The sequence below is a fragment of the Colius striatus genome, chromosome 18 (genome assembly GCF_028858725.1).
Source record: "Colius striatus isolate bColStr4 chromosome 18, bColStr4.1.hap1, whole genome shotgun sequence".
Lineage (NCBI taxonomy): Eukaryota > Metazoa > Chordata > Aves > Coliiformes > Coliidae > Colius > Colius striatus.
This window is the reverse complement of record NC_084776.1, coordinates 12,428,683-12,566,913: the sequence shown is the minus strand read 5'-3', so window position 1 is coordinate 12,566,913 and position 138,231 is coordinate 12,428,683. Positions and strand designations below refer to the sequence as shown.

The 138,231-nt window shown below is 54.3% G+C and overlaps 3 protein-coding genes across 10 annotated transcripts in view; 2 read left to right on the top strand and 1 right to left on the bottom strand.

The window, feature by feature from the left end:
• NTN1 (netrin 1) overlaps positions 1-4,927 on the bottom strand; it is a 100,772-nt gene extending 95,845 nt beyond the window's left edge. Inside the window, exon 1 of the mRNA XM_062011022.1 lies at positions 3,904-4,927. Coding sequence (XP_061867006.1) covers positions 3,904-4,927 — 1,024 coding nt within the window. The remainder of the gene's footprint in view (positions 1-3,903) is intronic.
• A 19,956-nt stretch (positions 4,928-24,883) lies between these two features.
• PIK3R5 (phosphoinositide-3-kinase regulatory subunit 5) lies at positions 24,884-93,411 on the top strand. 7 transcript variants are annotated; one of them, XM_062011101.1, is made up of 20 exons: positions 24,884-24,957; positions 63,234-63,343; positions 72,332-72,432; positions 74,456-74,524; positions 75,469-75,607; positions 77,887-77,956; positions 78,677-78,851; positions 79,352-79,505; positions 80,467-80,550; positions 81,698-81,795; positions 81,934-82,439; positions 82,526-82,679; positions 82,806-82,931; positions 83,154-83,279; positions 84,543-84,636; positions 86,428-86,504; positions 87,702-87,795; positions 89,192-89,274; positions 89,473-89,585; positions 90,569-93,411. In XM_062011101.1, exons 2-20 carry the CDS (start codon positions 63,247-63,249, stop codon positions 90,708-90,710), a joined length of 2,502 nt encoding a protein of 833 aa, XP_061867085.1. In that variant the 5' UTR covers positions 24,884-24,957; positions 63,234-63,246; the 3' UTR covers positions 90,711-93,411. The 7 variants fall into 7 exon arrangements, with proteins under 7 accessions (XP_061867085.1, XP_061867083.1, XP_061867081.1 ...); XM_062011099.1 differs by having other exon boundaries at positions 81,698-82,439; positions 89,476-89,585; XM_062011097.1 differs by having other exon boundaries at positions 81,698-82,439.
• A 9,004-nt stretch (positions 93,412-102,415) lies between these two features.
• On the top strand, positions 102,416-137,257 carry PIK3R6 (phosphoinositide-3-kinase regulatory subunit 6). 2 transcript variants are annotated; one of them, XM_062010774.1, is made up of 20 exons: positions 102,416-102,538; positions 112,774-112,906; positions 117,104-117,187; positions 118,343-118,434; positions 120,934-121,002; positions 121,604-121,736; positions 122,959-123,028; positions 123,437-123,620; positions 124,403-124,541; positions 125,632-125,718; positions 126,056-126,512; positions 127,591-127,690; positions 128,327-128,449; positions 128,936-129,046; positions 131,323-131,413; positions 131,846-131,916; positions 132,162-132,252; positions 132,711-132,781; positions 133,745-133,857; positions 134,563-137,257. In XM_062010774.1, exons 2-20 carry the CDS (start codon positions 112,894-112,896, stop codon positions 134,717-134,719), a joined length of 2,256 nt encoding a protein of 751 aa, XP_061866758.1. In that variant the 5' UTR covers positions 102,416-102,538; positions 112,774-112,893; the 3' UTR covers positions 134,720-137,257. The 2 variants fall into 2 exon arrangements, with proteins under 2 accessions (XP_061866758.1, XP_061866759.1); XM_062010775.1 differs by lacking the exon at positions 102,416-102,538 and adding an exon at positions 110,923-110,969.
• Positions 137,258-138,231: the final 974 nt, after the last annotated feature.

Genomic DNA, 138,231 nt, shown 5'->3' with positions numbered 1-138,231 from the left:
ATTGATGGCCCTAAATCTGGTCACAGCCCCTGCCTGTGTTTTCATGAGTCCTCACAAGCTCACCAGCAGCTGAGCTCTGGCAACATTTTCATTCAGGCATTTTCCAGCTGCAATCTCCTCTCACAAGGGAGCTGGAAGCTCCATCAGGACAAACTGGGTTGGAGAAACGGGGCTTGGGCTGGACCAACACTGAGCAAGCGGAGCCAGCCCCACGGCACTGGGGAGAGAGAGGATGGAGAACAGACCTCCAAGCTCGTCTCCAAGCTGCATCCTCCCTGGAGCATGTCAGCTCCCAGGCGCTTGGCCAAATCCAAACTGTAAGGCCAAGCTCTACGTGGATGAGTTATTTGCCAGGTAAAGTTGATGGGAACCTGAATCTGTGAAAACCTCTGTTGGCTGCACTCCTACAGGAGCAGGTCCCTGGAGAACATCTCCATGGGCCAGACTCTGTCCTCTCAGGCTGTGGTGCCCAGGTTCTTGCAGGCAGCAAGAAGTGATAAAGAAAAATTAGATCTGGCTGACAAAAAACGTTCCCGTGGGAAATTTTGACTTTTTTGTCAGAAACTCCAGCTCGTTTCTTTTTTTCAGCCCCAAATAAGCATGAATAGGAACAAAGATTCACTTTTGGCAGGGGGGAAATGAGCTTACCAGAGAAAATACTCAATATTTTAAAGCAAAGCAGATGCATTTTATCATTTTTCTCCTTGGTTGGAGAAAGAAAAAGATATTAAAAAATCCAGGGAAAAAAAAAAAAAGAGCCCAAATATCGTGGAAAAAAACCTACAAATTTAATGTCAGTTCTCACACCACTGCCTGGGGGTAAATTCAACTCAGTCGGGTGATTCCAAGCTTCCTCTGGTTTCCCCTCTGCAGCAGTTGATGTCCAGAGATATCCCCAGCAGCTCCCCACTCGTCCCCAGCTCCAGCTGACCGCAGAGGCCGACTTTCTCCTTGGATTTAGGAGGGAAACCAGGGTGGGCTGATGGTCATGAGCAAGTGGGTGGGAGCTGAATGGGGTTATTGTGATCTTTATCTTAGGGGGGATTATTCCAGGCAGTGTGGGCTTGGCAAGGGCAAGGCAGTTGTTTGGCCGGGGATGGTTTTGCAGACTGATAGGTACGGCCTCAGGCAAGGCGCAGGGAAAAGGATTTTACGGTAGCTTCGACTTTGTAAAGCAATCACTTCCCCCAAAGCCGGCGGGAAAGGAAACGAACCTGAGTGATTTTTCGTTTGCAGATGTCTGAGGCGGCTCCAATTCTGCACAGGCTCAAAGGCAAAGCCTGGCACAAAAGGTACACGTTTTACTAGGAACTGGGAACTTCTTTCCTTTTTATTGAATCATAAAATTGTTCGGTTGGAAAAGACCTTAAAGCTCATCGAGTCCAACCACTCGTCCCATCCTGCCAAGCCCACCACTAACCCACGTCCCTAAAAACAGAAGGAAGTAAATCGGGAGGGAGAAGGGTGGTAAGAGTACGGGGACAGCACTGTAACCGCATCAGAAGCATTTTTGGGAGCGCTTCAGGACCCTGAAGGAGAAACCACACCGAGATCGCGCCGGGTTTTACGGCATTGCCCATAGCCGTCACTTTCTTGCCCGCAGGGAACTCATCCCTGCCCGGGAGAGGCGACTGACGCCTGTGGGCAGCTGAAATCCTCCTGCTCTCCCAAACCTGAGCCCTTCGTGCTCTCCCAGACCTGCTGCTGAGGAACCAGCCGCGCCCCGGGGAACGATCCCGACGCGGAGTCCGGTACCCGCGGCCTCTGCCGGGATGGAAGAAACGCAGCCCCGGAGAGAAATCCCGTCTCGGGGCTTTTGGCAGCCCCGAGCGGCATCCACCGCCTTTCCCTCCGGCACACGGTCCCTCCGCCTCGACGGGACCCGCGGCCCGGGACACAGCATCGCCCCGGGGATGCTCCTGGCTGCCCTGGGACTCCCGCACCTTCCTCCTGCCCCGTGGCATCGGGCCGCCGGGTATCGGGTCCCCGTGTTGAAGGCGGCGGCGAAGAAATTGTGCTCTTTGCAAGGGACACATCTGATTGTGATTTGGGGGCGAAAAAAAATGGAGAAAGGAAAGAAAACAAAATAAAAAGCTCAATCCCGGCCGCTCGGCGAGAGTTGTTGGCTCGGATTTTTTTTTCCCTGTCGTCGGAGCTGCAAATATTTTGGAAGCCAGGGCCGTGTTTTCCATGTAAACAAGGCGGCGGCAGGCGGACGGCGGGGCTGGGGGGTCCTGGGAGCGAGAGCTGAGCCCGGCTCGGAGCCGGGTGCCCCCCAGCCGCCCGCACACGGCTGATGCCGGTGGCCGGTCCCTGTCCCCGAGCCCGCGGGGAGGAGCGGGGCGGCGGCGCAGGGGGATCCCGCCGGGAGCAGGGGATGGGGGAGCGCGGGGAGCCGTCGGGATGTGCAGGGACTCGAAGAGAAGAGTCCCTGGCCAGCCCGGGCAGAGCCGAGGCACTCTCCGTGTCCTCTCGGGGACAGCTCGGAGAGGCCGGGGCTCGCTTACAGCCAGGACGGCCAGGGTTTAGCGCCAGAGACTGAGTGAACCGGTTGCTCCCCGATTGTCCCGTAGTCGTTCAAGTCCTCCCTGTCCCTGAGACCGCCCGCACCCAGAGACCGCAACAACGGGAGCCGCCGACTTTGCCGAGCCCTTCTTCCCAACGCCGGCCGCCCTCTCGCTCCAGACACGACCAGAACCCATCCCCGTCTCGTCCGGGCACGGAACCTCGAAGAGAGCCGGCGGGTCTGTGCTCCGGTGTCCCGGGGAAGGGAGCAGGTCTGCCGGGGAGCTGCGTGATCCCTGCACCGGACCCCGCTCCGCGCGCTGCGGGACCCCCGGCCAGGAGCCACCGGAGGCGGGACACCCTTCCCACCCAGCCAGGGCTCCTCAGCCCTTCTCCGGACACCAACGGTGGTGTTCCCGGTTTCTCGAGAGTCCCTTCTCCCCTCTCCTGAGCTCCTTGGTGTCCCCTGCCCCGTGCCTCCAAATCTCCCGCCGTTCCCTCCTCTGTGTTCCAGAGTCCTTGGTGTCTCCCGCCTTGCTCTCCCGGATGCCTGCCATGTCCCCCATCCCACGCCTCGGGGGCTTTTGGTATCCCCTGCCCTAAATTCGCGTGCCTGACAGGTGGCCCTGTCCGGTGGTCGTCAGTTCCCCATGTCCCCTGCTCTGCACCTCCGTCTCCCTCGGCGTTGTCACCACCAGCGGGCTCCCGGGTCCCTCCCGTTCCCTGCGTTTCTGAGTGTCTTCACATTCCCTGCTCCGTGCTTCCAATTCCTCGCTGTCCCCTCCTTTGCCCTACTCTCTCGAGTACGCCTCAGTGTCCTCGCCCTGTTCTGCTCTCCTCCTCCCTGCGTGTCCCCTGCTCGCCGTGTCCCTGAATGTCCCCATTGCCTTTTGCTCCCCGTCCCTTATGTGTCCTGGATGTCCTCCCGCCTTGCCCTCCCCGTCCCTGAGAGTCCCTTCGCCCGGTCTTGAGTGTCCCTCGGCCCATCCCTCCTCGTCCCCCGCCGGGTTCTGAATATCCCCAGTCTCGCCGTGCCCTGCCGAGTCCTGGGTGTCTCCTGCCTTTCCCGCCGGGTCCCGAGTGTCCCTCAGCCTTTCCCTCCTCGTCTCCCGCCGGGCCCTGAGTGTCCCTCAGCCTTTCCCTCCTCGTCTCCCGCCGGGTCCTGAGTGTCCCTCAGCCTTTCCCTCCTCGTCTCCCGCCGGGTCCTGGACGTCTCCCTGCGTTTCCCACCCCGTCCCCCGCCGGGTCCTGAGTGTCCTCCCGCCTTTCCCTCCCCGTTCCCTGCCGTGTCCTCCTCCCACCCCTCCCTCCCGCTGCCCTTCCCGGGACCTCGGTGCTCTCTCCCCGCCCTCCCCTCCGAGTCCGTCGGCGCGTCCGTCCCCGCGGCGCGGGACTCACCCACGCACTCGTTGGCCTCCCGGGCCGTCGCTCTCTGCCAGGGCCGGTCGTAGTGGAAGGGCTTGCAGCGGTCGCACTCGGGGCCGGCCGTGTTGTGCTTGCAGTCGCACACCAAGCTGTCGTCGCGGTCGCGGACGCAGCGCGACGCGTGGCCGTTGCACTTGCATCGGCCGCCGACCTGCAGGTCAGAGACGGCGTAGAAGTAGGAGTCGCGGGCCAGCTCGGAGTCGTCCTCGCTCTCGTCGCCGAAGGTGTGGAGGCGGCTGAAGGTCACCCTGATGTCGGTGGCCGTCACCCAGTCCTGCAGCACGGGCGAGTTGTCGAAGTCGTGGGCGGTGGGGCGACCGTCCAGGGTGCTGAAGGCGATGAGGCCGCCGGAGAGGGGCCGCACGTCGGTGTGCGAGTCGGTGCACACCGCCTCCTGCTCGTTCTGCTTGGTGATGGCGGCGCGGCTCGGCTTGTTGTACATCTTGCGGCACTGCGTGGAGTAGAACTGGAAGGGCACCCAGGTCTTGCCGTAGTCCATGGACTTGTGGATGGCCATGGACTCCGGGCGCGGGGAGCAGAACTGCAGGCTGACGTAGGTCACCTCGAATTTCTTGCCCAGGGACAGGGTGAGGGTGACGTTGTGGGGATACTGGACGTAGCTGTCGGACTGCCAGCAGGTCAGGTTGTGCGGGTTGTTGAGATCGGTGAGGAAGGAGGGCGGGTGGGCGCGCTTGGGGTCGGAGGCGTTGCAGAGGTGGCAGGAGCGGACCTGCTCCTCGCCCTTCTCCGTCACCACGCAGTACCGCGACGGCGGCTTCCCGCAGGTGCTCGACACCTTCACCTCCTTCCCGAAGGCCGAGTTGACGAAGTCGGGGATGCAGCGGCGGGGCAGCCCGTGCTCGTCGTAGCACGGGTCGGGCTGGGCCGTCTGCACGGCGAACATGCTCCCGCCGTGGTACCCGCCGCGCAGGGGCTGCGCCAGCCACGCGGCCGCCAGCAGCAGGGCCAGCGGCCCCTCCGCGCCCCTCCGCGCCATCCTGCGCACCCTCCGCGCGGCGTGGGGAGAGCGGCCACCCGCGCAGCCCCGCGGGGCGACCCGGGCCGACGGAGACGGTGCGGCGGCTCAGGGAGCCCGGAGCATCGCCCGCCCCGCGGCCAGCCCCGCCGAGAAAGGGGAGACGGCGGCGGCGACGGCACCACAAAAGTGCGGCGGGCGGCGGGGCTGGGTCCCGCCTGCCTCCCGCCCCGGCTCTCGCACGGAGAATGACTGGCGGTCCCAGCCCCCGCAGCGTTTGAGGTCATGCTAAAGGAGTGACATCGCGCTCAAGGAACAGAACAACGACATCCACTGGCGGCTCAGCCAGAGACACGCGCAGGCCTCGGGGAGGGCGGGGGGGGGGGGGGGGGATGGGAGAGGGACGGAGCCCGCCCCGACACCGCGGCGATGGGGGCCAGCGCCGCCGCCGGGTTCCCAAGCCGCCCCGAGGAGACGGGGAAGGGCCTTCCCTCTGCCCCCTTCCCGCTGTGCCCCCGGATAGGACAGGATCGGCACAAGGCTGCCTGCTCCCGTGGGATGCTCCGTGGGCGGGGAGGGGGTTGAGGCGGCGGCCGGGAGGATGGGGATGCCGAGTGGGACAGGATTGGGCCCTCTCGCATTTGGTCGCCGATGGCTTCCTTTTCTCTACCGGGACAGACGGGGCCTGACCTCGCAGCTGCACGGGGAGGGAGGCCGAGGCAGAGCCACGGACTAGAGCAGGAGCCCGGAGCCCGGCCGGGCCGTGACCCGCTTCAAGGGGGGTTCCGGCGGGTCCCGGCCAGAAGCCTTCGGCACCGGGAAAGAAAACACAGTATTGGGGAAGTTTAACTGGGGGAAATCTCTACTCCTTGGGCACGACACGGGAATTAAGTGGCCTGATGACCCCTGGAAGGTCGTTTTAGGGAGCTGCTCTCTGTGAAGGGGCGGCTTCCCCGGCACGGCCCCGGGGACAGCCTGGATGAGGGGGCTGCGCGGCGCTTCCCCTCGGTGTGAGGCTTATCGGCGCTCCCGTTAAAGCCGGGAAGGGGTTACAGGGTGGCACTTGTCCCTCACGGGGTCGCGCCTCAGCCCTGGGCTCCCCTTTCCTCCCCAAAGGACCTCTGGGCCGCCCCATCGACGGCTGCTTCCCTCTCTCCTTCTCTACCTCCGGGTCCACTCCGCCTGGACTCTTCCCCCGCTGATCCCGGCCGGGGGCTGCCCCGGGGTCGGTACCGAGCTCCTGGAGAGACGGTCCCGGGAGGAACCGAGGGCTTTCCCTGCCGCGGCTGCCGCCCGCCCTGTTCGCCCCCCTCCCTCCCTCCTTGATTAAAAGGGCACTTTTATTTTTCCAACGGAGATGCCCTTTCTCGGAGCGCTGCCCACGCCGTGTCACTCAAGCAGCCAGGCTCTGGCACGACGGCGCGGTCCCACCCTGGCGAGCCCCGGCGGGGCGGCCCGAGGGGACGGGGGGCTGCCCGGGCAGCGGCGAGCCCCAGGCCGGCCTCCACCTCCTCCCCTCCGCCCGCCCCTCTCCCCTCTTTGAATTCCTTGCCACCGAGCTGAATAAAAGTGGTTGTTGTAAATTGAATTAGTGCCTGATTAATCTGCTCCCGGGCCTGCTAGCCCAGCGGGGCGTCTTTGGCAATGCAACCGCCTTCCCCGCAGGGCAGCGGGGCTCCGCAGCCTCCCTGCCCCCACCGCTCCCCCCAGGTCCCCCCCGACCCCCCACCCCTCCGGCCCCGCGGCTGCCGGGATTTGTTAACTCTTCCCCGGGAAACAGCCCCTCCGTCCTGCTCCCGTTGGCCCTGTTGCTTCCTTGCCGGAGGAAGGCGGGGAGGTGCGTGAGTGGGGATGCGGTTGGCCCGGGACTAGGACGGGTCTCAGTCCTTCTAGTAGCACCCGAGCCGCGCAGGGACTCGATCCTAGCCCCACACAGCCGGGTCACCCACATGCACAGTCCCGCTACAACCCAGCTCCGGGGAGAGTTTTTCTCCCCGCTCTTGAATTGCACACCCGCTTGCAGGATGTGCGTGTGATGGAATTCAGACCAAAGTGTTCCCGGCCGTCGTGGTTAGGCCGGGGGAGTAGCTGTGGGAGACCCTCAGGCACGGCCGCCCGGTGCGGGCTCTCCCCGGCGCGGCAGCCGCAGCTGCGGGCGCGCTCGGCTCCGGCTTTGCAGACACAGCGGGGTGGGGACAGGCCCGGGCTGTGCCCCCCGAACCTGCCCGGGTAACACCTACGGGAGGTGGCCGCAGTCCCCAGCTCCGGAGCCGCCCGACGATACTCGAGGACCCCTTTGCCCAGACGGGAGTCCCAAATCCGGACCCACGCCCTCATTTCTGAGCCACTTCTCTACCCTCCCGGTGTTTCTCCGGCCACGCGTGGCTGCGACCAGCCCACGGTGCTCCCCGTCCGCCCGTGTCCGTGCCGGGGGGGCGCGGGGCCGCTCGGGGGGACGCTCAGAGCGCAGCAAGTGCCGCGGCTCTGACCGGCATTTCCCCGACGGGGAAGATGCGGTTTTGGCTCCGGTTGCCCCGGGCCCCCCGCGACTCCCGCGAACGCTGCCGAGCCGTGGGCGCTGAAATTTCAGCGGTTTTTTAACACTCGAGAGGATTTGTAAAGGACACCCGCGGCCCCTGCAGCGCGCACCGCTTTTTACCGCCTCACAGAAAAAAATGACTGAGGGATGGGGTGTCTGTGAAACGCTGACCCACCAGAAGCTCCCTCCTGAAGCTCCCTCGCAAACCCGACGTGCTGCTTAATCCCATTAGCAGTGTGTTTATTTAAGGAGCGATCCGCAGTGCCCGACGGCCGGGACAGCGGCTGCCCCTCTGCTCCCTCCTCCACGGCCCTTCTCCCCCGCTTTATTCGGCGTTTCACAACTCCCGGGGCTTGTAATGGCTCTTGCGGTCATTAACGTGATTTACTGAGGCTTTCCTCTAATTACCTCGCCCTCGAGCTGTTAAATACTTGTAAGCAGCTCCCCGGGGTCCGGTACTGAGTCTGTGTGTGTCGTGTTGTCCCCCCCACTGTCGGAGCAGGGGGACATGGGGCCGTTCCAGAAGGATGGAGCAGGGGCGATATACTCGAGGCAACCAAGCACCAAGCTGTGCCTCCACCCTGGCTCGCCTCCCACCTCGGATTTGATTTTCTGATCATTAAACATCACGGAGCCCCGATCCTGCCGCGGCTAGGGGGACGGAGCCCCGCAGGCTCCAGCCTTGTTGAGCCACCGCTTGCTCCCGCTGGGGCCGCAGGATCTCCGGTACCTGCCCCGGGGCCAGAGCATCTCTGGCATCTCCGGTGCCTGCATGGGAACGGCGCATGTCCATCCCGGCGTGGGGACAGCGCGAGTGAAGGAGAGGGGAGAAGGGCTGTACTTCAGCCCCACCGGGGGCAGCCGGGAAAGGCGGCTCGGACCCTGTTTTAAAAGTCAAATCGCTTCGGGTGCCGCAGCTCTTCCACCTCCCCAGGAACAAAGCGCTGCCCCGGGCCTACCTCCCCCTGCCATCACCCGGCCTTGGAGTTTGGAGAAGGGAGGTGGAGGGGGGGGGGAGACTCAACCTCCCCAAATATCTGGGAGCCGTCCCCCGGCGGGACTGGGAGCGACTGGAAAAGCAGAGAAGACCCGGGTTGAAATAATCAGGAGCGATTTATTCCCCTGGAGTGACAGTTCTTTTGAGCAGTTGCCGAATGGCAGTTTCTGTCTTTCTGAAAGCTTTTCTTCCAGATTCTGTTCAGATTAGGCTGGGGAGATGAATGAGGCCATTATCCATCCCAGTAGCTATTCTGAAATGCCAAATTAATTACCAAGGGCTAAATCAAGGCGATGAGGGCTGGAGGGGCGGGGAGGGGGTGGGGGAGCGGGTGGCAGTTTGAGGTGTGAAAATATCTCTGCGATCTTTCAAAGCCGAGCACAGGGGGCGGGCTGGGGGCTCCCCTCCAGCCTCACCCCGCAGGTACGGGCAGAGCGGGCCAGGGGACCTCGCGGGGTCCCGCTCCAGCTGCCCCTTCTCCGGCTCCGGCCTTTCCCTCCGCAGAGCCCGGGAGCGCGGGAGCTGTCGGGCATCGTGGCTGCTGGTCCCCAGGGGTTCGGATGCTTTTGGGTCTGGCCTGACCCCTCCCGGGCGTTGCCCGTCGGACCCTGGGGAAGGGGAGGAGGGAGCAGCCTGGCTGCCCCCAGACGTGTTCTGCCCCCCTTTGCCGTCAGCTGAGGCCCCACGGAGGGGGCCCGGGGGATTCCAGGCTCCCTTGAGTTAGAAAGTGATCAACCAGCCGCTTCTTTTGGGCCGACGGTGCTGGCGGGGGAGGCGGAGAGCGAGGGGATGCTGCTCCGCAGCTGCCCCCCGCACAGACAGAACCCTCACGGTTGGCCTTGCCCGGCTTGGGGGGCGGGGAGGGGGGTTCACACGAACTCCACGGACATCGATCAAGCCTCCCAAGATGTACCCGGGGAACCAGGCAAGAAGGCACCGCGCTGATATCTCTGCCAGCCCAGATCACGACAGCCCCATACAACATTTAATCCTCCATCCCAATACTCTTTGGCTCCCGGCAAGGTCGTCGTTGTTATTATCGTCGCTCTAAACGTTTGATCCCAAGCACGTGGAACCGGGGGATCAGCCCCCGATTGCTTCCTAGATCCCTGGCTCAGGATTCAATTCCCTGTTCCCCGGGCCACCACACTTCTGGCTTCTTTCAATCATGCAAAAAACCCCCTCCAATTACTCAAATGTTATGCCCCCAGATTATTAGGGGATGGTGATTAGAGCCTGACCATCGGGTTTTAAAAATCCGTTTGGTTTTTAAGGGGGGAGAAAGGGGGCGTGTGGCTGCTGCTGAACCCTCTGCAGCAACAGTCAGGCAGTGCCAGTTTGCCCAAAGCCCGGGCAGAGCTGCTGGCAGCTGCGAGAGCAGAGCTCGGCAAGGCTTGTCCTTATGCTAGACAGTCCCTGCAAAGGAGGAATAAGCAACGAGGAGATTTCCCAGGGGCTGAGAAGTGGGCTGGAGAAGGAATCAAGCCTTTAATGTAAATTGGCCGTGGCTGGCAGAGCCCACTGAACACTGGGCTATTCAGCATCTCTGTGAACCTCTAATGATCAACTCGGTTTTCAATTATACACCCAGAATTGCCACCAAGTGAGATAAGCCTCTGGAATACTATATTTCTTTTTTCTCTTGCAAAATGTTTTCTTTAGGACAGGCAGACTAGAAAGCTCTGTGGGTAATATTTGATTTAATTTGAGCAGCCCAGGGAGCTCCCAGCCATACCAAATGGTACCCAAATGGCTCACACGCTGCTGGGGGCTCACAGGTGGATGCAGCCACTGCAGGGAGCTACAGTAGTGAAGGTAGCAGAGATACTCCCAAAACTAGAGGCATTATTTGGTGGCAAAAGTGGGAAACCTGCTATTTATTTGTGAGCTTCTCTGCAGGAAAAGAAAAGGTTTAATTGGTGTGGGTGGAAATGTAGCAGAACAAAACTCATTGCAGTTTGGCCTGGAAAGTGCTGCTGTGTTCTGTCCATCAGACATCACCAAGGTGTCCTTGGGGTGAACAAGTGGATGTGACATGGCATAGCCCAGAAACATGTACAGACCTTGCAGACTTCAGCTGCTCACACATCCCAAAGAAGGCCACCCTGTATTTTCAAGCTGTTTCCAAGGTGAAATTACCTTTCTGAACAACATGTCACAGGGAGTGGCACAAGAGGAGCACAGTCACGTTGAAAGAGATAAAATAACCCCAGCTGAAGTGATCTGGGAGCTCAGTTTGCTGGGAATGCCTCAGCACAGCTGAAGAAACTTTGCTGCAATGAACTGAGAGAGGCCTGGCAGAACCACCTGCATTGATCAAGGGAATAAACCCTGCAGCTTCCAGGCACCAGCCCTGTCACCCCACTTCTGTGGATCCAGAGGGCTCTGCTGCCAGGCAGATATGGGGTGAAGAAAACAAGGTTTGACTGGGAGGAGGCAGATTCTTGTACAACCTTTGCATGGGGATGAGGACTTTGGGTTTATTCAGTGAAATGTTTCATCCAGAGAGACTTCTGCTGAGCTTGTGGGGCTTTGGGAGGGCACAGTGCAGCAAGCTGTCAGGCAAAAATGAGAAGTGTTTGTCCTGCAGGTCTTTAGTGGTGCAGCAGAAGCCATTCTACAGATCTTATTTTGGATGATGGAAGCAGCCACCTGGATCTCAGGGGACCTGGGAGCAAATCTGCCCTTTGTAAAGGAGTTTGACTGGTTGTAGGGCTATTTCTAGCTAATTTCTGTGGATCTGACTTACAGAGGGACCTCAGAGCCCTTCACATCTCCTCACAGTCCCTTCTCTCTGGAAACAGCCCTCCCTGAGGACCCCAGGCCCTGCATCCACCTGAGAAATCACCCAGCCTAGCTCTCACCCCTTGTCCTGAGGCTCTTTGGGTCTGAGCGAGCCCCAGCTCTGCCTGCACAATGTGTTTGGCAACAGGGAGTTAGTGTCTGCCCTCCAGCTGCCCCTCTGCTCCCAATGCTTTGGGGCTGACAGTCCCAGCTGGGTTGGAGGGAGGCAACCCAGGCTGGACTGACTCCAGGGCTTTCATGGCAACTGCTGGCCCTGGCTGGCCCTTGTGATGGCAGAGGGATGCCACTGTCCTGGCACTGCCTGCCCTGTGGTGACCACTGCCTTCCTGCACAGGTAAGAGAAGAGAGCAGGAGAGAAGCCCCTTGAGTTGGGCTCCTTGGGACAACCATCAATTATCTTTGACATCTTTTTTTTGCTTTTGTTTTAAACTGCTGCTGCTTTTTCTTGCAAGTGCTGTCACTCTGCAGGGAGCAGAGAAAAGTTTCCTTTGCTTCCTGCAGAGAAGGACCAGAGCTGAGCTGAGCTGAGCAGGGCTTTCCTGACATGGGGGCTCTGAAGAGTCCCAGTTGCCATGAGCTCTTTTGGCTCTTCGTTTGAGAGAAGAGCCTTGAGTCAAGGAAGCAGTAAATGAGCATAGGACAAGAGGAATCAGCCTCAAGTTGCCCCAGGGGAGGTTGAGGCTGGAGCTGAGGCAGAACTGTTGCCCTGAGAGGGGTGTGAGCCCCTGTGCCAGGCTGCCCAGGGAGCTGGGGGAGTGCCCAGCCCTGCAAGGATCCCAAAGCCCTGGAGCTGAGGGCCAGGGGTTAGTGGTGGGCTGGGCAGGGTGAGGGGAGGGCTGGGACTTAATGGGTTTTAAAGGGCTTTTCCAACCAAAATGACTCTGGGATTCTATAAGCATCTGCCCCTGGGCCCTGTTTCAGCAGGGTAACAGTCCCTTCCCTTTGTGTTTAGGTTGCTATTACTAAAAGCAAAGTGATTCTTTCACTTGCTGCTTTGACTTGCTTTAGCAGAGCCTGAGCAGCAACTCCAACGTGTTCTGATGCCAGGGGAACCCAGATGGAGAGAGAAACTGGTCTCTGGTATGGAAAGAGCAATTGGGTCAGTGGAGCCACAATGTGCTATGGGCAGGGCCATTGCAGTGAGAACTGGACAGTGGGCAAAGTTGCTTCAAAATAACTAATGTGCCTTTAAAATCATGTGAACAGAGACAATTCCTCACCTACACTCCAGAAATGTTTGCTGGGCACAATGGTCACTATTGATATCAGTCCAGAGTGGGAGTTTCTTTGGCTTTAGCTTAAGAAAATGGCCCATGTAGAGACTTTCCACCTCCACAGAGACCATTTAGGAGAGCCCAAGATCCCAGTTTTACACAGGAGCTGTGAAAGGCCAGGGAGCTGATTTTCTTTCTGGGGAATCTTCCTCCCCATTGATTCAGAATAGAGCTGTGAAAAGGAATTTGATCTTCTTAAGCTGCTCTAAGGTAGAGATAGAACCTGAGCAGAGCTTCATGGGGAGAAGGAGGATGAGTGAGTGAGTGAGGCTGGGGCCAGGGCAGGCAGGACTGGGCATATTCCAGTTACCCAAGGAGCAGGATTATTGAAAGGTAGGTCCCCAGAGCTGCTGAATTCCCACCACTTAGTAACTCCTTTTGCAGCTAACTCAGTGTTCTCCAGCATTTGCTTTGCAATGAGAAGGGAGCTCACAGAGCTGAGCTGCATTTGCAGCTGTGGCAGTCCTGGGGCAGGCTCAACTTGAGCATTGTAAACAGAACTGAAGTGGCTGTTTTGTTGCTTTCTTTGTTTAATAATAGAAAAATATATTCCAGAAAGCATCCTGTTCCCTTAGAACTGAAGGATCTGTAGGGGCTGAGCCAGCAAGGCTGGGTTAATCCATGGGGCTGAGCAAAGAGGTTCATGCAAATGGCCACCCAGGTTTTGGGTTTAGACCTTAAGCAGTGTCCTCTTGACATGAGACAGAGCACAGTGAGTGCTGGGGGAAACCCTGGTACCCCCAACCCACCTTTGCAATTGGAAGCTGCTGAGGCCATGCCTAGCCCTGTGTGAAGGCTCTGGACCCCAGCAGCACAGTGGGACATGGGGTTTTTTGGGAGCCTTACCCAGTGCTTTCTGCAGCAGTTGGTCTCTTTTTGGCAGCTGTCCTAACCTCATTGTAATGAAGTATGTATTAAGCTGGGATGAAGTGGCCTTGGAGTGGCTATAACCTTTGAAAAGGGGAAGCTGTGGTAAGGCAGTGTGCTCAGGCCAGGCAGCCAGGAGGTGTGTGAGCCCCAGACATGGCATATTGAGGACAACAGGTCCCTTTGGAGGAACCTGCTCATGCCTTCCTCTCAAGGATACAAAGCACTGGGGCTGGGGTACACAGATACCTCAGCTATACCAGACTGCTCCCCCCAACACCCAAGCAGAGCTCCAGAGCCTTCTCTGGGGGTTGTCTCCCCATTTTCAGCCACTCTCAGTGTCATCACATGCTCCTGTGTGACCTGATCTAGGTGGGACCTGGCTGAGCAGGGGAGTTGGGCTGGATGATCTCTAGGGGTGCCTTCCCACCTCCACCATTGTGTGATTAATTGCTTGTGCCCATGTGAGGATTGGTGATAGGAGATGGATGCATTTAAGCCAGCAAAGCCCACAAGCACTCTATCAGCCCTGGCACAGCACTTCTTGCACATCATCTTTATGCTTCAGGGGGGCTGCAAACCCACCTGCAGAGCCTGAGCCTAGTGCCAGTGCCTGGCAGTGGGCACAGCCCTGTCTCACCCAGCTGCCTCCCAGGGGCAGAGCAGCCAGGGAGCCTCCTTTGCCCTGCTGAATTCCTCCCTGTTGACTGCTGCTCAGCAGCACCATCACCTGCCTGTGAGCTGATCCCCACTGCCCATGTCCCAGTGTGCCCAGGCACTGTGACTGCTGGTAGGGAGAGGGGCTGGGGTGTGTGAAGGAGGGGGATTGAAGCTATGGGGAGAGAAGGCAAGTGGATATCTCTGGCATCAGTTTCCCCAGATATAAAGCAGGGAATTATACTCACACCCTTTATAAAGCTCTATGAAAAAAAGCTGCTATGAACTTATGCCAGGCAGTGGTTGCAGTTCTCATCTCCCAGATGCCTCAGTAACAAAGGGCAGGAGGAGGTAAAGACCCTTTCTGTGTGCTGGCATTCTAATGCCCCATCCCTACCCTCCATGGCTTCAAGAAGCCTCTATTGTTTTCCAGTGTCCATCATCTCCAAGCAAAGCCATTCTCCCACACTACCTGGGCTGGATTCTGCTGGAAAACAGCCTCCTCACCAGGGTCCTGCCTGTCCCCACCCCCCTGAGCAATGCATGCAGACATTACCCATCAGAGGACAGATCCCACCTCTGACTGACTCAGACCCAGCAAAGCTGCACAAGGACATCGCTGCCTGTGTCACGCTCCCTCCTGTCCCTGGCACAAGTCTCTTGGTGGCATTGGGAGGTGTGTGGGGATGGATGTAGTAAAGTTACTGCTGTCAGAGTTACCAAATGGCCCAAGCTGTTCCTGTGCCCCCCCAAAATACAAAGATGAAGGTACATGACCCTGCACCACCTGAGACTTGGAGAGCACAGAGATGGCTGTAACTCAGACACCCTTACTGGGCTCTGACAGGCTTTGGTTTTGTAACCATCTCATTTACAGAATCACAGAATCTCAGGGGCTGGAAGGGGCTGCAAAGCTCATCCAGTGCAACCCCCCTGCCAGAGCAGCAGCACCTAGAGCAGGGCACACAGGGACTCATCCAGCTGGGTTGGGATGTCTCCAGAGAAGGAGCCTCCACAGCCCATCTGGGCAGCCCCTGACAGTGCTCCCTCACCTCAACAGGGAACAAATTCTTCCTTGTGTTTCTTTGGAACCTCTTCTGTTCCAGCTTGTCCCCATTGCCCCTTGTCCTGTCATTGGCCATCACTGAGCACAGCCTGGCTCCAGCCTCCTCACACCCATCCTTTATGTATCTGTAACCATGAATGAGGTCACCCCTCAGGCTCCTCTTCTCCAAGCTGCAGAGCCCCAGCTCCCTCAGCCTTTCATCACAAGGGAGATGCTCCACTCCATCATCTCTGTGGCCCTGCACTGAACTCTCTCCAGCAGCTCCCTGTCCTTCTGCAACTGAGGGGCACAGAACTGGACACGATATTCCAGATTTAAACACACACATCTGCACATCTGAGGCAAGGAGCAGTGATGAGACCTCAGAGGAATTGCTGAGCATGGAGTGGCTTTGCTAGAAATGAGAATTAGAGCATCAGGATGAAACTGGCCCTTGGGTGGGGGGTGAGATGTTGATTGAAGCTTGAGGATTTAGGAACAGCAGAGAATCAGACCCCTGCTTGGAGGGGTCCTGTCCTTGCTGTGGTCCTTGCTCAGGGCTTTCTGCTGCCCTCCCTCTCTCCCCTGCCTGCTCTGACTCTCTGCCTCATTGCCCCTTGAGGGTGGATGGCTGAGGGGCTGCTCCAGCAGGTTTACTGGGTCATCTGGCAGACCCAGCTTGCTGGCATCTCTATAAAACAGCTCCCCAAAGCTGTGTATTCTCTCAGTGGACATGATGCAGTTCTGCAGCTCAGGAGAAAAGTGAAATGGTGTTTCCATCAAGGCTTTGGGAAAGGTCTTGGTTAGGGCTGCTTGCTCTGGCAGTGAGGTCTCCCTGGGAAAGCCTCGCTGTGCTCACCATCAGCTTGCACACAGCTCCCTAGTTTGGTGCCAGCCTTGGTGCTGGTGGCAGCTCTCAAGCATCCTCTGCTGACAGCTTCCAGTCAGCACATCCCCCTTTTCTCACCCCTGGACATGCAAATCACTGTCCACAGGGGATGTGGCTGCCTGCCCTGTCCCCTTTCCCTGCCCTTCACTCCCTCCTGGGCATTACTCTAGCTGGGATCTGAAGGTGAGCAGGCTGGGGGGGATCTCTGAATGGTTTGTGGGATGCTGTCACTATCACAGTTTGCTTTCCCCAAAGCTGCCAGCATCCTTTCACCTGCACCCTTCAAGAAAAGCACTTGAAGCACGTGCTTGACACCAAATACAGGGCTGAAGGTGTGTGACAGTCAGTGACTGGTGCTGGAGTGAGAGCTCAGTTCCCAGCATAGGAAGTGTTTGCTGTGGGAGATTCTCCCCCCAGGATTTTGCATGCCAGGGGCATGTGCTGGGGGTTGTTCAGAAGACAAGCACTGGCATTTCCCTGCCTCCTGCAAGCCCTGTGTGTTCCAAGCCACTGTCAGGTCAGGTCCTCTCCAGGTCTGTGCTGAAAGAATCTCTGGCTGATACTGGCATCAGGACTTTGTCCTTCTGGATGAAGCAGGATGACCTTAAACCTTTCCCAGCTGTGACCTCAAATGGCATTGCTGCTAGCTTGGTGTCTCCTTTTACATGTTTTACCTCTCCCTGTGCTGACAATTCACTCTTAAAGGGGGTCAAAAACCTCCCCTGGCCAGCTCTGCCTGGCTTTGGCCCTCTTTTTCAGCTGCATTTGGTGGGATCCCATGTCCAGAAAGTGAGAGCTCTGTCTCTCTTTTGCCATCTGCCTCAAGTTGACATAAATCCTGCTGACAAACCCCACTTTCTCCTCACTGCTAACCTGGGCACAGAATTCAGGTGCCTGTGAAGGATGTTGTTAGCTGGGTGGGGGACTGACAGGGGTGATCAGGGCAAATATCCCTCTCTACTCCACTCATCCAAGGATGAGTCTGCAGTGCATTTGCACGGGGGGATATCTGTGTTTAAACCAAACAGCTGGGGGGAGGGAAAAGCATTGGGTAGGAAATCACCCTGAGACCCTGCTGCCATCTACTGGGGACAGAGCCCGGAGCCACGGCCAGTCCCGGTGGGATGGGGCCAGCAAGAGCCGAGGGGCCACTCCGAGGGGCAGGGGGAGAAAGCCCAGCTCTGGTCTGACCCTCTCCTGCTGCAACCTGCTGTGGGAGCAAAACGAGCCCCAACAGCCCTGAGTATCCCAGCTGAGGAGCTCAGCTGTCCCCTGCTCCTCCAGGCTGGGGCTTCCAGAAGTGTTTTGGTGCCTTTATTCGGGGAGACAGAAGCCCAGCTCCCAATTCCTGAGGGGTGCAGGGACCTGTGCATTCTGCTGACTGTTCCTTTCCAGATTTGCACCTGATGCTTCACTTGTTTATCACAAAAAGTGCATTCAAAAGGTGCCTTTGGGCAACAGAGGAGATGGGACGTGGGCACAGCTCGGTGGGTGCTGCTTCCAGGCCTTTGGGGCTCCCCTGGGTACCAGGACTGTGAGCTGGGGAGCATGCAGAGGCTGCAGATGCTGTCTGTACACAAATGCCCATCAAGGGATGACTAGTTGTGCCTTGGCATAGGGAATGGTTCCTTGTGGTCCAGTTGTCTCCTTGGTTTCCATGCCAGCCCTGATCTCTGCAGCCCTGGTTTCCATGCCAGCCCTGATCTCTGTAGCCCTGATGTCCATGCCAGCCCTGATCTCTGCAGCCCTGGTGTCCATGCCAGCCCTGATCTCTGTAGCCCTGATGTCCATGCCAGCCCTGATCTCTGCAGCCCTGGTGTCCATGCCAGCCCTGATCTCTGCAGCCCTGGTGTCCATGCCAGCCCTGATCTCTGTAGCCCTGATGTCCATGCCAGCCCTGATCTCTGCAGCCCTGGTGTCCATGCCAGTCCTGATCTCTGCAGCCCTGGTTTCCATGCCAGCCCTGATCTCTGCAGCCCTGGTGTCCATGCCAGCCCTGATCTCTGCAGCCCTGGTGTCCATGCCAGCCCTGATCTCTGCAGCCCTGGTGTCCATGCCAGCCCTGATCTCTGCAGCCCTGGTGTCCATGCCAGCCCTGATCTCTGCAGCCCTGGTGTCCATGCCAGTCCTGATCTCTGCTGCCCTGGTGTCCATGCCAGCCCTGATCTCTGCATCCCTTTCTTGTCCTTCACAGTATGAATGGCTCATGCCAGGGCTGGGGACAGCACAGCACATTCCCAACATGCAACCAGCTCTGGTGGCTTCCCAGAAGGTTTATTCAGAACCATCATGGCTTGGAGCAAGGCCAATTGCTTAAGACAAGGGCTTCAACCTGCTGTGCTCAGAGAAAACTCCCCAAGCTGAGCTTTAGCACTGCTGGCTGCTGAGGGTTCACCAGGAGCTGTGATGCTCTGGTGTGGGGAAGGTGGTGATGGCTCTGGAGGCTCAGAGGTAGCTGGGACAGAGGGTGCTGGGCTGAGGTCACAGCCGTGTTGGCAGCCACATCGCCCGTGCTCTGAGAAGCCCAGAAGCCAGTGCAGGGGCTGAACTCTCCCGGGGTGCACCCGGGCCCGGCTGAGCTCAGCTCCAGCCCTCGCTGCAGTTCTCCGGGAGGACACGGGGTGGAAACCTCAGTCCAGACGAAGGCAGCTCCCTGGCCCGGCTCCTTCCCCTTGCCGGGGCCGCCGAGCTGCGGCTGGTCCAGCTCAGGAGCCACCGCGCTGCAGAGCCCTGGGGAAACTGAGGCAGGAGGGGAAGCTGGGAAATGTGAGGAGCAGGGAGAGACTGGGGCAAGGTCAGCTCTCTGCATCTAAGGGGCTTTTTTGCAGCAGTGTTGTACAAGCGGGCAGGTGGCCACGAAGCTGCAGTGGGAGGTGTAAGGGGAGGCTGTGCAAACCGACCCTCCGCTCAGCTCCGTGCAGGGGAAACATCCCCACCGAGGTGCATCCCCAGGGTGCTGCATCCCCACGGCGCTGAATCCCGTCTAGGGGCTATGTTTAAGCCTAGTCAGGTAAGCAAAGGGCTGAGAAAGCCGGCAGCACCGTGGCCGTGTGCCCACGGGAGGGCTGAGCCCAGGCAAGAGGCTTCGATGCAAAGAGAAGGTCGTCATGGAGCCCATGAAGCTGTCTCCTCTATCAGCCACTGCTTTGCATCAGTCATGTCACTTCTTTGCATCGGGGAGGTTAGGATTGACCCTGGGAAAGGCTTTCTAGAAGTCAGGAGTGAGCCAGGGATGCTGCAGATCCCATCCTCAGTGGGTCCAGAAGAAGGTACACAAATGCCCATCAAGGGATGACTAGTTGTGCCTTGGCACAGGGAATGGTTCCTTGTGGTTCAGTTGTCTCCTTGGTTTCCATGCCAGCCCTGATCTCTGCATCCCTTTCTTGTCCTTCACTGTTTTCCTGTAGGAAAAGAGCAGCCAGTCCTCTCCCACAGCTCTGCCTCACCCACTGCCAGCTACAGCCTGGGTCCTGGGTAGAGTCCTGGCTACTTGCAGAGCAATGCACAGCTCACTTGGAAGCCCAGACCATGGCATGATGTGGCTGTGGGGGCAGAAGGAGTGTGTGGCTCCTCTTGCAGTTGCCTCTGTAATTGTTAATGCTACACTTTTTACTGCCTCAAAGTTTTACCCAGACTCTTACTCATCTTGTTTCTCCCTGTGACAAGCCTGGATGGCTTCCAGCAAACACTCCTCTGCCTTTGAGCTTGCAAAAGTCAGAGACTAAAATAGAAACAATACCAAGGGCTGCAGGATGGATCAGCCAGAGAGAGACTCGCTGCAGCACCCTGGGATGGGAAACTGTGGCACAGAGGACTGAGGGACCCACTCATATCCCCTGGGGCACCAGTGGAAGTGCAGGGAGCTGAGCTGTGATCTCCCAAGACCAGGATGAGCCATTCCCTGTGGAACAAGAGGCATCTGAGGAAGGAGGTGGGAGAGAGCCAGGAGTTAGGTGGGTTTGTTCCAGGAACCCCAAGCCCTTGCACAGAACAGAAGGGAGATCAGACAAATGTCCCAAAACGTGTGACAGTCCTGGAGTCCTTCCAGCCCAGGAACCTGTCAGTACTTCTCCAGATCAGATCATTTCAGGCTGTATTTTCACCTTCTGCCTGGGAGGTGGAAGGGGAACATCTGGGGTCAGATTTGTCCCTGCTGAAGTCGTTTCTCAAGGTCAGACTCAGGTGGTGTTGAGCAATCTTTCAGGATCCTTTGAGTTGCCCCAGAGAAATGAAACACACAAGTCCTGAGGGGAACCAGTGACAAAAAGCAGGTTCCCTTTTCAGTGGCTCCTGCTTCCCCTTCCCCCTGAGGCTGTGCAGGCAGCAGGGAGAGGCTGCAGAGCTGCTCCCCTGGGGCTGAGATGCTCCATCAGTCTGTGAACGTGGGGAGAAGGGAGTCATGAGCTCACTTACAGTTGTGGTGGCTGAGCCTCTGCAGTCACAGGCACAGCAGTGTGTGATGGCTTCAGTGTCCATGTGGGGACAGATGTGGCCATCCCTGGTCTGAACAGCCCTGAAAGCACCCAAGGGAGATGTGCCAGCTGCAATCTGCAGCCTTTGGCCTTGGAGATGATGACTTCATGGCATTTTTGGGGGACCTAAATCATTATCATTCCAGTGTGTGGCTTGGTGTGAGTCAGCAAGGCCACCCCAGCAGCTCCCTGGCTGGGAGGACAGCCTGGAGCCAGCCTGGTTTGCTGCCCCTTCCTGCCTGTTCCCTGGAGGATGTTCAACTGAGTCCTGCATCCCACTGCCTGCTGCATCCCAGGAGATGCTGCTGGGCTCCTGTGTTGTTGCTGTGCCTCCTGCCCAGTTCTCAGGGCAGCAGTGTGTGCATGGGAAGGGCAGTGTCCCAGACAGATCTGGGACAGGGGAGAAGTTTCAAGACCTGTGTGTGTGAATTTGACCTGGCCAAGAAGGGTGAATTTCTGCTCAGAGAGGACCTTCCACCAGGCTACCTGTGAAGGGTCAGCAGGGCCAGAGACCTAGGGCCTGCCTGCAGGAACCCTGCAGGTGGAAAGCTGCTGTGGGGAAGGAGAATGAAGGGAAAAGCCTGTGTGGGATTTTCTTGGCACTTCTCATCTCCTGAGCTTGCTGCCCCCCCTTTGTTTAAACAGAGAGACCCCTTAGCTGTGGCACAGAGGCGTGAGGGGCATTGACTGGGGCAGTGCAGGATGGGGTGACCTCAGGTTGGCTTTGCCCTGTGGCCTCCAGTGAGTCAGAGTGGCTCAGCAAGAAGAAAGCTGTCACTTGTGCAGAGATCTGGGGAGATGGGAGACTGCAAAAGGAGCTTCTCCTCTGCTGGCTGCAGTGCTGCTCAAACCCCAGTAGAGAGGCAGGGTCATCACTGCTCCTACAGCACTCCTTTGGGACAGCATCCCCATCCCTGCTGTCCCTGAACCTCTGTCCTCTGGCTGGCTGGGAGCCACTGCAGGACAGGGTAAGGAAGAAAAACACCCCATCTCTGAAAAGGTTTCCAGAGAGGGGCACTTGCTTGCTTTGTAGCCTCACAACACTCAAGCCTTTCCTGCTTTTGCTGTGAAGGGTGTGGAGATGGAGAGCAGGAGCCTGTGAGCCCTCCAACAATGAGCTGGACAAGGAGTCTTTACCCACAGACTTCTCTGCCTGGATTTTGAGCATTTTTGTCAATGGGACATTCCCAAGCTAGTGAAATACTCTGACTGATGGCCATCACACCCCAAGAAGTATTCTTACAATTGACCTACAAATCCTGTAACCTAAGCAGAAACCTGGGTTGCCAGAACTGACACAGAATAGCCATCTTCCAGGTGTTTATCCTAAAAACTTGGACATAGCCCACTCTGCTAAGCCTGACTCAGCAATGTGTTGGCTGGGGACAGTGTGCACACCTGTGGTACAGCTACAGGTTGTAGAAACCTATTTGAGTAGAGAGGAATGGGAACATGACCCCAATGAATTCCTGAGCACGTCTGAGAGTGAGTCCCATCTTCAGCAGACATCTAAACCAGACCTTTGTGCTGATTTGGAGGATGAGGAACCAAAATAGGAGCCAGGCAAAGGAGGTTTGAGATTGTGAGTTAATGTTCCTGGAGATGGAGGAGGATTTGACTGAAGCACAATGACTGCTCTCATGGGAGATGTGTACAGCCCTCTTGCACACCAGCCCCTTTGCATACATCAGCAAACTGCTTTGCCTAGAAGTGCTCTTTATGGAAATCTGTCACCAAAGGGGCTTTGTGTGGTAGTGACTTTGCTCTTCTCCCAGCCAAGGGTTTCCATGAGCTGCTTCAGAGTCACTAGTGGAAAAAGTCCCTTTCTGTTTCAGTGCTTTCCCTGCAGCCCTGTGTGAGCTGTTGAGCATCCCTCAGAGCAGAGCTGGCATCCCCTGGGCATCTGGAAGCAGTGATGCAGCCAGATCTCTGCCCTCTCTATTTGCATTGCTTTGGCCTTTTGTGAATGAGTTACCTGGAGCTTGGAGTTTGCTATTTGGGTCTTTTCATCTTGCTGCATCAGCTGTGGAAGGACATTGTGAGCCCCAAGGCAGAGCTGAGCTGACAGCTCACGCTTCTGTCGCGCCGTGTCTGCCCCAGGTCAGGGTTTGCATCATGTGCCACTGGTGTGTTTGCTCCATTACCAAGAACCCAAAGGTCTGAATTCATGTGTTGTCAGAGAACAGCTTCAGCTTCCTCCTCTCCAGTTGGGCAGCTCGAGGGGAAGGAGCTGAGCTGTGGGGCCACACGGCTGAGATGTGCTCTGCACCGCTGGAGCTCCCTTGGCTTTGCTGTCACTGCCAGTGGCACCACAGCCACCTTCAATGTGACCCTTCCTCTGCTCTCCGTGTGGCCCCTCAAAGCCACCTTTGGCTTTCAAAGATCTCTTCCTGCATCCTGCAGCCCCTCCAGAGTGTGGCACCAGTTCCCCCAGAATCTCCTGAACTCAAAGGAGCAAAGCTGGGGGATAAGAGGAGCACAGTGCCCTGTTGCCAGGAGCTCCCCTGAGCACGCTGCTGTTGGCAGCCCTCATAGATGCCTCTACCCTGGGGCCCTTTCCCCGAGGTGGCTGCTGCCTGCTGCTGTTTGTCCCTCTTGTCCCTGTGAGCTGCAGCAGCAGGGCTGGGGCACAGCACCTCCCTGCCCTGCTCCGCTTCCTTCCGCCACCACCAGCCCCCTCAACCACCATTTTTGGTAACTTCCTCAGGCTGCAGCGTGCCCTGAGGAGCAAAACAAGCAGCTCACAGTAGGTCAGGTGGGGAGGCCATGGGATGGGAGGGGACACACTGCAGCTCTGGCACCTGGAGAAGTTTGACTTCTGTAGATGAAACCCTCTGAATCCTCCTGAATCCTCTGAGTTTCACCCCAAAAAAAAAGCTGGCTCTGAAACCAGGAGGTGGGAATGGCACAGAAGGGATGGGAGATGATCATATTGGCATCCCAAAAACTTCATCCAGTCTTTAAAGCTTGCACAAGGAGTCCAAGCTGAGAGGAGGCTGCAGCACAGAGCCTGCTCTACTTGAGTATTTGGCTGCTTTGCAGGGTAGTGCTATGGGGCAGATGGCATCAGGACTTGGACATGAGACTTTCCCCTTCCTGTTGTTTTTGCCTGGGGAGGATTTCTGCTGAAAGGCTGGTGGCTGCTCAGCTGGCAGCAGCCAGACCCACGTTCCCCCTCCAGCGGGGTTTCAGCAGCCTTGGCAGTCTGCTGCCCACACAGTTTGTGTGGGAAGGGGTTGTCTCAGTGGGTCACCAATGAAAGGGGAATTTTGGCTCTGTTTGGGCTTGCTTTATTGAAAATTCACTGGAATCTCAGTGTGAGACCCACATCTGTCCCAGCCCTTGAGCAGCTGCCAGGGCTCAGGGTGGCAGCAGCAGTGGTCACTCTCTTCTGAAAGACTGAAACCTGCAAAGAAACCCAAAGCCTGTGCCCAGGGCATCAGCTGGGCTGGCTCTAGCCCCCTAGCCCTGTGCACTGATGGGCCACAGGAAGGTGTAGGGTGAGTATGCATAGTATCACAGAATCATTTTGGCTGGAAAAGCCTTTGAAGCTCCTGGAGTCCCAGCCCTCCCCTCACTCTGCCAAGCCCAGCACTAACCCATGGCCCTCATCACCTCAGCTATGCATAACCCATGAGTACTGACATCAACCAAGGAGCAACCTTGAGGGTGGCAGCATGTCCCCAGCTTGGTGTCACCCAGCCTGGGCCATGGGTGGGTTTGTGCTGGTGGAGGTGCTGAGGACTTTGCCAACAGAAGCTATGCAAAGGGAAGGAATGAAGACAAGGTCACATAATATGTAGGATGGAGGCAAGGAGGGAGGAAGTGATGGATGGAGAAATGGAGAGGTGGGTGGCAGGAGGGATGGAGGGAAGGGGGAAGGGTTGGAAAGGCACGTGGGTGGAGGGGAAGAAGGAGAGATGGATGGGGGAAGGGTGGATGGATGAATAGCAAGATGATTGGGATGGAGGGATGGATGGATGTAGGGGTGGGTGGACAGATGAATGACAATGTCAGAAAAGATGGTTGGAGGGGTGAACAGATGAAAGAATGAAGGGTGGAAGGAAAAGGAGTGAGGGGCCAGGTGTCAGGATGCCTAGCTAGACAAACGGCAGGGCGATGGGAGAGAGGGAGGGAAGGATGGAGGGACGGATGGGTGAGCGGATGAGCAAGGCGAGGGTGGCGGCACGGCCGGTGTGCAGGTGCGGCGAGCTGTGTGGCGGGGCGGTGAGGGGCCGCGGGGCGCTGCGGGGCGGTGCGGGGCGGTGCGGGGCGCTGCGGGGCGGTGCGGGGCGGGGCGGGGCGCTGCGGGGCGGTGCGGAGCGGTGCGGGGCGGTGCGGGGCGGTGCGGGGCGGGCGGTGCGGGGCGGGCGGTGCCCGGGGCCGGGCGGCTCACACGTGGGGGCGGCTCCCGCTGCAGCTCCGCCCGCCCCGGTGCCGTCCGCCGGCCAGCGGAGCGGAGCGGAGCCCGGCCATGGGCACGGAGCCCCGGCGGCCCACGGCCAGGTGCGAGAGGAGCCGGCAGCGGGGCAGCGGGCAGCAGGGGGTGGCCGTGAAACCGGGGCGGGAGTTCGTGTTACCGGGGTGGCTGTGAAACCGGGGCGGGAGTTCGTGTTACCGGGGTGGCTGTGAAACCGGGGCGGGAGTTCGTGTTACCGGGGTGGCCGTGTAAGCGGGGCGGGAGTTCGTGTTACCGGGGTGGCTGTGAAACCGGGGCGGGAGTTCGTGTTACCGGGGTGGCCGTGAAACCGGGGCGGGAGTTCTTGTTACCGGGGTGTCTGTGCAAGCGGGGCGGGGGGCTCGTGTTACTGGGGTGTCTGTGTAAGCGCGGCGGGGGGTTCATGTTACCGGGGTGTCTGTGCAAGCGGGGCGGGGGGTTCGTGTTACCGGGGTGGCCGTGAAACCGGGGCGGGAGTTCGTGTTACCGGGGTGTCTGTGAAACCGGGGCGGGAGTTCGTGTTACCGGGGCGGCCGTGAAACCGGGGCGGGAGTTCGTGTTACCGGGGTGTCTGTGTAAGCGGGGCGGGGGACTCGTGTTATTGGGGTGTCTGTGTAAGCGGGGCGGGAGTTCGTGTTACCGGGGTGTCTGTGCAAGCGGGGCGGGGGGTTCGTGTTACCGGGGTGTCTGTGCAAGCGGGGCGGGGGGTTCGTGTTACCGGGGTGTCTGTGCAAGCGGGGCGGGGGGTTCGTGTTACCGGGGTGTCTGTGCAAGCGGGGCGGGGGGTTCGTGTTACCGGGGTGGCCTTGTAAGCGGAGTGGGGAGTGTGTGTTTGTACACACGGTGCCTACGGAGCCGACGGGTTCGCAGGGGGTTCCTTATAACCGAGGTGTCCGTGTAGCCGAGGTCATCCAGCGCGGCCGGTGGAGGTGGGGGCAGGGGGAAAAGCAGGAGAGGCTGCTTAAATTTTGGGGCGCTGCCTAGAAACAGGGTAACAGGAGGAGTGAAGCCCGTGTAATCAGGGCGTCCCGTGTAGCTGGGGGCTTCCCACCCTTGGGGTTGTCAGCAGCCCCGGCGTGGGAGCTTCTCTTACAACCTGGGGTCCTCTTGCCGTGTCCCGGGCAGGGGGAGCCGGTGTCACCCCGCCGCTCTGACTCATTTCTGGACCGCATACTTGTTTTTCTCTCGCGGCCCAGATGTGGGACCCTGCCCGACCCCAGGGGACCACCCTGCCGTGCCCGGGGCCCCGGGAAATCCCGGGGGCTCTCCAGCACCCGCCTGGAGTTTTTGGCCGTGCTGCGGGCAGGGGTGGCAATGACTCACTCGTGTCACTGCAGCGGGAGCTCCCTTCGCCGGGCTGGAGAGCCCGAGGGGACCACGAGGGTCCTGTTGCTCCCATCACCCTGGTCCGGGTACCCGCAGCCCAAGAGGGTGAAGGTAACCCCTGGGAGGGCTGTGCTTTGGCAACGGGATGCGGTTTGGGATGTGAAAAGCCCAGCGGGGTGTCATCCCTGCGGCACCGGGGTCTGGACCCGTGCCAGCCCTGAGATGTCCCTGCGTGTGCTGATAGCTGTGCCGCCGAAGGAGCAGCTTCCATCGGGTGTTTCTGGGACCTCACGGTGTCCCCACCGACTCCCAGTTCAGTGGTCAGTGTGGGCGGGGGGGGGGGGGAGCCCGGACCCAGCCCAGCCTCCTGCTGCACTCACTTCTGCAACAGCCTCCCCCAAAGGATGTTTGGCTGCTCTGGACGGTGTAAACCCTGAGGGAGGAAAAGGCTGGGCTGATTCAAATCACGAACGAAAGCAGGAGAAAAGAGATTTCAGACCTTTGCTTTCATGTTTGTTAAAACCTTGCTGCTGTCAGCCCAGCACCTGGTAACTTTGCTAGTGGCTTGTTTTCAGTGCTGCTGCAACAACGTGCTCAGGCATCACAGGCTGGTGCTGCTTACCCTGCTGTGGGGCTGATTGATGCTGAACAGCTGCAATGTATTTAGGGGGTTCCATTTAGATTCATTTTCTAAGTCTTGGTTGGATACAGAGCCTGCAAACTCCAGGGACATGCAGGATGTCAATGCTTCCATTTGCATGTGGGTTGAAGGGGGTCTGCCTTTGTTTCTTGTTTCCTTTTCTTGTTCAGAGCCAAAACTTGCATTGGAGTTGCAAATTGCTTCTGAAACATGATTGCAAAATGCTCTGGAGCTCGGGGTGTTGCTCAGATTGGAGATTAAACCTAAAAAGATGAGAGGAGCATGAGCTGATCCGTGGTGGTTGCAGTGGTTACATCCCTCAGTTACAGCAGCTGCTGAAGGTGCAGGGCTGAGGTGATGGCTGAGTGCAGCCTTTGGAGCTGGGCTGGGTGATGCTCTGCAGCGAGGCAGCTGGGCAGTGCAGAGCCTCCAGACTGAGCCAGAGCTGCCTTTGGGTTGAGACAGCCTTTGGGCCAACCTTTGGGTTGACATCATGGGCTCCAAGCCCATGATGTCCTGCTGAAGTGAAGCAGGGACAGCTCGCTGATCCTTCTTCCCTGACATAGTGTGACCATCGATCTCCTGCTCCCAGTAGCTCTGCAGCCCTATCAGGGCAAAAGAAAAGGGGATGAAAAGCATAGTGGAGGTGCTTGTAGAGAGGGTGAAGCTGCAATGGCAGTGTGCCATTTGGGGTAGGAGGTTGGGGCTGCTCAGCAGCAGCCCTGCATCTCTGGTTTGGTAGGATGGTGATGGCCATTCCCTCCTCCTTCCTGGAGAACAGGGAGAACTCTGCAAGTCCCTTCCAACTCCCACCATTCTATGGTCCTATGAGCAGACCAGGCTGCGACCCATTCAGTGGCATGGGGGCTGTGGTGGCCTTGTCATGCTGCAGCTCACCTGGGGTAGTTTCAACTCCTCTGTTTTTGGGAGTGACCACTGAGCAGTTCCTGACATGATGGAGTTGCCTTTTTTTGCATTATTTTGCAAGTGGAAAGTTGTGGGTGAGTTTAGTGGGAGACAGCCACTCATGTGAGTGTCCCTAGGTTGGTTTTGAGGGATGGGAGGCTCCTGCTGCATCTGAACTCTGCTCCCATCAGCTCTTGGAATTCGTGTTGGGCAGCAGGTGGGAGGATGAGGAGGGGAATGAGGATCCTGTAGAGAAACCTCTCCCTCCTGCAGGCATCACTCTGCAGCCCAGTGGGCCTTCTCTTGCTGCAGCTCTGCACTTTGCAGCCCTGCTCAGCCAGAAAGGTGTTTTGAGCTGAAAATGTTACTCTTGACTGCAGCAGAGGAAAACGTGACCAGTGGATGCAATCCAGGCTTCATAGTTTCTGCTTGTGCTCTTTCCCTTCTCTCTACAGACTTCTGCTTCCTTAGGAGGCTCAGCATTGCAGGACTCCCCATCCTTGCCTTATCTGTCATTGCTGGAGGTGGTGTGGGGACATTTTGATCAGCAGTCCACTGCTAAACCTGTTCTTTGTGATGGTCCCACCCATCCAAAGCCATTGTTGGGATCTCCAGGTGACCTCTGCACACCATCCAAGGTTGTGTTCCACCTGATTGAGTTGGAGTCATTCACCTTTGCAAAAGAGCAGCTGGTGATACAGGTGTGATCATAAAATCCCAGAATGCTGGGGGTGGGAAGGGCCCTGCAGAGCTCATCCAGCCCCAGCCCCTGCTACAGCAGGTTCCTCCATCAGGGGCACAGCAACGTGTCCAGCTGGGGTTGGAAACCTCCTGAGAAGGAGCCTCCACACCCTCCCTGGGCAGCCTGGGCCAGGGCTCCCTCCCCTCAGCACCAAAGGACTTGCACCTCCTGTGCCACTGGAGCTTGTCACTGGAGATAACAGAAAAAGTGCCACTCCATCCTCTTGACATCCACCCTTTAAGTACTTGTGTTGATGAGATCTCTCCTCAGCCTTCCCTTCTCCAGGCTGAACAGCCCCAGGTCCTGCAGCCTTTCCTCCTCACACACATGTTCCAGCCCCTGATCATCTTGGTGTCCCTGCACTGGCCTCTCTCCAGCAGTTCCTTGTCCCTCTGGAGCTGGGGAGCCCAGAACTGGACACAGGACTCATGGTGGCATCACCCCATGCTGCAGCATGGACAGGACCTTTCCTCACTGCTGTCAGTTGCCCCTCTTCAGCAGCCTCCAGAGTAGGAGGCTGGGGAGTGCCTTTCCCAGCTCCCAGTGCCTTTCCCAGCTCCCAGTGCCTTTCCCAGCTCAGAGCCCCAAAACTGATGTTCCCATTTGCTCTGATGTCTCTGGCTACCAATTAGAATGACATGAGACCTCATCTCCCTGATGACTGCTTGTGTGACTCCTGGGCTGCTTTCACTGCAGGGCTTTCAGCAGCTGGGGGGAGATGAAATGGTAATTGCTGGGATTGTGTGCTGAATGGTCACCAAAGGACCCAGCTCTTTGTTGGAGCTTAATGAGGAAATAGAGACAGTGTTGGGAATGGCTCTGGGATGTGATTTTCCTAATGAAAGCTACTGAATAGGCAGCCTTGTAATGAAGAACAGGCTCACGTGGGGCACTGCCAATTGCTCTTCTCTAGTGTTAATTTTGTATTTCCTCCTCATTGTTTCTAATACCCTCTTAGAAAAGCTCAAAGATAAAATGCTTTATTTTCTTAGGCCTGTATCCTGTTTGGCAAGCCAGGATTGTAATGTGTGCATCTGGAATACATGAGTGGCCAGGCATGAGCTCCTTCACACTTGTTCATCTCTGATTTCATGCTCTGTCACTGAAGGGGAAAAAAAAACTCAGGCAAGTTGGGCTTGTGGTTGGATGATCCCAATGAAGCTGGGCAAGGGTCTGGGGAACAAGTCTGATTGAATGAGTAGGGAGTGTTGAGCCTGGAGAAGAGGAGGCTGAGGGGAGACATGAGCACTCTCTGCAACTCCCTGACAGGAGGCTGTGGCTGAGTGTGGGGTCAGACTCTTCTCCCAAGTGACAGGACAAGAGGAAACAGCCTCAAGTTGCCCCAGGGGAGGTTGAGGCTGGAGCTGAGGCAGAACTGTTTCCCTGAGAGGGGTGTGAGCCCTGTGCCAGGCTGCCCAGGGAGCTGGGGGAGTGCCCAGCCCTGCAGGGATCCCAAAGCCGTGGGGCTGAGGTGCTGAGGGCTGTGGGTCAGTGCTGGGCTGGGCAGGGTGAGGGCAGGGCTGGGACTGCAGGAGCTTCAAGGGTTTTTGCCAATCAAAATGGTTCTGTGACTCTCTGATCTGCTCCTTGCTGGTGGAGGGGAGGAGCTGCCCCTTTGCTGTGGGGACCACGTGATGCTCCAGTCTGGTCGGAATCATCATGCTGGGGTTTCGTGTTTGGGGACTGGGCTCTTTTTGTCTCAGGTGCCCTGTCCTTGCAAACACATTGGCTGTATTTAACCATAACCTGCCACTTGTGAGAGTTCACTCAGGTTCCAGTCTCTTGCTGTACGAGGGTGGCTGCATCCTGCTCAGGGCAGCTGTGGGGCTCAACACTCCCACCTGCATCTCACTCTTCCCATAAGGGGCTGGCAAGCCCCTGGGGCTGAGTGGCCCTAGCTCACCTTCCCCAGCTGTGCTGGGCACTGAAAGCTCTGCAGATGTTTTTAGCCCACAGATGTGAGTGTGACCCTCTTGCCCTGGCTGGGTGACGTGGTCCTCTGGCACTGTGACATTGGTGCTGCAGGGGACTGAATGTGCCTGTAAGAGAGGCAGGCATGGGGCTTGGCTTTCCCTCAAACCATTTGTTTCCTCACCCCAAATCCTCTCATTGCCCAAGGAAACAGCAGCTGGGGTGCTCCTCAAATGCTGCCAGTCCTTGTTTTGGGGTGGGTTTGAGCAGAAGTGAGCAGCACATGTGACAAGGGCACCCTGAAGCATCCATCCACTGGTCAGGCTACTCAGGGCTGCTCCAGCTGAGCAGGAAGGGCTCAGCTTCAACCCAATCTTGTGACTGTCCTTAGCAGCTGCTGCAGGAGGGAATTGGTTGTCCATTATTCTGTGCTGGGGGGTTCTGTGCTGTAATATCGAGGTATTTTTGAGGTTGTGTGAGGGCTGCTGCTGTGCAGTGATGCCTGGATGCACGCTGTAGGAAAGACATCACTGTCTAGAGCTTACAAAAGTGTTTTTTCATCCCTTCCACAAAGGCCCATTCTTTGTCTGAAATTAGGATGAAACGTTTCCCCTTTCAGCCACTTCCCCCACTGCTATTTAAACTCTTGTCTCAGAGGCTTCTCTGCAACCAAGCTCTCATCCTTTCAGGTGGCATTTCCCTTTTCTCATTGTTTCTGGCAATCTGTACACATGAAACCTCACCAATGTTTCTTCATTCTCAGTGTCTTTTGTCTCGATAAACCTTCCCCATCTGGCTGCCTGGCTGTGCAGCCTCCCACTGCCCACAGCCATGTGATGGGGTGCAGAGGCTCTGCAGCCCCGCTGAGCAAACCCCAGCCTTGCTGGGCAACATCCCTGCTGCTCCTCAGCCACAGGTGGGAATCCTGCTCAGCTGAGAGGGCTTCTCTTGAGGCTTGCCTCTTTGGAGCCAGGAGCTGGACTGCAACCAAGCCCAAGGTCCACAAAGGAGTGCTTATGAAACGCAGTTTGTTGCCAGGTTGATCCGATCTGAATGCCTGTGAGGGTCTCGTGTTTTAGAGAACTCAAGGTGTGAAGGAATGGCTGTGTGGGTCTAAATCCCCTGTTACTGATACAGAGCACACAGAGAGCCTGGGGACCTCCTTTGTGGTGGGTCCTGAGCTGCTGGGTTGCAGTGCTGGGTTTAGAAGTGGTGGCAGGAGAGCATTTAACAGCATCCTATCGATCCTTGTGTCCAGCCTGATCTCCACCATGAGTGTTATGCTTTAAGATGGAGGGAGTAGCGTTTGGCTCTGGAAACTGGGCACTTGCAGTCACCATCACAGCAGTTTCTGGGGGCTGGGCTCCTAGTGAGGAGCTGAGATGAAGGACTGACCCTGTTGGGATGAAGGCCCCACGTGCTGTCATGTTCCTGTCCATCATGGGAGGAACTGGAGGCTGGAAAGGGGTTCAGGCTGCATGTGCTGTATGAACTCTTACACTCCTTGCTCGTGTGACTGGGGGGATTTGAGGACTTGCTGTGCCAGCTGGTCAGGGCTGTGCCAACTGTCTGGAAGCACTTCAGGGATGGAGGCTCTTGGTGCCCCTTGTAGCTGTTGTGTCACCTTAAAACGTAGTCATGGAGCAAGGGAGGAGGGATAGAAAGTGGTGGATAGAGCCTTCACAAGGAGAGGAGGATAGCTCTTGTCTTCTTCATGGCTTTTTTGGCTGATGTAGCTCTGATGGCTGTAGTGGGCCAGGCCAAAAGATGGTCAAGCTCAGGGTCCTCCCCTCATCCAGAGTGAGCCCAGGGTCTTGCACCTCCTTGTTGTGATGGAATGGCCCTGAGCTCTGCAGTCCCACTGTCTTCCCTCTGCACAGCCTTCCCTTCTCCACATCTGCAGGGTCTGGCACATCTGGGATGCAGCTAGGGCCTCTAGCACAGCTTCAGTCTTCTTCTTCCCAGAGCTGAACACAAGGTTGGGAAAGGTTTCATGCTCATTGTTCTCTCCAATGGCACATGTGGCTGCTGCTGTGATGGCTCAGTGCTGTGGGCTGTTTGCAGGCACTCGGGCTGAATGGACTGGTGGGGTTGGCCACTGCTAGATGGATGCTCACCTCTCCTTGGTCTGTCTCCTCATTTGCAGCCTTCCTTTCTTCTCACTGATTGTTATGGTGGTCCTCTGGTCCTTTGACTGAGTCCTTTGGTCAAAGTAGAGCTCACAGCCTTCTGTGAGCTTTGGAAGTGCGTGTGAATGACAGTCCTTGCTGTTGGCTGGAGAGTGATGGGGAAATGCCAAAACCATCTTTGCCATCACCTGTCTTTTGTGGTGCTGGAAGCAAACTGGAAGTTTTGGGCAACCAAGCCAGGGACTGAAAAGGCTCCTGAGTTCCCAGCAGGGCCTCCACAATGGCAGGAAACAACTTCTAAAGCTTTCTTTGGATACACAGGGCCTTGGGGGAAAGATTTACTTGCTTGTTTATGCTGTAAGTTAATCTATTTAGTGGGTTTGGCATTAGAGCTCACAAAAAGCCTGCTGAAATGGTCATGCTGCTTGTTTGTAGTGCTTTGTCTCTCACTTACTTTGTTTCACAGCTGGAGCAGTTGAGCAGAGACAGAGCCAATTGAACTCTCACGTGTAAACTTGTTTTTCCAAATAGGCTGAAGGAATTAGCAGCAGCTCTCTGGAGAGGGAGGGCAGAGCTTGGGGTCCCCTCTTAGGAGGGACACTTGTTTGCATGTGCTCTGTGCCACTTTGCAGGATGGGGATGGTCCCTGGCCCTATGGAGGCTAAAGGGTGATAGGAAAAAAAGCCACAACCAAACCACCAAAATCCCAGCACCTCTCCTTGTGAGCTAGTGTAGGAGAGAAGGGAGTAACATGACGTGGGTTTTGGGGTCAAGAAGTCTTTGGAAGAGTTTGGAGATGCACAAGAAAGTGCTGAGTCAGTGGAACAAAGGGTAGCTGATCAGAACTCTTCATGATATCTTGGTATCACTGTTTCCCTTTGTGTTTGATGCTATCCTAGATGTGACAGAGCCATCCACGTGTAACTCACACAGTAAGAATGGGTTTTCCTCAAGGGCCATGTCCACAGCAACTGCTGCAGAAAGCACATGGGACAGCAGGGGTGGAGATCCATACCCAGAGCTGGTAGGAGCTGGGCTTCATCCCAAGCTGAAGGCTTCACTGCAGCTGGTGGTGCTGTCACAAAGCCTTCAGCCTGGGAGAGAGCCCAGTATCTTCAACCTCACTGAAGTCTTCAGCTTGGGAGGGAGCTCAGTGCCTTCCACATCTGGGCATGGACCTCAGCCCCAGTTGTCCCACATGCTTTTAGGAGGGTGTCTTGTCCCCTTTGCCTGTAAGACCCTTCCAATAGGGATATCTCCTTGCAATCTGTCCTTCCATTTGAACAGCCATCCCAGGGAGTGTTGGAAGGAACTGTTTCACACTGCCACGTCCTTCACCTCTTTCTTGGCAGGGGCATCTTGAGCTATTGCCTTTATTTTGCAAAATAAACACCTTTTTAACCTTTTTCCCCTCTAAATTCTGCCTCTGCTGAATTGTTGGGATTTTTCTCTCCCCCCAGTCCTCTCCTATGACACAAAGCCCCTTCTCTGCTGAAACTCCAGCCCTGGAGTTTCCATGCCATACTGCTGATGATGTGTCAAACAAGCGTTGCTATCTCCAGCCTAAATCTTCTTGGGGCTTAACTTGACTCTGAGCTTGTAATTCACTGCAATTTTGGGTGAATCTTTAACCTTCACTATTGTGATAGAGTGATACAAGCTAAAATTAACTCTTGCATCATGTGTTGAGGGGTTTTCATAATTGGTGCTGGGAACAACTACATTTCCCTTCTGAAAAGTGACTCTGTGTAACTGCTCCTTTCTTTCCTGGAGCAGATAACATTAATTTCTGATATTTTTAAAGGGGAAAAAAAAAGAGAGGCTTTTCTTACCTTGACTGCATTTTGCTGAACCCACACAGCCCATTGGGTGGTCATAGATGGGGATGGGATTGCTTATCACAGAATCCCAGCAGGGTGGGGTGTGGGAAGGGCCCTGCAGAGCCCATCCAGCCCAACCCCCTGCTACAGCAGGTTCCCTCCATCAGGGGCACAGGAATGTGTCCAGGTGGGGTTGGAAACCTCCTGAGCAGGAGCCTCCACACCCTCCCTGGGCAGCCTGGGCCAGGGCTCCCTCACCTCAGCACCAAAGGACTTTCTCCTCTGTGCCACTGGAGCTTTGTGTGCTCCAGCCTGTGCCTGTGACCCCTTGTCCTGGCACTGGCCACCACACAACAAACACTGGCCCCATCCTCTCCACACCCACCCTTTAGTGATTGATCAGTATTAATAAGGGCCACCCTCAGGCTTCTCCTCTCCAGGCTGAACACCCCCAGGTCCTGCAGCCTCTCCTCCTCACAGAGATGCTCCAGTCCCCTGATCATCTTGGTAGTCCTGTGCTGGCCTCTCTCCAGCACTGCCCTGTCTTGATCTGGGGAGCCCAGAACTGGATGTGTGTTCTGGGTCACCACTGAGCACGGTGCCTGGATGCCAGGAAGGTTTGGAGGTCACTGGTAAGCAGAGCTGCTGCTGAGAGCAAGAGTAGAGGAGATGGGCAGATGGACTTGGAGCTGTGCTGCTGGACAGAAAGCAAACCATGGGCTGCTGAAACCTGCCAGCTTTGATCTGGTGTGTTTCAAGGTGAGGGAAATATTGATGGAGGGGGGGATGAAAAGAAGCACAGGGCAGGGCTGGAATATTTGTCTTTCTTCATTTGGGTATTTTTAAGGAGTTATTGTTCAATGTCAAGATGTACTTTACAGTGGTGAAATCCAAGAAATCCCCTCAGACCTCTGTTGCTGCTCATCTGCCTCAAGGCAGGAGGATTCACAAGGCCATGGGGACTGAGGAGCACAGCGTGGAAGGACCATCAGGACTGGAAGTGCTGCCGAGGGTCGTTCTCTGTCCTTAGGACTTGGGACCATTCTCAAGTTGCTTCAGGGGAGATCTGGAATGAAGATGAGGAAGAACTCTTTCACCAAGATGGTTGTGAGGCACTATGCCAGGCTGCCCAGGAAGGTGGGGGAGTCCCCATCCTTGGAGCTACTGCAAGGCTGTGGAGCTGAGGGCCATGGGTCAGTGGTGGGCTGGACAAGGTGAGGGGAGGGCTTGGACTTGATGATCTTAGAGGGCTTTTCCAATCAAAATGATTCTGTGATTCTATGATCCAGCTCCCTGTGGCTGTTTGTTCTGCTGTCAAGGATATGGGAATATGAGTTATCTCCTCCTTACAGCAGCCTTCCAGTGATTGAGTTTATCCCAAATGCTCTTCAATTTGAGCAAAGCAGGTCAGCTTTTCTCCCTGTCCTTCTGTTTGAACCTGGTCCTTCAGCATCTCCAGGAATGAGGCTTTTGCTGTTTCCTTCAGAAACCATTGCAAAAAGCAATAGACCTGATTCTAACAACATCAAGAAGGCACATTCCTCCCTGTGCCTTTCACCTCCCAAAGCTTCCTACTTCAACAGTTGAAGAGAGTTGCAGGAGCTAATCATACAGAATATGGAGATGAAGCTTTGCAGAGCAGCTCTGCAGAGAGAGACCTGGGAGTGCTGGGTGGTAATAAACTGACCATGGCCAGCAACGTGCCCTCGTGGGCAAGAAGCCAATGGCAGCCTGGGGGCATCCAGAAGAGTGTGGGCAGCAGGTTGAGGGAGGTTCTGCTCCCCCTCTGCTCTGCCCTGGTGAGGCCTCATCTGGAGTCCTGTGTCCAGTTCTGGGCTCCCCAGCTCCAGAGGGACAGGGAAGTGCTGGAGAGAGGCCAGTGCAGGGACACCAAGATGATCAGGGGACTGGAGCATCTTCCTGATGAGGAAAGGCTGTGGGACCTGGGGCTGTTCAGCCTGGAGAAGAGGAGACTGAGGGGGGATCTTACTAATATTTACAAATATCTCAATGATGGGTGTCAGGAGGTTGAGGCAGCACTTTTTGTGATGGTACCTAGCAACAGGACAAGGGGTGATGGGATGAAGCTGGAACACAAACAGTTCCATTTAAAGAGAAGAAAAAACTATTTCAGTGTTTGAGTGAGGGAGCCCTGGCACAGGCTGCCCAGGGAGGGTGTGGAGGCTCCTGTGTGACTACATGGGACCTACTTCTTCAGGGGAGTTGGACTGGATGATCTCTAAAGGTCTCTTCCAACCCCGACCATTCTCTGATTCTATGAAGAGTGCAGCTAGAGATGAAGGTGAAGGCAGCATCTTGCCAAGGGTAAGACTGTCTCTGATTGAAAGGAGCTGCAGTGGGTCACTGGGGTTGCACACAGAGAAATGTCTTTTTGGAGGAAGAGAGAAGGTACCACCACAACTATTCTTCTGGGTGATGGCTCAGCAGGACTGATGTAGAGATTTGTGTTTCTCGGCATCGAAACGCCTCGTGACTTTAAAGGGGGAGAGAGCGGAATTCCCCCGTCCTCTTGTTTGCAAGAACACACCAGATCCTGTCCTGAAAAATGGTAATTGTAAAAAGAAAAAGAACATTTCAAAAATAAGTCAAGAGGAAGTCTCAGTTTGCAGAATGGGTGGCAGGGGGAGGTTTGCAGATGATCCTGCGCTGGACACCATCGCGCTGTTGTGGTTTCAGTTTCCCCTGAGCATTGCTGCTCTGGTCTGGTGCTGGCCATGATCTTCGTGTAGCCATCCTGCTCACACTGCTAACCTCACAGCAATGGAACTGCTTGTTTGCAGAAGGTACCAGAGTAGTTTGCAAGTGTCTTCAGCTCTTGTGAGTCAGCAACACACCGCAGGCAACTTCAGTTCCTCGAGGAAATGCAGAGTTAGTCTAAAATTGAGGCCTCAGTATGGAAGCAGCAAACCTTCAAATGACCAGTTTGAGCTCAAAGTCATTCCAGATGCAAAGCCAATGCAAGATGTTGTAATCTCCACTCAGTTATGGTCGAATATCTGTCTGTGGGAGGTTCCTTGGCTTCCTAAAACCTGCTACTGGTCGCCTCAGTGTCTGGGAGGATGACTGCTGTGACCTCACCACAATCTGAGTACCTAAGCTGAACCTGGTACCCACAACTGGAGAGCTGCTGCTGTTCTCATTCTCTTCCCTCAGTTTCCCTGAGACCCCAGGGCTGGAAAAAGGGTTTCCTTTGTTTTCATCCCATGCCTTTGCTTGCTGCCAGCACTGCTGATGAGGAAGGTGTTGGTGATGCTGGGAGACCAGCGTGTACTTGTCTTTAACCCAAACACTTGTTGATCTTGACTGGATTGCAGCTTCCAGATTGCTCTTATTGCACATTGTTGAGCCTCCTTTCGTGTTTCTCCAACTGCAGGTGACTTCCTTGCTAAAACTAGAGCCAGTGTATTTCTCTGGTCTTTTCCTGACGTGACCAGAAGTTGAGCTTGGCTGCAAACTCAACCTTGGGCTCTGTGTCTCCTGCCAGCTCTTGCCCTGTGTTTTGCAGTGTGCTTTACCTTGGTGTCTCTAGTCATGCTTAGGAGGAGATTGTCTTTTCTGCTTCAGAAAGTGGAACTGAGCTCCTGGAGTGAGGTTGTGATGAAAAGGTCATTTCCAGGATGATAACATGATGGCAGTTTCACTCTGACATCACTAAAGTGTTGTGATTCTATCTTGTACATTTGAAGGGCAGCCCCACCTGCTTGTCTTAACTTTTTCTTATCAAAAAATGACTGAAGAGGGGAGAGGCAGCAAAAGCCCCAAACGGTGGGCAGCTGGGTGCTGGAGCCTCCCTCACTCCTCTGCCATCAATTCAAGCCCAGCTTGTGTTGATCAGCCTTAGCAGGCTGAGTAAAAGACTGCATCTTCCCTCTGGGAGTGATGGAGGGGCTTGGTTATGGGCACAATTCAGTTGGTTTCTCTCAGTTTGGGGCCCATGACTGATCCTGACACAGCTGATGGGAATTTTGCCACTGAACAAAAAGCTAATGCAGCTTTGGTGTGGAAACAAGACCTCTCTGCCCTGTCCCACACAGGCTGGGCTCTTGGTGTCTATGGCTATCTGTTGCTAACCCTCATGTGCTCCAAATACCTGAGTAATAATAATACAATAATAATGATGCATTTATTGCCTCTTATTTGTCTGTGTTTTCTGGATTATCAGCACCCTTAACATAGTTCATCTGTGAAATAGCCCCACAAAATTGACCTTAGGCAGTTGTAAAGTGCACACTGTCTTCAGAGGTGGAAATAACTCTCTGTTTTTACATCAGAGACTTTCAAGTGGTGCACTTGTAAAGCTTTCTGGGACTGCTGGTTTATTGAGAGCTGTTCCTTGCAGCCTCAGAGCTTACACTTGGCTGTCTATAACTCTAGTGAGGAGCTCTGAGGATCTTGAGCAGACAAAGTCACTTGCAAAAAACGTTGGTTTCTGCTTTTGTTTGCTATGAATCAAATTTGGTGGTGAAAGAAGTGAAAGCTAACTGGAGTGAGCCTATTGCAACTTCCATGTTCCCATTATTGCTTTATCTGGGCTTCTTACAGCCTTTGAAACGTTTGGTTGAGCAACTGCTGGCTAAGGAAGGAAGTGTGATTATTCCTGCTTTGCATGTGGGAAGCAGCTTAGAAGAACAAGTATGGGAGGGAGCTGTCTTGCTTAGGGATGCCTGACTAAAAGAACTAGGCTTCTAATTTAGCTTAGCGTGCTGGCTCCCCCCAAAGAGAGGTTCAAGTTGGATGGGATGAGCTGACCTCCACACCAGGTGCTCTCTCTGTCTGTAGATGTCAATTTGCTTAGAGATTCACCCCATTTTTGCATAGGTAAAGTTGGAGGCAATGAATCCTACCCCTGGGATAGACCCAGCATCCCTGCGGAGCTTTACAGCAGAACAAATAGTTGATGTGGGCTCTCCAAAGCCACCAGATGATCTTTTGCTGAACTACCTTGCTTCATGCCTTGGGCTCCATCACTTCTTTTTGCCTCTAGATGATAATCCTGAAGTTGCCAGCCGTAATTACACTGTTGTAAGAAACAAGATGCAAAGAGTTCTGTCTGGTCTTTGCCTTGATGTACTGCTGGCTGTGCAGCGGGTTCACAAAGGTGTTCAGGGTGTTAGAGGCTTTCTTCATTTTGGTGTGCTGGTAAGAGCCTTTATGGGGATGCCAGCAGGGCTTCTGGTGATCCAGGGTGTTCAGAGAAGAAGGTGTAAACCACTCTGGCAGAAGGTCCAACTGAACAGTCATTGTGCATAGCAATAAGCCCCTTCTGTACCTAAGCACTGTGCACCTGACCCAGCCACCACCCAGCTTTGGGTGGCTTAATTTCATCTCAGTCTTTGTCATGGTCAAGTGTTTTGTAGGCAAGTAGTGGCACAGTTTTCTCTAGATGGTGGTACCAACTTGCTGTCAGTCTTGCATCCCACAGTAGTTCTCTCTCCCTCTCTGAGCAGCTGCACTTTGAGGGTTGTTTTTTTGGAGGGGATTGAGTTATCCTGCTTCATCTACTCATCTGGCTGGGCTGTCCTGCTCAGCAGTGGTGCAACCTGAGTGATACCTTCTCTTGGGCTGTTGCTCTGAGGTTGCAGCTGGTTGCTGCTGCTGTCTGTGCCTGCTGTGGGGAGTGTGGGAAGTTCTGCCACAGCCTCACTTGCTCTGATGCTTCCTTACAAATAGTTTTTACCCAGGGGAGGAAGCTCTGGGAGAAGAGAGACTGGTTAGAGTGGGGTCAGGTTATGAACTTCACGAGGAATCATCTAGGTGGTTCAGGGAAAGTGAATCTGTCCATCTGTATGACCAATCAACTTAAAACTTTCTCTGCTCTTCATGAGGCATTCAAAAAGGCAGCTTCATCTCGCAGATTCAAGGTACCCCTATCATCTAAAAGGCCAAGGCTGTGTGTGCCTGGTGAGCAGGAATGGCCACTGCCACCAAAATGCAGACACATTTTCATAGTGGTTTATCCTGAAAGAGTGAATATTGACCACTCCTGATGGTTTAGTTTGCCATGAAGCCATCAGACTTCCAGACAACGGCTTTGCAGACCCAGGAGTTTCTCTCTGTCATGCCCATAAAGCCATCACTGAGTTTTGCTGTCCATGAGGGTTTGGTCCATCAAGTTTCCCCTGTTTGTTGTGAGGAGACTCAAACCTCTGTGTGCAGCACCCTGAAGGATGGCAGAACTTGTGATGGCTCTTGCACACGTTCCGTTTTCTCAGTAACTCCCAAGGAGGTGTAAATGATGGATGTTGTGCTTGACCTTGTGGTTGCCAGTGTGCATCTCTCTGCTGATTAATGCACTGTGCTAGCAGATATTGCCTCTAAAAATATCTAGAGGTGCCTCTCTGGTGAGAAGGCTGTGACAATAAGTTTAAAGCAGGGAATATGTTAAGACCTGATTCACTCTTTAGCTGTGCTGTAGAAAGCTTCTGGTAATGGGACTTATCCAGCTCCCTTGGGGAAGGGAGGCAGGATGTTTTACCTTCTAAATGGGGAAGATATTTCCATTGGTATCAGCAGAAACTCAAGCTATTATGGCTGTAAGGAAGGCTTTGTACGTGTGGAGTGATGCTTGAATCTGTCATTCAGACTGGAAGATGGACCCAAGCTGCTTGAGGGGAGTGTAAGACCTTTCCCCTTTGCCCACACTGAGCAAATGGGGGCAAACTCTGGTGATAAATGATGGAAGGAGTCCTTCAGATGTTTGTCAGCGATGGGTTGGTATGTAGCTGTTCCTTCAGCATCAAGGTGGGAAAAGTCTAGCTCCATGAACGTGAAGGGAGGAGCAGATCTCTTGGCTGTTTGGATCAGCTCCTCACCCACCACAAGTCAATGCTGTGTGGCTGTGGGAAGGGGCCAAGGGAACTATGACCCCTTCAAACAAGAACAGAGGACCTCTGGAGTGCTTGAACCCAACCTCACTGTGTCTGTCATCCTTTAGGGGAGCACAGAAAGTCCTTGCTTGGACCTGGCCTGCTGCTTGCACGTGTCTTTCCTTCCCCAGCCTCTCTGTCACCGAGTCCTGTGCCCTGCGCTGGTATCTCCTGGCCTCACCAGTGATGAGGGACAGCAGGGTTATTTCTGACTAGATCATTTGTGTGTGTGGTCTTTGTTTCTGTATTTTCTTCAACCTGACTGTTGGGTTTCCTGGAACTGCTGAGCCCAAAGCAGAGCCCTTTGCACGTTGGCAGCGCCGCAGCTTGCTTGTGCGGTGTGGCGGGTGCCACGTGTGGCTCTCGGATGTGGCAGGAGAGTGAAATCATCATCCAGAATAGGAAACGGTGGCACAACTTCCCCCCTGGCTCCACAGCACTTCTCCTTTCGGCCCCAGCGTGTGAGGGAAGGTGAAGAAAGAAGATCTCTTGTCAAAAATGCAGAACTGCAGGTTGCTGTTGGAAACCATCTCGCTGGGCGAGTCCTGGGCAGAGCCCTCGGCTCCGGCTGATGGCCAGGGGGGTGTGTTTGTGTGGATGAAGTCAACCCCGTGGCTTGTGGCTTCCCCTTCACACAGGAAGTCTATTCAGTGTATAGTGAGAGGCAGAGGATGGGTGGGCTGTAAGCTCTGCAGTCTTGGCTCTGGAGAGTTCCCTTCTCCAGTTCTTCTACCCTTGGGAACTCCCAGTCGGGGTCATTGCCTGCCCGTGTGTTGTCTCAGATGTCAGCCCTGCTCGTGGCACATTGATCCCACAGGACTGACCTTGCTTTTCTGTGATGGCTTGTCTTGTGCTGCTGGAGAGGAAAAGCCATCATCCAAGCCCAGGCTGTGCTTGTTCAGGGTTTTGCCTGTCCATGGCAGCAGCTGCTGGGGTTTTGTCTGGAATTTTCTTTGACCTCATTTGATTACCGAGTCCTATGTGCTCAGTGGCAGGTCAAAAACACCACAGGGAAAGTAGCTTATGCAAAAAATACCTAGAGCAAATACATTTCCAGACACACAAATGACTTCCTAAGGTCACAGGGCCAGTCCTGCAGTAGACCCTGAGCCTCACCTGCAGAGTCCCTGACAACGGCTGAGTTGTGGCATAGGGGCAGTGATGGGCTGTGTGAGGCCACGGGGAAAAGTAGGTGTGTGCACGTGAGGGAAAGCAGATGCTGTGGATGAAGATGACTGAGGGTAAGTCACCTTGCCTCTGTGGGTTCCTGGGCCCCACACACAGCCATAGCAGATCTTCCTTGCTCCAGGCTATGCTGGGCACAAGCATTGCTGCTGCTGCAGGGGCTTTGGTGTGTCTGGTGGAAGGAAGAGTGTGCATCCCCACTGAGGAGAGCAGCCTTTGTGCCTTCCCCACTTGCTCTGCTGGATCCTGATGTTCTCAGTCTGTTTAGAAAGAGGGTGAGGTTGGGAGGGGCTGGAAGACAAGCTGTTGTTGGGAGTTGTCTAGAGAGGAGGTGCTGCCAAGAGGGAAGGGTCTGTGAGTGTTGGCTCTGGGGTGCTGAGCAGAGCAGATGTGAGCCTGGAGCTACAGCTAGTGTGGGACTTTTCTGGTCTCTTCCCAGTTCTACCAGGGGTTTGCCCTGACTCCTTGGGTGAGTTACTTTTTCTCTTCTTGGCTCTTCTCAACCGTTTTCCCTGCCAAGGGCACGTTGGAGCACTGAGTGTGCGTGCTCAGGGCCGTAGCACAGGCTGTTCTGTGTAGGGCTGTTCTGCTGTAGTGTGAAATGAAATGGCCAAGCCCAGGATATGGGCTAAAGCATGTTTGATTTGGGCAGATCAGAGAGTATTTTCAGGCTTGCCCTGTCTTGGGGTGTTAAGTCTGAGAAGCTGTGTTTCAGCTCGTGTCACTTGCTTGGTTGGGTTGTGAATCTCAAGCCAAGACAAACAGCTTGGAGAGTATCTCCCTGGTGGTAGTCCACCTTGACCTGGAGCTCTTGTCTTTGACAGTCAAAGCAAAACCAGAAGAGCCACCTCCATGCTGTTGTGGCAGTGAAGCTCACATGAGTGTTGCTGTAGGTGTGTTTGCAGGGCCAGGTTTCCCACTCAGCGCAGCTGGTTCGTGTCACGGTAAGTTGTGGTGCACGTTTGAAGGCAAACAGGCACCTCTGCCATGATGTAAACACTGTTATCTGGACTGTTTAGGCACTGTTTTGTAGTATCTAGATTACTGCTGAGCTCCTGAGGATGTCTTTATTGGTGATGGTGTGAGGGATCGTGGTCTGTGGCACTGTTACAAGCAGCTTTCATCTCGTATGGCAGCAGGCAGGCTGCTCTGCAAAGCCATGCTGTCCTCACCAGCGGCTCTGCACTGGTTTAGGAGTGGTCCTGAAGGCTGAGAACATCAGGTGGATGAAGAAAAAGCTCTATTTCACACACACACAAAAAAGTTTCATGTAGACAGGAGTGAGCTGTCTTTTCAAACCAAGGGCAGAAGGTAAGTGTGTGTCTCCTGCCATCCCTGGCAAAGGTCCTGCCTGGGTCCCATTCAGAGTGAGCTCCTTGTCTGCCAGGTGATGTCTTCTTATGGGAGAGAAACTCCTCCAGCTTGGGGGAGGTATCTGAAAGCTCAAGATTTCAAAAGGTTGGTTTTTTTTCCTTCCCCAGCTCTAATTTTAATGGCCATGCTTGGGATAAGTACTTTGAAGCCTTAATTGCAATTATGAATCTTCCTCTGTTCCCAGCTTTCTCCCTAATTGGCTTCCTGTGAGAATGTACAAAGCTGAGGGGAAAAAACACAAAACTGCTGTTTTTGTGAGGCAGTTGGTGGCGTGAGATTCCTGAGCCCAAATACAGCTCAGCTCTGCCCAGACCCCTCTGGCTGCCGGGTGGGTCTGGCACCAGCCCTGTGGCCAGGCACTCACAAGAGTGGCATTATCCCAAACCTAAGCTGATTTGCATGCTTGCATTTGGAAAGTGCTAATCTATTTTGATGATTTCCCCCCTCCCCATCCCCTTTTTATTTTGTTGACCCCCCTCCCTCTCTCCCTCCCTCTCTCTTTCTTTTCAGCCCTCTCTAATCTCCTGCCATCTCTGCCAGGTTCCCAGCTCCTTTGGCTGGAATAGACCCCAGCTAAATCCTTTATCTGTCTATTTGGCAACCCTGGGTGAAGTAGTTAGCAAACGAATGACACTTTTCCTGGCTCATTAATTAGATTTACTGAGCTGAGTGGTTGCTGCCATAGTCTGGCTGAGGCAGTTCTGTATTTTGTTTCTGTGGAATATGGGGGGTTTTAAAAAGAAACCAGAGCTCCAAGGGAGTTGTGCTCGTAGTTAGTGGTTGAATACCCTGCGTGCACTGCCTCTGACAACACGTGTTTTGCTTGTGTGTAGCTCTATTTCTGCAGTTTGCTGCTGCCTGAGCAGGTCTGAGTGCTTGTCATTGTTTCACTGCTCCAAAAGTTGGAGGAGGAGTACCTGGGTACCTCTTGTCTTGAGGTGCCCATGGCAGGATATCTTGGTCAATGCAAGTGGTTCTTGTGGGTTAGAAATAACCTCTGTGGAATATGAGTATTTCATGTATTCCATGTGAGCTTTTGGGCATGTTCCAGCTTTGCCTGGCAGGGTTATAAATGGGATTGAAGATAACAGGAGGAAAGGAAATGTTTCCACCTTTACCTGCTGCTGCTTTGCAGCCAGTGGCTAAGGAAGCCACTGCCTCTGCTTTGGAGGTGGAAACTGTGGCAAGGAGAGGTCACTGGCCATGCCATGGCACCACTGCTCTTGGTTTCTATTGTGGGCTTTCGGTTCCCTTCCCCTTGTAACCACCAGACAACACTGTTGTGCTCTCAGCTGGAGTGCTGAGCAGTCTGGGAGGGAGGCAGAGTACTGGGGTCTTGTCATCTGTTGTGACCCAAGAGGTTGAGATGGTGGGGCAGCCCATGGAGGCTGCTGGGGGCTCGTGGTGTTGATGTGCTGCTGTTGTCATGTCTACAGAGGCACAACTTGGATGTGGAGAGATAAAAGTGAGGGTGGCTGAGGCTGTGCTGGGGACAGGAGGAGGAGGGTGTCTCCAGGGAAAGAGTGGCAGTGGCTAAACTGGGTAGGATTTCAGTTCCTTGTGTATAGGAGCTTATGTTGAACTTAGCAGCTTATAGATACCTGAAAGGCAGGTGTGGAGAGGATGGGGCCAGTGTTTGTTGTGTGGTGGCCAGTGCCAGGACAAGGGGTCACAGGCACAGGCTGGAGCACACAAAGCTCCAGTGGCACAGAGGAGCAAGTCCTTTGGTGCTGAGGTGAGGGAGCCCTGGCCCAGGCTGCCCAGGGAGGGTGTGGAGGCTCCTTCTCAGGAGGTTTCCAACCCCAGCTGGACACGTTGCTGTGCCCCTGATGGAGGGAACCTGCTGTAGCAGGGGCTGGGGCTGGATGAGCTCTGCAGGGCCCTTCCACCCCCACCAGTCTGGGATTCTGTGATGAGGTGCTTTGTTGGTATAAACATCTAAAACTCAATTCAATGACTTGCCCATGATTGGATGGGGTGATGCAAAGATTGAGAGATGAGTCTTGCTGACTTTTCCTCTTCCAACCATGCTGCCTCTGCTTTGGTCTCCTGCCCCTCGAGATTGCCAAGGCTTTCCTTATAAATGAAGACACAGAGGAGAAGGTTTTGAGTTTATTTGCCTGGGTTTGTTGAGTGTTTGTCCCAGGTGGATTTGCAGTGTCTGGGATGGAAGGGGATGCACAGCCAGGAGGATGAGGCTCAGTGCAGACCCACGGCTGCCCCAGACATGATCTGCCCCATCAGTTGATGGTGTGGGATGTGAGAGGATCTGGTCCTACCTTCCTGGTCATTGCATCCCCTGTCACTGCCTGGGAGTAGAGGGGTGAAGTGCTGCAAAGCCTGTGCTTGTGGAGGGGAGGTCAGTGCTTTCAGCAGAAGCTTCCTGAAGGGACAAACTGCTTTAACTTTCACTGTGTCAGGTCCAATGGAAGACAGCTATTTAAAGGCTCTGAAGGGAGTAGGATATCTGGCACTATTTAAAAAGCCAGGATTGGTGCCAGCTTCACCAGAGACCCAAAGAGGCTGCTTGTGCTGTCAGGCATTGCTGCCTCCAGGAAAGGACTGGCCTTGATGTTGCATCTCCTGGCACCACTTGGCTTCCAGCTGTAGGGAATCAGAGGGTGGCCACAGGCAAAACCAGCCAGGGATGCTACCTGCAGTGTCTCATCTCCTTGCCCTGTCTACTAACTCATTTCAGATTGGGCTGGATTGTCCCTTGGCAAACCAGACAGTGATGTGGGGCTTATGCAAACAATCTCAGCAATTACTGGAAGGAGTTTTCTAGGCAAAGAGCTGCTGGAGGAGGGCAGAAATAGCTGCAAAATGTCAGAAAGCTGTGACCAAAAGCAATTCACACTTAACCCACTTGAGAGCTGCCCACCCAGAAGAGCAGCAATTGTTTATCTACCAAGGACCCACTGCTGCTAGAGGCAAATTGCCTGCTAATTGGCCTTTCTGCTAAAGGCAGGGGGAGGTCAGAGTAGCTAATTAGACAAAGTCTTTACACCTCCCCAGTTAATTTGGAGAGAGGAGCATATACCCAAAGGGAGGTGGGCTTCTCAGGGAGGTGGCCTGGGGAGTTGTCTGAGTCTTTTGATCCCTCTTGGGGGGTGAGGGGGGGAGCTGGCAGATGTGAGACACAAACTCTGTCTGTCAGAAAAACCTCACAGTTACTTGCAGTTAACATTTTGAAGTTAAAAGCAAAGAAACAACCTGAGATCTCCCTGGAGGTAAGAGGGAAGGGGTTGCTGCCAGTCCAGGAGAGCTGCTCTGAGCCTCCCAAGCCCTGTGTCTGCAGAGCAGTGTGGCCTCACTTTCCTGAAGCTGTGCTGCTTCTTTTAAAACAAGAAGTATTTTCAAAAGAGACCATCTAGGCACTTCTCAGAAGAAACAGTCCCCGAGTGAGCAGGTAAATTGAAGTGTGACCTGAGCTGTAAGTGTTGCAGATGAAAGGCAAAGGATGGAAGAGCCAAGAAAGCACAGAATAAATATGGTAATTGGATTTTATAACAGCTCTGAGGGTGAAATTCTGTGGGTTTAAGATGTTGTTGGGATACTGGTGTGACTCTTGTCCTGCCATGGTCTTCCTGGGTGATCTGGGCAATATCACTTTGCCTTTCCCCATCAGCCTCAGTTCCCCATCACTGCAGAGACAGCAGTGTGCTTTTCCTCCTCAGAGGAGTGAGTTGAGGATAAGGGCATTGAATAACATGCTCAGTGTGCTGAGGGAATGGGGAGGTGAATGATTCCCAAAGATTGTGGTACCTAGGGGTGGCTGCTCTTAATCTGGGCTTTGGGGATCAAGTGTTTCAGCCTTAGGGCTGTGGTTTCTCAAGGGCTCTGTAGGGCTGGAAGCTGTAAATGTTTTAAACTCTCAAAGCTCTGCAGGCATTGGAGCTGTTTTCCCTTTCTGCAGCTCTCTCTCTAATCAAATGGGATGTGTCCAATGTCCCATCAGAGGGGCCCTCCCCAAACCCACACCCGTTCTTGGGGTTCTAATCTGAGGCTGCTCCAAGAGTGAGCAGGGCTATGGGGACATGAGACCTGGGGCTGTTTGGTCTAGAAAGAAACAGCTGAGGGGAGACCTCATCAATATTTATGAGTACCTAAAGGGTGGATGTCAGGAGAATGGCAGGATAGTGTCCAGGGACAGGACAAGGGGTGATGGACATAAGCTGGAACACAAAAGGTCCCAGTTAAACCTAAGGAAAAGCTACTTTACTTGTAAGAGTGGGAGAGCCCTGGCCCAGGCTGCCCAGGGAGGGTGTGGAGGCTCCTTCTCAGGAGGTTTCCAACCCCCCCTGGACACGTTGCTGTGCCCCTGAGGGAGGGAACCTGCTGGAGCAGGGAGTTGGGCTGGATGAGCTCTGCAGGGCCCTTCCACCTTCCAGCACCATTCTGTGACCACTGGGCATGGAGGAAAGAATGATTGGAGTGTAGAAGTTTGAACCTGGCACCCATACTGTGAGGGTTCAGGATGAAAATGGGGGAGCCACAGGCTCTACAGAGCCAGGCAAGGACTGCATGGAAAAGAGGCAGTCATGTTTTTGGGGGCCTTAGTCCTGGTTTGCTAGAAATACAGCTTATTGTAGCCTGACACCTCCTCAGCAAGCACCAAGATGTGTGTGTGTGTGAGCTGGAGTGTCACACTCCTATCTGTGCTTGTGGCTTGGGGCTGCAAGGACTTGTTCTTTCAGTAGCTGAGAGCTGTTGCAGGGTGCAATCAGACTCACCCCATGCTGAACCTGCCCTGAACACCCCAAACAGCTCCAGCCCTCCTCTGTGACCCCTGGGGAGGGGAATGGGGCAGGCCTGGCTCAGGGGTGTCAGGACCGTGATGTGAATGCAGGGGAAGCAATGGGGAGCCTGTTGTTTCAGTGTCCCCATGTCCTTCAGGGTTGCCACTGTTTCTGGGGACCAAAGGGCTTTTTCTGGCCTTGTGTGACCCAAACCCAAAGAGCATCAAATGCCCAAGCTGCCCCTGGGCCAGCTCTTTGACCACTCATTGTCCTTTTTCTCTTGGTGAGAGAAGGACCCTGGTGATGAGCCCACGATGGACACGAGTAAGAGGTCTTGTCTAGCAGCATCCTCCTGATGAAATCCATTCACATCTGCCTCATGCTTGAGATGTGGAGGAAACCCTGGCAAGTGGGACCACAGGAGGATTTGGGTGCCCAGCAGCAGCAGGCTCTGAGTCAGCTCCAGTGACGCCCCTTGAATTACTTTTTGCAGTGAGGACACACTGGAATAACAGTTTGCTGATCAACTCCCTGCTCCCAAATAGATGCTGGTGACAAATCCCATCATCACTTGGACTGGTTTTCCAGCATGGAGAGCTGGTGGCAGCCCTGCGTCATCCCAGGAGACACGTCCCTGCTGACAGCCCTAGATTTGGGAGGACATGCACGGGTTGTGCCTTCATACTGGGGCCTCCTGAGTGCTGTTAAGCTCTGCTCCAGTTCAGCCTAAAAACAAAGGGTGTGGGGGTTAATGTGGTCATGGTTTGCTTTGGGGTTGGGGCCTCTGTTCTTTTATTAGGTAAGAAAATTCAACAGCACGAAACGTTGGGCTGGTTGTAACTTCAAAGCGATGCCCGTGTCACTCAGAGCAGGTATCACCATTGCAACCCAATTTTAGAACAAAGAAAGAAAACAGAGGCAAAACTAAAAACAGGAACCAGAAGATAAACAATACTCTGGTGCTGCTGAGCTGAGCTCCTTCCTGCCCACAGCCATCTGGCAAGTCAGCGGCGGGGCTCGGGGGAGCCCCGTGTTCCCCTCGGCTCTTTCCAGCTGGGAAACAATTGAAAAGCTTTTCCATTCATAAAATATGTTGTCAGGCTGTGAGCTGAGCAGCCAGCTCTCCTCCCCTGAGCATGCTCAGCCAGGATGCCCCAGGTTCACTACTGGGGTGAGATGTCTCCTGCCTGTGCCATGGTGCCTTTCCCCAGCTCCGAGGCAGCCACAGGCTTCACCCGCAGCGGGTGAAGAACTGAGTGGCAGTGGCTGGTGAGCTCTTGAGGTGCAGGAGGATGGGCAGGGCTCAGGGTTACAGCTGCCCTGGGGACACTAAAAGAGAGTGAGCCAGGACCAAGGCACCTTTGGTGGCAAGCACTGGCCTGGGGACTGGTGTTCCTAGTGGCGAGGTGCCGGTCTGAGGGAGAGTTGACTTGGTGGGGGCTTACTCATTGCAAAGTGACCCTAAACACTGGTAAGTGAAGGAAAAGGTGTCATTTCATCAGAAACGAGAAGTTTCTCTTTTTTTCTGGCTCAGTTTTTACTTTTTGAATCACAGTCAGATGAGCACAAACACTGTTTCGAAATGATGAGTCCAAGGGTTTTGTTCTGAGTTCTCGAGACTCCCCCTTCCACTGCTGGCCTCGTGCACCTCCCAGAAGATGCATTCTGCTGAAATCCAGCCCTGAGGAATTGCCTTTCCTCAAAACCATTTCTCTGATGATCTTGTTAGTTTTTGCTGAGCTTCTTGCACAGCCACATTTTGTGTTTTAACTTCTCCCTTTCATTGCAGGCCCATCCAACAACTTGATGCTAAAGCATCAGCTATGTTATCACTGGGGCTGTCCCCAGTGTCCCCAAGGCCACCCCACGTGCTGACACTGCATCCTTGGCACTGGTACCCAACACCTGGAGCATCTATAGGCTTCTTTCTAGCTGGCTGCCAGCAAGCAGTGTGAGTCCTGATGCTGTCAAACCATCATCCCAGGGCAGAAGATGGTACTGTTAGCTGTAGCTGGACAAGGCTGCCACATCTGTCATGTGCTGATTGCTTTTCAGCAAAGAAGCAAAAATCAAATGGCCCAAGGAGTTGGACAGCCCTGATCTAGAGTCTGCTCTGTTGGAGAGAAGCTCTTTCTCTTTGGTTTCCAGCAAGTTTTTCCATGTCCCAGCCAAATCCTGGGTCTTAGGTTGAAAAAGGACAGTGAAATACAAGTCTGCAGTATCCTTTGTGTCTTTGGTGCAGGCAGACTGACCTGCTACACTGCTTTTCTGTATTTCTCTTTTCTTAGCCCTTTTTTGGGGTGGGGGGCAGAGGTTGAAGGGGAGCATGGCAGCACCCCAGAGGTTTCAGATAGAAAGCAGTGTCCTTTCGCCCAGGATGTTTAAAAGCCACTGGCAATGGTAATTTCCCTTGTAACAGAGAGGTGGGAGGCTCAAGAGATGGAGTTTCTAATGTTGAGAACAAGCAGGTAGAAGAGAGACACCAGCAACAGCTGTATTAGGGGAAAACTAGGAGAGGCTCAATCTTATTGCTTAGGGTGACCCTGCTTATGACACTTTTAATCTTGATTCATTTTGTCTCTGAGTCACCAAAGCAAAAAGCAGTTGCTGTTTGGAGTTGGTGCTTGTTTGCATCTCTTGGGTTTATTTTCTGGAGTTGACAGTGTGTTTCTCTTGGAAGCATGAGGCCTGAGCTCTGGCTGCTGATGCAGGTAATCCAGGGGATGGGATTTGGGAAATCCTGTTAAATAAGTCCCATTTGCAGCTATGTGAAGGGCTTGGATGGAGGTGTTTGTGTGGAGTGTGTTTTAGGCATTTCTCAACTTCCTGTTGGCTTTCTCTTCTGATCCCCTGAGCTGGGGGTCCTTGGTGCCAACTGAGCAGAGCAAGGCTGTACCAGAGGGAGCTGAGATGATAAACCACTTGTGATTACCGCTGCAAAGCGCCGGCACTGTGGGATCTACAGCCCAAACCCCAGCTGTCCCACTTTGCCTGACACTCAAAATATTTACCCCAGCCACTCTGAGAGTGTCTCACAGAATCCCAGAGCCACAGAATGGTGGGGTTGGAAGGGCCCTGCAGAGCTCATCCAGCCCCAGCCCCTGCTAAAGCATATTCCCCTCCATCAGGGGCACAGCAACGTGTCCAGGTGGGGTTGGAAACCTCCTGAGAAGGAGCCTCCACACCCTCCCTGGGCAGCCTGGGCCAGGGCTCCCTCACCTCAGCACCAAAGGACTTGCTCCTTGTGTTTAAGGAGAACTTTCTGTGTTCCAACTTGTCTGTTACTCCTTGTCTTGTCACTGGATGCTGCAGAGAAAAGTGTCGCCTCGTTCTCTTGACATCCCCCTATTAAATACTTGTAAGTATTAATGAGGTCCTCTCAGCCTTCTCCTCTCCAGGCTGAACAGCCCCAGGTCCCACAGCCTTTCTTCAGAAGTCTCCTCAGCATCTTGACCATCTCCTGCTCCTGTAGCTCTGCACAGAGGTGCTGTGGTGGCTGTGCAGACCTGTGCCCTGAGGACCCACTTCCCATGCCCACAGCCATCCATCCCGCTCTCTGTGCACAGGGTCTTGTGTCTCTCTGTTTCCTTTGGTGCTGTTGCTCAGGGCTGTGTGATGCCCAGCACTATGGGCTCTGAGGTCTCACACAGAGGTTGGTGGTGGTTCTGTTCCCCTCTCCCTTCCTCACCCTCCCCCAGGTCATGCTCCTGCCTTGCTGTGTTCCCCCTTCAGCATCTTCACCCTTCCCCAAGAGCAAAGCCCTGGGGTGTCAGAGAATCATTTTGGTTGGAAAAGACCTTTAAGGTCACCGAGTCCACCATCTGTGGACATTGTGATGTGAGGCTGGGAAAGTCATGCTGAGCAATAAAAAGTCAGACCTGTGTTAGGGAGAGTCCCTGTCAGGGTTTGTCATTTCTAACTCCCCTTGGTTCCCCTGCCTGCAGCTTTGCCTGGCAGCACAGCCCTAGGGCACACAGTGCTCTGTATCTCCTGGTTTTAGCTGTTATGTGACACCTTAGGTGTGATTTCTCACTGGATTTGCTGTTGCAGGCAAAGTATTAGACACAAAATTGCTGCCCAGAAGCTGGCAGAGCACTTGCCCTTATTTCTGCCTCTCTTGGATGGCTTTTTTCTCATCCCCAGTTTGGACAATGCTCCATCCTTTGGTTGCAGTAGATTTTTAAGCTCTTTTCTAAGCTGGAGACCTTTCACCTCTGGCCACAGATGTTTTCTGCTGCAGCCTGCTATGCTGTGTCTATGTCAGCAGCCTGAGAGATGTGAGATTTTGCTTTCAGACTGTTGTACAGTGTGCTACAAGGTGATGCTCACTGTGCCCTGACTGTGGACTATGGGATAGTCACCACTGACTCTCCCCATGGCTTTGTTTCTTTTGTGAATATGTATTGTGAATTAATTTCGACTGTTTTCCACCTATAAGTGGGATCTAATCGATGACTGAGCTCATCTGGTCCAGCTCTGTGCAGCCATGAGCTGGGTGACTGCATCACTTTGCATTCAGTGGAGGGGACAGGCATGACCTGGCAGGGCACAAGTGACTGTCTTAGATACCCCTCAGCACAAGATGAGCAGCCCCAGGTAAGCAGTTCACAGAGAGGTGTCTGCATTTAGCAGTTTGATGAGATGAAATTCTCCATAAACCCCTGGAAGGGGCTGCATTGACCCTTTTCTGTTACCTCCTGTAGGTACTCTTTGATATCAAAAGGACTCCGAAACTGCTCTTTGAACGTTAGGTGCTTTCCCTGCTCTGTGGTGGGAGTCTCTCATTCAGCCCTGTTCTCAGGCACGGTGAGGAGTGATCTCTGCCTCTTAGTAAGCTTTCCAGTTCTCACGTTTTCTGATGTAAATGAGGCTTTGCAGCTCATCAAGACAACAACATTGCCACACAGCTTGAGGAGGACTCAGTCCCACAGTGCTGCTGTGTGCTGAAGATCTTTAACTCAGGGGAGCTGCCAGGCTGATACCTCTCATTTTCCTGAGACAGCATTTACCACTAATAAATCAGATCTTCATTCCCTGCTGGTAGCATTTAGGGATGACCTGCACCATTCCTGTGATGTCCTTTCACACCACTACCTTGCAGGCACAAGATTTTACTCCAGAAGAAGGTTTTCTTCTTGTGCCATGAGTTTTATCTTCCACTTTAAGATGAAGTCACTGTCTAAAGCTCTCTTTACCATTTCACTTCTGAGTCCTGCAGTTTTCACAGGATCCTGCATTAGGTGCACATCCCACAGCAGTTTTAAGATGGCCAGTCCATGTGTGACAGCTTATTGCTCGTCTGTTACATTAAGACTTTCTATGTGTGCTGCTCCAGCTGTCCCAGGGTAAACATCTATTTGCTGTGGGAAATTTGCCTTCCAGAGCAGTTCAAAAAATAGTTTGCATCACTTGAATGTCCCAGCTGACAGTCCCATCCTTCCCAGCAGAGAAGCATCGCTGAAACTGGGTATCTTGGACGTGGAGTTTGCCAGTGCTGAACTGAGGGGCTCATTTCTGGCTGGAGTTTTGTGTATCCATGGGATTGCTGAACCCCTCCCAGACCCCCTGCAAGTCCTGGAAGCCAAATGCTTTCCTATGTTGCTTGTTCAAACTGATGCCCAGTTGGTGATATTGGTCTTCTGAAGAAGCTCTTTGGTCTTGATGTCTTCATCATGAGTGCCTCACTCTGTGCCTTTCTGTCTGGGTGAGTTCTTGGCACATGTTGCTTCCTCCATGCTTGTAGTGTGGATCCCCACCACGAAACCCCTGAGCCTGCACTGATGCTTGGAACTGTTTCTGCTCTAGTTCATTCACAGGTACCCCGATGGCCACAAATATTCACTGCACTGGCCCCAGTTGCATTTGTTCACCCCTTTGCCTGCCTTTCCAGCCCTGTGCTGGATGGTCCTGTCCTGATGTCCTTTCTCACTCACTCATGCTCCCTGCCACAGCTCAGCGTGCTCTTACTGCTTGGGATAAGAGCAACTTTCATCTTTGCTCAGCAGGACAGGAACCTGAGACCCTGTAAGGAAGTTGTGTGGTGCTGGGGTGTTTGGATGGCCTGTGCTCCTTTGTGAGCACTCTGAAAGGATGTTTGTCAAACCCATTGCCTCTTGGATCTTTTGCCTTTGTGTGCTTTGAACCAACACCTTCACGCCTTCTCCTCCCTGCTTTCTGCAGAGCACATGCTTGAGTAGTAAACACATGAAGGCTGAAGTTAGAAGCTTAGAAGTGCAAGTTCCTCCCCTCATTGCCTTAATTTCTACAAAGACTTCCTCCAGCTGCCCCCTCTCTTGCCTCTGAGTTTCTATCTTTAGCTCCCATATGGGGTGTAGAGGAGGCAGTAAAACCTTGCAAGCTAAGCATGGTTAAAACCCAAGATTACAGAAGAAATCTAAGAAAAGCAGGCACTTGAACTGGGAGAGCAGGTGCTGTGCATGCACTTGTTCCCCTGTGTGGCACAGCTGCGTGTCCAGCTCCTTGGCTGCCGTGGGGATGTGTCTCCCCAAGCTCTCATGCTGCATGTTGCCCACTGTCCCCTTTGAGAGTGAAATGGAGGAGGCAGAAACTGAGGTGCAGCTCAAGGAAAGTGACAACCATGCTGTGGTGCTTGTAGGAGGATCTTGCCCTGAAGAAAAGCTCTGGTTAGAATCCATTAGCATAAGCCCAAGCTCCTTTTTCTTTAGCCTAGTCAGGCTTCCAGCTCTTTTCTCTAAGCCCTACTGAAGCAGCAAGCCAAGTGCTGAGCTCCCTGCTCACACTAACCTATGAGTTAACACCTCTGTGAGGCAGTCCATGTCCCTCTGCCTGCTGTGATTGCTATCAAACCTGGACAGAGTGTTCATGAGCTGATCCCATGGGCAAAGGGACTTGTTTTTCCTCTCCTGTTTCCTGCCCAGGATGCTCAGCCAGCAGCCTCAGAACGATTAGGGCAGGAAAGGGCTTTATCCTGCTGTGAAGGTACCCAGGAGCCTTCCTTGGTGCTGGTGGAGCAGTGCCTTGCTTCCCTACTACAAGGTCCCCTCTGGGGAGGTTGAGGACTTCGAGGCAGGTCCTTTCTGTCCACAGGCATCTCAAGGAGTTGCTGGGATTTGGTATCATGGAAGGGAAAGTTGAGCTGCTCACGTGGCTGCCTGGGTTTTGTCTCTTGGAAGGAGAGCATTAGAGCAGGGCAGGGTGCTGTCTGGGATGATGCCTCCCCAGGGCATCACGATGCACTTGCCTGGGATGAGGGGGCAGGGTTGGGTCTGAGGTGGCCAGTGTCCCAGGAGGGATGATCTCATTCCCTTCACTGCTTGATTTGGGAACTCCAACTGCAGACTTGGTTTTGGAACTCTTCCCTTCTGTTCCCATCTACTGATTTTTGTCCTGGTCTCCACCACTGCAGGAGGAGATCAGAGAAGTCCTTTGGATGTTGAAGACAGGACTTGTGGACCTTAATGCAAGTTAAGGTCCGCAAGTTTTTTCCTAGTAGAAAAGCCCCTGTAACCCATGTTCCCTGTCCTGACCCTGTGGGCACTGCTAATGGCCTCAGTCATCTCCTCAGCTTGGCTGTTTTGTGCAGAGGGACCTTCTGCTCCTGGAACAGCCTCATGTTGAGCATGAAGGAGTCAAAATGTTCTCCTTTGCTGTCATACTGAGCAGGAGAAAAGCCATAGCAGGGTGGTGAAGGCAAGCAGGGGAAGCCCAGTCTGTCCCAGAGGAGTGGAAAGCCCCTGTCCTGGAGCTGTGACATTCTGAGGGCTCCCTGAGAGCTCCTGGGAGCTCCCTTGGGCTGCACAGCCCAGCAGGAAAAAAGATTTGTCGTCATTGTTGGGTTTTTCTCATAAATTCTTTGAGAGCTTTGGGGTTTTTGCAGCCCTTGTGTCTCAAAGCAGGACAAGAAGTGAAAATGGAAAAATAACGACCAGCAAATCCCTGCTTTCTCCCAAGGGATAAACGTTTGGCTGTTTGATGATGTATTGTAGGGCATCTGTCCACCTTTTTGGCTGTGACAGATGATTGGAGCCAGCTCAGATGGCAGTTCTCCACAGATCTTGCACCCATGCTGGCACAATTTCACAAGTACTCTTAAGGCAGGTTCCAAACCAAGCTTTGGTGGGCTGTGCCTTTCCTCACTCACTTTAATCACTACTTTGCTTTGTCTTGTGCTAAAATTGTCAGGTTCCCTTTGGTCAATCAGGCCTTCTGAAGGAGTAGGTTCAGCTTTGCCCCATGCCTGTGATGTTGCTAATTGTTAGCTGGCTGTCAAAAACTGGGCCAAGACTCAAGGCAAATTGATTTCCTGCAGGACTTGGAATTCTTCAAACCAGAGGGCTGAAGTTACCACTGTTGCTGTGGTCGCCCACCCACAGTGCCATCGTGTTGCCAGTGTGATGTGACATTAACAAGAGCAAGCTGTGCTCTCTGCCTGCCTCATCCTGCAACTGTCTGTGAGCCACTCACCTCCTTGCACCCTGTTGTGTGTGGTTCTGGTCCCTGGGTTCCTAGTTCCCCTCTCAGTCTCTGTAAGTTCCTCTTGACACCTCTGCAGACCTGTGTTGGAGAGAGAGGGAGAGGAAGGTGTTTCTTGGGACATCTGATGGTAGATGCTTACCTCAGCTGGTCAGCTACCTGTATGGACCAGAGTGGTGTGAGGCAATGAGGACTCTAGGTGAGATCTAACTATCTTCTTGCAAAAATCCCAGTCCTTTCTGACTGTGCTGTTACCATAGGTGGCAGTAGGATGGTATGGAGGGTAAGGAACATGCCTGGAGAGCTGAATGTTTGCCTTCTGTTGCCAGCTGGGCCACAAATTGCTGTGGGACAGCATTAAAAATGGCTTAACATCTCCAAACATTGGCTCCTCTGCCTCTTAAATGATGGCTGCATGGCTTGTGTGGTGTTTGGAGTCTGCTCTTAAAGTGTGAAGTTACTGGAGAAGGGAAACCAGTCCCATCTTGGAGAACATCCAGAGCTTGAAGTCCCATGGTTTGATTTGGTAGGGCTGGGGTCTGATATGTGAATGAGGTGTAGTGGGATCAAGTCTTTTCTGTTTGTCTTGCTCAGCTCTTGCTGGGACTGTGCAGTCAATCTTGTCACCCTTTTCTGTATGTGCTCTCTGAAGAGAAGCAGTTAATGCCTTGTCCAAGGGTGATACTCAGTGTTGCCTGAGGATGTACCCCACAACTGCTGTGCTGTCCTTTCTGTTCCTGCCCCCAGGAGCAGTATCTCTAGGTGCTTCCCACAGGGGCTCAACAGATGTGTAGGCACTGTTTTGCAGGCCCTGCTGCCCTCAGAGTTGTGACAATATGATGGCAGCAGGTCTCTTCTTATCCTCCCTGCTATTTTGTCTCAATTGGTCCATCAAAGCCATTCTCTCTTCCCTGGGTGTTGGTTGTGCTCTTTCTTGAAAGGTTATTGTCACCTGGGGAGAAAGGCAGGGAAACCCCCATCTTTAGCAGCCTGCTTGGAAAGGTGCAGAGCAGCAGCCAGCCTGGGTGATGAGGGTGTCCCAAAGCCCCCAGCCTTCACCCTGGCTGTGTTGTGAAATGTGACTGCAGGCAATTCACTGACCCTTCCATCTGCTCCAAATATCTTGCACCTTGCAGTTTGGCCAAAGCAGCTCTTGGTTTAGCAGCTCTGCTGCTGGGAGTTCAGCTGGAGGGAGATGATGAAGGGGCAGATCCAGAGTTGCTCAACACCCTCACAGACCATTGCAAAGCCTTTATTAAAAGCCTTGACTTCAACACTTGTTTTTCTTAGAGTTGAGATGCTTAACAGAGCTCCTTGGAAAGTCTGGTTACGTCCTCAAGAACTGTCCCCTGCCTTGTCATTTTGCTTAGTGTGGGTGGGAAGGAAGGGAAAGTTTGGGGAATAAACAGCAGAAGAGGTTGAAAAAGTTCCTGCTTGGTTGTGGTGGATAAACTGAGTCCTGTCCCATGAAAAATGCTTCTCTAGGCAGTGCCTTGGGAGAAGAGGTTTAATTTGTGTGGTCCATAGCACACTATGGAAAAAAAAAACCCCAGCCCAAGGCCTGTGCTTTGTGGTTTGAAAATGATGGTAATATCTGTGTCAGATTGTGTCCTTAGGCTCCCTGCCTGTTCTGTGCTGGGATATGAGAGGCACTGGGAAGTGACGCTGGGCTGGTGCGGCGATGTTCCCCTCCTGAGACCCAGCTGTGCTCTAATGTGAGCTGACATACAGGGAAGTGTGGTTTTTTTTGCAAGCTGGGTGTTGTAAAGCATGCTTGTGAGTCATGCACAGCTCTTAGTCACTGCTTTCCTTTGCCACAAGTCATGACTAAGGTGCAGAGTCCCCTCTCATTCAGCCCTCGGCACTGGGCGCAGCGTTCCTCGGCCGTTCCTCGTGTGCGCACCCTGGAGGGATAAAACTCCTGGTGAAGATCATAACAAGAGGCTGTGGCTGCAGGACGTGAGGCAGGAGCCCATGAGCCTCTTTGGGGTGAAGGATAGAGCTTGTATTTGGCAGGTTGGTGGTTCCTTGCTACGTTTGCTTTTGCCAACAAAGTGAAAAGATTGGTGGCTCCTGCCCAGCACAGTGGCAGGGCTGGAGCTGGCTGTGCTGCTCTCAGGGAGCCCCAGCAGCTGGGCATGGCTGTACTCAGCCCTTTTGGAGAGCTGCTGGGAGTTAAGTCTGTGTGGAGTGCACTGGGCAGAGGGGACCAGCTGGAGCCTCTGCTGAGATGGCAGTGGCTTTTGCTGGTGGGAGCTGCGACGGGCACAGCCACTGCAGGATACTGAGCATCAAACATTGAACAAACCAGCAGAGATTCAAGCATTTTGGGTTAACTTTGGGAGCTACATGAGCATGTGGCATAGGTACAGGAAGGTGCTGTCCAAGATGAAAGCAAAGACCTTGTAGGCTGCTGGCTTTTGTAGCACTGGTGGGTTTTATTTCTTCTTCATGGGTTATTTTTGTGCATTTGTGTTGCCTCTCAAGAGACAAAGAGTCTGTAGGATGGACACATCTCTGTGCCTTGGGAGAGGAGAGGAGAGAGGCCTTGGCCCAGAGTCCCTCCAGGTGCCAGGGCTAGCACTGCAGGGGAGAGGGAATGTGCCTGGGCATCTCTGCTCACAGTTGGGGCAGATCTGAGAAGTAAAGGCCCTGGAAGTGTCGCTTTGATTTTCATATGTCCCAGACATGCATATGAGTCGAGTGAGATAAAACCTCCCTGCCCCCAGCATGGTCTGTGCCAGGTTTGGTCCCAGCATGGTCTGTGCCAGGTTTGGCCCCAGCATGTTCTGTGCCAGGTTTGGCCCCAGCATGGTCTGTGCCAGGTTTGCCCCCAGCATGGTTTGCCAGGTTTGCCCCCAGCATGGTTTGCCAGGTTTGCCCCTAGCATGGTCTGTGCCAGGTTTGGCCCCAGCATGGTCTGTGCCAGGTTTGCCCCCAGCATGGTTTGCCAGGTTTGCCCCCAGCATGGTCTGTGCCAGATTTGCCCCCAGCATGGTCTGTGCCAGGTTTGCCCCCAGCATGGTTTGCCAGGTTTGCCCCCAGCATGGTTTGCCAGGTTTGCCCCCAGCATGGTCTGTGCCAGGTTTGCCCCCAGCATGGTCTGTGCCAGGTTTGCCCCCAGCATGGTTTGCCAGGTTTGCCCCCAGCATGGTTTGTGCCAGGTTTGCCCCCAGCATGGTCTGTGCCAGGTTTGCCCCCAGCATGGTCTGTGCCAGGTTTGCCCCCAGCATGGTCTGTGCCAGGTTTGCCCCCAGCATGATTTGCCAGGTTTGCCCCCAGCATGGTCTGTGCCAGGTTTGCCCCCAGCATGATTTGCCAGGTTTGCCCCCAGCATGGTTTGTGCCAGGTTTGCCCCTAGCATGGTTTGCCAGGTTTGCCCCTAGCATGGTCTGTGCCAGGTTTGCCCCCAGCATGGTTTGTGCCAGGTTTGCCCCCAGCATGGTTTGCCAGGTTTGCCCCCAGCATGGTTTGCCAGGTTTGCCCCCAGCATGGTCTGTGCCAGGTTTGCCCCCAGCATGGTTTGCCAGGTTTGCCCCCAGCATGGTTTGCCAGGTTTGCCCCCAGCATGGTTTGCCAGGTTTGCCCCTAGCATGGTCTGTGCCAGGTTTGGCCCCAGCATGGTCTGTGCCAGGTTTGGCCCCAGCATGGTCTGTGCCAGGTTTGCCCCCAGCATGGTTTGCCAGGTTTGCCCCCAGCATGGTCTGTGCCAGATTTGCCCCCAGCATGTTCTGTGCCAGGTTTGCCCCCAGCATGGTTTGCCAGGTTTGCCCCCAGCATGGTCTGTGCCAGGTTTGCCCCCAGCATGGTCTGTGCCAGGTTTGCCCCCAGCATGGTTTGCCAGGTTTGCCCCCAGCATGGTCTGTGCCAGGTTTGCCCCCAGCATGGTCTGTGCCAGGTTTGCCCACAGCATGGTCTGCCAGGTTTGCCCCCAGCATGGTCTGTGCCAGGTTTGCCCCCAGCATGATTTGCCAGGTTTGCCCCCAGCATGGTTTGTGCCAGGTTTGCCCCTAGCATGGTTTGCCAGGTTTGCCCCTAGCATGGTCTGTGCCAGGTTTGCCCCCAGCATGGTCTGTGCCAGGTTTGCCCCCAGCATGGTTTGCCAGGTTTGCCCCCAGCATGGTCTGTGCCAGGTTTGCCCCCAGCATGGTTTGCCAGATTTGCCCCCAGCATGGTTTGCCAGATTTGCCCCCAGCATGGTGTGTGCCAGGTTTGCCCCCAGCATGGTGTGTGCCAGGTTTGCCCCCAGCATGGTCTGTGCCAGGTTTGCCCCCAGCATGGTTTGCCAGATTTGCCCCCAGCATGGTTTGCCAGATTTGCCCCCAGCATGGTCTGTGCCAGGTTTGCCCCCAGCATGGTGTGTGCCAGGTTTGCCCCCAGCATGGTCTGTGCCAGGTTTGCCCCCAGCATGGTTTGCCAGGTTTGCCCCCAGCATGGTCTGTGCCAGGTTTGCCCCCAGCATGGTCTGTGCCAGGTTTGCCCCTAGCATGGTCTGTGCCAGGTTTTCCCCCAGCATGGTTTGCCAGGTTTTCCCCCAGCATGGTTTGCCAGGTTTGCCCCCAGCATGGTCTGTGCCAGGTTTGCCCCCAGCATGGTTTGCCAGGTTTGCCCCCAGCATGGTCTGTGCCAGGTTTGCCCCTAGCATGGTCTGTGCCAGGTTTGCCCCCAGCATGGTTTGCCAGATTTGCCCCCAGCATGGTGTGTGCCAGGTTTGCCCCCAGCATGGTGTGTGCCAGGTTTGCCCCCAGCATGGTCTGTGCCAGGTTTGCCCCTAGCATGGTCTGTGCCAGGTTTGGCCCCAGCATGGTCTGTGCCAGGTTTGGCCCCAGCATGGTCTGTGCCAGGTTTGCCCCCAGCATGGTTTGCCAGGTTTGCCCCCAGCATGGTCTGTGCCAGGTTTGCCCCTAGCATGGTTTGCCAGGTTTGCCCCTAGCATGGTCTGTGCCAGGTTTGCCCCCAGCATGGTCTGTGCCAGGTTTTCCCCCAGCATGGTTTGCCAGGTTTGCCCCCAGCATGGTCTGTGCCAGGTTTGCCCCCAGCATGGTCTGTGCCAGGTTTTCCCCCAGCATGGTTTGCCAGGTTTGCCCTCAGCATGGTGTGTGCCAGGTTTGCCCCCAGCATGGTCTGTGCCAGGTTTGCCCCTAGCATGGTCTGTGCCAGGTTTGCCCCCAGCATGGTCTGCCAGGTTTGCCCCTAGCATGGTCTGCCAGGTTTGCCCCTAGCATGGTCTGTGCCAGGTTTGCCCCCAGCATGGTGTGTGCCAGGTTTGCCCCCAGCATGGTGTGTGCCAGATTTGCCCCCAGCATGGTGTGTGCCAGGTTTGCCCCTAGCATGGTCTGTGCCAGGTTTGCCCCCAGCATGGTCTGTGCCAGGTTTGCCCCCAGCATGGTCTGTGCCAGGTTTGCCCCCAGGGCTGCAGAGGAGAGGTGGGATGAGCAGTGCTGTGCTCTGCAGAGGCTGCAGCCAGGCACACAGATGCAGCTTCACAATGTCCTGGCTGCTGGGCCTGACATTTGTGTTTTCCTGCGTTGCCACAGTAACACGTGGGCCTTTTCTTCATGTTGGCTGTGTGACAGAAAGGTGCTAGGGCTGGGTGCTCTCCTGGCTCTGGTACAGGTTTGGCACTTGGGAGTGGATTTGTGACCATTGCTGGTGTACACTAGAGCTGTCAAGGACAATCCTCACCCAAAGCAACGAGCAGGAGCTTGGGCTCTGCTATAACTTTTCCCAGGTTGGACCAGAAGATCTTTTGAGATCTCTTCCAGCCTGGGCCATTCTAGTCCTCATGCAAGCCCATTGCAAGGTGCTGCAGCTGTAACCTTTTGGAGCGTTATCTTCAATGGAGGCTAACCCAAGATTACCTCCTTGCCACAGACACGTGAGCAAGACTTGACCTGCCCTGCAGACAGAAGTTGTGAGAGGGCAGATAGGCCTGCAGCAGGTCAGGGGGAGGGTGCTGTGGCCCCACAGCCCCTCAAGATCAGGCCATGGTTGTGTGTGCCTCCTTTCCTCTGCCAAGGTTGAGAGAGATTGGGGGAGGAGAGGGGAAGATGGCAGTGAGTGAGATTGTTTACTGGCTTTGGGGTTGGCAAGGGTAACAGGAGGTGGTCACAGGGTGATGTTTCACCAGGTGCAATCTTGTCTCCACTGCATTAGAAGCATTGCAATGCTCTCTTCTTTGTACTTAACTAAAGGCCTTGTACACTAACTTTCTTCCTTCTTTCTCTTTAGGAGATGAATTAAAATGCAGCACACCACGTGCACAGAGGACAGGATCTACCATGCACTGGAAAGATGTCTACACGGGCTTAGCAGAGATGCTGTCTCCAGCAGATGGGCTGGTAGGTGACCTGTTAACCATGAGCTTGTTCTTCTGCCTCTGCATGATCTGCTGACCTACCTGGGTAAGAGAGATGCTGGTGCTACTGGAGACTTGGAGCCTTTTCTCCCTTCCAGTGTTAAAGTGAGAGGTGTGATGCAAGCTAATCAGTCTCTGATGGAGTCTCCATCCCTGGAGGTGTTTAAAAGCCATGTAGCTGAGGTGCTGAGGGCTGTGGGTTAGTGATGGGCTTGGCAGGGTGAGGGGAGGGATTGGACTTGGTCCTTTCCAACCGAATCTGTTTTGTGATTCTTGTTGCAATAGGAAGTTGTACCAGGGCACTGACCGAGTCACATTACGTGTGTAAGGACTCGGCAGACAGAAGTTGTGCATCTCATCAGTTGTCCATGTGTGAGCTGGAGAGAGGAGTCTTCATGAGGCAACCCTCTGTGCAATCAGCCAGCCTTGCCTTGCTTTGATGCACGTGGCCCTCAAAAGCCGTGGGTGTAATCTCTGCCGCGTTCTCGGGAGCAAGTGTGGAGACATTGCTATTGACTTTAACTCTAGATCGGATACCATGGTGGCCATAAAGATGTGAGCAATGTTCAGAGGGCTGCAGAGAGGTTTGGGATGGCAGTGGTGAGGGCAGAGCAGCAATGAGCAGAAGTCTTCGACCTCTCTTCCTTGTAGGCTGCAGTTAAGTCGCTCCCAAATCCTCTTGTGGATGAAAGAAATGAAATGAACTGGGGAGGAGCTGTCAAATTCAGGTTTCCTTTTGTCTGTGCACTTCTACTAACCCCATTTGCTCTTCTGTTTACCTATGGGTCAACAAAGAGATGCAAACAGTGTCCTATCTGCTGCCAAACCCTGCTGTGATGCCTTTTGCTGTGCCCATTCCCTCGCACCGGCCGGAGCGATGCCAGCTCCTCATGCTGTGGCATCACCCCGGGTCCTGCTCCTTGCAGTTACAACCAGGACTCTGGGGTTCTTGCAGCCTCCCCACATTCTGGGAAACAGGCTCTGGAGCATGACCTGCATTCCTGGTTCCTGGCAGCGTGACCTGGCGTTTGGCAGCGTTACAGTGACTGTCTGAAGGAGTCCATCTCGCCGAGCAGTTCATTGTGTGCTGCATAACTCACCTCTTCCTGCAATTATGCTCAATCAATTCCTGTGTCACTCACAGACTCTGCCCCTCTCTAATCCCAGCCCCTTCAGAGCTGATATTTGTGGTAGGGAGGCCTTTAAATAAATGATTTCATGATTTTTCTGGCTCCTTAGCAAAGCCTGGACTGTATGGGGCAGGGCTGGGGGGGTGGGCTCTGCTGGCAGCAGCTCTGCTGCCCAGTGATTCCTCATCACTAATGACTTTCCCCCATCTCTGCCTGCTGGCTTTCAGTCCTCTTCATGTGGGTTTGGAGGGCTTTGGCAGAATGACCTGGCATTCCTGGGAGAATCTCAGGCGTTTCACACATCAGGAAGTTCCCTTTCATCAAAAGTATTTGTGCTGTTGCCAAAAATCTTCAGCATGACCAACGAGCCCCATTCCACAGTCAGAGCCCCGTCGGTGGATGCTCCTGGACAGCCCCAGGGCAGTGCTTGCCTTTGGTGCTCTTCCATCTGGGCTCTACAGCCCCGATGACTTTTAACTTTGTTTACTTTGAAGTTTCACATCTCACCCCCTCACAGTTGCAGTAGGAAGTGTTTTCTTGCTGCAGGAACATACAGGATTTAGAGAAACCCCCGAGTGTAATGCCTCCACCCCTCAGTGCTGCATCCTAATTCCTTTCAGAACCAGAGAAGAGATATTCTCACATTCTTCTGCCTTCCCTGTGTTACAAGCAAAAGCTGAATTATTGCTGACCTGTGTCAGATCCAGACTGTTATTTATGGCAGGGCTCTGTTCCTCATATAGTCAATGAATCCCTTCACCTCGTTCTCAACTGTGCCTTAGCCTTCTCCTTTCTCCTTTGTAACTTCTTCTAACACTTCTATTTCCCAACTCACTTGCTCTGCTCTCCTTTCCACCGTTTCTCTACCCCAAAATAACACCCATCACATTGCAGCCTTTTGGACTGAGACCTTGCTAGGATTTTGCTCATCCTTAAATTGTGTAGTGCTTTATTTCTACGTGCCAGTTTCGCAGGGGGCTGCTCCAGAGTGGGTGAGTAATTGATTCCGAGGGCTTGTGACTAAATAGCTGACGTCTGTGAAGTCAGCAAAGAGAAGTGTGAATGCTCAGGCCACCACAGATTTGTACCCTGGATCAGCTCTGGAGTCTAAACAGCATATCATCCCTGAGCCACAGTGATTACTGGAGGAACTAGATTACAATGAATTGTTCCTGACTCTCAACAAACCCTGTTAGACAAGTGCTATGGAAGGAAACCTCGTTTGGCTAGTGGAGACCCTCTTTGCAGAGTTTGCCTTCCTCATGTTGCTGGAAAGAGATGGTGGATGAGTGTTGGGCCTGAGGCTGGCTGCTGGCAGTGCAGGGAAGGTTGGACTTAGGAGTCAGAGGTGTGAGGAGGACTGGACGGTTGTGATGGGGGGCCTGGAAGTTGCCAGGGATGGGAAGGAGCTGTTGTGTCTCTGCTACTGGGCTGCACGTGAGTCAGAGAGGATGAAGGATGCTGGTGAGAGAGGATGGATGAAGGTCTCTGAGGAGCTGGAGGAGAAGAGTGGTCAATGTTATGTCTCATGTGATGCCCAGGGAGTTCAGTCTGCTCAGCTCAGATGAAGAGAAGCTTAACATGGTGCTCATGGCACTCCTTTATGTGCCCTCTTGGGGAATGGACACAGGTCTGGTGTGGGGATTCTACAGCTTTGTCACCAAGTAGCAAAATGCAATGTCTGAAACCCTTCCAGCTCCAAGTGAAGAAGGAAGGTGTGCTGGTTACTAAATCATGCAAATGTTCACCTTTGAACTGATTCCTCCAGGCTTGGGGTGGGTTTTCTTGCTCAAGTCACTGCTTGGACTGGGTAGAAGAGCTTGAGGGAGCTCCAGCCCTGTGAGGTACTGCCATGCTCTGCTCAGAGAGCTCTAAGCAGCTGCTTGGGTATGGAAACTGCAGGCTGGACTGCTGGATGCATCCCCAGGGGATGTGAGGCTCCAGGTACCTCCAAACCCCCTGCTCCCAAACTGCTGTCAGCTGGCCCTTCCTCTGGGCATTCCCTTGGAGAAAACCACCTTGCTCTGGCGAGGGTGCAGTGGAAGTGGTGTGGAGCAGATCTGGGGGTGGGAGGAAGTGGAGACATCTGCTTTTCACCCCTTCAGCTGTGTCACTTGTGACGGCAACGGGAGCCAATGCCCAGCCCGGGCACCGTGGGCGAGGGCAACTTGGGCTTGTGGTTATTGCTGCTTGATTTCTCTTTTCTTTCCAACTTGACAGTTGCCCCCAGTGAAGAGCAGCAGAGGGGAAATGTTAACCACTGAGCTCAGGAAGGAGCTGCTCCGGGAGGAGGGCACCTTGGTGCACCACTTCTCAGAAAAGCAATGGTGAAGCCTCATCCTTCCGAGGCCACCCACGGGGCCGCTGCTGCTGCCTGGCCCTGGCACGTGGGTGGCATGGCGGTGGGCACCAATAGCGACCGCAGCCACAGCCTGTGCTGTGCCTCCCGGGGCTGGGGCTCTGCCTGCTCGCTCCCTGCCCTCCCACAGCGAGCCTTGTCTTTGGGTCCATCTTCTGTTGGGTTCAGTCTGTGCTGTGTAGGGTGCTGAGATCAGCACAGCTGAGGGTTCCCAAGATGCTGAGGGGACTGAAACATCTTTTTAATGAGGAAAGGCTGGAGAACCTGGGGCTGTTCAGCCTGGAGAAGACGGAGGAAAGACCTCATTAACACTTACAGATATGTGACAGATGGATGGCAAGAGGATGGGGTGACACTCTTCTGTTGTCTCCAGTGACAGGACAAGGGGTAATGGGCACAAGCTGGAACATGAAAAGTTACACTTAAATGTAAGGAAAAACTGCTTTCCTCTTTTACTTTGGGGGTTGGACTAGATGGTTTCTAAAGGTCCCTTCCAACCCCTACCATTCTATGATGATTCTAAGAGTGAGGGAGCCCTGGCCCAGGCTGCGCAGGGGGGGTTGGAGGCTCCTTCCTGGGAGGTTTCCAAACCCAACTGGACACGTTCCTGTGCCCTGATGGAGGGGAACCTGCTGTAGCAGGGGCTGGGGCTGGATGAGCTCTGCAGGGCCCTTCCAACCCCCACCATTCTAGAATTCCCCTAGCTGAGAGGCACCTGTCTGAGCTCTGCAAACTCTGCCTTGCTGTGGGCTTAGGTGAGTAAGATGAAATGTTTCCTCATCAGCACAGGACTTTGCAGCACTTGCATAACTCAGTGAGGGACTAAGGGAGAGCATGGCTTCTGCTTGTAATGGTGGCAGGGAGCATCCCTCTGCTTACCTCGCAGGACATCACAGGGCATCCCCACATTGTGTGCTACCTGCAGATCTGAGGCCTCCCTTGTGTCTCAAAGTGAGAAATGGTTGTTTAAGAGGGAATTAAGGAGCCAAGTGTAAGGTAGGAGAAAGCTAGGTTCAACTTTCTGTGTATCCTTAAGCGTGCATCCTACCAGAGGAAGGGTGCCTGGCGTAGTCTGGTGCTGCTGCGGTTGAGCGTACCTGTCAGAGTGGAACGAACCCAGGTTGCATTCCATGCCTCATGCTGCTCTGAACTGCTGTAAAACACTGTCCCCAAGTTGTCCCTGTGATTTGTGGCCTGCCATGCAGTGGTGGCACAACTCACCATCACACTAAACCAGCAATGCACCATCTGCTCCGTGCACTGAGGCGAAGGAGCGGCTGCAAGTGAAACTCTCTGGAGTTAATTTCTCACTTGACCACAGCCTCTCCCTGGCCTGGGAATGACACAAGTGCTGCTCTCAGTTCTGAAAAGTTACTGGGTGCTACCATGGCACCCAGCTGTGTCCCCTGCACACACAGGACATCTGCAGAGGGTGCTTGCAGGTGGGTGTCTCCTTTCTGCTCTTAATGTCACCTGGGGCTGAGCTATGCACGTGAGGAGCATCACCCTCAGCATCCAAAGAACCTTTTTAGTCTCAATGTAGGGAGGATACAGCTGCAGGGCCTAACTGCTCCCAGAGCTTAGAAAGTGGGTGCTGGTGACCTGGCCTCAGTGTGTAGGGAAGGGAATTCTCACCTGGGTCTGGATCCCCTGGCCTTCTGATGCCTGCTGGTGTTGGACACTTTGCTTTGCTGTGTGGTCTTTGAGTGCAGAGTTTCCAAGCTGCATTTTGTGCTTGGGATTACTTTTAGCAAGGATGCAGCTGTTTTGGTGTGGCTTTGGTTAATTCTGCTTTGCCAGCACGAGGAGGCTGAGAGGAGACATGATCAGTCTCTACAATTAGCTGAAACAGACTTGTAGTGAGGTGGGAATCAGTCTCTTCTCTCCAGTAATGAATGAAAGGACAAGAGGAAACAGCCTCAAGTTGCCCCAGGGGAGATTTGGATTGGAGCTGAGGCAGAACTGTTTCCCTGAGAGGGGTGTGAGCCCTGTGCCAGGCTGCCCAGGGAGCTGGGGGAGTGCCCAGCCCTGCAGGGATCCCAAAGCCCTGGAGCTGAGGTGCTGAGGGCTGTGGGTCAGTGCTGGGCTGGGCAGGGTGAGGGCAGGGCTGGCACTGCAGCAGCTTCAAGGGCTTTTCCAGCTGAAAGGAAATGATTTTATGATACTAATGAAAAAATGGGTCAGAAACCTTCAGGTCTGAATTCCATTTGTAAGATGCTTCCCTTGAGCCCTGCCCATCCTCCCAGTGCCTTCACAGCAGATCTGCCCCCAGCTCCTCCCTGGGGAAGCAGCCCAGCACCTCTCCCCCTGCCCTGCGAGCCACCACAGTTTCCTCCTCCCTTGCTAGAAGAGAGGAAGGAAAGAGCCTGTGTCTTGTTGGGCTGTTTGTGTTTGTGGTTAGGCGAGCACAGGAAGCAGCGTTCCCCTCGCTGGCTGATGCTGCTCTCACAGATCCTGCTCTGCAGGGCTGGGCTGAGCTCTCATGCCTGAAACCATCCTCCTGGCTGAGGCAGGACGGGGTGTTTCACAGCAGCATGAGAGCACAGCTGCTTCTCAGCGAGGTCAGCAAAGCTCCCAGAGCAGCTCTGACCACTTCTGCTGGGTCAGTCGCTTGCTTGACCATCTTGCAGGTGCTGGGGCTTTCCCAGAAGGATGCTGCACCCTGGGACAATGTTGATTGATTTGAGCAAACTGTGGGAGCCATCCCAGGCAGAACCATGGCTTGGTGCCGTTGTGCTGGCTTATGAAAGGGGCTGAAAGACAAACTGGAGCATCACTGAATGACTGGGTCACTGTGGCTCTGCTCTCACTGACAAGATACCACAATTTACGGTGCATTCTGGGTGTCAGCAAACACAAGGGGCTGGAGCACAAGGGTGCTGGGCAGGGGCTGAGGGAATTGGGGGTATTGAGCCTGGAGAAGAGGAGGCTGAGGGCAGACAGCAGCACTCACTGACACTCCCTGACAGGAGGCTGCAGGGAGCTGGGGGTCAGGCTCTGCTCCCCAATAATGAGGGACAGAGGAAGAGGAAACAGCCTCAAGTTGCCCCAGGGGAGGTTGAGATTGGAGCTGAGGCAGAACTGTTTCCCTGAGAGGGGTGTGAGCCCCTGTGCCAGGCTGCCCAGGGAGCTGGGGGAGTGCCCAGCCCTGGAGGGATCCCAAAGCTGTGGGGCTGAGGGCCCTGGGTGGGCTGGACAGGGTGAGGGGAGGGCTTGGACTTGATGGACTTCAAGGTCTTTTCCATCTGAAACTATTCTATGAAGCCCCACAGGATGCCAGGAGTACCAGGGGCATATTAAAAATTGCAACTGTAATTAACAGTGATCATCAGGATCTATTCTCCTCTGGAAAATGTTGATTCATTGAAAGTTTGATGGCAGTGATGGGACTTTCCCATGGGGGAAGGCTCCTGACCTTTTAATTCAGCTATGAGCCAGGCATAAAGCCACAAGAACAGTGTGTGTCCTGGTGAGCAAATGCCTGCCCATGGAGAGGGACAAGTAAAGGCTGAGTTTGCAACCTTAGCACTACTTTTGCTTGTCTTGGCATTGGCTTTCTCCCAGCTGAGCCATGACAGACCTCTCATCTAATTTCAATTCATCTTGCTTAACACCTATAAGATGTGTAAAGATGTTTTAATGGCATATCTGTATGTTTGAATTTGTAGCCTCTGCAGCTGGAAATAACATTTGAGGGATGAGCAGTGTGACCTGCAGAGCTGTGATGAACATGGCTGTTCCCTTGCCAGCTCACAGAGGTGTTTCTTCCTTGTCAGCTAACATGCATGGCTTGGTGGGTTTGATTCTGTGACACTTAATAGGTGATGTGAGAGAAAAACAGCTGGGTTTGAGTTTAGTTTTGCTTTCTGATCATTAGCCCCACCACCTTGCAGTGAGAGATGCTCTGTTTCTCTTTGGTTTGCTTTTGGACTGAGGTTGGAAGAGCCTTGGTGCCAGGAGCCCCTGAGCTGTGCTGTGGCTGAGCTGTGTGATGTCTGTACTGCACCCACTCCTGGTTAAAGAATACAGGACAATGAGGATGGGAGAGTTGCTAACACATACTCCTCTCAGATCTTAGGCTGTTTGCTTGACATTTTGTCATCAGTTTTCTCCATGGGGCTGTGTGTGGGTCCCTGAGGAGGAGGAGGAAGGGGAGGATGAGGAGGTGCTGCTGCCTCCTTGGTCTGCAGATGCTGACCTGCTGGAGGATTCATGAAGCAATCCACCTTCCCCTGGGATGTGGGGCTGGGATGAATGGAGGCACTCTGAATGAGTGAATAACTGATGAATGGAGCAGCCTCTGCTCAGATTGTTTCCTCTCAGACCATCTGTGAGGTGGCCCTGACTGCCTAGAAAAGCAACAGCCTTGGGAAACACCTTGGGCCATTGTCAGTCTGTGGCTGGAGGCTGGGGGAGGGGGTTCAGTCAGCTGGGGTGAAGGACACTGTGTGTGACAATTCTCCTCTGTCAGTCTGGCTGATCTTCTGGTGGGGTTTTAGTAGATTTAATGGAAAGGTGAAGGTGCTAAGAGAGGGGATAAGCATTGGGCAGTCTTAGCAATGTGAGCTCAGGCTACTGTGATGCTGGTGTGAAGGTGCATCTCCAGGCCATGGGGAAGCTGGTTGGGGGAATGCAGGTGTGATGCAGCTGGAGTGGGTTGGATGTGTGCCTGATGGGGAGCCAAACTTTGCAGGGTTTGAGCGGGTTTGTAGTTGGGATGGTGCTTTTGGGGTGTTTGAGCCTGGGCCAGGGGTCTCACTGTGCTGGGGCAGATAAAGGCAAGCATCATTTCATCCAGATAAGGGTACTGAGGTGATTGGGAGAGTGGAGCATCTTTCTCATGAGGAAAGGCTGTGGGACCTGGGGCTGTTTGGCCTAGAAAAGAGGGACCTCATTAACCCTTAAAAGTACTTCAAGGGTGGATGTCAAGGAGGGACATCCCAGAGGATGGGGTGACACTTTTTTCTGTCTCTGGTGACAGGACAAGGGGTAACAGACAGAAGCTGGAACACAAAAGGTTCCACTTAAACACAAGGTGAAACGCCTTTGGTGCTGAGGTGAGGGAGCCCTGGCCCAGGCTGCCCAGGGAGGGTGTGGAGGCTCCTTCTCAGGAGGTTTCCAACCCCAGCTGGACACGTTGCTGTGCCCCTGATGGAGGAACCTGCTGTAGCATGGGCTTGGGCTGGATGAGCTCTGCATGTGCCACACACGTCCCTCTGGCCTCTGCAGCACATGTGTGGCAGCTCCCTGGGAGAGGCCTCCAACCTGAGGATGTGTGTTGGGTGAAGTTGCTCAGGTGTGAGGTGATGCTGCTGTGATAAGAGCCATTTGGTCAGATTGGATCTTTCCAGAACAAGGGGATGTGGTTTTTATCCTCTGCCAGAGAACAAATGCCTCTAGTCTGCCCTCTTCCCATGGCTTGTCCCTGCTGTGATCTCCTTGAGCAGGGCTGGGAGTGATGGTGGCTCTGTCTGTCCCACAGCTGGGCTGTGCCTGAACTGCTGGAGCTTACAGGAGCTGGTGAGCCGAGATGCTGGCAACTACCTCATCCTTGTGGAGAAGATCCTTGGCAAAGCCAAAGAGGTGAGTCTGCTGCTGGAGAGGCCTGTGGGCTTTGAGGCAGGGTCAGTGCCCTAGATGGAGTTTTGGCTCACAGTAAGGTACTGATGGAGCACCAGAGCTTGGGGATGGGTGATGCTGAGGTGGCAGGTCTGAAGCTCTGGTGGGAGCAGCCCTGTTTGTCCCTCTGCCTTTCAGCGTGTGGGAAGTACAAGAGAAAAACCCAGCTCTGATATTGGGATAATGCAGCCCCACACCTGGGGCTGCCTCTGTACAGGGCAGGGCTTTGGGACATCACAACTCTTCCCCATGAATCTGCAGTGCTGCCCACATAGCAGAGCATGGAATCACAGAATGGTTTTGGTTGGAAAAGCCCTTGAAGCTGCTGGGGTCCCAGCCCTTCCCTCCCCCTGCCAAGCCCACCACTGACCCATGGCCCTCAGCACCTCAGCTCCATGGCTTTGGGATCCCTCCTGGCTGGTGATGTTCAGTTTGTCCAGATATCTGCACAGACTGGAAAGGTGAGGGGAGAGCTGTTGAGATGCTTATGAGAGTAGCTCTTAGGGCAGATCAGGAGAGGCTAAAGGACCTTGGGTTTGTGGGTGTTTTTGTTTTGTTTTTTAAATGGGGAATCATGGTGAAGGGTTTAGAGAAGAACATGTCTGATGAGGAGCAGCTGAGGGAATGGGAGTGTTTATCCTAGAGAAGAGCAGGCTGAGGGGAGACCTTCTCATTCTCTACAACTGCCTGACAGGAGGCTGCAGGGAGCTGGGGGTCAGGCTCTGCTCCCAAGTAACAAGTGACAGGACAAGAGGAAAGGGGTTCAAGTTGCCCCAGGGGAGGTTGAGGCTGGAGCTGAGGCAGAACTGTTTCCCTGAGAGGGGTGTCAGCCCCTGTGCCAGGCTGCCCAGGGAGCTGGGGGAGTGCCCAGCCCTGGAGAGATCCCAAAGCCGTGGGGCTGAGGTGCTGAGGCTGTGGGTCAGTGCTGGGCTGGGCAGGGTGAGGGCAGGGCTGGCACTGCAGCAGCTCCAAGGGCCTTTCCAACCATAATAATTCTATGATTCTATGATATATTTTCTGGGCAGCACTGAAGATCCACAGGGAAGGGATTTGATGTCCCAAAGTGCTTCTCAGCACTGTGCAGGGGCAGCTTTGGTTTCCTCAGCCCTTCCCCTGGGGTAAGCTGGGAGCTGCTGGTCCAAATCAGTGCAAATTGAAAGTTTCCTGTTGTTTTTGATGGAAACTTTGCTGTGACTCTGCCAGGCTTCCTGAAGGGCCAGGAGCAGAGCTGGGACACTGGGGATTCTGGGCAGGGTTTGTGCAGTGGAGATGAGAAACAGCAGCGAAGCTGATGGTATCAGGCTGCTGAGGGCCTGTCCTGAGCTCAGGCCAAGCAGGATCACTCCAGGCTGTGGCTGGGAGGACCTCAGAGGAATCTCTTGATGTGGGCAGAAACAAGTGATGTGTTTCCAAGGCACTGGGATTCATGTGACAGGCTAAATGCTGCCTTTCATTGATGAGCAGCGAAAGGCTGCATCTGCCAGGCTGTGGAGCTGACACCACTTCAGATGAACATGATTTGGTTTAATCCTTTGTTTTGTTTGTTTGTTTTAATGGCTGGAATTGATTTAGTTGCAGATAGTTTTATTACATCAGGGTTTATACAAGGATTTATTGCACTCTGTGCTTGTGCTCGTGAACAAGGGGGGGAGACAGTGTCTGCAAGTGTATCCTGGAACCATCACTGCCCCTCTGCTGGCAATTCACTGGCAAAGGCTGGGCCAATAATGGTTTGCACCATGCTGCTGAGCTTTGGGAGACACTTGCAGGGGCTGGGTTGCTGCCTGCCTCCTCTACTGCCTGTGTTCAGCCACTGCTGCAGCATTGAATGCATCTCTCCAAGGACTGGCAGTGGAGGGCAGAGGGCTTGGCTTATTGCTGGGGGTTACTGGGCTGAGGGGTTATCTGGCACTTGCAGTGATGCTTTCAGGTAACCCTCATGGTGAGAAACCCTGCTCACCCTCTTGCCTGGGACTGTTTCCTACAGGTACAGGAGAAGTGCGACTACGATCTCGTCACGCCTCTAGCTCTGCTCTTCTACTATGCCGTCCTGTATGTAAGTCCTGAGGCTGCTGCACATAGCTTGATCCCAGCCCCTGGGGGGACAGATGGGGCCCAGGGCCCTGTGGAACCATGCAGGACAATCACCAAAACAAGGGTGTCTTTTGTCTGAAACATCACCCTCTGCTTTCATCAGCATCTCAACAAAAGATCCTGGGTGAATCTCCAGGGATCAAGACCAGGCAGCCATTGCACCAGCTGAGAGGTGCAAAAATGGCCTTCAGTGGTGTTAAGCCTTTTGTTTAAAGATGGGCTGATCAGAAGGGGAGATGGACAATATCTCTGTGCACAGAAGGGAAATTTTACTTCATTACCTTTTGTGCCAAATATATAGGCAGCACTCCTGGAAAGGAGGAGAGGAGCCTGCACAGGCTGGTTTTGATCATTATCATTAGCACAATGCATCATTATCCCAAGGAAATCACTGCTGCCAGGTCTTGCAGGAGCATAGGCTGTAATGGGAGTCATTCACTGTTCAAAAGCAATTCACACACGGGCCTTGGCACCTTGGGTGAGCCATGGGCAGGGGCTGGGCCAGGGGCAGAGCGGATGGAGCCTGCTCAGAGCTGTGTCCGGTGGGGGTCACAGAATCCCTGAGCAGTGGGGGTGGAAGGGCCCTGCAGAGCTCATCCAGCCCCAGCCCCTGCTACAGCAGGTTCCCTCCATCAGGGGCACAGCAACGTGTCCAGCTGGTGTTGGAAACCTCCTGAGAAGGAGCCTCCACAGCCTCCCTGGGCAGCCTGGGCCAGGGCTCCCTCACCTCAGCACCAAAGGACTTGCTCCTCTGTGCCACCGGAGCTGCCTGTGTTCTGTTGACCCTTCCCTGGGAGAAGATGAGGTTTCATGGGGTGAACCTCTGCTCTGATCTGCTTCTCCTCGAGTTTTTACACAGCCCTCGAGGCCAATGGCCTTTCTGACCGTGCCTTCCTTTCCCCACAGGCTCCCCACTTCCCTCCAGGCTCTGACTTGCTCCTGAAGGCTGCCAGTGTGTACCACAGCTTCCTGACCTGGCCCGTGCCCTACTGCCACATCTTCCATGAGCTGCTCACCTTCATCAGCAACGAGATGAGGGCCCCTGGTAAGCCCTGCCATGGGCTTTGCTTGTGCTGCTGGGGCTGACATCACCTCAGAAACACCCACTGCCACGAGCACCTCGTGTTTGTTACTGAGTCTCTCCGGGTGTTGCTGTCTCAGATTCACTTGCTTTGTCAATCCCTGGAGCATGGTGTCCCCATTTACCTTGTGCATCCCAAACCTCAGCTTTCCCAGGCAGTGAGGGCTTCTGCTTTTCATCCCTGGGGTGATTTTCCCTGGTAGGTCCAGCACAGGGTGAAACCAGATTGCTCTGGAGGAGCAGGGCCCTGTTTTCAGTGGATGCCTCGTGGTGGGAGCATCCAAGGGACTCTGATCTCTGGACTAGTGTGAACTATCAGCAAAATGTGTAACTATTTCCTTGGCTGCCTTTCAGTTTGGTGGGTCTTTCCCATGGCAAAGCATGTGCTGACTGCTCCAGCTGGGGCCTGGGCTTTGTTTGAGATGCTCAGTGGTGTAACTGGGGTGATAACAGTGGCTCCATTCATCAACATCAAGGTGGCCAGAGCCCTTGAGCCTGCCCTTGCGTGGAGATTTCCATAGAGCTGAGGGACTCCCTGGCTCTTTCTTTACAGCCAAAAGGATACCTTGTGATGCGGCTTTGGGCACATCCATGGCAGCAGCAGTGCTCCTCTTAATTAAGGACTCTTCCTTGATGTCCTGTAGTTCTCAGTGGAGCAGCCCTTCCAATTATTTCTCCTAATCTCCCTGTCTTTTGGTGGCTTACAGAGAGCTGTTGTCACACAGAATGTATTTCAGCCCTTGTTTCACTCTGTGCAGGGCAGTGAGAATAGCTCTGAGCAGGACTTGGGAGGCCTTGGATGGGTGCATGAGCTGTGGCTTGGGCTCTGGGGGCTTCCCCATGTCGTCAAACCAGGCAACTGCTTTGGAGAGCCCTGATGGGGATGTGAAACACAGCCTCTGTCACGCAGCATTGGGATTGCTGTCACACATCCTCTGTCACAGAGCTGGGGGCATGATGCAAATGGAGAGATGCTCATCCCAGGCTCCTGGAGCCTTGGACTTGCCCAGCACATTCCTGGTCATTTATTACAGAGACCCCAAATGGTGGGGGCTGGAAGGGCTCATCCAGCCCCTGCTACAGCAGGTTCCCTCCATCAGGGGCACAGCAACGTGTCCAGCTGGGGTTGGAAACCTCCTGAGCAGGAGCCTCCACACCCTCCCTGGGCAGCCTGGGCCAGGGCTCCCTCAGCTCAGCACCAAAGGACTTTCTCCTCCTGTGCCACTGGAGCTGCCTGTGCTCCAGCTTGTGCCTGTTACCCCTTGTTCTGTCACTGGCCACCACACAACAAACACTGGCCCCATCCTCTCCAAACCCACCCTTTAGGGATTGGTCAGCATTGATAAGATCCCTCCTCAGCCTTCTCTTCTCTGGTCTGAACAGCCCCAAGTCCTGCATCCTTTCCTCATCAGAGAGATGTATTGCTGTGACACAGGTTGGGGCTGTGTTTTACAGACCACTGGGAAAGCCCTAATGTTGGGGAATGGTTTGCTACATCCAGCTCTTTTGCCACCACCACTGTCATCAGTGCCTGAGGCAAAAGCTTTTCCCTTCCTACAAGCATATGAAAACCCCCACCACTGCTAAAAGATGCTGGGACTGGGTGCTAGGATCACCCCATGGCTGCTGCTCCTGTGCTGCTGAGCAGCAGCTGTGCTTGGGATATGGCTGCCTGCAGTAATAAAGGCTGTTGGATCTTGTTGACATGCCAGATCTTTCCTAAGGTGTCTCCCAGTCCTACTGTTTGGGGGTGACACAGACTTTGCTGCAGTCCAGGTCCACCCAGTGTCACCTCGCTGAGGTTCTGGTGGCATCCTGGGCTCAGTGCCAGGCAGACATCCAGGGATGTCAGATTCCCACATCAGCCTCTATTGCTGGGGCCAGTCTGGGCTTCATCTCTGTGGGAGGGAAGTTAGCAGTAGCTTACTCTCCATATGTGACATGCAGGGCCTGGGGGAACTAAAGCAAGTGGCAGAAGCTGCTGAGTATCATCCATGCAGTTCACACCCCACATCAGCAGTGGGGCAGAAGGGACTGGGGATGGAGCAGCAATCCTGTGCCATCCTTTGGTTGCTTTTTGATCACTCTGGAGTCTTACCCTTTACATCCCAAGGCTCCTTTGTTCCTGGGCTGGTCCCTTTGTGCCTTGTCCCCACTGTGGGCAGCAGCTCAGCCAGATCTGCACTGCATTAGGAGACAAAGTCAACGTGCTCCTGTCTCACGTCCTCTGCTCTCTCCCCTAGGGATCTCCTTCCAGAGGCTGGTGAGGACTGAGCAGGGGCTGCCTCTGAAGAACTACCAGAGCTCCACAGTGTAAGTGCCCACTCTATAGCACCCTTATGGTCTCACACTGCTTAGGCAGCAGTGGGGCTGCAGCGAGCAGCATCTCACATGCAGTAGTGGGTGCTGGGGAGAAGACCTGCATAGCTGGGCTGAGCTGTGGGAGGGGGTGAGAGAAATGATTTTCTCCCTGTGCAGGGCCCTGGGGAGGCTGCAGCTCCAGGGCTGTGTCAGTGCTGGGCCCCTCACTCACTGCCACAGGGACACTGAGGGGCTGCAGCGTGGCCAGAGCCAGGCACAGAGCTGGGGAAGGGGCTGGAGCACAAGGGGCTGGGGAGGGGCTGAGGGAATGGGGGTGTTGAGCCTGGAGAAGAGGAGGCTGAGGGCAGATGGGAGCCCTCTCTCACACTCCCTGACTGCAGTGAGCTGCTCCCAAATAGTGAGTGATAGGACAAGAGGAAACCACCTCAACCCAGGGAGGCTGAGATTGGAGCTGAGGCAGAACTGTTTCCCTGAGAGGGGTGTCAGCCCCTGTGCCAGGCTGCCCAGGGAGCTGGGGCAGTGTCCAGCCCTGGAGGGATCCCAAAGCCCTGGAGCTGAGGTGCTGAGGGCCAGGGGTGGCCTGGGCAGGGTGAGGGGAGGGCTGGGACTCCAGGAACTTCAAGATCTTTTCCAACCAAAATGATTCTCTGATCTGAGACTTTGTCCAAGCAGTACCTGAGCCTGGCCTAACCACCATCCCCTTGTCCCCAGGACGGTGCTGCTGTTGAACCACTCCGAGATACAGAGTGAGTTCCTGTCCATTGCTGAGAAGCTGAGTTCCAGCAAGCACCCTCAGCACACCACCCTCATTGTGCTCCTTGAGCACCTCTACCAGGCCAACTTTGGCACTCTCTGCAACCTGGACAGCCTACACCACCTCCTGAAGGTAGGCTCAGAGAGATTCACCTTCAGTGATGCCACGATGCCCCTGGGAGCAGTTGGGGGATGGATTTCCTGACCAAAATAATACTTCAGTGACTAGTTTTGGCAAGACTTCTGTAGGAAGTAGTCTCCTATTTTCTTTTTCATTATTATTCCATTATTACTCTTTGTTTCCTTCTCCTTTACACACCATTTTACTCCTTCCCCATCCCTAAGTGGAGAGAGGAGGTGCCCTAAAATGCAGCTAAAATGTTTGTTTGACCAGAGAAACACTTTGCTTTGGTGTTTGAGAGGGAGGAAGGGCAAAAAAAAAATGTTAAGAAAACCCCTTGCATGTTTTCAAACCTGATTTTGTCCATTTGCAGAAATCCTGGGGGACTTGAAGGGGGCAGGAGGTTGTGAGGGGAGAGTGTTACCCTGTGGCAGCCATCCTGTCCGTGGGCTTGTGTGTGGCCTCTGTAGAGGGATTCCCTCAATCTCTCTCCTTGTCTCTGCTCCCCCCAGTCCAAGACACTGGAAGAGCTCTTGGAGATGTACAGCAGAGCCACTGATGCTCAGGAGCTTGCAGCCTCCAGCAGTGACCCCGTCCTGGCCCGGGAGCGGCTGCAGTCGGTGCTGCGGGACATGGCTGGCGCCGCGGCCTTTCCTGCCAACACGGGTGAGAGCTCTGTCTCCACTCCCCCACCTTCTCTTCCCTCCAGGGTTTGTGCCATCTTGGCCTCTGTGGCAGCAACGAGCAGTTTTGCACAAGGTTTCGGCGGTGGCTACAACAAAAGCCTCGCAGCCGTGCCAGGGCCTGTTTTGTAACCACACGAGGAGCCAGGAATGGGTCAGTGTCTCTCGTTAAAATCACACTGAAGACATTTCTCCAGTCTTTGTGGGTGAGGTGAAAACATTAAACCAGAACCCAATGGCAGCAGTGAGGTGTGAAGTAGCTCCTTGACCCAATTGCATGGCAGTGCTGGTGGGCAGCAAATAAACACAAGCAGCAACGTGGCCTCATGGGCAAGAAGCCAATGGCAGCCTGGGGGCATCACACAGAGTGGGGGCAGCAGGTCGAGGGAGGTTCTGCTCCCTCTCTGCTCTGCCCTGCTGAGGCCTCATCTGGAGTCCTGTGGCCAGTTCTGGGCTCCCCAGCTCCAGAGGGACAGGGAACTGCTGGAGAGAGGCCAGTGCAGGGACACCAAGATGATCAGGGGCTGGAACATGAGTGTGAGGAGGAAAGGCTGCGGGACCTGGGGTTGTGGACCAGGGGTAAAGGACATAAAGCTGGAGCACAGGCAGCTCCAGTGGCACAGGAGGAGAAAGTCCTTTGGTGCTGAGGTGAGGGAGCCCTGGCCCAGGCTGCCCAGGGAGGCTGTGGAGGCTCCTTCTCAGGAGGTTTCCAACCCCAGTTGAACACGTTGCTGTGCCCCTGATGGAGGGAACCTGCTGGAGCAGGGGCTGAGGCTGAATGAGCTCTGCAGGGCCCTTCCAGCCCCCACCAGTCTGGGAATACATGACTTGTGGTGCTAATGACAGCAGCATTAGTGTTCTATCTGACATGGGCTGCCCAAAATGTGTCAGGAGGGGATTGGTGATCTCTGCAAACTTAACTCCTCTCCTTTCTCTCCTCCCAGGTGAGGCTCAGCCGCAGAAGCTCCAGCCCATCCCCATCCCTACTGCTCGCTGCTACACCTACAGCTGGGATCAGGATAACTTTGGTAAGCAGGAGAGATCCCCATCCTTCTCCTCCCCAGCACAGGGGCAGCTGAGCAGCCTTTTGGTTTGGCCAGGGCTGCCACATGCAGTTGGATCTGTGGCACAACCTGTGGCTGGAGCCTGAGAGAGCCAGGAACAGATTGTTGGTGTTGAAGGAGAAGTAACAGAGGGGATACCAGTGTCCTCTGGATGGGACAGGCTGTGGGCATCAGCGTGGGCACAATGCCTGCTGCCATCCCAAGCAAAGCTCTCACCTGACACAAGACACTGATGGCCCCAAAGCACTTGTTGCCAGAGACAAATCATTCAGGGCTTCATGTCCTGGGCAAAGATGTGCCTTACATTATGCTGGAAGAGATTTGTTGCACCCGAGTCTGTGGGGACATTGGTAGGATGGAGACCTCGTTTGGCTCCTCTGCAGGGAGTAAACCTTGCTTGTGCTCTGGAAATAACTGTTGCTAGAAAAGCCTGACCAAGCTGAGGTGTGAGGGGTATGTGGGACTGGGACCCTTGGGATAGCACAGCTCTTCCCCCACACACAGCAGGGCTGGCTGAGGATCTGGGGCCTTTGCCGTGCTCACAGCCCAGCCACAGCAGTTTTGCAGGGGAAGCAGCAGCTTCTCCTTCTGCTGAGCTGCTCTCTCCAGCTTCCCCATTCCTGGAAGACCTTTTCTCTTCCCCTGAAGGTTTAGTATTCATTACTACTGGGTTCAGCAAGCTGGACTAGAGCTCTGGTTTGGGCTTTACAGTGAGTTCAGCCTTGCCAGGAGGCCACCCACAGCAGGGCCATTTGGGCTTTGCTTAGCCAGACACCCTGCTTTCCTCCTGCCCTCCAGTTAAACCCAGATCAGACACGAGCAGGTTATGAAATCTGTGTAGGAAGGAAGCAAAACCCCAACTGGTGTTTGGTTTTTGAGAACCCAAACAGAATGTGACCTCAAGGAGAGAAACACGACTTGTTTCGGTTTGTTTTGCATTGCATCTAAGTGCCTTATGGACATCCAAAAAGGTCCATCAGGAGCTTTGCAGCTCCTTGTTTGAACCTGCAGGATCTGAGGGCTCTGGCCATGCTGGTGTCCGGGGTCATCTCGGTCCCTGTGGTCATGCTGGAGCCTGTGCCAGACTTTGTCTCCCTCTGGTTGTTTTCAGATATCCTCAATGATGTCCTCAGCAAAGAGTGCAATGTTGTTGAGCCCGTGGCTTCAGAGAACGAAGAGGAGGACGAAGAAGAAGAGGAGGAGGAGGAGGTGGAAGCTGATGGCTGTTCTCCCGAGCGGGACTCGCTGCTTTCCCCCATCTGCCCCATTTCCAAAGGCTCTGTGTACTCGGCGCTGTCAGAGGAGGGACCGAGGCCCTCACGAGTGTCCCTCTTTGCCACCTCCAAGGACTCCATCTCAGAGCTGACAGTGGCCTCCAGAAAGTCCCTGAAGTCCTTTGTGTCCAGCCTGAAGGACTGCATGGACAGCGGCTACGTGGAGGACAGCGACGAGAGCTCCCTGGACACAGTGGGCCGGCCGGAGCTGAAGGTAGAGAAACCCCTCCCCAGACACAGACACACTCTGACCAACAAGATCTACAAACTGTTCAAGAGCAAAAGCCAGCTGGTGTTGAGGAGTTCGCTGAAGGATCAGGCCGGCACGGGCTCGCTGCGCCGTGCCGAGAGCCTGTGCAGCCCGCAGGCCAGGCCCCGCGTGCCGGCGCGCTCCCGCCGCGCTCACTCGCTGCCACAGCACGTGCTGGGCCGCCGGCTCCCGGCCCCGCCGCCCCTCAGCCTGCCCCGCCGGCCCTTCCTCAGCCACGGCGAGGATGCCAAAGCGTCCACGCTGCGGGTCGTGGTCTTCGGCTCCGACCGCATCTCGGGGAAAGTGGCTCGAGCCTACAGCAACCTGAGGTGAGGAGGGGAAGGGTCCGGCCGCAGGCAGCCAGCCCTGCTGCGACGGGTTTTGCTCACTCAGCCCTCTCCCACCTTTCTCCTAGGCTCAAGGAGAGCACCTGCCCCTTGCTGACCAGGTACTTCAAGCTGCAGTTTTACTATGTCCCTGTGAAGAGGAGCTGCTCGGCTCCCTTGGCCCCGCTGGTGTATCCCTCCCAAGCCCCGGGGGACGCCCAGCTCCGGGCCGCGGCGCAGCCGGTAGGTGTCCTGCTGTCACCATGAGGAGCCTGTCAGGGCGCCCTGAGGGGGAGCGTTGGTGGCTTCCACCAGCCCCAAGCATTGGCTGGGGAAGCCCTGGAGTGACACCAGTGTGTCTGGTTTTAGGATCCTGCCTTGGCTGGGATGGAGAGCAGCACCAATGACATCTCCCACTACATCGGCATGTTGGATCCGTGGTACGAACGCAACGTTCTCAGGCTGATGAACCTGCCCATGGATGTCCTGTGTCAGGTATGTTGAGTGCCAGCTGTAGGCCTTGGCCTGCCCCTTCCCTGAGGTGCTGGAGAGCTGAGCAGGCAGCATCAGGCCACCATGATCCTGGACAGGAGGCCGTGTTGTGGGGACATAGGATGCAGGTGGGGTGTTCCTGGTGGTCAATAGTTGGGTTTCTGTGGCACTGGGCTGTGGGTACCAGATGTCCCGTTAGGCTTGTGACTTACTGTGTCCCCACAGTCTGCCAAGCCAGAGGCTGAGCCCCAGGAGGAGGCCCAGGAGCAGCTGCCCATCCTGGCAGACATGATCCTCTACTACTGCCGCTTCGCCACACTCCCCGTCCTGCTGCAGCTCTACCAGACAGAGGTAGGCAAAGGGGTTCAGTCCCATCTGGGTGAAGGGGAAAAGAGAGATCTTCTGCCTGTACCACCAATGTAGGACCTGCCTGTGAAGTGGTGAGGCTGTGACACAACCACTGCCTACTGGGGAGACAGAGATTGATCTCCTCCTATGCCCCGGGTGCCCGTGGTGCTTAGGCTGATCATCCCAGCTCAAGGACTGAGAGCAGGCAGGCCCTGCTCACTCAAACCATAAGTCACATGAGCAGTTTTCCATCCAAACACCTCTCCCAGGATGCAAAGCCACTCCTGTCAGTGCTGACAGGTTGCTTACATCGCTGGAGGTATCTCCAGTGCTCTGCTTTCTAAACCAAGCCCCTCCAAGAGACCTTCTTTCCATGCCCCGCTGCCTGCATGGGGCAGACATGGTGGGGAGGACTGAATGTGTGGCTGCAACAACTGCTTCAGTGCTGTGGCCAGTGGATTTGTGTTGCACAAAGGATAATGGACATAAGCTGCAACACAAGTGCCACTGGCACAGGAGGAGCAAGTCCTTTGGTGCTGAGGTGAGGGAGCCCTGGCCCAGGCTGCCCAGGGAGGGTGTGGAGGCTCCTTCTCAGGAGGTTTCCAACCCCAGCTGGACACGTTGCTGTGTCCCTGATGGAGGAACCTGCTTGAGCAGGGGGTTGGACTGGATGAGCTCTGCAGGGCCCTTCCAGCCCCCATCATTTGGGGATTCTGTGATTCTTCAAGACCCCACTGATGGGCCTTTTCTTTCCAGGGGGTTTTGAAGTTTTCTTTAAGTGAAAATTAGGATTTTGGGTTGTTCGACTTGCTGGTGGCCTGTTAAAACAATCTGAGTACAGCTAAAGGTAAATGCCACCCAAGGCAGCTGTTGAATGATGTCCAATGACAGGACAAGGGGCAATGGGGACAACTGCAACAGAAGAGGTTCCAAAGAAACACAAGGAAGAATTTCTTCCCTGTTGAGGTGAGGGAGCACTGGCAGGGGCTGCCCAGGTGGGCTGTGGAGGCTCCTTCTCTGGAGACATTCCAACCCAGCTGGATGAGTCCCTGTGTGCCCTGCTCTGGGTGGTGCTGCTCTGGCAGGGGGGTTGCACTGGATGAGCTTTCCAGGTCCCTTCCAGCCCTTGAGATTTGTGATTTTGAAGATGTGAGAGGATTTTTCCCAAACTGTCCCATTTCCTGTAGAAAGGAGTGAGAGGAGTGAATATTGCCTGACACAGGCTGGGTCTCCTAACCACTCTTCACTCTTCTGCCCCCCTGGCAGCTCACCTTCATTGGAGGGGAAAAGATGACCGAGGTCTTCATCCATTCCCTGGAGCTGGGCCACTCAGCAGCCACACGAGCCATCAAGGCCTCAGGTCTGTAGTCACTTCTGCACCCACAGCCTTGAGGTGGAGGTCTGCAAGCTGCTGGGCTGGGAGAGAGATGGAGAGAGAGGCTGGAGGGAGTGTGGGCTGCAAGCAGTGCCTGAGCCCAGGCTGCAGTGTGAGCAAAGATCCAGACATCTCAGCAGTTTGGATGGGAAGCATCATAGGTCTTGCATTTCTCTTTGGGCAAAGCCTCGTTTGGTTTTACTGCTGCTAACTCTAACACATACTTGCAGTAAACCAGCTTCCAGCCCATTTCCTTCCTCTCATCAGCACCTGGCCAAAGGCAGCTTTTCATCATTTCTTTCTGCTGCTTTCTGTTGTTTGTGCTTTGTCCAGGAGTGTCAGCTATAAAATCTCTCCTTCCATTCCCTTCATTTACTAGGCAAAGTCTGTGCATGTGTTTGGAGCCTTCTTGCAGGGGAGATCCATGAGCTTGTACTCTAGGAATTCATACAGTTAGCAGGGAGAAGCAGCAAGGGCAGAAGCATCTGCCTGCACCCTGGTCTCCAGCTCCCTCCCTGGGTACAAGGACACCGTGCTGCCTGTGCTGTGCAGCTCACAGAGACATCTCATGGCCAACCAGTAAAACTGCACTTAAACCTGTTGCTTCCTTGCTTTTAACCAACTGCTTCTCTGTGATCTCATCTTTCTAAACAAAGCTCCTAAACCATCCTCCATTTCAAGTGTCACCACCCCACTCCCCCAAAACAGAGACTTGGCCAGGGCCTCTTCCCAAGAACACGCGGAACCATCAGTCCTGCTGTCTCAGGTCTCTTCCTTGCCTTGGGTCTCTTCCTTGCCTTGGGTCTCTTCCTTGCCTTGGGTCTCCTCCTTGCCTTGGGTCTCTTCCTTGCCTTGGGTCTCTTCCTTGCCTTGGGTCTCTTCTTTGCCTTGGGTCTCCTCCTTGCCTTGGGTCTCCTCCTTGCCTTGGGTCTCTTCCTTGCCTTGGGTCTCTTCCTTGCCTTGGGTCTCCTCCTTGCCTTGGGTCTCCTCCTTGCCTTGGGTCTCCTCCTTGCCTTGGGTCTCCTCCTTGCCTTGGGTCTCTTCTTTGCCTTGGGTCTCTTCTTTGCCTTGGGTCTCTTCCTTGCCTTGGGCCTCCTCCTTGCCTTGGGTCTCCTCCTTGCCTTGGGTCTCTTCTTTGCCTTGGGTCTCTTCTTTGCCTTGGGTCTCTTCTTTGCCTTGGGTCTCTTCCTTGCCTTGGGCCTCCTCCTTGCCTTGGGTCTCCTCCTTGCCTTGGGTTTCTTCCTTGCCTTGGGTTTCTTCCTTGCCTTGGGTCTCCTCCTTGCCTTGGGTCTCCTCCTTGCCTTGGGTCTCTTCCTTGCCTTGGGTCTCTTCCTTGCCTTGGGTCTCTTCCTTGCCTTGGGTTTTCTGGCAGCACACCACTTACCATCTGCAAGGAACTATCCAGAGCTGGGGGGAGGTGGTGGGAAGTTAGTAAGTGTTGGGGACAGAGTTTTAAGGCTAGTTTAATATGGGCAGACATATGCCTGGAAAAACAGGAGCTGGGTCAGCAACATAGCCTTTTATTGCTTTGTGTGTTCCCCTGAGCACTGACCCCTCTGCACTGGCTCAGCCTGAGCTGCTGCTTGTGCTTTGTGTTGAAGTTTCTGCACTGGATTAATTGCTTTCTGGCAGCTTTTCATCTACCTTTTTGCTCCTCAGCTGTGTTCAGCAAACCTTTGTGTTTCTGTAGGTGGTGAGGGTGCTGCTGTATCAGTGGCCAGCTGAAGAATGGGGATAAAAGGCCACTGAGTGGCATTTGCTCCTTGTTTCATGCAGGTCCAGGCAGCAAAAGGCTGGGCATAGATGGAGACAGAGAAGCAATCCCACTAACACTACAGATTGCCTACAGCAAGGTGAGTGTATGGCACTAGCAGAAATGGGGTAGAAAACCACCTCACTGGGTGCAAACCTCTCTCAGCCAGGAGATAAATGCTGGCAGTCTGCTGGAGGGGCCCAAATCCAAGCCCAGATGTGCCAAACACAAGCTAATTGTCGACTTACTGGCTAATTGGGATTGACTTTCCACTCCAGCCCAGGCAAATGGGGACTGTGGAGCCAGTTTCCATAGAGTGGGTATATACTCAGTGCCACTTTACACTGGTGAACTTTGCTTCCAGGGAGTGATCTTCAGCTGGGCACAGCAACCCTCCTATTTATAGGTTCCTCTGTAGTTATTTAGTATCAAACCTGGGTGATTTTTTTTGTAAACCCAAAGTTAAATGCGTTTTAATGCCTACTCAGGCTGTGCAGCCACAGGTAAATCCTTATCTGAGCTAGCCCAACCATGTGGTTAAGAATGGGAGCAGGGCAACAGCAGCCTGGAGTGGGGCGTCTGCACTTGGGTAACAGCAGCCTCAGGCAATGCTACAGGTAGAAAAGGGCCTGGGGGGGTTGGTGCCAGCGGCTGAACAGGAGCCAGGAGCGTGCCCAGGGGGGCAAGAAGGCCAAGGGCAGCCTGGCTGGGATCAGCAGTGGGGTGGCAGCAGGAGCAGGGCAGGGACTGTCCCCTTGTGCAGGGCCCTGGGGAGGCTGCAGCTCCAGGGCTGTGTCAGTGCTGGGCCCCTCACTGCCACAGGGACACTGAGGGGCTGCAGCGTGGCCAGAGCCGGGCACAGAGCTGGGGAAGGGGCTGGAGCACAAGGGGCTGGGGAGGGGCTGAGGGAATGGGGGTGTTGAGCCTGGGGAAGAGGAGGCTGAGGGCAGATGGGAGCCCTCTCTGACACTCCCTAACTGCAGTGAGCTGGGGGTCAGGCTCTGCTCCCAAGTAATGAGGGACAGGACAAGAGGAAACAGCCTCAAGCTGCCCCAGGGGAGGTTTATTTGGGAGATCAGGAGCAATTTCTTTCCTGAAGGGGTTATAAACCCTTAGACCAGGCTGCCCAGGGAGCTGGGGGAGTCCCCATCCCTGGATGGATCCCAGAGCTGTGGGGCTGAGGGATGTGATTTCATGGTGGCTGGGGCAGTGCTGGGTTAATGCTTGTGCTCAAAGGCCTTTTCCAACCAAAATGATTCTATGGCTCTATCTCATGGGTGTTGGTTGGTCCCCACAGACAGCTGTCAGTGGAAGAAGTCACTGGAATGATGTGGAGAAGGTCTGCACATCTGTCAACCTCAGCAAAGCCTGCAAGAAGTATGAAGAACTGGGTGGGTAGAGGTGGTCATAGGGAATGATGGGAGGGACTGGTGGGGTGAGAGGATGGTGTGCTGGAGCAAATGAGGGATGTGTGAATGCAGAAGACAGATGGGAGGTACCTGCTGCTCCCTGGGGCATTCTCTAGTCCTTTGCTATCCTTAGCCTTAATCAGGGATGAAGGACATTTGGTGTCCTAAAGCTTCCAGAGGGAAATGGGATGTCCATTAGGGATGGGTCAGGGATGGTCCAAACATCTGGATGATCATGGGGGAGTGATGCTTTCCTGAACTACAACTGTTTAGTAAGAAGGAGACACGGGTAAAACTGTCATTAAATGAAGCAGGGCCAGGGGAGAAGGTGCTTGTGCTGCCTTGCAGCAGCTGTGCCTTGCTGACAGCCTTCAGCAGGTTCTTGCTGAGCTGCTGCCTCAGCCTGGGTCCCTTCCTGCAGCTCAGAGATCACTGGTTGCCACGTGCCTTTGCTTCATAGAGGTTTTTTTTCTAATCAGATTCCTGATGAAGTGTTACTAAGGCTTTGAGCCTTTTAAAAGCAGCAAGGCTTTTAGTCTGTGTGTCTCTTTAGAAGCAATACCTGCTTATTCTTGCTTAAGAAGTGCTGTTTTTGGCAACCAGACACCCAGTTCTGAGTAAAGAGAGGGATTTTTTTAGTTCTCTTTTCTCATCTGCTGTGTGTCTGGCAGATGTGTGCTCTGTGAGCAGAGTAATCAGGGCAAACAGGTCATCTGCTAAATAGGAGACATCTCTTTATGTGCCCCATGCTGCTCAACCTAAAGCTCTGTCCCTCTTGTCCTTGCCCCATCCATGAAGCCATACAGACAGCCCTGGAAGAAACCCAGCAGGAATTAACTCCTCATCTCCTCTGTACTTTGAGTTGGATGTTTCTGTGCTACTTCAGGAGCTTCACTGGTGCTGCCAGCACAGTGTGTTTGCTTCAGGAGGTGTCCTCAGCTGGGGAGAAACTTCTCCTTCCTGCATCTCCTTCCTTGCAAGAGAAGCCTGGACCCTTTGCTTGGCTCCTTTGCCTTCCCATTCAGCAATCTGACCGCAGGATGTCACTGTAATTCCAGGCATGGGAAGGCATCTCCATGTAGTCAGGGCTGTGTTGGGAGACCTGCACTTTCCTCATGATGATGAGGCAGTGGTTTTTTCCCCCTGTTTAGGGTCTAAGATAGTTAAGTGTCCTTTTGTGCTGTGTTTGGAAAGCAGATGGAGTTTACAGAGGATGTTCAACCTCTGTGTGGAGCAGCATGAGGGAAGGGAAGCTGGAATGGCATTTCCCCCAAGGAAATGCCAAGGGCCACTGGCTCTGGGGATGCTTTGAGGGGTGGAGGGACCACTTGGGTTCCCACTAGCAGCCCCAAGTGATAACAGTGGTCTTTTGTTACAGCCTCAAAGACAGAGTGTCTCAACTTAACCATGACAGAGGTGGTCAAAAGGCAAAACTCCAAATCCAAAAAAAGCTTCAACCAGGTAACTCAAATCAAGGTGCTTTGGCATTTGGTAACAGGAAAGCAGCCTGGCTCAGATGGGGGGAAGCAGGGTAGGAGGGGGTAGCTCCTTGGGAGATCTATTGGCCACTACAACTACCTTGGTGATGCTGAACCCTTCCCTGCACAGGGAGAGGTGCTGAACCTGGCAGCTCCCTCACTCAGGCTCTTTTCCTATCAGCAGATCAGTGTGTCCCAGATAAAAGTGGACAAGGTCCAGATTATTGGTGTCCAGTCCTCCTTCGCCGTGTGCTTGGACCAGGATGAGCAGAAGATCCTGCAGAGTGTAACCAGGTAGGAACTGCCATGTTCACCTGGGGTGGTGCATCCTGGGTGTGAGCACTCATCTGAGCAGATGTCCTTGGTCACTGGGGCAGTGAGGTCCTGAGCACCATGCTGGATCTATGCCAGATGCCCAGGCTGGGTGACAAAGCTCCGAGCTCTCAGTGCAGCTGAGCTCAGGTGGGATGGATGGTCCTGCTTGGGTCAGCAGCAGCAGTTTATCTTCATGACTGCCACAGTTGAAAGGGTGGTCCCCAGTCAGCTGTTCTACTCTAAAGACAGCTCTTCCAGCAAGACCAGTCATAAGCCAGAGGAGAGCTGTGCAATGTAAATGAGGTGTTTGGAGAGCACTCAGCATGGGAGCAGAACCTTCAGCTTCTAAAGCTCATTTGAGTTCTCCACCACCTTTGGCATACTCCTTGCAGAAGGAACCCATGATCTTCATGGGAGAGTCTGGGGCAGAGCAAGAATTGTTCATCTGACTGTTCATCCATCCATCATGTCCCCAGAGCACCCCAGGGGATGGAATTTGGAAACTCCCTGCAGACAGCCTGATTCCATGAACACAGAGGTGATCTGTGGGTTTTAAAACCAGGCAGGTATTTTAATGCTGCCAGGTTGTGCTTCCTTCAGTGGAAGAAGATTCTGTATCTTATTTCTTATATAACCCTAAATAGAAGTGTTTGATTTGTTTGTTGTGCAGCTCAGGGGGCTAGTGGGAGACTTCAATGCACAGAATGGAAAAGGAGCTGTTCTCTCTGCCCAAAGCTTGAGGGATGCTCAAGTTCAGATTTTCCCCAGTGAGTTTCAGAGTTTGCTCTTCAGGGATGCCTCTGCTCCAGGCTCCTGTCTGAGGCAGCTGAGCTCTCAGCACTTAAACTTCAGTCTTGTTAAAGACTGAACAGATTCCTGCTTGCTTGCTGGTGTTTCTGTTGCACCTCAGGCCTGTGATTCTCAGCCTTTCTTATGTCTTGGTTTCTTTTTGTTCCCTGCAGGTGTGAGATCTCAGTGTGCTACAAACCCCGGGACAGTGATCTCTTTGCACTGAGAAGTTCCTCTTTGCCTCCTCAGGACCCCTCTGAGTTTCATTCTATCCTGTGTTTACCCATTGCCACTTTCAGTGGAGCACTGCCATAGTGTTCTCTCAGAACAGGCTCCTATCCAACACCAAGACAGGCTCAAGAAAACAAAGGTGACTGTGCCCTTTGGGCTGGAGACCCATCTCTTCTTGTCCAAGATGTCCTGCTGCTGAAGCATTACTGTGGTGGCTGAGCAGCTCTTGGCCTGGGCTTAGCCCACCCTTGGGAAATGGCAACATTAGTGTTGTGCTCTGGTATCTCTCAGGGTTCCTCAGTAATGGGGGAAAGTGTTTTCCTTGAGATCTCCACCTGGTTCAGCAGACTGCCAGCACCTGGGCTGACAGAGCAAGGCAAGGACAGGGATACTTTCCTGCCAGCAGATAGTGCTGGGGCTGTATTTGACAGTGACTGCAGGGACAGTGTCATCTGGGGTGAGCTTGTGGGGGGACAGTTAGGGAAATTAATGTCCTTGGTTGAATGGTGGGATGTGGCCTTCAATGCACATGGAGCTGCAGGTCACTCAACCAATGCCCTGAGGGGATTTAACCCTTAACAGGTGATGCTCAGGACAGTTCTTTAGGGATGGGGAGAGGCTTTCTCAAGCTTTCTGGTAAATTATGAAGGTTGGGTGTCTCACAGAGGAGCAGCACAGAGCAGAGCAACCCAGCTGAGGCCCAGGGAGACCCCAGCACAGGCTGTAGACTGCTGCTTGTGTTCCCAGGAGTTGAATGCAATAGGCCATATCAGGGCATGGGCAGCTTGTCACAGATTGACTGTAAACCCAGGACCTGCAGGACATGAGCTTCCAGTTTCTGCAGCACCTCATGAGTTCACCCAGGAGATTTGCTCCCTGCTCAGCCCATCTTCTTGTGTCCTGTGCACTAGAAACATCCCAGAGGCTGAATCCTCAGTAGTTGCTGGAAATATGGAACCATGCAGGAACCATGCTCAGGCTCAGACAAGGGAGGGAAGTCCTGGGGAAGCCACTGGGATTGCCTGAAGCTCATCTCAAGAGGCAGATCTGCTGGAGGAGGCCTCAGCAGCAAAAACACTAGTGACATTTACAAGCAATGACAGGATTTGAGATTTCCCCTCCCCTGCAAAAAGGCTTTCCACCCTCTTCCTTCTCTCTGCAAGGCTGTAGGTACAGAAAGGTGCAATATTTGGGGGTATTTAGAGGTACTCTGACCTGATGAGGAATACAATGAGACTGGAAAAGCCTTGCCTGGTTTCATGGCCCTCAAGCTGTTTCTCAGTAGTTTTTGGTGATTGCACTAATAACAGCAGGCAGAAGAGAGTGCTGCCTGCTGCAGGCTTAAAGGATCTTCATGCTGAGGATGTGTGCTCCCTGGAAGCATCTGGAAGGGATTCCTGATACTGCTAGGAGGCTGTAGGGCTCAGCCACAGTGTGATCAGTTCATTGTGGGTCCCTTGGTCCTCCAGAAAATAGGACCTGCTCAGCTCTGAGCACTGGTTAGAACAAGGCTGGGCTCTGTCCCCAAGGGCCAGTGGGGCAGCAGCAGTGACCTTTGAGGTTAAACTGGCCAGGAAAAGGGAGAGAGTCCCTGGGGGCTTCAGCTGCCTTGGGGGAGTGTGGGTCAGGTCTGATGGATTCCTCCACATCCCCCTGGAAGTGTTTGGGGGATCCCTCCTGTGCCATGGACTCCAGTGCTGGCCTCACTGGCTGCTGGCTGCTCTCTGTTCCCACTGCCTCTGTTGTTTGGACACAGCTTAGTTCCAGGCCCAGGGGTGAGCATCTTGGCTCAAGAAGGTGCTGCCTCTTTGGTGTCCTTGGCAGCTCTGGATGCACCTTCTGCCAGTGGACAGAGATGAGCAAAAACGAGACAGGAACATCCTTCTGAGACCTCTCTGCTTCATCCTTCTACTTGAATAAACCACACCAAGGATGGTGTTGCCATGTGGCCTCCAAGTCCCTCATGCTGGGCAAAGCATCACTTAAACATAAGCAAGTGCTCTGGCTCTACCACGATGCAAAGCCAGCTTGGATTCCCAGCAAGGACCCACCTTCCCTGGCTGCTCCCTGACTCCAGGAGCACCCTTCTTTTCCAACGTGCATGAAGCAGAGTCTGTCCCTTGCTGGCAGCTCAGACTTGGTAGAGACACCAGGATTCTGGAGGTGGTGGTGGGCTGCCTCCTGTCACAGAGCCTGTGGGGCAATATGGGAGCACACACCAAGGTCACCGCTGCACATCAGTATTTCAAGTCCAATAGGCTCAAGGGATCAGAAGGAGATTTTAAGAGCTTTTCCTGTGCACTTGGAAGAACTTCTGCCAGTGGACAGAACTTTTCATTCTGACTTTTCACACTGGCTTTTCATTCCCTGAGCAGGTTTGTGTGCCTCTTCTCGAACGGATCCAAAACGTGACGGCTGTTATTTCTGTTTGATACTTTAAAATAGCACCTTATCCTGTCAAAACATTGCTGTTTGGCATCCTGGCTAAATATATCCCTGCCACTGTTAGTGACAGACACCTCTCTGGTTTCAGCTGGCCTTACAGAAATACTAGAGAAGAGATTCCATCTCACAGAGCAAAACAAGCACAAACTCTAGGGGCTCCTCATCCTGGCTACGGTTTTGACCTGATGGAAAAAGAAGCCTGAGGTTCTTTCAGGTCATCTTGTACATATGTGCAGCCTCACCCAATGGTGCCATGTCTTGTGCTGATCTGTAAAATACCGTTCAAAGAACTTTTAAAGTAATTGTAAGATATTAAATGTTGATTTATTTCAAGGAAAAATACAGCGTTTGGGTCAAGTGATTGCTGAGGCATGGGAGGAGGCTTGGTGTCTCCATGAGGAGAGAGCACCTGGGTCCTGGGCAGGGTGGGCTGACCAGAGAGCAGGAAAAGGCTCATCAAGTCCCTGTGTTCATGTGTGGCCCCAGAGGGTACAACGTGGAGACCTGCAGAGGTCAATGGAGCTGCTTCTGGGAATGAAAAGCAGGTTTTGATGTGAATCCAAAACTGATTTCATGCTGGATTAAGGAAGGGGAAAAAAGCCACCAGAGCTTGTTTATGCAAAGTGAGATCTCTCTGTGCCCTTCCCTTCCAGGAAGCTCCTTGGCCTTTGCTGAGAAATGTGAGTTGAGCTGAGAGCTGGGCACCTGCCAGCCTGGGGACCAGGGGCAAAGTCCAGCCCTGGGGGGCACAGCAGAGCTCTGGGATGGAGGGAGACTGCTGGGGGTCAGCAGCTTCTCACACATCAGCCAGGTATTGGGGTATTACTGACTTGGAAATCTCTTGGAATGCTCTTGGAAGTCTTGATGTGCCAAAGCCAGGGGGATGAGGTTTAACAAGGGCAAGTGCTGGGTCCTGCACTTGTGCCTCACCAAGGCCAGGCAGCTCCAGGCTGGGGCAGAGGGGCTGGAAACTGCTGGAGAGAAAGGGCCTGGGGGGTTGGTGCCAGCGGCTGAACAGGAGCCAGCAGCGTGCCCAGGGGGGCAAGAAGGCCAAGGGCAGCCTGGCTGGGGATGGCTCAGGTCCTGCTCAGGGCTGGGAGGGAGCCCCAAGGTTGGCTCACCTCCCTCGTGGGTTGGTGACAGGGCAATGGAGCCACAACACAACATCCAAATTCAACCTCTGCCAAGGACTGGATCTGCCTGGCCTGGAGGGGGCGTTATTGAGACACCTGCCATTAATGTGGTGCTTTCAGAAGAAAAGGGAATAGCAGAAGAAAATGCAGGTAATCCCTTGTGCCAGATTCCCTGCCCTGGTTCCCTGTGGTGGCTGCAGGTGTCTGTGCTGGGAGGTCGGGCTGTTTCCCACGTGCATGCTTTAGCTGCTCTTCCACGCACTTAGAAAACAGAAAAGATGGGAAACGTCTGTGAATGTTGCTAATTTTGGACAGGTTTTGGCCAGCACTTGTGGCTAAAAAGGGCATCTGACCCCTTTTGTCCTGAGGCTGGCCTTTGCTCAGGGCTAATGAGAGCAAAGCTGCACCAGTGGAGCATTTCTGGGCTGCAGGCAGTGGTTCCTCTTTCCTGGCAATGTGTGTTGCTCCACCAACCCTATCTGACTTGTGCTTGATTAAAAGTCAACAAGCTCCCTGTGCCTGCCTGAGCAACAGGGCTTTCCTATCAGGGCAAATTCACTCCAGACCAGTACCATTGTGCTAATGATGTGAAGTTGCCTGGTTATCAGTTTGGATGCAACACACGTCCTATGTCCTGTTTGCCTGTGCCAGTGGGTGCAGACAGATGACTGTGTGAGGGATGTGGTGGCCTTTTCAGTGCCCAGCTCACCTTCTTACAGTATTTGCCTCCCTTTCCCCTCCATGGGCACCTCCCCTGCAGCACTCAGAGCAGGAGCTGCATGGGCCAAGGGACTGCAGACAGAGAAAACACATCCAAAAACTCAAGCATGAAAAATGTGTTGTGGTGTTTCCTCCTCTCAAAGACAACCTTGGTGTTGGTTTGACTGCATAAAACATTCTGGCCAGCAATGGGCCAGGGTAAAACTGTCTTTAGCGGTGTTTCCCTCCACAGGGAAGACCTCAAGCAGGGTGACTCAGCCAGTCAAATGCTATCTGTCCTCACTAGTCCTGCTTTTGGATGCATCCCATCTTGTATCAGGTCTCCTGTCTAATGACCCCATGGACAAAGTGATTTCACTTGTTGACTCAGTCTCCTGCTGGCTTAGGAATCTGCTTGAGCTCATGAGGAGGTCTGGGCCTGGTGTGGCTGGGACTGGGGAGAGTATGCAAACAGCATTTCCAGTGGTGATGAGATGGACATTGGCTCAGTTGGCCTTGCCCAGGCACTGGTGGTTGCAGAGACTTTCCAGGAGACATCTATGAACTGCAGGTTGCAGTGCTGCCACCATAACCAGTGGCTTGGGGAGGATCTCTCAGGGTACCCAGGACCTGTGTCCTCCACACACTGCTACACTGGGAGATCTTAGGTGACAGCAGGTTCTGCCACATCTCCCTGGGGGGGTCCCTCTGCACTGTCTGCAGGCACCAGGACTCACAGGTTAAAATGAATCCCTGAGGAAACAGGCTCAAGTAGCCCCAGGGGAGGTTTGGATCAGCGATGGGGAAGAACAGGGGTGTCAGCCCCTGTGCCAGGCTGCCCAGGGAGCTGGGGCAGTGCCCAGCCCTGCAGGGATCCCAAAGCCCTGGGGCTGAGGTGCTGAGGGCTGTGGGTCAGTGCTGGGCTGGGCAGGGTGAGGGCAGGGCTGGGGCTGCAGCAGCTTCAAGGGCTTTCAAACCAAAATGACTCTGTGACTCAATGGTCAGTGCTTTCCCTGGGCAGCAGTGTGTGGTTTTGTGATGGTTGATCCCTCTGTTGACTCACTATCTACTGTGATCCAGGTTAAACTGCTCTTGTGAGAGGCTCCTTGAAGAACGTTTAGCTCATCAAGGGTTTTCCTGCCCAGATACTCAGGTGAACTGTAATCCCAAAGCCATTGATTAACTTTTTGCTGCTGTTTGGTGTCTGGTTTTAATAGTGCCCCAGGTCCAGGATGCAGTGGAGTAGCTCCAGCTGTGGTGATGGATGCAGCACTCTGCAGCCAGTCCCTGGAAACTGACCAAGTGAGAAAGGAAAGGCCTAAGTTCAGTGTCTCATGTCTTTGCGTGCTACAGCCCACCATCTGAACCCCTTCCTGCTGCAGCCTGGGGTGGCTGAGAGGCATGTGGTTCTTCTGAGATGTGACACACTGGAACCCACAACAACAATCTGGGCAGGGGTGAGATGGGATGATAGCTGAGATTCCTCCTGGGTTTGACTTGACAGCCAGCACGAAAGGAAATATGTGCTAATCTTTAGTTAGAAGCCAAGCCCTTCCCCTCATGAGGAACTATCTGTACTTTCACATGTGACTCAAACTCCTGTGTAACCAAAACTGTCAGGACTGACAGTCCCACAGGCCAGGGAATACTCAGACTGGGAAGGGGGAAGAAGGCTGACACCTTACAAGTCATGGGGGATGCTGATGTTCATGATGCTTTCTTTGCTTACTTGCTGAAGGAAGAGCAGGAAAGGCATCTATCCTGATTGGAAACTGCCCAAAGAAGGATGCTGTGGTGAGGAAAAGTGGGGCCTGTAGCCTGGGCTGGGTACAAGCAAGGATGGAGACATCTGGCTTTGAATGTGTCTCGACTCTTCTGTTTCCTGGAAGCCATTGATAAAGAGCAACTTGCCTCATGCACCTGGGACAGATCTTGTGACTGGGCTACAGGTCCCCCTGTCCCCTCCTCCCCCAGCTTGGCCATGGTGGCTGGGTTGAGCAGTGAAGCTCCTTCCCCCATGACATGGAGCATGCCCATTGCAGGATGGAGCTGCAGACTGGTCCTATGTTGCCCTCCATCCCTCTCTCCACAGATTTAGCTCTCAGCAACCCTGTGAACATTGATCTGGAGCCTGGTGGTCCCGTGGAGAAGGGCCCAGGATGGGTGGCTGCAGCCCATAAGTCCCTGCTGATGGGAAGAGTGGGTGTAGGTGGTGGCTGTTGATCAGTGACTGTGAAACATGGCTCGAGGAGGCTGTGATGTCTGTGTTTCTCACTATTAGAATGTGATTAGAAATGGTTTAAGATAGTGAGAGATGTTTTCTGGACTCTCCCAGTATGACTGGTGCCTGTAAATCTGCAAGCTGTGGGGCTTGGGTTTGCATGGCTGAGTTGTCTGTTAGTCATTTAAGGCCTCTGAATGCCCCTTGTTGCATACAGCCATGCCAGGAAAGGCACATCACTCTGTTTATCCATCCACCTGCTTATCTCCATGCATCTGTCACTGAATCATCTGTGTGTGTGTGTGCATACATGTGCTGTAACAGAAATGACACACTGCACATTTCTTTTTAGCACATAAAATAGTGCCACACACTAAAAAAAGGAGACATCTGTGTGCAGTGTGAGCCTGTGTTCCTAAACCAGCTCAAAATCCCAGAATCCCAGCGTGGTGGGGTGGGAAGGGCCCTGTAGAGCTCATCCAGCCCCTGCTCAAGCAGGTTCCTCCATCAGGGGCACAGCAACGTGTCCAGGTGGGGTTGGAAACCTCCTGAGAAGGAGCCTCCACACCCTCCCTGGGCAGCCTGGGCCAGGGCTCCCTCAGCTCAGCTCTGCAGGGCCTTTCCAACCCCCACCATTTGGGGATTCTGTGAGAAGAAACCAATGAGCTTTATCTTTTCATCCCACCCAGAGGCCAGCTCCCACCATCCTTGGAGCTGCAATTACACCCCTGATATCGATGCAGCCTCCCAGCAGTGCAGGCAATGGAAGACCCTTGGTTACCCTCTGGTGAGGAGGAAACTCCTGAGGCACCTGTAGGAAAGGTGCTCAGTGAACTGAGCAGGGCACTCCTGCTGTCAGAGTCCCAGTTGCCCAGGAATGCATCAGCTGCTTCAAAAGGTAACAGGTTGCTTTTTGTCCGAATTCTTGAGTGCCCCATGTGCCTGTGCCAAGGGCTGTAGGCTTCTGCTGCCTGTTGCTCACACCTCTCAGCATCTTCTTCCCAGAATGTCTGTCTCTGCCATGGGTACCAAGGTGACAGCTTTGGAATGAGATCAAACCCCTGAGCTGGCCTCTGCCAGCCGTAGCACACGACACGAAGCAGCTCTTTTCATTCACAGGCACTCTGCCCTGCTCATGGAGCTGATAAGTTGAGTGCAGAAGCTGTTTCTACACTTGTTTTTCAGGATGGACAAGCAGGGCTGTTGAAATGCTTCCAACCTGCTGTGTCAGGCTGGTTGTTGCTTAATCCCAAGGTCTGCTCCTTTGGAGAATCACAGGGCAGGGCTGGACACACCTCGGTGTGTGCCCAAGGCAGGATGACCATCTCTGCTCCCACTCTAACCCAGTCTATCCTGCAACATTGCCTGTCATCAGCCTTCTCCAGTTGAGTCTAAACATGATGTCTCCTCTCAGAAGCCATGTTGTCCATCACTTGATAGTTTTCAGAGGGAAGAGGGTGAGCCTGGTTGTTTCATGCCAGTGCTGCTCCTCTTTATATTGATAAAGTCTGCCCTGTGACATGCAGGTGGGATGCAGCAGCTCAGAGACTGCCTGTGCCCCTCAGCATCCCAACAGCTCTTCCAGCAGAACAAAGGCCCAACAAAGGTCACAGAATGGTGAGGGTGTGCAGGGCCCTGCAGAGCTCATCCAGCCCCAGCCCCTGCTACAGCAGGTTCCTCCATCAGGGGCTCAGCAACGTGTCCAGCTGGGGTTGGAAACCTCCTGAGAAGGAGCCTCCACACCCTCCCTGGGCAGCCTGGGCCAGGGCTCCCTCACCTCAGCACCAAAGGACTTGCTCCTCCTGTGCCACTGGAGCTTTGTGTGCTCCAGCCTGTGCCTGTGACCCCTTGTCCTGGCCACCACACAACAAACACTGGCTCCATCTTCCTAACTTCCACTCTTTATAAGCGTTGATAAGGTCCATCACTATGTGCACTGGCTGAGCTCTGGAGGTCCCTTCCAACCCCCACCCTTCTGGGATTGGGTGAGAATTAAACCAAGGAAAACTAGAGCATCCATGAATAGAAACCAGGGCAGGGGGAGAGGTGTTGAGAGCTCCCCTTTGACAGGAGCCTTTCTGCACTTGTGGGGTGTGGAGCAGCTGCCAAAATCCTCTCCTGAATTAATGCTTCAGGTGAGAGAGGTCTCTCTTGTGAGATAGGTTTCTGTGTGAGGGAGATTCAGCCCAGTTCAAAACTGTTGTGTGTCACACTCATGCACACAAGTGTTGCAGGCACAGCCCCATGGTCATCCTGCAATCCCTGTAAATCACAGAGGACAGTGTTTGCAGGGACACAGAGCTGGTTGGTGCCTGCTCCATGCTGCTGGCCACACAAGAGCTTCTTTCTCTACTTTATTTAGCTTCTTTCCTTATATTTTTCTTGGTCTTCTGTCTGATGCCTCATTTTGAGCAGGGTCATACCTGGCGTTCCTCCTCCTGTTGCCAGCACAGATTGGCAGCAGTGTGATGGCATCTGGGGTGATTTGACAATTGTCCATCCTGTTCTCAGGGAGAGGAGCAGCTGTGTGTCTGTGGCTAGCATTTCAGCTGCTCACTGGCAGCTCCTTACAGAAAACACCTAGGACCAACCCCTTCCTCCCCAGACATCTGTAACCCCAAGAGAACAACACCCTGCCCTTGGAGGAGGGCTGGTGCTGAAATCCATCTGCTGCTACGACTAGAGATGATGTGCATAGAAAGGGCAGGAGAGAGGGGAAAGTCTTTAGGAGAAGGGCTCTTTGGCTAAATGGATTTGGAGTTGATATCCCAAAGCCAGTAGCAATGAGGGAGGTGCTGTGTGTGTGCTACAGGAACTGTCCAAGGAAGCTCACTGGAACCCTCCTGTGGCTGTGCACTGCGAGAGAGTCCAGTTCTAGTAAGAGGGAATGTGAAGGTTTGGGGTCTGCAGTGGCCAGCTGAGAGGTGGGAAGTGAAAACATCCCACAGCAAGTGGGAGATGGTGGCCTTGAAGCATTGTCAAAGCAGCAGCACATCTGACAGAGGGCTGCCCCAGTGTCACCCTTTTCCCCTCTTGTGCAACTGTGTGAGGCTCGGGCTCTCATGTGAACTGGTGAGCTCACTTTCCTCTGGTATTTGCATGGGAAACAGTGGATCCTGCCTGTGGCTGGAGCTTCTGCACACAGGGTAACTCCTGCTGAGGAAGGATGGATGCAGCACAGTATCAGGACCAATGGTTAGGTATGGGACAGAATCCCAGCATGGTGGGGGCTGGAAGAGCCCTGCAGAGCTGCTCCAGCCCCAGCCTCTGCTACAGCAGGTTCCCTCCATCAGGGGCACAGCAACGTGTCCAGCTGGGGTTGGAAACCTCCTGAGAAGGAGCCTCCACACCCTCCCTGGGCAGCCTGGGCCAGGGCTCCCTCACCTCAGCACCAAAGGACTTGCTCCTCCTGTGCCACTGGAGCTTTGTGTGCTCCAGCCTGTGCCTGTGACCCCTTGTCCTGGCACTGGCCACCACACAACAAACACTGGCCCCATCCTCTTGATATCCCTTCTCTAGGTATTTTTAGGTGTTGATGAAGTCCTCTGCGAGCCTCCTCTTCTGGTTGAGCAGGTCCCACAGCCTTTCCTCCTCACACACACGTTCCATCCCCTCAACACCTCAGCAGCCCTGCACTGGCCTCTCTCTGATAAACCATCAAACAGTGTTGCCCAGAACTTTAACCCAGACACATTGAAGAAGTGGATTCTGCTGCCAGCAGGGCCAAAGCTTTTGCAAACAGGATGCCACGTGTAGCTGCCACAGGCACAGGGCTGTGCAGGGGCGGTTCTGTGCCGGGGCACGTGTCCTTCATGAATGGGAGCAAATGTGAATGAAAACAAGACAGAGGAAGGGAGGATGTTATCATCTGCTGTTGTGTGCTGCTGCTGCTGCTTCCCCGGAGCCTTCCTGCCCGCAGGACGGCTGCTGGGGCTGGGGGAAGGGGATGCTGCTCAGTGCAGCCACTTGGCACCAGTGACACCAGTGGGAATTGAATGTAAGTACCTCTGTCAGCCCATTCAACTGCCTCCTCCTGCCTTTCTCTCCCAGTCAGGAAGGAAGTAGGTTATTTTTAAGTTTGAGGCCCAGGTATGTAACTTTACCTAACGCTTTTTCTCATGTAAGAGAAGATGGGAAATGATACAGTATGAGCTGCAGTTCTCACGCTCCCTCTGTAAGTGCTTTATTCCCCCCACCCACTGACCCCAGAACAGCTCAATGCCTCCAGCCCTGCTGGGTGAGCTGAGCCAAGGAGGCCGTGGCCATCAGTGGGGAGAGCCCTGGTTGTGGCTGTTGCTGGCTGGCTGTTCAGCTTTCCCCAGCACTTTGTACAGGGAAGTGTGGGGCACATGGACTTATTCCACATGGACTTATTCCACACTAGCTGATGGAGCTAGTGGGGTCATCCCAGCCCTGCACCCACATCCCACAGAGATCAACACTTATCTCCTGATTTGGGCTGGGTCCATGCATCCCTCTGTGTGCCAACATGGGCTTATGCCAATGTGTAAATGGGTCTCAGCCCTACCTTGAGTGTCAGGGCACTGATAGACCCGATCAGCCCTGAACAGCCTCACCTAAGGCCCCGTTTGGGCTCATGGCAGGAGCTGCACTCCTGACACCGAGTCACGAGTGATGACAACGTGATGCCCTGCTGAGCTCAGCCAGACCTGCTCCGACCAACGTGCAGCCAACACCTCTGTCAGCACATGAACGTGTTCCAGAAGAGGCTGGGCATTCCCTGCCCTGGCAGCAAGCAGGCAGATTCTGCTCAGGAGCTGGCACTGAGCAAAAGCAGATGTGTGGGAGATGCTCCGGGGCAGGAGACGCTGGCAGAGGCACAGGACTCTGTGCTTGGGGCAGGGAGGTGGAACAGTGTCTCCTTGGACAGACTCCTCCTTGTCTCTCGTAGCAACACTGTTTATTTTGAGGTGCTGGGTGTGCAGCCTCAGGCTGTCTCTGCCTGGGAAGCCACAAGTTGCCAGAGTGTGAGGTGACCAGGGGGAACAGCAGAGGCTGTGCCAGCCACAGGGCTTGTCCTGGAGGAGCCTGACCTGCACGGCTGGTTTCTGGGGATCAGAGGCAGGGCAGGGCTGAGCCCCCTCTCGCTGCTCCTGCAGGCTGAGGCCAGGCCAGGACAGCTTTCTCCTTGAGGCACTCGATCAAAGAGGAAGTCGTCTCGAAATAACCCCAGTGCTTCCCTTTTTGCTGTGCAGCCCTTGAAGCGTCCTGCAGAGCCCGGCAGCCGCCCCGGAGCTTGCCCAGCACCCGCCGACCTCCTCGCCAGCCAGAGCAGAGCACAGCAAACCCTGTGATGACTGCCCCAGGGCTCTGCTCTGCCCCACAGTGCTGCCCAGGACCTTGGGTGCACGTGTGACTCACCAGGCTCCCCACTGCCTGCCCTGAAGAAGCAGGTAGAGTCCTTGAGGGCGCGTTGCTCCTGGGTCTGTGCGTGGGGAAATGCAGTGCTCACCCTGTCTTCTCTCCTCTCCTCTCTTCTTCTTTTCCATGGGGGACATGCACTCTGCAGGCTGCACTTTTTCTGGGGAGGGCTTTGTGTCTTAGAGGCTGGCAATGTGTGCACCAGACCTGCACCCCCGTGGATGAAAGACCCTGGAAAGCTTTTTACAGAGTCAGTTTGGTTTTCCTTTCTCAGAGTGCATTAGGGGAGGGGGTCATTGATGGTGCTGGAAGAAAGGAACCTGCTGCTTCTCTGCAGAAAGGGAATATTTGTGTGAGCCTCTGCCACTGTGGGATACCCAGGTTTGCCCTGGAGCCATCCCAGGGAGGAGCTGTGGAGATTCCACTGCTGCTCCCACCGAGAGGTCGCAGGTAGCTGTGCTGCTGTTGCTACTCTGGTAGCAACAGAAGGACCTCAGGACCTCAGCTGCTCCCTGCACACACATCCCCTGCCCAGGCTGACTGCTTGCAGCTCAGTGAATTACATAAGTGATGAGGGGCAGCTTCAGCTGGCTCTTACCCGCGCTGCTCAGTGTGACACAGCTCCCGGCTGCAAGGGACGGAGCCCAGTGCCAGAGCCGCTGCGTGCCCAGCGCTGGCTGCTGCTGCAGTCCTGTGGCTGCTAAGCTTACCATCCCCTTGGCCCAGGGCCCGTCTGTCCCTGGGGGCCCTGAGAGCTGCAGGAGGGACGTGGCAATAAGCAGCGATGGTAGTGACGATAAGGAGGAGAGAGCAGAGCCCTGTCCAGAAAGAAAACAAAAAGGCAAGTGTTTGGGCTTTGAAAAATGTAGATGAGCCAACTCTGTGCAACAGGCAGGTTTTAGTTCTCCTCCCATCTGTGCCCTAACAGTTTGCTCTGTGTCCCCTGTGTGCAGCAGAGGCACTGAGCAGAGCCAGCACACCGGCCCTGCGATGCTGCTGCGCTCCGTGGTAGATCTCTCAGTGGTTATTGCAACTTAGCAGCCGTTTTTCTGTCTGTCTCTTGACTAAGCCTGAACACAGGAACAAATTCCTCTGGGCTTCCAGGGCTGATTTATCACCTCTGAGTGTCATACAAAATTGTAGGCCTGTACTTGTTTGGTGCTTTGGTTGTGGAGTGAGGATGTGGCTCCCAAGGCTCTCCAAACTGGTTTCTGAGTTCCTCTGTGCATGGCCCAAATCCATAAGACATTAATTCCCCTTGATCCCAAGGAGCAAGTCCTTTGGTGCTGAGGTGGGGGAGCCCTGGCCCAGGCTGCCCAGGGAGGGTGTGGAGGCTCCTTCTCAGGAGGTTTCCAACCCCACCTGGACACGTTGCTGTGCCCCTGATGGAGGGAACCTGCTGGAGCAGGGGCTGGATGAGCTCTGCAGGGCCCTTCCTACCCCCACCATGCTGGGATTGTGTAATTCAGCCTTCACAGCTCAGGTCCCACAGAACATCCACAGGTGTGTCCTGCAGCTGCAAGGAAAGAAGCCATGGGTCAGTCTGGTGAAATACATGGCCAGACTGTTCTGTCACACGACACTGTTTAAACTGCACAGCTTTCTCTCCAACATGAGCTCGACCTGAGGAAATAACTTGAGTCCTCAGAGCCTGGGCTTGCTGCTTGCAGCAGCCACTGGCCTTTGCCACAGCTCTGCCTCGCAGCCTCTCCCAGAATGCCAAGGCCACAGGGCTGTCCTGGCATCAACTGTTGGAGGGCTGCTGTGAACATCAGCCGTGGTGGTGTTTGTGCCCCAAAACAGCTTGCCATGTGTTCTGGTGCTTCTAGTCCTGTTTCCTAAGGAGACAGAGCTATAAGGCCTCACTGGCTGTTGCCTATCCCATCATTCTGGGATAACCCCATGTTCCTGACTGTTTGGCCCCGTCAGACAGAGGAGAGGAGAAGACTTCTTGGCACCGGGCAGGGTGGCACAGGGCATCTAGCGATGGTTCTAGTGGAGTTCAATGTGCTCAGGTTGTTGTATGACACAAACAGTGCTTTCTTTTTTTACTACAAAGCTAAACCAATCTCTGCTTCATGGCTGGGCTGTGGGGGAGGCAACTGGCCCCTGCTCCTCCGTGTGAGACACTGACTTGTACATCCCCATTGGACTGGTGTCTGTGTTCTCTTTTGTGTTCAGACAGTTTCCCTCTGGGAGCTTTGTCAATGCTTTCTCAGAGCAGTCCAGCGTGTGTTGGCCACAGTCTCACTCTGCTGGTGACTGGGACTTTGATGTAAACCCCATCTGTGGCCCCTCTGTCAGCAGTTGCCCTGTGTCTCACTGGCATGTGCTGGCTTCCTACCTCCTCACCACCTTCTGGGGTGGGCAGGGCTGCTGCTGTGGCAGGGCCACAACCGCCTTCTGTCAGTCACCTTTGTGTGGATTTGCAGCTGCTGGGAGGTGGCAGCAGCATCCCCCTCCTCAGCATCCCGTGTGCCCAGTCTCCGTGGGGATTTGACAGAGAGGGGCTCTGGTTTCCACAGGGTGTGAGAGCTCCTCTGCTCCAAGTGCTTGGGAAAGAGCTGACCCAAGAGGACTCTCCCTGTGGTTGTGTGCAGCCTTCCTGATGCTGATTGCAGCTCCTATCCAGACCTGGGAGCTTTTGGGAGTCGTTTTCCTGGCTGCTTTCTTGCTTTTGTGGGCTGTGCCTGTGTGAAGGGCTGTTCTGAAAGCAGATGCCGTGTTGGCTGAGTCATGTCTTTCTATTTCGAGGTGTGACATGCCTTGAAGCCAGCACTGTCCATCAAGCGTGGTTTGTGCAGGAGCTCTCCACAGAAGCTGCTGTTGTGAGGGATCTGTGCTGGGATGGGTTTTGCTTGCCAGTCTCTGTGTGACTTCATTCTAGGCTGGCATTACTGGGAGGTGCTCATAGTGCTACTGGTTTCTGTCCTTGCCCCAGTAACACGTAACAAGATCTTGTCTCCTGGTGCAACTTTCTATGCTTCTCCATTCCTTGCCAATCCACTTCTCTTTGCACTTTGTGTTTGTTCCCCACTGCCAAAGAAAGGCCAAGAGCACAGCAATATCCTGGTCACCATGTGTTCATGAACTCCTGCCTGGGCACATCTGCCTGCAGTCCCATGGGAGCTGCATGAGATGCTGGACACCTCAAAACTGCCATTTAAACCCTGCCTTTCCTTGTGAGGAGTAAAGGATTTGCTGCCAAAAGGATCTGAGGATGTGAGGGGTAAGGAATTAGCTGTGCTGGTGGAGGTACAGTCCAAGGGAGGTATTACTCAGGGACTGCATGGAGGCAGGGAGCAGCTGTGCCATCCCACAGCTCCCTCCACCTCACAAGAGCAGCAGCTCCCTGCCTGGGCTCTCCCAGCCTGGCCACATGTGGGAGGCCTGAGCTCTGCCTGCTTGCTTTCCCTCTCAGGTGCACAAGCACTTGGCCTGGGCTGTTTGCCTGAGCAAACCTGGCAGCAGTATTCACAACGTCCTTATTTTTCCCCTCTGGTTGCTTTTTCCAAAGCCTGCTCTGAGGATGGAAAGAGATGCTAAATGTAAACAGCTGATGCTTCCTGAAAACTCGTTTCTTTCCTTTGGAAGAATGAAATGTGACGTTGGCAAGGAAGTCTCCAAAGAGTCGTTAGTGTCCAGGAAACCACCCAGCTTCCAGGCCAGCTGTGGCAAAGGGCTTCGAGGCTCGTTCAGTCCTGATGGGAAGATGAATGTCCATTGCAGTGCCAGCTGTGGAAGTGTTTCAGCACTGAGTGATGCAGCCACACAAGCGTTTCAGTTGGAAAACACAGCTTTAAGCTGCTGCAGTCCCAGCCCTGCCCTCACCCTGCCCAGCCCAGCACTGACCCACAGCCTCAGCACCTCAGCCCCAGGGCTTTGGGATCCCTCCAGGGCTGGGCACTGCCCCAGCTCCCTGGGCAGCCTGGCACAGGGGCTCACACCCCTCTCAGGGAAACAGTTCTGCCCCAGCTCCAGCCTCAACCTCCCCTGGGACAACTGCAGCCCCTTTCCTCTTGTATCACAGAGACTGACCCCCAGCTCCCTGCAGCCTCCTGTCAGGGAGTGTCAGAGAGGGCTCCTGTCTGCCCTCAGCCTCCTCTTCCCCAGGCTCAACACCCCCATTCCCTCAGCCCCTCCCCAGCCCCTTTTGCTCCAGCCCCTTCCCCAGCTCTGTGCCCGGCTCTGGCCACGCTGCAGCCCCTCAGTGTCCCTGTGGCAGTGAGTGAGGGGCCCAGCACTGACACAGCCCTGGAGCTGCAGCCTCCCCAGGGCCCAGCACAAGGGGACAATCCCTGCCCTGCTCCTGCTGCCACCCCACTGCTGATCCCAGCCAGGATGCCCTTTGCTTCTTGCCCCCCTGGGCACGCTGCTGGCTCCTGTTCAGCCGCTGGCACCAACCCCCCAGGCCCTTTCCCTGCAGCAGTTTCCAGCCCTTCTGCCCCAGCCTGGAGCTGCCTGGGCTTGGGGTGGCTCAAGTGCAGGACCCTGTCCTTGCTACTTGGACAACCACATACAACTGCAATGGCTGTTAGAGCCATTCTCACCTTCTCCCTCCACAGGCATGAGTCTGTAGGTAATGTGCCTTGCCAGAGCAGGCAGCTTGAAGTGATGCAGCAAAGTGTTGCTGGCAAGCAGAGTCTGAGCTGGAGATGTGTTTCCTTGGCAGTGAGAGCCTGAGGCAGAGCATCTGGTTTCATATCAGAGCTGTCTGAAACCACAAGGTCTGTCAGGTTGTGAGATGAAACTGAAAATCAGCCCAGGAGGTCTCCAGGTGGGTGCTCAGCACAGTGTGTGGTCCTCCCACCACCTCCACAGCTCTCCCCTGCCCCAGTAAACAGGGCCAGGAGTGGGGCAGGTGATCTTGATGTGGTTTATGACCTTCATAACGAAATTTCTGGTTAGTTTTTCTTTTAACTGAGACACCTTGCTCTGGGGTGACTGATGTAAGGTGAGACAGAGGCAGACTCTGCTCCCAGTTTATCATTGACTGTGGTTCAGGTTCTCAAGGAAGCCTGGAGCTGCTATTGCCTGGACAGTAAGGAAAGCTGGAGGCTGGGAAGCTGCATGTGTCCCTTTTCCCTGCCCAAGCTCTTCAGCTGGGCTGGAGGTCAGGATTGGAGACAAAAACTGCATCTGCTCCACTGGCAGACAGAGGTGGTTTAACAGAGGGATGGAAACGGGACATCAGCTCTGCCTCTGACAGACTGCCCCAGGGGATTTTGCTGCAGCATCAGTTTGTCCTGGTGTCAGTGATGCCACTGGGTCCAGATGAGTGCTTGCACAGCGCTTTGGGAGCTGTCAGCTGCAGATTTTACAGTTTTGAGCAGCCCAGAGGATACAGTGTGAGATCCTCAGGCTGGTTTGAGGAAGCTAAGGGGGGACCTCATCAACACTTGTAAGTACCCAAAGGGTGGGTGTCAGGAGGATGGGGTAACACATTTTTAAGGTGTTCAGTGCCAGGACAAGGGGTGATGGGCACAGGCTGGAGCACAGGTAGCTCCACTGGCCCAGGCTGCCCAGGGAGGGTGTGGAGGCTCCTTCCCAGGAGGTTTCCAACCCCACCTGGACACGTTGCTGTGCCCCTGATGGAGGGGAACCTGCTTGAGCAGGGGTTGAGCTGGATGAGCTCTGCAGGGCCCTTCCCACCCCCACCATTCTGGGATTCTGAGAAGCAGCCCTTCAACCCCAGCAGTGCAGGAGTGTCCCTTTGGCTCCTGTCTGAGGGTTGTGCTCCAGCAGCTTTCGCCAGAGCTCGATGGGAAGAGCTGGGCAGCTGCCCCGCAGCTCTGTAACGTTAGACAAAGCCAACTGTGCTACTTTCACAACCCATCTCACTCAAAAGGAACCGCAGGGAGAAGGGGGAGGGCAGCACGAAGGGGTGGCAGGCTCTGGGGGGCTGCACAGGACATCTGTCATCTGATGAAACAGCGAGTCCACGTGCTCCTGTGTCTTCCCTGCAGCCAAGCACTCGCTGCCTCTCCCTCCAGGACTCTCCCTCACTGCTGCTGCTGGTATTTGTATGACGGGAGCCAGCTGGGGTGTCTGCTGCAGGAGTGGGGAGAGCTGGGCCGGGGTGCAAGCTGGGGGTGGGATGGGGGAGAGAAGGGAGGAGGAGTGTGGGGAGGGGAACAGCTTTCCACAGTTCCTCTGCAGTGTGAGTGTTCTTCATTGTGAGCATCTGTAGTGGGGCTGATAAACAACCACAGGAAACCTCAGCCCTACCCGGGTAGTGAGTTTGTAACTAAATACAGGGCTGCAGAAGGCGGGGAGAAGCTGCCTTTGGAGAGGGACTAAATATAACCTGGGGAAAGTGAGTGTGCACACACCATGGGCTGTGCTTGCCTGGCTGTGTCACTGCCCTGGGTGCTGGGGGAGGTAAGGGAGGAGCTGCCCCGGGGTGCCCATGGGCAGCACAGCTCCAGCAAAAGGTATTTGGAGCCCTAGCTGAGGTGTGCTGGGTGCCTGGGTGTGCTGGGTGCCTGGGTGTGCTGGGTGCCTGGGTGTGCTGGGGAGCTGAGGCAGGACGCCTGCTAACCCACCTCTGACACCAAAGGTTTTCTTTCATGGCTTCAGATGCTTCTGTGTTGCTCAATCTGTGTCTCACATGTTTCATCTAGCCTAGTTGCTCTGGGTTTTAGTGATTTAGTGATTAAATATGAGCCAGCAACCTGCCCTCGTGGGCAAGAAGCCAATGGCAGCCTGGGGGTATCAAGAAGAGTGTGGGCAGCAGGTCGAGGGAGGTTCTGCTCTCCCTGTGCTCTGCCCTGGTGAGGCCTCATCTGGAGTCCTGTGTCCAGTGCTGAGCTCCCCAGCTCCAGAGGGACAGGGAACTGCTGGAGAGAGGCCAGTGCAGGGACACCAAGATGATCAGGGGACTGGAGCATCTTCCTTCTGAGGAAAGGCTGCAGGACCTGGGGCTGTTCAGTCTGGAGAACAGAGGGCTGAGAGGGGCCCTTATCAATGCTGATCAGTCCCTAAAGGGTGGGTGTGGAGAGGATGAGGCCACTCTTTGTACTGTCAGCAGAGATGTTTCTCTCACATTCTCACTCCATTCTTTTGCTGCAGTTTTGCTTCTGTGCAGTAACTTCTTCCCCATTTCCAGTCTGTCAGTCCAGAGTTGTTCCCTCCATCACTAACTGGCTCAAGCTTGACCAGCAGTGGATCCATCTCAGAGCTGGCTGGCCCTGGCCCTGACATATAGAAGGGAAGCTTCCAGCAGCTTTTCACAGAAGCCACCCCTGCCCTCTGACTGTGAGCACCAGGGAGGGGACAGCCCTGAGGAAGGTCCTGCAGGCTTGGGCCAGAACACACAAATGGGGAACTGCTCAGGAGGAAGGTGCTTCCAGGAGGTGAGCACTGTGAGGATGGAAAGGTGAGGAGGGAGGCAAACCAGAGGACCTCATCTCCAGTGAAACTCACCTCTATGTGAAACTGCACTTCAGCTTGTACTGGTTCAACCAAAACAGAGCCCTTATCACCAAGGAGCACCTCTGGGTCCCCATCAGCTGCTGCCCTGCAGGGAAGGGGCACTGGGGCTGCGTTTATGAGGTGCTCAGCACCTGATGCTCAGCCCTGTCCTACTCACACTCTCTCCAGCACCCCTAGTAGTTTGTAAAGGAGGATGAGGCTGCAGAGCCCTTTACACCATGGTCTTATCTGCCAGTTCCTGGGGTGAGCTGCTTTCACTGCAAAGTTCTTCATTTAGAAGAGCATAAGCAGATGGTTCCATAACTACCCCAAACTCTGGGCAGAGGTGGCTTTTGAGTCAGTAAGGCTTTTTCACAGAAAACTTCATAGTTACTGGAAGCTGAAGGGAGGAACATGACTTCCCTTCTCAGCCTTCCTTTAAATCTCTTTCTCTGAAAATGAAATGAAATACAGCTGATGCCACAGGGTATTTTAAGGCTTGCAGAGAGGAAGCAGGGATCTGCAGCTCTGCAAAGAAGTGGGATGAATGCAGAGAAGACTCTGGTCTTGCTGAGCTGGCAGACAGCAAAATAACCAGTTAGGGGATGAAATGTGTCTTGTGTCTGCTGCAGGGAAGGGAAGAGATCCAAGAGGGGAGGAGGGGGACAGCGAGCAGAGATGCCCTCAGGGGTGTGCAGCAGAGAGCTGAGCAGTTCCTGCCTTTTGCAGGGCTGGCTTCTATCCCCCGCACCATCACATTTCCCCTCGCCTCGGCTCTCGTCTCCCCACGCTCGTGTGTGTCTGCTGGGGCCTCTGAGCCCTTCCTGTTTGTGGCTACAAGGGCTGTGGTGACCGGTGAGCTCGGCGCAGCAGGAGCCGTCCTGGGCCGTGCTGAGTGGGAACTGTCGCTTTGCCGTCTGCTCCTCAGGCTCCAGCCTGATCCCTTCGGCTGTGCCTCATCCTTCACCTCCTCCTCCTCCTCATAATGTGCCTGCTGGGATGGTCCTGTGGCCCAGAAGGAGCTGTGACTCCAGAAGGATGCAAGGGAAGGTGAGTGCAGGCGTGAGCGGAGCAGGTCTGGGAGGGGGTCCTTCCTTGCATGGCCCCTCCGCTCCTGCTCGCAGTGGGGATGGTGCAGGGCCAGGCTGGGGTGGGGGCTCCTGTCCCCAGCCTTCAAGGGAGTGGAGCAGGTGAAGGGGCTGAGTTAGTCACCAGGCAGCAGGACTAGTGCAGTCCATCCCCTGGAAACGAGACATCACCCTGCTTTCACCAGCAGTCAGGGGCTTCGGGAGAGATGGAGTAGGCAGGGAGCGCTGTCTGGTCAGGACTGGGCAGCACTCTGATGTGCTCCCTTTCCTCAGGGACTGTGCAGACCCTTGCTGTCAGCAGCAGCCTGGCTGCTGCTCTGGGATGTGTGATGTGGCACAGTTAATGCTGAGGGTCCGGTCCCAGACACTCAGTGAAGTCCCCTTGGCTGAGAGGGTCCCTGCATGAGGCACCAGGCCGGCAGTGCAAGCCTGGGAGAGAGGACCTGGCTGTCCTGGATCCCTGGGTGAGAAGGGGCTGCAGTGCAGCTCAGACACCTCTCTGTGCCTGAGAGAAAGCCATGGGCATGGGGGCTCCTTGGCTGACTCACAGCATGTCAGGGCTGGGTGGGCACAAAATGCAGAGGGGGCTGTAACCAGGGTCTTTATCCCCATGGTCTGTGACCAGAAGGGGTGGCGATGGCAAAGGGGAGACTGGCAGGAAGGGGCTTGTCCCTACAAGCAGAGGATGCAGGAACATCCCTCTCCATCTGCTCCAGGGGAGGAATGGTCCCAGCATCACAGCATCACATCCTAGCATGTTATCTCTGGTTTCCCAGGGGATTTATAGCTGCTGTGTCCTGGGAACAGCCTGGCAGGCAGAGGCACCCCAGGTGGGTGTTGGGGACTGATCCTGTCTCACAGACCAAGAAACAGCCCGGTGCAGGGATAGGGGTCTGCAACACCCCAGCTTTCTGGGTGCCAGTAGGTGCGTCTCCCACACTGGGGTCTCTGTGGTGTGTGCCTGCAGTCCCACACATCTAAATCAGTATCTCTAAGTGTGTCATTGAGCTTCAGATGGTGGTTGTGTCCCTGCAGTGACACATGGCTTCTAGGTGGTGTTCAAGGAATCCCTCCTGGAAGTGACAGGCTTCATCCCTCACAGTCAGACTCTGCCCAGGGCAGTGCTGTTGCCAGGACAGGGGCTGGCATTCTCCTTGCCAGAGGTGCATAGGTTGGACTATCTGGTATAAACCAACCTGGCTCACTAATGTGTCTCAAAAGCTGCCCTTGCAGCTCAGCTGGGAGCAGCCTCCATGGGCAAAGGAGCTGCCTGTGAATGCTCTGTGCAAGGCTGCATTTACTCCTTGGTTACAGCAGATGCATCCTTGGCTGCAAATCAGCACACCAGCCATGGGAATCTCATGGAAGTTTGGGGTCTTTCTTCTATTCTTATTTTTTCTGGTTGGATGTTGCATTTCAAACCCAGTTTGACTAAACCTGATAATTTCTTCTTGCATCCTGGAGAGGGTGAGGTTCTGGACCCTGCCCTGCTCCGTGTTGCTGATGCTCAGCCCTGGTGACTTCCTTGCTGCAGGAAGCTTTGGAAGCCAAGTTTTCAGACAGGTTCAGCTTTGAATTGAAGCTTTCTGCAGTGAAGCACATTCCCTGAGAAATGCTGTGCTCACACTGAGGGCATTGTCTCCCTGCCCCACTCCACCCCGGGATCCTGTGCCCACAGTGTCCCGGTACCTTTGTGTTCCTCCCCAGGGCTTAGGCTGATGCTGATCTCCACTGCCAGTCTGAGCCCTGTGCCCTGTGTTTTGCAGGTGAGGTGCAGGACCCAAGGCCATGCCTGTGTGGAGTGAGGAGCAGCCCCACGCTCGCCCCGTCACTGCAGACACCCCACAGCCGCTGTGCCCACCCCGTGCTGCAGCCTCAGCTCAGCCATGGACAGCACAGGTGGGTGATGCTGAGCCCCTGGGCTGGGGGGGTCACACTCTGCTGGGCACAGACAGAGCTGGGTGATGGAGTCAGGTCAAGTTCTTGGCCAGTCACCAGTGGTGTTCCCCAGGACTCAGTGCTGGTTCTGTTTAACATCTTTATCAATGATTCAGATGAGAGGATGAAGCGCACCCCCAGTCAGTTTGCAGATGACACGAAGCTGGGTGGATGCAGAGATCAGCTTGAGGGCAGGAAGGGTCTGTAGAGGGCTCTGGCCAGGCTGGAGCAATGGCTGAGGGCAATGGGATGAGGTTTAACAAGGGCAAGTGCTGGGTCCTGCTCTTGGGCCACCCCAAGCCCAGGCAGCTCCAGGCTGGGGCAGAGGGGCTGGAAACTGCTGCAGGGAAAGGGCCTGGGGGGGTTGGTGCCAGCGGCTGAACAGCAGCCAGCAGCGTGCCCAGGGGGGCAAGAAGCAAAGGGCAGCCTGGCTGGGATCAGCAGTGGGGTGGCAGCAGGAGCAGGGCAGGGACTGTCCCCTGTGCTGGGCCCTGGGGAGGCTGCAGCTCCAGGGCTGTGTCAGTGCTGGGCCCCTCACTCACTGCCACAGGGACACTGAGGGGCTGCAGCGTGGCCAGAGCCGGGCACAGAGCTGGGGAAGGGGCTGGAGCACAAGGGGCTGGGGAGGGGCTGAGGGAATGGGGGTGTTGAGCCTGGAGAAGAGGAGCCTGAGGGGAGACAGGAGCACTCTCTGACACCCCCTGACAGGAGGCTGCAGGGAGCTGGGGGTCAGGCTCTGCTCCCAAATAGTGACAGGACAAGAGGAAAGGGGCTCAAGTTGCCCCAGGGGAGGTTGAGGCTGGAGCTGAGGCAGAACTGTTTCCCTGAGAGGGGTGTCAGCCCCTGTGCCAGGCTGCCCAGGGAGCTGGGGGAGTGCCCAGCCCTGCAGGGATCCCAAAGCCCTGGGGCTGAGGTGCTGAGGCTGTGGGTCAGTGCTGGGCTGGGCAGGGTGAGGGCAGGGCTGGGACTGCAGCAGCTTCAAGGGCTTTGCCAACCCAAATGATTCTGTGATTCTATGAATGAACCCACCTCATCCACCTTCCTGTGCTCTGGTAAGATGCCTCTGATAAGATGCCTCTGATAAGATGTGTGGGTGTCTGAGATTACCCTGCTACTCTGGTGTCTAGGAAGGTTTCATTGCTGTTGGACAGACCTTGGTCTTTGCAGATTGTTTGCAGACTGTGCTGGATGGGTGGGAAATGAGGCATGAAACACTTGAGGGGCAGACAAAAGACTTGCTGTAAGGGGCACTCAGGAATGACCAAACTTGCCAACCATTCACATCTAAATTTTAAAGCAGTCCTATAGCTTATTGTACTTGTTGTGCCCATTTTTCCTCTCATCTGTTTTAGTTTCAGGCTGTTTCAGAAGATGCTATTGGTTCCCTGCACCCCCAGGTCAGGATTTCAATCCTGAAACACTTTATTTCACTTGTAAGCCACTACTGCTTGTTGTTGGTAGGTTGGGACTGTTTTTAGATCAAAGTACTTCTTGTTTGTGTTGGACCAAACTCTGACTCTCTGCTCCCTGTGAAGAAACCTCAGTATAATGTGACTGCTTTGATTTAGCAAAAGGACAGTGTTTACAGCAGTGCTCAGGAAAAGTTTCCTTTGGCAATTAAAAACATACAGAAATGAAAAGAATAGGAAATGTTAAATAGCCCATTACTGCATCATCCCCTAGTGCACAACCAATCAACACAACAGGGAGACTGAGGAGCTTTACAGAATCACTGGAGACAAAGCAAAATGGAGAGGAAACACAGATTTCCAAGCTATTCCCCCAAATTGGCATTCCCAATAAGAGAAAAGCTCTGTTTCAAAGGGTGTTTCTGCACTGCAGTTTCTGCCTGTGTGGGTATGATCCCCTGGGTGTGCTGGCAGCGATGGCACTTCCCATGTACACACACACAGCTCTGCCAGCCCCTGGGAACAGCTGTGAACCTGAGTGTGTGGTTGTTCTCTAACACAGCTCTGCTTGAAGCCACAGCACTGCAGGAGCCTGAGTTGAATGAATCCTCTGCAAATGGAATGCAGTTGTCTGGAATCAGTAAATAGGAGAACTACTTTGGCTATGAGGGTGTGCTCAGGAACAGGCCATCCTCAGTGCTTTACATTTTGCATTTCCCAGTTGTCTTTTATGCAGGGCTCATGTCTGCTGGCCCTGTGTCCTGGTCACCATCTCATGGGACACACAACACTGCAGGAAAGAGCCCTGGTGTATGCTTACAACAAACACCTGAGTCCTTCCCTGTTCTGGCTGCTCCAGCCTACAGCTTCCTACAGCAGAACATCACCCAGTAACATCCAACTTCATATTTTATATAGAAATATATAGATATAAATTCCAAAGGAGCAGGAATCATTTTGCTGACAGGGAAGGAGCAGCTCAGTGTAAGGAGGGACACAAAGGCTGTGCTGGAGCAGAGGGTCCTTGCAGCTCCCCTGGCTGGTACCCTGCATGCTTTCAGGGCTTTCATTTTACCTCTTTCCAGCCAGCTGCTATCAGAGCTCACTCATGACCACAGGCCCTCACCCCACATATGACTCATACCCCAAACTGGCTCTGAGGTTGGCAGACTTATTTTTGGCTGAGAGCAGGATGCAGTTTGGTTTTGACACAGAGGCTCGTGTGGTGGTTACCCAGCAGAAGCATTGACCCTGGGCCCCTGCCTGGGGGAGCAGAAGGTGCTCAGGGCTCATGGGTGGATTGTGGCACAGCAGGGAGAGGCTGTGAGGGGTCCCAGGTGGAAGGCAGGAGGTGACCTGCTGAGGTTTGCCATGAGGCTTTGTGTGCAGCAGAGAGGAGTGCTCCTTGTGATGGGTGTGAAGTTAAGGCTGAATCCATGCAGTGCCAAAACACAGCAGTATTTCTGCTCTGTCATGGTGCCAAGTTGTGGTTTAATTTTGTTAGTTTCTGTATTTAGCATGTGATGTTTTTGTACTGAACACGGGGCGAGAGGGGCCCTGCAGAGCTCACGCACGAGCAGCCCTCGGAGGAGCTTCCCTACCATCCTGTCCCTGCAGGAGCACTGTCACAGAAACAACCACAGAGTCCCAGCATGGTGGGGGTGGGAAGGGCCCTGCAGAGCTCATCCAGCCCCAGCCCCTGCTACAGCAGGTTCCTCCATCAGGGGCACAGCAACGTGTCCAGGTGGGGTTGGAAACCTCCTGAGAAGGAGCCTCCACACCCTCCCTGGGCAGCCTGGGCCAGGGCTCCCTCACCTCAGCACCAAAGGACTTGCTCCTCTGTGCCACTGGAGCTTCGTGTGCTCCAGCCTGTGCCTGTGACCCCTTGTCCTGGCACTGGCCACCACACAACAAACACTGGCCCCATCCTCTCCACACCCACTCTTTAGGAATTGATCAGCATTGATAAGTACCCCCCTCAGCCTTCTCTTCTCCAGGCTGAACAGCCCCAGGTCTCACAGCTTTTCCTCCTCACACACATGTTCCATCCCCTCAGCATCTTGGTGGCCCTGCACTGGCCTCTCTCCAGCAGTTCCCTGTCCCTCTGGAGCTGGGGAGCCCAGCACTGGACACAGGACTCCAGATGAGGCCTCACCAGGGCAGAGCACAGGGGCAGCACAACCTCCCTTGACCTGCTGCCCACACTCTCCTTGATGCCCCCAGGCTGCCATTGGCTTCTTGCCCACGAGGGCAAGGATACCCCAGAGGCTCTGGAGTCTCCACCATGGATGTTCCATCCCCTCAGCATCTTGGAAACCTCCTGAGAAGGAGCCTCCACACCCTCCCTGGGCAGCCTGGGCCAGGGCTCCCTCACCTCAGCACCAAAGGACTTGCTCCTTCTACTTAAGTGGAGCTTTTTGTGTTCCAGCTGATGACCATTACCCCCTGTCCTGTTGCTGGACATTACAGAAAAAAGTGCCACCTCATCCTCCTGACATCCACCCTTTCAATCCTTACAAGTGTTATGAGATCTTCTCCAGGCTGGACAGCCCCAGGGCCTGGGAAGAGCTCTGCCCTGTTTCCATTGAGGCTCATCCAAGCTGGAAACTTGCCAAGACAGCCACCATGAGGGATGCTGTGAGGGTGCAAGTCCCTGTGCTCACCCAAAGAAGTGCCTCCTGACCCAGGGCTGTCTCTGAGTGCAGGTACCCCCGAGGTGCTGAGCTGCCTGTGCCATTTGTCCCTGCAGAGCTGGAGTCAGACATCCTGCGCCGTGTGCGTGCGCTGCTGCGGGAGCTCGACGGGCACCACCCCGCCTGCCAGAGCGACCGAGGTGAGAGGCGCCCCAGCATGGCCCTGGGGCCACCACTCTCCATCCCCACTGCCTCCCTGGGGCATTGCTTCCCCTCTCTGGGTCTGTGCCAGGTTGGGGGTATAGGGGGGGCCCCAAGGTGCTCTCTGCTCCCTGGAACTCCATTTCTAACCCACTCTCAAGGCAAGCTGCTGGTGTCTGCTGTGCACTGACCTCAGAAGCTTCCAATCCTCCTGCACAGGGCTGGTAAATCCTTTACACCCTTCCCTCACCCAGAGGATCCTGTGCTGAGGTGGGACAGCAAATCAGAGAATCCCCAAATCCCTGAATGGTGGGGGCTGGAAGGGCCCTGCAGAGCTGCTCCAGCCCAGCCCCCTGCTAAAGCAGGTTCCTCCATCAGGGGCACAGGAACGTGTCCAGGTGGGGTTGGAAACCTCCTGAGGAGTTTGTGACACAGCTCCTGCCTCTGATACACAGCCCTGTCCAACTCCCCAGCTCTGAGCTGAGTCTCCCCATCTCTCCCCACAGGGATCTCTCTTTGCTCAGCTCCTCGTTCAGCAGTACCATTGAAATCTCTGGGTTAATGGTTTGGAGGGTACAACTCTAGCTGATGCAGCAAATGCCCTCCAGCCTCAGGAAACTGAACTGCCTTTGATTAATTGATTTTACTGGGAGTGCACAGAATATTTTGCAGTTAATTCCATTTGATTTTTGTCTGGAATGAGCTTTGGCAGCAGCAGGGCTGAGATGCTCTCTGGTCCTTACTGTGATTGTGAACTCTCAGCAGCCAGTGCTCTGGTGCTGTGTGCTGGGACCAGCAGGAACCCAGATTCCTTGAGGTAGGTGATGAAAGCAGGCAGCCATAAACAGTAGGAGAGGTAATGAAACAAACTTCTTATCCACTGCCCTGCCTTGCTTTCCTCCAGCCTCCCAGTCTTTTCACAAAGGTTTCCCAGTGTTAGAGGTACCAATGCTGCATCCAGACATGACCTGCCCCTTGCAGAGGGCCAATGATTGAAGCAGAGGGCAGAGGAGCCTGATTTAGTCCCAACACTAATGTCAGGGTGGTGTCCCAGGGGGAATTTGCAGCAACAATGCCCAGGTGTCCTGCTGCCTCTCTGAAATGCTGCCCCAATCCATCACTGACCACCTGACCTCTTGGCTTTCACTTCTCAGGGATGCTGCGATGGACCCTGCACAAAAAAATCGACCAGAATCCCAGTAACAGCTCCATGCTGGTCAGGATCCTGGTGAAGGAGCTGGAAAGGGTGAGTGCCACCTCAGAGTCATCCCAGGAGTGCAGGACTCAGCCCCTCTGCAGCTCGTGCCCTGTGGTGAGGCCTTGGGGAGCTTGGGATGGGGACTTGGTTCCTCCTCAAATGGGTGTTTGCAGGGGCCTTGAGCCTGGCTGGGGACTGTTGCTCACAGCACAGAGGGAAAAGCTCTGTGGGACACCAGGGCAGAGCTGTAGCTCATGCTACAGAGACCAAGGTTTGCTCCAAGGTGAGCCATAGGCATAGCAAGGAACCTCCCCAGGCTCCTCAATGCTGGATCAGCCAAAGGCAACTGGTCTTTACAGTATGTGGAACACTTCTGACCACCCCTAAATCTGCCTCATCCCACCCCAGTGAGCTGTCATCACAGGGAGGGTGGAAACATCTCCTCCATGCCTCTCACTTCTGCCCCAGAGGGTGTCAGAGCAGCAGCATCTAACCCAGCATCCTGTCCTGAGGGCTGATGGAAACTCTGTGGTGGGCTTTTATGTCTCTCATTAATTTGTCTTGCCATTTTCTGGTCTCATGGAAACCTTCAGAACTCTCAGCATCCTGGTTTGTGGTTTGGTGAGAAGTCTGGTAGAAGTAGCACCTTTCCTTTCTTATCAGCCTGCTGATTTCACCAAAGGACAAACAGCTCACATCCCCCCTTCACCTCCTCCTCCCCACCCTGCTGATGAGTCCCTGCCTGGTTTGGGTCAGAAACCTCCCCCTGGTATCTTCTCTATATCTTGGCTTATTTCTCCTTTGGACCTCCCTCCCTCAGCACTCCCGTGTCACAGCCTGGAGCCACATCAGCCCAGCATGGATCCCTGTGCTGCCTGGAAACATCCAGCCATTACCCCTAGTCATGGAACCACAGAATGGTGGGTGCTGGAAGGGCCCTGCAGAGCTCATCCAGCCCCAGCCCCTGCTACAGTAGGTTCCCTCCATCAGGGGCACAGCAACGTGTCCAGCTGGGGTTGGAAACCTCCTGAGAAGGAGCCTCCTCATCCTCCCTGGGCAGCCTGGGCCAGGGCTCCCTCACCTCAGCTCCAAAGGACTTGCTCCTCTGTGCCACTGGAGCTTTGTGTGCTCCAGCCTGTGCCTGTGACCCCTTGTCCTGGCACTGACTGCTACAGAAAACAATGTCCCCTCCTTGTTCTATACCCACGCTTTAAGTACTTCTAAGTGTTAATGAGGTCTTCCTTTAGTCTTCTCTTCTCTAGGCTAAACAGCCCCAGGTCCCACAGCCTTTCCTAACCTTTGTCTCCTGCCTTTTGAGCATCTCTGAGACTATTTGCAGACTCTCTCCCTCCCTCCCTCCCGCTGTGGCACTTTCACCTCCCTCAGTGCCTTGGGCAGGGATCTTATCCATTGGCTTTTGCAAATCCAGATGGACAGGAACACCCTTGGCTGTGGATTCAGGGATTCCCTGGGAGGCCTTGAGGTCTGTTCCTCCAGGGTTTGCTTTCCTCTGCAGAGCCATGTCAGCCTCTCCCCGTTGCACTGTGCTCCTGTCCTTCCTTGCTGGGCAGGCTGGTCTGTAATTCCCTCCATCTCCCTGAAGATCTCCTTGGGAATCAGTGTCACTCTCTTTTCTGAACTCATTCCTCTGGTACTGCAGCAGCTCTGAGCAGTCAGTACCAGCCAGAGGTGATAATTTAGTGACTTTATGCCTGAGTTCTTGCAGGGCCTTGGGCAGATAGCAGCTGTTCTCAGAAGTTCACTGTTGTTCATTCTGTTGATCGTTTCTAAAGCTTTGCTGCCATCAGTTCCATTTAACTCAGCTCCATCAGCACAGCAGCCCTCAAGAAAGGTGCTGGAGTCATTTTTGGGGTGGAAATATCTTTCCTAGGGTTATCCAAGGGAATTCTTGTTGCTGGAGCTGTTGTTAGAGCCAGACCAGAGAGGTGTCTTAGTTTGAGCATCCATCTGACTCCCCATGGGCCAGGATGGGGATGCCAGAGCATCTCTCCTTCTTGCTTACTCTGGTCACCCACCAAATGTATGACAGGCTTTTCCTGGAGGTTTTGTATCTCCACAGGGGTTTTTGCAACAGAAAGCTGCTCCTTAATGAGCTCAGTTAGACCCTTCTGCTCTCTCCCTCTCCCACTGTGGCTCTTGTGTGTGTGCTGCATAGCTCTTGGCGTGCAGACTGTGCTCTCACAGCAGCTCCCAGGATGTCACATCCCCATGACAATCTCCAGCCCTGTGGTGTGGCCATGGCCACAGAAGCATGGTCCATGCCCCCACACCCTTCCCCAAGGCTTGGCTGCCATGAGATGCCCACCATGCAGGACCTGTCTGCCCCACGGACATCCTGCCCACTCCCAAGCCCCACCTCAACCCCTGAGCCAAGGTGAAGGTCTGTGCTCACCTTGTGTGTCTGAGCCACTGAGCAGACAGAACTCAGCACATCCTGGGGGCTTCCCCAGCTCTGGCCTCTGCTGCTGCCCATCCCAGGGCCCTGACAAGCACTGCTGCCCCTGACTCTGCCTTTTGGTTCCACAGGCTGAGCGTGGTGACTTCAGGCATTACATCATCCCACTGCTGCACACCCTGATGTACACCCTGATAAAGGTAACCTGCCTTGGGCTGTGCTGGGGGGAGACCCAGGGAAATGGGGAGCCACGGGAGGGGCCACCAAAGCCACACAGCACCTACCCCTGTGCCCAGCAGTGGGACTGGCATGGGTGAGCTCAGGTGTGCATTTCCCAGGGTGCTGGCTGAGACACTGTCAGCTGTGACATGCATGAGAGTGGCAGGTCCCTCCAGGTGACCCCTTTTCTGGACTTGCTTCATCATAGAATCACAGAATGGTAGGGGTTGGAAGGGGCCTTTAGAGCTCATCCAGTCCAACCCCCTGCAGAAGCAGGTCCCACCTAGATCAGGTCACACAGAAATGTGTCCAGGTGAGTCTTGGAGACCTCCAAGGAAGGAGCCTCCACACCCTCCCTGGGCAGCCTGGGCCAGGGCTAATGTGGCTGGAAGCCAGAGCCTGGCAAAAACATGACCATGGCCCTTGGGTGGGTACTGCTGGAGGTTTCCAAACCATCACAGGACCTGATTCTGCTTCACAAGTGGCCAAATCCACACTGAACTTAGTGTGGCTCTGTGCCCTGGGGTCTGTTGTGGGCAGAGCAGCTATGGCATCTCCTCATCTGCCCCTTTCTCTCTCCAGGCTCCCTGCATCTCTGACGAGCTCTGCAGCAGGGTGTATGATTTCTGTAAGAAGCTGCTCACTCTGCCCAAACCTTTCTGCACCATTGGTTTGGACTATGCCATCAGGCTGAAGATGGAAATGACAGCCCCAGGTATGAGGCACAGCAAAGGGTTTGGCTGCTTCCTGCAGCTGCAGGGGGCTTTGGGGGGATTTCCAGTCCTGAGCTAACCTTTGCCTAATGCAGTGAGGCATGGCAGGGCTTTCCCCAAGGGACTGGCCAGACATTTGGGTGTCTTGGAGAGCTCTTTGGATGGGAGAGTTCCTCCTGATTTCAGGCTGCTGACCCTGTGTTACCAGCAGGAAACCTTGGGGGGGTTCTGCTGTCTGTGTAAGCCCCACCTGCACAAAGTCCAGCCCACCCAAGGCTGGGTGCATGTACCCTCTCTGTCTGTGTGGGAAGCAGGCTGCTGCTGTTCCCAGCCTGGGCATCTCAGTAAGGTCTCCTTTTGTGAAGTCTCCATCTGAGATTACATTGCTGCTCCCCCTCCACTACCTGTGCATCAGCTTTTAGGCACTAAAACATCCTTATTTTCCACAGACAACAGTTCCTTTTAGAGAGCAAGCCAGAGGACAACTTGATTTCTCCTTTTCTCTACATTGTTCTTTAAAGTTCTTTAAAGGAAAAGTCAGTTGAAACGTTAATGTTTTCTTTAATAAGAGTCTTTAAAAGCAGTCCTTGAAACCAATGCAAGATGCAGCCACCCCTTGAGGTGAAGGGAAAATATGAAGGCAGGTGAGAAATGAGAAAGGCAGTGCCATTCCTGGTGGGCTCAGCCCATCACCATCACCTCAACCACTCTCCTCTAGTACTGTTGTGTCTGAAGCAACAAGGTCCACCTATATCTCACCTGACTTCTGGTAAAAGGTGATTCAGTGTGGAGAGATGGGGAAGTCCAGTGGGGCTTCCCTTGATGATTGCACCTGAGCAATGCAGGGTGGATGCTTCTTCCCCACGTTTCTCCCGATTCAGAAGCGAGTTGTCCTCTTCGTATCCACCTAAACATCAGCCCCAGACATGGCCCTGGGGATGGAGCTGGGAGTAGAGCTGCTTCCAACTCTGCTCCCAACCTCATAACTCACTAAACAAAGGAAGGGAAATACAGGAAGCTGTCCCTGAATAGAAGGGGTTTTCTTTTGCTGCAGCATGTCCTATCTTTGTCCTTGACTATTGTTAACTCTGGGTGTGATTCTTGGCTCTCGTGTGTTACCTCTCCAGCAACGGGTGTTTGCCAACTTGGACCTGAGCTCTGGTGAGTTGTGGTGTTGTTCCTCACACTCTGACTCCTGGCTGTTTATCTTCCTGTCTTTGCCAGGTATGTTGTACCAGAGAATGGTCATCTCTGAACAAAGCCTCAAGAGCGACCCGTACCCTTACCAGGAGAAGTGAGTGGTTTCTCTTCAAAGCTGTTGTTACTTTTATTTCTTTTATGATCTCACAGTGAAATGTGTCCTTCTGCACTCTGAATTAATGTCAGATGGAACAGACAGTTTGGACATAAAGCACATGGACATGCACGGTCTTGGGGGACACAGTTTAGTGGCACCCTGAGCCTCACTAAATGAATCATTGCACTGGGAGGAGCACGTTCCCCCCATGCACTCCAATTCATTCCTGTGGCCCTGGGAGGCAGGTGTGGTGTGGAGACAGGGCACAGAAGGGTGATACCAGTAGCAATCCTGTTTCTCTGCATGGGATAGCAGAGATGTTGAGCTGCTGGTGCCAGCCCTGAGGTCAGTAATGGGGACCCCTCATTCCATCTCCCTCTTTCCCCATCCTTCCTCCCCACGCAGGATTTTCGTCTTTGCTGATCCAGAGCTGCTCTCTGAAGCCATCTGCAACGCTCTGGTCACTGACACAGAGGCAGCTCAGGTCTCCCAGAGCCCCCGGGTGTGCATGTGCTACGTGATCACCCACACGGTGCAGGCAGCCCTGGCTGAGGGCTGTGACATCCATAGCCTGCAGGCGAGTCTCCAGGTAAGCAACAGCACTTCTGCACCACCACCTCTGGGTTTCCAATGGTCCTGCTCTTGCTGGGCACCTCAGCCCAGAGGATGGTTTTTTGGCAAGTGGAGAGATTCCCCCCTGGCTCCTCACTGCTGGTCTCCCTCCCCAGTAGTCCCAGTGTTACTTGCAAGGCTGGGCTATGAGCAGAGCTGGTGTTTAGCTAAATAATTCTTCATATGTGAAGGAACCTCTGGAACAGGAGCCAGAGGTTTTGAATCTTCAGTTTTGCATGGCCAAGCTGGGCTCTGCAGGTGAAGTATTGGCTCCTTGGCGAGACACTGGCCATTGCAAAAACATCTCAGTGGGAAAAGTTTCAACCAGTTTTCTCCAGAAACTGCTCAGAGGAGCTGTGGGGCTGCAGTAAGACAAACATCTGGTTCAGAAAGGTTCAGCTGGTTCAGCTTTGCAGGGCCTCTCAGTGACTTCTGCTGCAAGGACAGCTTGGTGAGTCAGCTGTCCTCATCTCCCCCAGGTCACCTGAGCTGCCAGCTTTGCTGCTGGCTCCCAGAGCTTGTTGCAGCTGGGAGCACGGTGCCCAGCAGCTGCAAACCTGCCAGAAAGAACCCTTTAAGCAGACAGTACAGCCACCTTCTGTCCTCCTCCACCCTTCCCTGGGAACTTTGTGTCCTCTGCTGTGAAAAAACATTTTTTTCAGCTCTCTTTGCCCCCATCCTGTCCTCTCCTACAGCCCTGCTCATGGAGCATCTCCTCTTTCCAGGCCCCTGGGTGTTAACAGCCTCTCTTCACTACAGGGCATGGCCACGGGCGATGTGGAGCACTGGTTCCAGCAGGTGGTGTCGGCAGTGGAGTGCGGGGGGAGCGCGGAGAGGGGCCAGCACACGGCGAGGCTGGAGGGCATCTACCACAGCATCCTCAGCTCCTCCCCAGCAGGTGAGCTCCCACCCAGCCATGCATGGAGCTGTGCAAACTGCCTCACTGCTCTGCCCTGGTCAGTGCCCTCCTACCCCTGTCCATCCCTGCTCCTGCCCACCTCTGCTTTCGCAGCACCCATCACCAGGACTAGGTCCTTGCAGCCTGGCTCCTTGCAGTGACCTGGTGTCCAGGATGGCAAACTGCAATGGAAGGCAGATTTAGCACCTTAGGAGAGAGACTGGGGCAATCTCTGCTGTTGATTCAGCTGCCCTGAGGCCCAGAGGTACATCCCTGCTGTTTGCAAAGGGTGCCATAGCTGTAAACCAGGGGAGGCTGGAAAGACTCTCTCACCAGTGGTCTGCTGGTGTGAGGTGGATCCTGCCATGGCCTAGACTGGGGAGATGTTGCCTGAAATCTCCTACTGGTTTGGTGGACAGTGGTACTGCCATGCCCTTCCATCCCTGTCAGTGCTTGCTTGGTGCCATGTAACAAATGTCTCCCCTCATCACAGCTCCTCACAGAGATGGGATAGACCAGAGGGAAATGCAGAGGGAGTCATGTTTCCCTCTTCCTGGAAGGTCCCTGCATCCCAATCTCCTCCCTGGAAAGAGCTGGACACTGTCCCAGTACAAGACAAGGGAAGGAACAGCCAGTGGTGTAGGGAGATGAGTGAGACTGTCCTGTTTTGGTGGCAGTGAGCTATCACACTTGTCTTGCTGCTTCTCACAGAGGGCTGAAACCAGCCAGCAGTGGTGGGATCAGAGGGCTCCCTGGCATCTCAGCTGAAATCACCAAGGGAGGTCCTACCATATGCTCTGGAGGCCCAGTGCTAGAAGGATGTTTTAGTTATTCTGCAGTCCCTGTGGTCTCTGCTGCACGTCATGGTCTTTCACTTGCCCATGCCTCAGTTTCCCTGTCTTTCTTTTTCTCTTACACCAGCAGTATAGGTAAATTATTCCAGCTCAATTTGTGAGAGCAGAGGGTAGGAGAGCCCCAGGGCTCAGCACAGGCCGTCTCAGCCAGTGTCCCCAGCTCGACCCCCATGGAGGTTCATGCACCTGTGTGGGAAAACTGCTCCTATGTGTCATGAGCATCCTTGTTTCTGCAGGTGATTCTCCCCTGGGAGGGCTGCAGGGTACCCCTCTGCCCAACCCTAACATCAGCTTCCACCTCTGGACAGAAGATGACCAGCTCTGTGAGTGCCCTGGGGGGCTGTGGGGAGTTCAGAGGGTGTCTGAGGCTGGGAAGCCTGTGCAATTCATGTCATTTAGTCCTGATTCTTGAGCAGCGAGTGTCATAACCATTACCCAAGGGACACGCTGGCGGAGGCTTGTGCTGACTGCACCAGCTTTCCTTCTTGTGGAGCATCAGGGTCAGATCAGGGAGTTGGGGGGAAGAGGAACAAAGAAGACGAGGAGAGGACCTCTGTGGGCCAGGCTGTGGTTTGTGTGAGAAGAGGGGAGCAGAGGCAGGGCCGGGGCTCAGTCTGGCTTTGGTTGCGTTTCCCTCCTGGAGCTCCCTTCTGCCTGCAGGGAAGGAGCTGGTGCTGTTCATCCACCCGCTCTCGCAGAGCTGTGAGCCTGACTGCCTCAGCCAGGACCTGGACAACTTTGAGATCCAGGACATCATTTCAGAGTGTGAGTGCTGCGAGCAGACCCGCTTCTCCATGCTCTCCACCGACAGCGGCATCGAGCGCGACCTGCCTGCGGCAGCCGAGGAGCCCCTCGTGCCCTGCAGCGCCGAAGCCGAGCAATCCCGGCTCCACAGGAAGGGGGGCATCAAAAAGAAGCCATCCCCTCTGGAGAGTGTGGCCTTCCTACAGGCTGGAGGCAGCAGTCCTGGGGCAAAACCCCCACCAAAGCTGCAGAGGAGAGCGGGAGCCCCCCCGGAGCCTGCAGCCCCTCTGCAGAGGCTGCACACTGCCCGCATCGTGCTGCTGGGTGATGATCGCATCCTGGGGCGCCTGGCACAAGCCTTCCACTCCCTGAGGTAAGCGATGGCCACAGCCTCTGTGGCTCTTGGGGCCTGGGGGAAGGGGAGACAGAGAGAGTGCTTTGCTTTGTGGCCCATGGAAGCAGCCAAAGTGACTGGGGATGGGGTAGGGCTCCAGTGTTACCTGTGACAGGATGGGACTCAGGTGTTTGTCCAGTGCTGGGCTCCCCAGCTCCAGAGGGACAGGGAACTGCTGCAGAGAGGCCAGTGCAGGGACACCAAGGTGATCAGGGCCTGGAGCATCTTCCTTATGAGAAAAGGCTATGGGACTTGGGGCTGTTCAGCCTTGAGAAGATAAGGCTGAGAGGGGCCCTTATCAATGCTGATCAATCCCTAAAGGGTGGATGTGGAGAGGATGGGGCCAGTGTGTGGTGGCCAGTGCCAGGACAAGGGGTAACAGGCACAGGCTGGAGCACACAAAGCTCCAGTGGCACAGGAGGAGAAAGTCATTTTGAGCTGAGGTGAGGGAGCCCTGGCCCAGGCTGCCCAGGGAGGGTGTGGAGGCTCCTTCTCAGGAGGTTTCCAACCCCAGCTGGACACGTTGCTGTGCCCCTGATGGAGGGGAACCTGCTTTAGCATGGGCTTGGGCTGGATGAGCTCTGCAGGGCCCTTCCAGCCCCCACCATCCTGGGATTCTGGGATTTTGTTTTGGACCCAAATGCATCTGAGTTCACTGACTTCACTGTCCACATGATGCACACAGTGAGTTTTCCCCCTTCTGCCCATGAAATAGGTTAAATGAGCAAAATCTTAGAGAAAAGCTATTTCCCAGCTGGCTCTTCCCTGGTTCACAGAGCCAGGAGCATGGAGAGGGGTGAGTCTGAGCCCTGGTGCAGGCAGCAGCCCAGGGAGCAGAGCTGGCTGCAGAGTTGAGCGCCAAGAGCCAGTCTGTGTGCTGCCCCTGACCCCCGTTATCTCCCCTTGCTCAATTTGGGAGCCCTACTGCACTCCTGGGGGAAGGAGGCACGTGTGGAAGGCCTATGCTGCAGCCTCCTGGCACTGCCCAGCTTTGGCCAAGAGACACCTTCTTCCACCTTCCCCCTGGGACGTGGCCTATTTGTTTTTCCATTCCAAGGAAACGAGAAACCCGTCGAGCGTTCCTGACTCCCAGGCTGAACCTGCAGTTCTACCACATCCCAGTTGTGACAGGGCAGCCCAACACCTCGGCCCTTGTGGTGAGTCTGGGGCTGAGTTTGGAGGAAGAGCAGGGAGGGTTAGAGGAGTTCATGTCCATTAATGCTTTGTTCCTAGAACAAGGAGGATGGCAGCCAAGCCAGGGAGGCTGCTCCAACCAATTTGATGGGTGGGAACTCACAGCATCGAAATGATCTTGGGTTTTGCTTCTGTGCCTCAGGTATAGGAGGATCAAGGGAGCTTTAGCCAAGGACTGATGCTTTTCACACCTTTCAAACACTTAGGGGAAGTGGTCACCCCTTACTGAGGGCTTTGGCTGCTTGGTCGTGCCCCAGTTTTGGTCTTGCAAGGCTCTACCTTGCAGTTTATCTTGGGCCCATCTCTTCCCTTTTAAAGCCTCGAGACAGTGATAAACAAACAATTGCACTTCTTGTTCGCTGTGAGTTCTTACAAACATGCCTTTACAAAAATGAGTATTTCTTCTACTCATTCTTCACTCAGTCTTTGTTCTTGGGCACCTGCTAAGAAAGGTTTTGTCTTCTCTTAGACTGAGCAGGGAAGGATGAGGGATGAGGGAGCTGCTCAAGGGGCATTTGTGGCCCAGTTCCTTCAGCCTCCTCTATGGCTCCTGTTGTTTTGAGACATCATCATCCTCTTGAGCTGTGTTTCTCCCCCAGGACCACACTGCCACCAGCCATGGGGAGCTGTGTGAGGTGGCTGAGTACCTGAGCAGAGCCGACCCGTGGTACGAGAGCAACATCAACACGCTGTGCCACATCATTCCCAAGCTGGCCACCATGGTACGAGGGACACCTTCCCACCTCCCTAGTCTGGCCCACTTCCCAAGCACATCTGCTGTACCTGTGGATAAGTTGGTGCCCTGCAGGACTCCTCTGTGCCCCAGACAGAGGCCTTCTCCCTGCAAACCTCCCCCCTGGGGCCTGCCAGCCAGGAAGGTGCTTGGTGCTGACTCTGCCCAGGGCACAAGACTCATTTGATTTGGTCAAGGGATAGGAAGTGGCAGATTTCAAGAAAGAAAATGGAAATGAGCCATTTGCTGTAATACCCCCCCTGCTCTCATTTCCTGGCACTTTGAGCCACCCTCCAGAGCCTACGAGAGAGGCTGGTAGGTGGGTGCAAGCCCTCGCTTCTCCAGTTCATATCAGCTGCCCTTGGCCACAGGTCATTGCTCATTCTTTATCTCAGAAGGTGTGAGGGTTTGTGGCAATGTTTATAAGAAGTGACTGTGGCTGATCTATAATGTGATTTACTCCCTCCCTCCCCAGCCTTCCTCTCCCAGCAAACATCTTGTGACTGATCTGTTCATCACGGATGTCATCGCTTACTACGCCCGCATGGCCACCCAGCCCGTCTGCTTCCAGGTCTACGCTGTGAAGGTGGGTGCCACAGCTCTTGTGCCTTCAGCTGGCCCTGAGAGGGCTTGCAGAGCTGTGCCAAGTTCACAGGATCTGGGGGCTTTTAGCACATCTGAACCTGCATCTCCCTGCTCCCCAGCCTGTTGCCTCTTTGCCAGGCTCAGGGATGCAGGGGCTCTGTGCAGCACAGCTTAGCTGGAGTCAGTGATCCCAGCAAGGATATTTCAGGATCACACAGGCTGGCAAAGTGAGTCTTGAAATGACACAATCACAGGTTGGTGAGGGTTGGAGGGGCCCTGCAGAGCTCATTCAGCCCAACCCCTGCTAAAGCATGTTCCCCTCCATCAGGGGCACAGCAACGTGTCCAGCTGGGGTTGGAAACCTCCTGAGAAGGAGCCTCCACACCCTCCCTGGGCAGCCTCTCTCTGTCCTATGAGGACACAGATTTCCTGCTCTGCTGCATTCAGGTTTTCTCAGGAGCTCTGGCACCTCCTGCTGCTTTAGATGTAAGCAAGCTGGAGTTTTCTTAGTGGCTTTGCCAAAACCTTTCTGCACCTTACAGAGGCTTTGCAGGGCTTCCTGAAACCCTGTTGTATTTATTTCCTGCTAGCTTTTCTCTGAAATGACAGCAGAGTGAGACCTGGCATTTCATATCAGAGCAAAGAACTACTGTATTTGGTCACATAACATCAGCCCCCATCTGCCTCTCTGGCAGTTTGCCCCTGCAAAGCTCAGGGTGGCACTGATGCACATATCTCCTTGTAATCTACCCCTAGCCAGTGTGGTAACCTACTGCAGCAAAGGAGCAGCCCTTACATGAGCAAACTGGCATGGAGCTTGCAAGGAGCTGGGTGAGCTTTGCTTGTTTCTGATAGAGCATCACCAGGACTTGTACTAACACCATGTAGCCTGGAAAAACTTGGAGCAGCTGGTGCTCAGTCTGTGTGGCTGGGGCTCTGGGGGTTTTGGTGAATTTGTCTTCTACTCATTTCTCCTCAAGACAAAAATCAAAAACAAGCAAGAGAGTGGGCGACTGAGGCAGGGGAAGAGGAACTGACTCCAGATGTGGCTTTCAGATAGAGGCACCTAACCCACCCTGTTGTCATACAGGGTGTGATGCTGCTTCATCTGCAAACACTGAGCCTCTTTTGCCTTTTTGGTTAAGACCACACTGTTCCTCTTTGTCTGCAGAGAGTTTCCCTGGAAGTGAAAGGTCAAGTCCCACATAGGGCTAGGAGTGGCAAGGAGAGGTTCTCCAGGACTTTATCTCCACGTTTGACTCAAAACAAGCCCATAAAAGGAAAATGACAGATCTGAAGCAACCGGTTGATTTAGGTGTACTGTGTAGAAAGTCTCTGCTTTTGAAGCTAAAGCAGTACCTACAGCCAGGGCTGGGGAGCTGCTGCCCTCACCCGGGCTGCTGGTGGGAACAGACATCTGTGAGTCTGCAGTGACACCCGCTGCCAGAGGACACTGCCCAGGCTCTGCTGCCCAGGCTCTGCTGCCCACAGCCTGCCACGCTCCCGGGCTTCTGAAAGCAGAGCAAAAGCGGTTCTCTCCATCCCATGGCCCCTCAGCTGCCGTGATGAGCTCATAGGATGGTTATCATAGAATGATTATGGTTGGAAAAGACCTTCAAGGTCACTGAATGCAACCGCTGCCAGGTCCATCACTAAACTAACCCCTGGCCCTCAGCACCTCAGCCCCACGGCTTTGGGATCCCTGCAGGGCTGGGCACTCCCCCAGCTCCCTGGGCAGCCTGGCACAGGGCTGACACCCCTCTCAGGGAAACAGTTCTGCCTCAGCTCCAATCTCACCCTCCCCTGGGCAGATTTGAACGCCTTTCCTCTTGTCCTGTCCCTCATTACTTGGGAGCAGAGACCCCCAGCTCCCTGCAGCCTCCTGTCAGGGAGCTGCAGAGAGGGCTCCTGTCTGCCCTCAGGCTCCTCTTCTCCAGGCTCAACACCCCCATTCCCTCAGCCCCTCCCCAGCCCCTTGTGCTCCAGCCCCTTCCCCAGCTCTGTGCCCGGCTCTGGCCACGCTGCAGCCCCTCAGTGTCCCTGTGGCAGTGAGTGAGGGGCCCAGCACTGACACAGCCCTGGAGCTGCAGCCTCCCCAGGGCCCAGCACAGGGGACAGTCCCTGCCCTGCTCCTGCTGCCACCCCACTGCTGAGCCCAGCCAGGATGCCCTTGGCCTTCTTGCCTCCCTGGGTACACTGAGGGTGTCACACCAAGGTGGATTACCTTTTGGGGTGAGGGAGAAGGGGCTGTTCTTAGAGATTTTCCTCTCTTTTCAGGTTTTCTTCAATGACCCAGCACAGGAGCCAGCTGAGGACGTGTTCCTCACGGAGCTGTGCACGCAGGTGCAGGACAGCCTGTCCCACAGAGGTGTGTGTCCCGAGGCTGAGCTCTCCCACAGGGGCTGCCATCCTGGGTGGGAGTCTTGCCAGCCCCAGTTCCCATTTGCCCTGCCCCTCAGCCTGCAGCAGGCAAGGGGCAATAGCCCGTTTCCTGATGAGCAGGAGGCTTCCCTAAACACTTCCACCTCCCTCTTGGGCATATGAGAGGCCAGATGAGAGATCTTGTGGTCCCTGGCTCCTCGTCTCAACCAGATTTTGGAGACTGTGCCTTTGACTGGCATCAGGATCTTCTGAAGCTGGACCAGCCCATGTTTTTGTTGAGGAAACAAACTCCTCAGAGCACTTGTGCTCCAGCCCCTTCCCCAGCTTTGTTGCCCATCTCTGGACATGTTTCAGCCCCTCAGTGCCCCTCTGGCAGTGAGGGACAAAATCTCAGTTTTATCTGGTTCCCTCTTTGCAGAGTTAAACATGATCAAGAAGAAAACAAACCTGGATGGCCCTGGCATAGACCTCACAGTAACATACAGAAAGGTGAGTGGAGCTCTCAGCAGCCCAAAAATGTCTCTGCTTACAAGAATCCCCAGCGTGTCACAGGTCTCCTAAAAAGAGTGTTCTGACCCTCCTTCTTTCCTCTGGAATGACACTCCAGGGGAGGACAGAGAAGTCACAGTGAACTGTAAAAGCCAGTTAGCTAACCTTGCATTGGTGAGAAACTGCCCCAGAGCTCTCCTGTGTAACCTCTCTGGCAGGGTGAACTAACAGCACCTTTGCTGCAGGTTGTGGTGAGTGACCGTGCGAAGGAGCTGGCTGTGTCCCTGCGCTCCACAGCTCTGGTGATGAAAGCCATCCCTGCTGATGAGGCTGAAGGTGGGTCCTTTCTTCTTGGAACCATGTGAAGAGGGTTTACTGAGTTTTCTGGTGCTCAATAGACTTAATCTGACCCTGGTTTTAGTGCTGGTTGTTTCTAGGCTGTGAGGGTTGAAACAGTGACGTGTGGGGTCACCACAACCTGTGGTTGTGTGGTTTCTTGTGAAGGATGTGCCAGACACATGGGGTTCAGCATCATCTAGGCTTGGCAGCACGTTCCTCTTGCTGCAGCCTTCCTCCTTCACATTGCCCTTAGCACAGCCTCTGAGGTTTCCACCCTGAGCATGGTCCCACACAAACCTTTAGCCCATGGAGCTTGTTAGAGTCCTTTTCCGCTGCCCTATGCGCCCCACAGACCTTTGGCAGTGCACCCAAAGGTGGGATCTGACAGCAGCCCCAGTGGAAGCCAAACTGAGCTCGTGCCACAGCCTGAGGCTAACACACTGCTTCTGTTGCAGACCTGATGTGTCTGAGTGTGAACATCACTGAAATCATTAGGATCAACAACTTGTCGAGACGATCCTTCTCAGTAAGTAGCTGCAGATGCTTCTGGCCCTGGAGGGGTTGGCCAATGGTGACAGGGGAAAGACTCTGAGGGGAGGAGAAGGCTTTGGGGCCACCCTGCTCAGAGAGTGTTATGCACTCACTTCCTGTGGAAAAGTCTAGATTTTTGAGGCAAAGCCCCAAATATCATCCCTGATGGCCGACACCACATTGAATCCTGTTTCAGGAGAGCCTGAAGGACTGTGCTGGTTGGTCTGTGACCTCAGGGACAAAGTGGAGAAATAAAGCTTAGCCCCAGCCATCGTGGCTCTACTTGGGTAACAGGAGAGAGTCTGTAGTTTTGTGATCAGCTCCATCAGCTCCAGCCCTCCCCAGGTCCCATCCCCACAGTGCTCACGAGAACAGAGGTCACTGGGGAACATGTCAATGAATCTAATCACCCACTCAGAAAGATGGCTGTGCAAGAGAGGAGACTGAGAGCCTGGGCTCTTGTCCTTTTTGCTTTATGTAAGAGTTCAGGTAGACTCCAGAGGACATGCTGCCTCATAGGAATGTTGTGCCTTGGTCATTCATGCCCTGGAGCCTTCATTCTCTCAGCCAGTATCTTTAGTTAGCCAGCACACTTTTGCTTGTTTCCACCTGGCTTTTGAGATCACAAAGGTACTGCAGCCTGTGCTACCCAGCAAGACACACCACAGCCCTGAAGAACAGACTGTGCTCCACATCAGACATCCCAAACCTTGCCACAAACATGGCTAGTGTGGAAAGTTTGCCCTTTGCAAGATTTGTCCAGGCTGTGATTACAGAAAAAGGACAAAAGAGACACTTCCCTCCTTACAAAAAAATCGCCTCACGTCACATCCGACATTAAGGAAAAAAGAGATACAATATCATCTGTCCCTTTCACACCCAATATGCAGCCAGCACCAGGCAGCCAGGGGGAAGGGAGTCAGAGGCTCACTGAGCTTTTCCTCCTCTCTCAATCCAGGCTGTGGCAAACAAGTTGAAAACACGTAATATCGCGATCAGAAGCACGGAGCAGAGACCCTTCACAGTGTGTCTGGACAAGGACAGCAGAAGAACCTACAGGAACGTGATCAAGTGAGAATGCCAGACTTCCCCAGGCTCTGTGCATCTTCCCAGTGACCTTCCACATCCCTCTCTGGAAGGGCTCCCAGTGTAGCAGAGCTGTTTCCCAGGGAGTCCTAGTCCTGATCCTCACCCACGACAAAAGATCCACAGGCAAATACGTGGCTTCTCCCAGGAAAGCAAAGTACAGTGGTGCCCTGCAGCCTTTCTCATTTTGGGTGATGGTGTCATCAAGACAGTAGAAGGATGGGTACCTGCAGGGACAAACTGAGATCTTAGATCTGGAGCTGATGCTCTCTCCACTGACTGCATTCCTCACCAGGGTATCTCAAGCATATGAAGGTAGGGGGAAGAATTCAGGCCAGTGAAAGCAGCAGGGATCAACATGCCTATATGCAGTGAGATGTGATGTGTTGAAAGCAAACAGACTTGTGGTTTAAGGTCCATGGGCCATGTGGAACATAACATAAAATGCGAATTCCTGAGAATCCAGCTGAGACAGGCATAGCACATTGGTTTTGTGGCCCAAGACTAATAGACATCAGCTCATCTTTCCAGCCAAAACCAGGTGAAAAAGCATAAAAGCAGCTGCACATTTCAATGTGACAGCACCCTCTCAGCAGTCAGTGGAGGGATCTGATGTTTAGTCTGAGATCAGACTCTGGGCCTCAGGGGCAGATCTGTACATGCACTAAATATGTTCTTGTGCTCTTGCAGCGTGGAAGTTTCTCCTTGCCTGGAGCCCAGCTACTGCTTGCAAAAGTCGAGGACAATGAAATTCAACCTGCATGAAACAGAAGATGTTGGGCTTGTGAAATACATGCCCAAGTCTTTGCTGTTGCCTATCAACACATTTGCAGGTGTCATTCAGTGAAGAAAGTGAGAAAAAGATGATGTGAGAGATATGACATTGGGTCATCACACAGGAGATGGAACAAGAAACCACACTGAAAGTCACCAGCAGTGATTTTACAATGGTAATGGTGTGAAAAGCTGCAGGACAAGAGGTGGTTAGGGCTCAGCTGGGCCCTGCTGAGTGACAGGGATGACCACAGCCAACACCCCCTGCCATGGGGCAGAGCATGGCTGAAGAACTGAGTTTTAACCTTTCGTGCAAGTCAGGAAAAACCTTTCAGCTTCCTCATTTTAGGTAGAGTGGGAAGAGACAGTTGAGGTGATGGTGCTTGCTGTGCTTGTGGATCAGGGAACAGTTGCTATCAGTGATAACGATTGTGGTGACAGAGCCAGGCAGGGGATCAGGGCCTGTTGCACTGGATTCTGCACAGCAGACTCTTCATTCTGACACAGGGTGGTGTATTTAAGCAAACCAGCAATTACTCCCCTGACTGATTTAGGAAACCTCGTTGTAAGCCTGACCACAACTAGGAGAGCACACGTGCTTAATGTAGCCTCTGTGGAAGTCAACAGCAAAGCTGCCATTGTTGCAGAGGGGCCACACAAAGTACCAATGAACGGCGTGAAACAGGGAGATGGGAAACATAGGATGACATCTGGCAGTGACAAGCAGGGCAAGAACAACTCAGGCTGCTGTGGGCTCTGCTCAGCTGTGAATGGTTTAGTTCTGCTGAGAGAAGAAGCTTTCCTTGAGCAGACAATGGAGGCTGCACAACAGCTCTGAGCCGTATGGGGGATTTTGCCATGGCCTCGCTATGCAGCCTCTCCACGCCAGGTCTGGAGCCTCACAAGTGCTGGATGCATTCCTCCAGTTGTACATCCTGGGAACAACCACCTACAAGCCCACCAGCAGCACCTCTGCATCCCAGTCTGCCTCTCAGTGCCAGTTTGGGCTGTGTCTGCTCAGAGGGATGCTCCTGGGACTGATGAATGAGCAGGATGCCTGTGAGATTCCTTCACTCCTTTCCTCTGCTGCTACCATGGTGTGGAAACCCTTCCCTGGTTTGCAGATGGGTCAGGCTGAGCCAACAGCACAGCTCCTGCTTCCACCCAGGCTCAGACTAACACAGTGTTAAGGAAGATGATGCAGGAGGAACCCATCTTCATTCCAGTTTGTGACTGAGTGGAATATGGAAGATACACGGTGTGTATTTATTGACTTTCTGAACAGGATCGGGGGTTTCTGCGAGTCTCTGTTAGAGTCTTTCCTAAATGCACATTGGAGGGGATTTGAGAGCATTCCTTCTATGACACTATAATTGTTTCATTCTCTCAGCTCCCAAAGAGCTTGTGACCTGGGCTGCCTTCACTTGGGGGGGGCTTGCTTGGATCAGCAGCCCAAAGAAAATGTCCTTTAGCTTTGTAGATGTGCACAGCAGCTATTCCCAGGCATCTCTGGCCACCACTGGCAGGGAGTTCCTGGAGCCAGTTCTGTGCTACAGAGTGATGCTGACCCAGTGACACTGGCACTACCAAACTCTCATGTGAGCCCTAAAGGCTCCATCCACCCCTCTGTCCTGTCTGCGCCAGGTCTGGCCAGCCCTGGGGAGCCGCACCTCTGGAGAGCCACTGCTGTTTAACCACCCACACCTGGAGCAAGGACTTCATCTCAGATGGGAGTGCTGGAGAGGAGTTTCCCTTCCACAGAGCTGCTTTGAGCTTGGAGGTTATCTTGGCTGGTTGGGCCCCATGGAAATCTTACCAGTGCAAAAGGCTTTAGCCGTTCAACCACAGGCCTTCCTGGTCCTTCACTTTGCCAGCAAGCACAGGGCTACTGTATCCCTTCTCCTATCCTAACTGTTACCTGGTACAGCAGGCATTGGTTCCCCAGGACAGTTCTCTCTCTGTACCATGTCCAAAGCAACCACTGAAATGCACTACTGGGGCATGGCAGCTCTAGAGCTGTTGGCAGGTGATGGGCTATTTAGTGGTGTAAAAAGCCTCCCAAGAACTATTTACTCCCAAACCAGCACCAGCAACATGCAACAGTAACATGACCATTTCCTAAAGGAAGCTACCTGAAGTACTGAGAGCCATAGCTTGAGCCAAGCACAGTCCCCAGGTCTCAACATCCCCCAGAGTCATGGAGCTACAAGATCTCAGCAGCTCCATTCTGATCTTCAGTACTGTTTTTCACCTCACAAGTCAAACATTGCTGACACCCACCAATGCCAGACTTAGACAGCAAACATTTTGGCCCTGGAGGAAGCTTCAGTTAGACAAGAGGCTCAGAAACAAGCCAGGAATCTCCTGCTTACTCCAGCTGTTTAGCTCCCTGAGCTGTTGCACAATGCAACACAGGGTTTAAGGGGTGACCAGCAGCTCTTCACACCTCTGCCTCCTTGAGGCTTCACTGGGAGAGCTCACATACCCTGGCACACAAGGCAACTGCTTACAAAATCAAGAGTCTGTATGCTAGATCAGAGTGTGGTCTGTGGTGTCCAGAGTTTATTCTGTACAGTTGTAAATGATGTAGATGGATTATAAGTTATTTGTATAGGTGTCAGAGATGATCTGTATCAATTAAATATATAGATATATATAAAACCCAGCAGAAACCATCCATTTGGTTGGTCTGTTCTGTTTACATGTGCAAACATTGGGGAATAAGCTGGCAGGAACACAGAGACATCAGTGTCATTTGGCTCTCTAGGGCTGATGTGCTCTCCTCCCTTCTCTGGGGCTACAGGCTATATTACACAGAGACTTGATAGCCCAACAGCTCTCCTGTGAAGAGATGGGGCAGAAGAGGCTGAACTGCATGCATTTGGAAGCAGTAGTCTATAACCCCTTTGCTAACTGTGGCCTGATTCTCCTCACTCCCCACAGCCTCTTCCCCTCAAAGTCTATCACTTCCAGGCACCCCATGGGTTTGGGCTGGGGAAAGGGCCAAATGCTGCTTTCTCCAGGCATCCTGCTGATCCTCCTGACAGCCAGAGCTTCTTGTAGACAGAGCAGAAACTGTTCATGGACTCCTGTTAACTGAATTAGCAGAGCAGTGAGAAAGGGACTTTCACAGGTTGTTTTATTTACCCCTGGAAATCCCAGGCAGCACCAGTGCTGATGACAGCAACTGTAGCAGAGGGACAGTGCTCAGGTGTATCCTGTACTCAGGGACTGACAGCCCCAGAGCAGCTCTAGCTCCTGCACAAGGCCTGTGTGAAATGCCTGCAGGAAAGAGGCAGCTGGACCTCAAAGGGAGGAGGGTGGACACGATCACGTGGGGACTGGGAGAGCATAGAAACCTGGGGGCAGGATGCACTCATAACTAACAGAGCTGGGAGGTTGGGCTGGCTGGCACAGCTGTGTGAGGGGTTTTACCTGGCAAGGTTCTCCAACTCCCTCCAGCTCACTGCTGAGACTGCCAACCCTTCCAAGTCCCTCCTGAATGCTGCATTTGAGCCACAATATCACACTTTGTGACATGGAAATGCCTCCATCTCTCCCTGTGTGCCCAGCTTGAGGCCTAGC

Coding starts and splice junctions, on each gene's coding strand:
- PIK3R5 (XM_062011097.1), top strand. CDS start 63,247: ATGCAGCACACCACGTGCACAGAGGACAGGATCTACCATGCACTGGAA. Junction 84,637..86,427: donor ACGAGCCATCAAGGCCTCAG/GTCTGTAGTCAC, acceptor TGTTTCATGCAG/GTCCAGGCAGCAAAAGGCTG. Junction 86,505..87,701: donor TACAGATTGCCTACAGCAAG/GTGAGTGTATGG, acceptor TGGTCCCCACAG/ACAGCTGTCAGTGGAAGAAG.
- PIK3R6 (XM_062010774.1), top strand. Junction 121,737..122,958: donor GATGGAAATGACAGCCCCAG/GTATGAGGCACA, acceptor TGTCTTTGCCAG/GTATGTTGTACCAGAGAATG. Junction 132,253..132,710: donor CCCTGCTGATGAGGCTGAAG/GTGGGTCCTTTC, acceptor CTTCTGTTGCAG/ACCTGATGTGTCTGAGTGTG.